This window comes from Trachypithecus francoisi, unplaced genomic scaffold (genome assembly GCF_009764315.1).
Source record: "Trachypithecus francoisi isolate TF-2019V2 unplaced genomic scaffold, Tfra_2.0 Lachesis_group1, whole genome shotgun sequence".
In the NCBI taxonomy this organism is placed as follows: domain Eukaryota; kingdom Metazoa; phylum Chordata; class Mammalia; order Primates; family Cercopithecidae; genus Trachypithecus; species Trachypithecus francoisi.
Genome location: NW_022681454.1, coordinates 85,156,016 through 85,300,194, shown reverse-complemented (window position 1 = coordinate 85,300,194; position 144,179 = coordinate 85,156,016). Strand labels below are relative to the sequence as shown.

Below are 144,179 nucleotides of genomic sequence, written 5' to 3'. Positions count from 1 at the left end.
GGGGAAGGTACCATGCTTCACAACAACTAGATCTTGTGAGAATTCACTCACTATTGCAAGGGCAGAATCAAGGGGATATTGCTAAACCATTGATGAGAAATCCACCCCTGTGATCCGGTCACCTCCCACCACGCCCCACTTCCAATACCTGAGATTACAATTCAGCATCAAAACTGGTCAGGGATAAACATCCAAACTATATCAGTGTTATAACTACAAATTACTCAAATATAACAGCAATTAATCATTTTTTTCAGATTTATTTTTACTGCTTGTTCAGTACAAAAATTGGTAAACAAAGTTTAATCTACGTTAAAATCTATCTATTAATACATAGTGTGTTCTAAGCTTTCCTTAAGAGGATAAAATACTGAAATTTACTCAAAGGCAATTTTGATTTGAATCTAAATACATAGAAAAACATTGTTTATACACTGTTATTACAAATAAAATGTGTCTACTAAGATTATTTAGCTTTTATATAGCAGCTTATATTGCACAATAATTTTAAGATTACTCAAATATTATTCTGTTATTTATTATTATTATTATTTTTTGGACAGAGTCTCACTCTGCATCCAGGCTAGAATGCAGTGACAAGATCCCAGCTCACTGAAACCTCTGCTTCCTGGGTTCAAGTGATTCTCCTGCCTCGGCCTCCTAAGTAGCTGAGATTATAGGCACATGCCACCACGCCTGGCTAATTTTTGTATTTTTAGTAGAGGCAGGGTTTTACCATGTTGGTCACACTGGTCTTGAACTCCTGACCTCAGGTGAACTACCCACCTTGGACTCCCATCAAATATTATTCTTAATTATATTTTTTAATATTGTCTTTAGGAGTCAAAGGACCAAAATATCTTAAACATGACAACTAAAGTTCACTGAAATTTATGTAAAGGAAATTAAACGGGAATTGTTTTCAAAATCTGGTTCTATTTTCTACTCTGCAACTTGATAGCTGGTTATTTTTATTAATGTCACTAAACCACTGAGTCCCAAATTCTTCATTTCTAAAGTTAACTTAATTGCCACATTATTATGGGAATCAATTAGCATATATAGTTTTAAATGACTTATGTAGTGTGCTGTGTAACTGAATCTTGCAATATTAGTTTTATTACAATGTTACATTTGTTAACCTATTGGTGGAATATATTGGGTTTACCATGTGACTAGAGAAGGACTATACTTAGGGAAGTTTGACACCTTCCCTCCCATCTTTCAGTGCTTTCAGTGTCTTTGTCCCTTTATTTCCTGGCTGTCTACCAGGCTTACTGGCCTCATATTTCTTTATTCAAAGGTCCTTTTTTTTTTTCTTGTGGACCCAGGCACTTCTCTTACCAGAAATCATCTCTCTCTCCTCACATCTACAGGACTAGGTGTCTGAACTGGCCAAAGGGAGAGTTCACTAATCAAAGAGGAATGGTGTTGTGGCAGAGTGAGCTCTGGAATTAGATTTATAAAGGTCAAATCTTTGGCACTACTTTACTACTTCTTTAAATTTCAAACAATAATTAGTTCTTATTGCCTTACCTGTGCAATGGAGCTAGTGATACTTTAGGCCTATCTCTTAACACTATTAAGATTATATCCTTTGCCCACTTTTTGATGGGGTTGTTTGTTTTTTTCTTGTAAATTTGTTTGAGTTCTTTGTAAGTTCTGGATATTAGCCCTTTGTCAGATAAGCAGATTGCAAAAATTTTCTCCCATTCTGTAGGTTGCCTGTTCACTCTGATGGTAGTTTCTTTTGCTGTGCAGAAGCTCTTTAGTTTAATTAGATCCCATTTGTCAAATTTGGCTTTTGTTGCCATTGCTTTTGGTGTTTTAGACATGAAGCTCGTCATCACTGGCCATCAGATAAATGCAAATCAAAACCACAATGAGATACAATCTCACACCAGTTAGAATGGCAATCATTAAAAAGTCAGGAAACAACAGGTGTTGGAGAGGATGTGGAGAAATAGGAACACTTTTACACTATTGGTGGGATTGTAAACTAGTTCAACCATTATGGAAAACAGTATGGCGATTCCTCAAGGATCTAGAACTAGAAATACCATATGACCCAGCCATCCCATTACTGGGTATATACCCAAAGGAGTATAAATCATGCTGCTCTAAAGACACATGCACACGTATGTTTATTGCAGCACTGTTCACAATAGTAAAGACTTGGAATCAACCCAAAGTCCATCAGTGACAGACTGGATTAAGAAAATGTGGCACATATACACCATGGAATACTATGCAGCCACAAAAAAGAATGAGTTTGTGTCCTTTGTAGGGACATGGATGCAGCTGGAAACCATCATTCTCAGCAAACTATCGCCAAGAACAGAAAACCAAACACTGCATGTTCTCACTCATAGGTGGGAACTGAACAATGAGATCACTTGGACTCGGGAAGGGAAACATCACACATCGGGGCCTCTTATGGGGAGAGGGGAGAGGGGAGGGATTGCATTGGGAGTTATACCTGATGTAAATGACGAGTTGATGGGTTCTGACGAGTTGAGGGTGCAGCACACCAACGTGGCACAAGTATACATATGTAACAAACCTGCACGTTATGCACATGTACCCTAGAACTTAAAGCATAATAATAAAAAAAAGATTATAATAAAACAAGATCCCTAATGTACCTTGTAAACAGTAAGACACACACAAAATAAGTAGTTACTATTGCTCAGATGAACTCATTTATTTTAGCAGAAGGAAAGCATGAAGATGCCCTAGAAAACTCCCATTGTTATAAAGAGGTATGTAAGTGCTTAGCAGAGGCCTTCGAAAGACAAGATCTCTCCCCTGTTACTAAATCTATGGAATAACATAGAAAACAGCCTGCTGAAAAAGACAAATTTAGTTGGGGAAATGATATATTAATAGCATTTATTGAAAAACTTGATATAGTCTGAGTTTTGTGGCTCATGCCTGTAATCCCAGTATATTTGGAGGTCCAGGTGGGGGAATATTTTTGCATATAAAAGATAATCTTGAAAATCTTAAACCCAGGAGTTTGAGACTAACCTGGGCAACACAGTGACACTTCACCTCTTAAAAAAGGGAGAGAGAGAGAGAGAGAGAGAGAGAGAGAGAGAGAGAGAGAGAGAAACTGATTATCTCCAACTTTGATTCTAAAAGCTATGCAAGGTATAGATGGAAATAGTGGTCACTAATTTATTTTACAACATATTTCCAGTTATTGAGAGTTCATTTTTCCACAGTTGATATAGTGACAAGCAACATTTGAATGGTTGCTACTCTGCCAGTGTATCTTCCTAGTAGTGACAATGAACAGGGTTCATAGGCAATGGAAGTGAGTAATAAACAGTTCTTGCTCAAATTTTGGAGTCGATTGTTGGCACTGCATAGTCTGTCTATCCTTAATAGCACAATGCAATTTTACAAATGAAAATAGTGAGTTCCAGATCAAATATATTACTCATTAAAGTGTATGCAGCTTTTATGTAATAGACATTGGCTACAAACCTAGATACATTTAATTCTAAAGGCTAATCTCTATTTGCTATGATGCTAGCTCTCACAGTGTGATTGAAACTTGGAGGCCAACCTCAGCTGATTTCTGATGACTGAGTTAATGCCCCTCCTCAGAAGAGATCTTAGAGAAAGTGCTTGACAAGGGTAAGGACATTGCCCAGAAAAGCCTTAAGAGGGACAAGCTAGGATAAGAAAAAGGAAAAATAGACTGGAAGACAAAGTAACTATTTATTCTGTGAGATGAAACTAGTAAACAGTAGCCAGTTGACTTCCATTTTTGTAAGACCCAAATTCATGAATTTATGCAGTAGTTCCAGAAACTCTTCTGTGGAAAACAATGATAAGTAACTTACATAATGACAGGTAACTCATATGAATGAACAAAAGTTCTTGCCCTTGGGAAACCTGTTTTGACAGGATTCAGAATTGATACAATGTATATGGGAATGCTTTATATATTCTAAAATAGAATTATTGCATAGTATAGGTAATACTTTAAAGATAAAGGGATTGTTTGCCATGAGAAGATTTCTAAGAAAATATATTCATAACACAAATATTTGGGGAACAAAGAAAACAATAAGAAACCACATTAGATAACATTAATTGAATGTGTACCATAAATTCTTAAAAACTTGCTAAGAGATAAGTACTAGTATTTGACAGATTTCTAGCTGGAAAACATATTTTTACAGCAAAAACACTCTGTATGGTAACATAGTTGTTTTAAGGCAGTAACATGGGTGCCTGTGTCCAAGGTGCTGAAATGTATTTGATTTTGACTAATTTGAACAATTCGTATCATTAATTTTTCTCACTATGCAATTTAAATATTTTCTGTGATGCACTATTTAGGAAAGTAAGACTTTATGAATGATTTTTCTAATGATAGCACTGTTTATCAAGAGCATTTAATGAATGATATGACACAATAGGTTGTTTCTTGCTGTGAATGTCTAGAAACACCAGGTATTATAAAATGAATAATGCTTTTGCCTTTTAGCCCCACATATTTTACACCTGAACACACTAAGTAATATTTAAAATGCAAAAGTTTTATTTTGAGATATTTATTAACAATTATTTTATTTGATGTATACTATGTACATCTTATGTACATAATCTTATGTAATATGATTGCTACATTGGCAGGTGCTTCTTCAGTTCCGATTCCTTTTCTGCATTTTCTACTGGGTTTGGGAAACCTCTATATAAATATATCAGTACTCCAAAAATTAAAATAAACTCAACAAGTCTCATCATGTTATCTCCAAAATTTGCCCTGGTTGGTCTCAAACTCCTGGGTTTAAGATTTTCAAGATCATCTCTTACATGCAAAAACATTCTCTCACCTCAACCCCCCAAAGTGCTGGAATTACAGGCTTGAACCATTGAACCCATCTTGTATCACAGGTTTTCAATAAATGGTAACTATATCTTTTTTCCAACTAAAGTTATCTTGCTCAGCAGCCTGTTTTCTATGCCATAAACATCTTCCAGGTAACTCAAAGAGCAGAGAAAATCATAAAAGAAGGAGGAATTGGTCTCAGCCATGAGCAATTGAGGCTTAGTCTTTCCAAAACCTTCAGATAAATATATAGGATACTGTCCATAATTTTCCACCTGAGAGATACCACAGAAAGAATCGTAGATTCATCATTTCCCCTTCCTCATTGCTTGAGAGTTTACTCAGACATTTTTAACTACCGGCACTTCCAGGTAGCAACTTTGTGCATGCTGATCAGGCTGCCATCTGACTGTTTCTCTCACCATTGTACCAGAGCAGAAAGCAAATGATGGAAGTTACAGCATTGTGTTGAGAAACTGTCATCTTGAAGGAATTCCAAATCTGCACACAATTATTTCTTGACTCTAGGACTAGAATGAGTGGCCTCAAGTAAATGAAGTTAGCCTCAAGAGATGTTGGTCCACCAGATAAACTGTTAAAGAAGCAGAATATTTAAAGTTCCAGAGTGGGAAAGAACTGGGAACATTTAAAGGAGTTAAAGAAAGCCGGTTGACCTGGAGACTAGCAGAGGGAGATGAAGGTGGAATATCAGGAGAAACATAAAGGATAATTACATGACATAGTTTTGTATTCTGTTATCAATCAAAGCAGATTTAAGTATTTGAAATGTGCTACACAAGGGATGGGTTTTTTCCTGAACCATGATCTTGTATTTTCAGTACCCATTGCTGAATGTATAATTTTCTGTCTGTTTCCCAATTTAGAGTCTTGAAAGTGAGGATTAGACTGCCAAGATTATTTTTTAACACCCAGAAAATATCATTTTAGATTACAGGATATTCAAAAGAATAGCTCCCCTTGGATCAGGAGGTCATTTATGATTTGCAATCAAGTGTATTTAAACAAGTCCAAGGGACAGCAGGTGCCATGATTGACATCTCTAATGTAGATGGTGTAGGGAATTTCTGAATTATATTAACCCACTAGATAATAGGGAAATATTTTCCAAGACATTCTTATTCAGCCTGCTTTGGAATGCAGAGAAGCACTGCTTTCACTAATAAACTATCAGTGGTATCTACATGATCTATAGACAAAAAGGCGACTTGAGTGTTCTATCATTGAATGTGAGGAAACGGAAAAAAATAGCACTGGAATTTAGAATCTAAGTAATAATCTATATTTTTGCTAAACCTTTAGTTTGGGAATCTTACTGAATTTTATATGTGAAAACCATACTAATGCACAACTCACATCTCCCGCCATGGAAAGCATAGTTGACCATTAACCCACACTGCTGCCCCTCTGAATCTACTACAGTATTTGTACTGAGGATACTTTTCTTTCAAGTTGTACCCAGCCAGTGAATGAGCATGATGAACATCACAATTCCAAGACATTTCTAGGAGACCAAGTACTCCTCTCACAGGTGAATTGGCTTGAGGACTCCTCCATGGCCTGACCAAATGTTTCTTGGAGCTGTGCTGTAGTCACAGAATCCTCCTACCCAATTCTTTCTTTATTTCCCTCACAGGTGTTAGACATGCATCACAGTCTGAGGCTCTTCCTGTCTTCTCTGGCGGTTTCTTTCATCCTTCTCTGGCATTCCTCCTAATGAATCTCTCACATATCTCTTTTCATGTTGGATTCATCTTCTTGAAGAAACCAACTATCATAAGATACATATTTCCCTGTACTTCACTGCTACATATGCACCAAGGAAGGAAGGAATTCCTTTACAAGATGAGCTTCTTGTATTTACTTCAAAGAAGACACGTAAAAAGGATTACTAAAACATACCTATTGTTTGGAATCCAGTAATATAAATAAAAAAATACTGATTATCTGGTGAGATGAGATCATCTAGTTATTCTCAATAATATCAACTGTATTTTAAATGCTTTGGTGGCTCTTAGTTTTGAAAGTTGGATCTTAAGAGTCCAAGTGTTTCTACTCTAATTGTTAGGTCTGGAAGATGTCATGCTGTGTCTGAAAAAAGTTACTGAAAATGTAATAAATAGCAGATGGTATTGGAAGGACTTTTGATTCAGATTTTTAAAATGAGATTCAAAATACTTGGACTGCATCCAAATGTGAGAGAACTGGGAATCGAGAACTGGAGTCTTATATTTAATGTGATTGAATAGAGTAAATGGATGATGCTCTGTTTGGCTCTAACCAAACATTTTTTCATGGTTTTTATGAGAATACTAAGTGTGATATACATACAATGAACACTATTAATAGAAGCACAGTTCAGAGTTTCACAAACCAAATAAGGAAAACAAAAAGCATTTTATAACTTGAAATTAGTTAAACTACCCTTGTGTAAATTTCCATTGAAATTCAATGTTGAACATTTAGTGAAGATGTTTCATAGTTATTTACAAGCATTGAAAGTTAAAAGTAATAATAGAATAATCCAGGGATGCAAAAGAAAAAAAGCTGAGTCCAAAGTTTTCACATGTTTCTTTGATTTTGGTGGCTTCTGACCACTAAAATCAATGCCAAAGAAATCATAATTAGATTTCAACATATTTGAATAGGAACAAAAACAGTAGCCAGATTCCTCAAGTACTTTGTGATTATCCTAAGCATGTTAATTATTTCCATTTTTCAATTTATTAGAAAATTTGAAGTTTGTTAAAATTGCTCTTGATTTTTATGACTGTTTAAAGCATTAGTTCATTAATAGCTGTTCTCATTAATGCTGAGGGCAATTTGGCTTCAATATATTACTTTGCTAATGTATTTTGAGATAATAGTATGTTTATGGCATTTCAGTAATTTGGAAATAAAATATTATTCTAAAACAATATCACTTAGAAAATGATTCCATTATGTTTATTACATCTCAAATACATAGTCACCGTTCGTACTATTTCTGTAAATTGCTTCTTGTTTTTTTGTTTTGTTTTGTTTTAATGGAAGTAACCACATTTCTCTTACTATTCTCCACACCAAACCATAAAAGAAGGACGTCTACACACATACAGTTTATCATTCATACATGTGCATGCACACACACACTATTTAATTTGAGGTGAATATAAAATGAAAAAATACGTGATTTGGAGCAAAGACCATGGGTATTGTTTTTGCCACCAGCCTCATCTAAATTCAAATCTCACTCTACCATTTACCAGCAATATGACCTGAAACACACAACTCTAGTGTTAAGACCTTCAGTACTACTGGAATTTAATGAAATCATGTATCAAGCATTGTCATTATTTAATCCCATGTTGACAATGAATTTTCTCTTTGACCTGGTTCTATTTCCTACCTTCACCTTCATCTCCAGCCTGGAATTTTTCAAATAATAGAATTCAATTAAAACAGTTCATATGCTTTTCCAGATGGCCGTGAAAAAACATATACTGCATGAGACTTCCTTGTGGGAAAGAAAATTAAAGAGAAAGATTGTATAAGCTTAGATATTCAAATTGGAATAAATTTTTATGAATTGTAAAAACTAATATTTATTGAAAACCTTTAGTACATGTTTCTTCAATATATTACTTGATTTGAAATGTCTTCAATATTGGCAAATTTGCCTGAAAGAAATAATTAATAAATTATTCTTTTTGAACTTTTTTCCTTGAAATATTAGAAATAGATTTGTATATGAACACATTTATTACCATGATATTTTTTCGAAGTCTTGAGATAACTTAAATTGTCACTGTATGAGATATCATACTAAATATTCAGCCTGCAGAAATGAAAATCTAGCATCAGGAAAATGCTCTCTGAAGCTATATCTTCGTGATCTCTGTGAGGTATTGCCAATCACACTCTTGAATTGCCATTTCAGAAGATTCTAGTAACATGTCTCTGTAGTATTCTCTGTCAGCCATGAAAGTATGTTTGCTGAATTTTGTTTGATTGAGTTGTCTGTAAGAATGTGTTGCTTCTACACACGAATGCAACAGAGTTACAGTTTTCTTAGTACTATTTATTTTCATAATTTAAAATAAATTTTCTGTGAAAGATGAATAGTTTTAAACTATATTTCAATTGTGTCCATGGAAATATTGAAATTATTCACTGTTTAATTTCTCCGGCTTCAGTGCCTTTTTCCCTTAATTCACATTGCTCTTGTTTTGTAGCTAATACTTTCATGTCAATCTCAGATATTCCATACTGCCTCGTTACCATCGTGTAATTGTACAAAGTATTCCCAGATGCTTCAAGTAGTTCTCTAGCTGATGTTTTATCTTCCCTACATTTCCAACTTTTGTTACATGAGTGTTGTTCTTTATTTTCACTTCATTTGCCAGTGTTTCTTGTTTGTGTTTTTGTTTTCTATTTTACTTTTAAAATTGCTTACCTGTGAACAGAGAGAAAAAAACAGTGTTTCTCCTATTCTCTTATATAGTCCTTCAGCACTACGTTTCTGACACCAGATGTGTGGCAGTATTTTTCCACATACCAGACAATTTTCCAGCAGACATCAGCTGGGTGTCTCTAATTTGATTCAATTCTAACGTTAACTGCCTATAGATAGAGTAAGATCCGACAAGTTAAGGGCTCAGTCCCACAAGACTGCCCCCCATGTTTGACACCAGTCACAAGAAATAGTAGGATATCACCTATGCTTCTGACCTACCAGCCATAATCTGAGATCTCATTGCCCTTTTCTTGGATTTGATTAATTTGCTAGAGTGGCTCACAGAACTCAGTAACATTTACTTACATTTACTGATTTATTAATAAACGATACAGATGAACAATAAAAGCTCTAAGTTTATAATCATGGCTTGGTCTTTCTAGGAATGAGCACTCATCCAGGAGCACACCAAGAGTCGCCCCATTAGATAAAAAGATGTTCCTATCACCGAGGAAATTCCAAGTGATTTAAGAGCTCTGCATCAGATTCTTCTATCACTCAGGAAATTATAAAGGTCTTAGGAGCTCTGTGTCAAGAACCAGTTCAGATATCAAATATTAGAACAAAAGATTCTCCTGGAACCCCTAACTTTCAAGAAATGTAAAGGTTGTAGAAGTTATGTGCTAAGGACTCTGGGGAGAGATCTAATATTTATATTTATTATTTATTGCCTGTATTTGCCAAATTGACTCATATTTTGTTTATAAATATAAAATGTTCTGTCTTTATCTGTATTATTTTTCTATTTTCCATTGTTTATGTTCATTTTATTATTTTATTGAATTATTATTCAATCCATGTTCTTTCTTTCTAGTTGATAATGATAGTATTAAATATTGTTCATTTGCATGATGAAATACACCTTTCGTTCCATCATTTTAAAAATAATTTTTCTAACATTCGTTACATATATATGTCTCTGTGTATATGTATGTGATATTTAACCAGTGTAATTATGACTTTCAGTTTTCTCTGGAATCTTTATTTCAATGACACTTTTATATAATAATTATTAATTACTTCTTATGTGTTAGCTATTTTGAACCTTGGTTTTATTTATGAAGTCAATATGGAGGACAGGCATGTATATATATGTGAAATATATAAATGTGTGTTTATTTATAAAAGTTACTGCCTATAATAAGTGCTCTAATGTGAATAAATGGGGCTCAATGTGGGGGGGGGGTTCCCACATTTATGAGGTACACAAAAGATGCTTCCATTGGAGTACAATTAGGCTTAGATTGAAAAGATAAGAAGGGGCCTAGAAATCATAAGGGAAAGAATAGTCTAGGCTAAAACACCTTAGGGGTGTGAACACCTTAGGGCCTAGAAATCATAGGGAAAGAACAGTCTAGGCTGAAATAACAGGTTCTTAGCTATGAACACCTTAGGGTCTTTAAAATGGCACTAGACAAACTTGTAGATGTTGGCAAGGTCAGATATTGCAGAGCCTTCTAGGAAATAAGTGCCTGATTTAATTTATATTGAAAACAAAAACAGAAAATGGCTCAAGCTGCTCTGTGGAAAATTGATTGCAATGAACAAGAGTGGAAATAGAAAAACCAGAATATTGAGCCAATTTAGTAATTCAGGAGAAGTAATGAAAATGGTGTTCCCTATTTTGGAGCAGTACAGCTAGAGGAAAATGAATTATGGAGGTGGAAACAACAGATATATAGTATATGTGTATGTTTTTTCCCAGAATTTTGAAAGAAATTTTCATGTCAATGCCATTAGTTAGGATAAATGACACTAGTTAGAAATGCATATTCCTTTCAGTTTGCTACCATATTCACCAGTCTACCAGCCTCAAATAGGCTGATTTAGAAATTATACATTTAGGTAACCTATTTTGCTTAGAAGCCATTTAAGGAGATGAATATATATATTCACGCATTCATGAAGCTTACATTCATTCAGCATAATTGGAGGGATAATATATATAAATATATAGGTTACAGCATTAATATTACTAAGGTATCCTGGCTCCATCACTTGGAGTTTCTTAACTTCTAATGAAAAGAAGTTGTAGCAGTTACTATTACTGTTTAACAAAGTACACCATAACTTACGGCATGAAGCAATAACATTAACAGACTCAGTTTTTGTAGATCAAGAATTTAGATATAGCACAGTGGGGGAGGTGGGATGGTTTATCCTGACTATACCTTGCCTGGGGCATCAGCAGGGAAGATTAGAAATCTAGAGGTGATTCAGTACCTGATGGCAGGAGTTTTCTGGGGTCATCTTTACTCACATGTGGAGTAGTTGATTCTGGTTGTCAACTGAGACCTTTGATGGCCTAATGGCTAGAAAACCTATGCACTACCTCTCTCATGTGATCTCTGAGTATGGGCTATTTTGGGCTCCCTCGCAGTATGCTGGCTTGGTTGCTGAACCAGGTACCTCAAGAGAATCAAACAAATGTGTTATCTTTTATGATCTAACACTGCAATACTCATAACATTACTTCTGCCAGAGTCCCAAGTCTACCAGGATTATAAAGAAATAACAGGTCTGACCTCTTAATGGAAGTTAGGTCAAAGTTGCATCATAAGAATGCATGCATTGGGGAATATTTTTGGAACCATTTCTGGAAAATACAACTTACCATGCATGTAGTTTTAGTAAATAATGGAACTCTGGACGTATGATAGACTATACCTACCTTTCAAAAAGCCAGAAACATCTTTACTTCATTGAATATATCATTTTAGTTTAAATATTACTTTAATTTTCATCTTGACAGTTTAAGGAATGCAGGTCATGGTTGAAAACTACATCATTTAAAGACCATTAAGAAACATACACTTTGCAGAAAAGTAGAGAAAGCATTTCAGTTTCTTATTAGCTTTTCCTGTGATGAATCACATAATGAATCAGCTTTACACTAGGAAGTCAGCATGGCTCAATAAACCAATCAATGAACTAAGGCTTGAGCATATGGTAAATATACCCTACTCTCCCCAAGATATTTTAAGCCTCATCAAAACAGTCCAAACCAGATGCACATCTATTTTTTTTATTGCAACTGTAAAATCCATACCAGAAATGATTTTTAACCCTATGAAAGTTCTTAAAATATATTCACATCCATTCTTGAATGTTTGCTTTCCTAACTTTTCAGCTTATCAATTAGAATATATTGGATTTAGCTCAAGAAAAAGTGAGAAAACCTGTAGTACAATTGGCTTTTCATGATATTTACTGGCAAAGGTTAAGAGAATGCTAAAAGTATTGAATTATGACCCACATGTATATTGATACCAGTACATTCTTCTTCTAACATACACACAGTGTAATAGAATATGGAAGAGAAAGGTTATAAGAAGCACATTAAACTAGCCATGGCTGTTAGTTAATAATACTTTGCTGCAGGCAAGTCACTTCACTAAGTGCTTATCTCCATTTACTTCCTTTAATGTTCACAGTAAGCCTATACAGTATCTTAAATAAAGAGAGTTTTTTTTTTTTTTGTGTGTGTGTGTGTGTGTGTGTGTGTGTGTGTGTGTGTTTTACTCTATCCATGAAGACAAGAAATTCTGGGATACACAGCCTGAAGCATATATGGAAATTTAGAGGTAGATAAATAACCTTTCCGTACATTCACTTTTGCATCTCCAAGATTTGTTTCTGAATAACAGAGAAGGGGAAGACCAAACCTGAAATTCCAAGGATTAATGATACACACCAGCCTAGTATGTTCCTTAAGAAGTAAGAAAAAAAAAAAAAAAAGTGGTCTGTCGTTAACAGAAAGACCACTCAGACACTTTCTAATATCTTGTTCATTAGACCTGGGTCATATGATCACTTTTAGACTATATACAAATGTTTGATACAATACTTTTTCTTCCTTTGCCTCTATAGTAGAAAAAAGCTAGGGACTTTGTATATGTTAGCACCTCGCAGTGTCTGCTGCACATCCTCTATGATCAGGGCTTTTCTTTTTATCAACATTTTACAGTTGAGAAGAGTGTGGCTTGGAGAGCTTAAGTAGTTTTCCCAGAGCTATATTGTCACTTACTAATGGAGCTGGACTAGAAACTGGGCTTGTGAATTTAGAGTCACATTTTCATTGGGTACACACTATTGCTTGTTATTACTGTTGTGGATCCAAAAGTCATCATTACAAGAAAAAGGGTTGAAAAGTGCATTTCATGCAAACGGATATCAAAAGAGAACAGGAGCAGGTATCCTTATTTCAGACAAAACAAACTTTAAGGCAACAGCAGTTAAAAGAGACAAAGAGTGACATTATACAATGGTAAAATGTCTTGGCCAACAGGAAAATATCACAATTCTAAACATATATGTACCTAACCCTGGCACTCCCAAATTTATAAACCAATTACTAATAGACCTAAGAAATGAGATAGCAACACAATAATAGAGGGTGTCTTCAGTACTCCATTGGCAGTAAAAGACAATTCATCAAGACAGGAACTCAACAAAGAAACAATGAATTTATAGTATACCTTGGAACAAATGGACTTAACAGATATATACAGGACATTTCATCCAACAACCGCAGAGTACACATTCTATTCAACAGTGCATGGAACTTTCTCCAAGGTAGGCTATATGATAGCTCACAAAAGAGCCTCAAAAATTTTACGAAAATCAAAATTACATCAAGCGCTCTCTCAGACCACAGTGGAAGAAAACTGGAAATCAACTCCAAAAGGAAACTTTAAAACCATGCAAAGACCTGGAAATTAAATAACTTGCTTCTGAATGGCATTGGGTGAAAAATGAACTCGAGAAGGAAATTTAAAAGTTCTTCAAACTGAATAACAATAATGACACAACCTACTAAAACTTCTGAGGCCAGGTACAGTGGCTCACACCTGTAATCCCAGCCCTTTGGAGGCCGAGGCAGGTGGACAGCCTGAAGTTGAGCTTTCGAGACCAGCCTGGCCAATATGGTGAAACCCAGTCTCTACTAGAAATACAAAAAAGTAGCCTGGTATGGTGGCAGACACCTGTAATCCCAGCTACTTGGGAGGCTGAGGCAGGAGAATCGCTTGAATCCGGGAGGTGGAGGTTGCAGTGAGTCAAGATCATACCATTGCACTCCAGCCTGGACACAACAGAGTGAGACTCCATCTCAAGAAAATAAATAAAAACAAACAAACAAACAACAACAACAAAAACTTCTGGGATACAGCAAAGCTAGTGCTAAGAGGAAAGTTCTTAGCCCTACACACCTATATAACAAAGACTGAAAGAGTACAAACTGACATTCTAAGGTCACACCTCAAGGAACTAGAGAAACAAGAACAAACCAAGCCCAAACAAAGCTGAAGAAAGGAAATAACCAAGATCCAAGCAGAACTAAATGAAATTGAAACAAAAAAAATTTACACAAGATAAATGAAACAAAAAGCCGGTTCTTTGAAAAGAGAAATAAAATTGATAGACCATTAACAAGATTACCCAAGAAAAGAGAGAAAATGCAAATAACCTCACTAAGAAACAAAACAGGAGATATTACAATGACACCACTGAAATACAAAACATCATTTAAGGCTAGTATGAACACCTTTATGCACATAAACTAGAAAACCTAGAAGAGATGGATAAATTTTTGGGAAAATACAACCCTCCTAGCTTAAATCAGGAAAGTTAGATACCCTAAATGGACCAATAACAAACAGCAAGATCGAAATGGTAATTTAAAAATTACCAACAGAAAAAGTCCAGGACTATATGGATTCACAGCAGAATTCTACCAGACTTTCAAAGAAGAGTTGGTACCAATCCTTTTGACACTATTCCACAAGACAGAGAAAGAAGGAACCCTCCCTAATTTATTCTATGAAGCCAGCATCACTTTATTACTAAAACCAGGGAAGTACATGACAGAAAAAAAAAAAAAGAAAGAAAGAAGAAAGAAAGAAAGAAAGAAAATTACAGACTAATCAATATCCTTGATGAACATAAATGCTAACATTCTTAACAAAATACTAGTTGACCAACAAAATCCAACAACATATCAAAAAGATAACCCACCATGATCAAGTAGGTTTCATACCAGGGATGCAGGGAGGGTTTAACACACACAAATCAGTAAATGTGATATGCCACATAAACAGAATTTAAAACAAAAATCACATGATCATCTCGATAGATAAAGAAAAAGCATTAGAGAAAATCAAGCATCTTTTATGATTAAAACTCTCAGCAAAATAAGCATACAAGGGACATACCCTAATGTAATAAAAACCATCTATAGCAAAGCAACAGCCAACATAACACTGAATGGGGAAAAGTTGAAAGCTTTCCCTCTGAAAACTGGAACAAGACAGATGCCCACGTGCACCACTGACCTTCAACATAGTATTGGAAGGCCTATTGAAATCTCTAAAGATTCCTCCACAAATCTCCTAGAACTGATTAAATAATTCAGCAAAGTTTCCAGAGATTAATGTACACAAATCAGTAGCTCTTCTATAAATCAACAGCGACCAAGTGGAGAATCAAATGAAGAACTTAACCCCTTTTATAAGAGCTGCAAAACAATAAAAATACTTAGGAATATACCTAACCAAGGAGTCAAAAGATCTCTGCAAGAAAAACTACAAACACTGTTGAAAGACACGGATGACACAAACAAATGGAAACACGTCCCATGCTCGTGGATGGGTAGAACCAATATTGTGAAAATGATCATACTACCAAAAGCAATCTACAAATTCAATGCAATCCCCATCAATGTACTACTAACAGTCTTCACAGAATTAGAACAAACAATTCTAAAATTCATATGGAACCAAAAATGAGCCCACATATCCAAAGCAAGACTAAGCAAAGGCGGCATTACACTACCTGATTTCAAACTATACTATAAGGCCATAGTCACCAAAACAGCACGGTACTGGTATAAAAATAGGCACATAGACCAATGGAACAGAATAGAGAACCTAGAAATAAGCCCAAATACTTACAGCCAATTGATCTTCAACAAAGCAAGCAAAAACATAAAGTTCAGAAAGAACACCCTTTTCAACAAATGGTACTGAGATTATTGGCTAGCCACATGTAGGAGAATGAAACTGGATCCTTAACTCTCACTGTAAACAAAAATTAACTCAAGATGAATGAAGGACTTAAATCTAAGACCTGAATCTATACAAATTCTAGAAGATAACATTGGAAAAAAACCCTTCTAGACATTGGCTTAGGCAAGGATTTCATTACCAAGAACCCAAAAGCAAATGCAATAAAAACAAAGATAAATAACTGGGAACTAATTAAACTAAAGAACTTTTGCATGATAAAAGGGGCAGTCAGCAAAGTAAACAGACAATCCACAGAGTAGGTGAAAGTCTTCACAATCTATACATCTCACAAAGGACTAATATGCAGAATTTACAACGAACTCAATCAAGTCAGTAAGAAAAAAATGAAACAATTCCAAAAACAAGTGGGCTAATGACATGAATATAGATAATTCTCAAAATAAGATAAACAAATGACCAAAAAACATATGAAAAAATACTCACCATCACTAATGGTCAGAAAAATGCAAATCAAAACCACAATGCAATACCATTTGACTCCAGCAAGAATGGCCATAATAAAAAAAATCACAAAACAGTAGATGTTGGCATGGATGTGGTGAACAGGGAACACTTCTACACTGCTAGTAGAATTGTAAACTAGTACAGCCACTACAGAAAACAGTGTGGAGATTTCTTAAATAACTAAAAGTAGAACTACCATTTGATCCAGCAATTCCACTACTGGTTATCTACCCAGAGGAAAAGAAGTAATTATTTGAAAAGGATACTTGCACATGCACGATTATAGTAACACGATTCACAATTGCAAAATTGTGAAACCAACCCAAATGCTCATCAATCAACAAGTGGTAAAAAGCCTGTGAGACACACACACACACACACACACACACACACACACCACACACACACACACACACATATATATATATATATATATATGATGGACTACTAAGCCATAAAGAGGAATTCATTAACAGCATTTGCAGCAACCTGAATGAGAAGACTGGAGTGGAGACTATTATTCTATGTGGAGTAACCCAGGAATAGAAAACCAAACATCGTATGTTCTCACTGATAGACGGAGGCTAAGCTATGAGGATGCAAAGGCATAAGAATGGTACAATGGACTCTGGGGACTTGAGGGTAAAAGCAGGAGGTGGGTGAGGGATAAAAGACTACAAATATGGTGCAGTGTATACTGCTCAGATGATGGGTGCATCAAAATCTCACAAATCACCACTAAAGAACATACCCATGTAACCAAATACCACCTGCACCCAATAACTTATGGATAAATAAATAAATAAATTAATTAATCGGTCGACCCAGTTTAGTGGTTGCCTCTTTGCCTCCAATTCATCCCTGCAATCTTGCGCTTGGGCATTTAACATGTGGCCTTTGATTTTCCAGTTATATGGATTAAAGTAAATAATGTTGTTCATCCAATTTTTCAGAAGCTTAATTAAATATTCTCTTTTCAGTCTTATGCTAGACATGTGTATGCTGCTGACTCTGCACTCCAATGTTAGTGACCACAACAAAATATGTTCATAATAATGTTTTAGGTCTTAGTCTGGGTATGTGGAACCTGGATTCATAGAGAGGCAATTTGGTAGAGTGCTTATGAGAATAGGCTCAGTCTGGCATGCCTGGGTTTAAACCCAGTTGTACCACTACAATCACTGTCTCTGTGTCCTTAGTAGGCATGTCAACCATTACATCACTATCTCTGTGTCCTTGGGTAGGCATGTCAACCACTCTGTGGCCCAGATTTCTCCTGTGAAAATAATAATGGTAGCTATTTCTTAGGAATGTTGTAAGGATAAAACTGGTTAATATAAATACAGCCCTTAGGGCACTGTCACATTTTTATTCAGCACTGGCTATGATTATGTTTTCTTATTGTCATATTAATTTTTTATGTTCCCATTCTTTATTCCCAAAAGCCATTCCCTCTCATGAGTCCTCATAGAAAAACATATCTAACATGACTTCTATTCCCATTTCAATTTCATGTATTACAGTTGTTTGTTAAAAGTGGTCAAATCAGATTTAAACTAGGATGTGCATATGTGGTAGGTAAATGTTCAATTGCAGGGCCAATCGATAATATCAGCATACTTTGGTACATGCCCAATTATGTTTTTCTAAATAATTTTGTGCATATAGCAAAAACTCAGTACATAATATTTTACTCTATAAAAATTAATGATTTTTCTCTCACTTGAGTGTCTGTGTGCACATGCCTCCATAGGAAAAATTGAATAACTATGCACCAAAGTGAGAAATGAGTTGTGTTACAATTATACTGAAGTACATGGTCATCTTAGTAATTCTAGAACTTTCCATAAACTGTTTTATGAAATGCATCAAAGTTTCTATTTTAGTGTCAAGACACAAGAAAAAATTTAAAAAGATTCTATTGTATTTAGTCCTATGATACATCATAAGACTATTCATCAAAGTAAAATTACTGGGGCTAACGAAAGCCAACCTTTCAAGAAATGATCTGCCTACAGAGTTCGATCCAGTATCTATGCACATAAAACCGGCTGCAAGATAAGCAATACAATTTAAAACAGTTGTTACAATTTCAAGTGAAATTGGTTGCTTCCAATAAGACTTCCTTTTATATAGAGGGGAAACGTAGAGTGTGGCAATAAATTCATATTCATTTAAATTAGTGCCTAAATATAATGTGGGTAGTCTGCCAAGCACTCCTAGGTGAAATATTGGCTAAGAGGTGTTTAGAAAGTCTGGGAGGGTGGATAGTAATCATGGGCGATAGATACTGTCAAGAACTGAAGACAATAAGGAACTCACATAGCGTTCTAGGGAGAATACAATTTTAAAGGAGTTTTTTTGTATGAAATAGTACAGAATGCCCAATTACACATTTAAAAATAAGGAATACTGCCTTTGAGACTCTGACAAAAGAGGATAAAGAAGCATTAAAATTAAAATTATCACTTTTTATACTCTAGAATATTCTCTTGCTTCCCGCCATACCATCACTTAAATGGCTTACTCCTAATAATCTTTTACATCTCAGGTTAGCTGCTGATTAGTTAAGCCTGGATTTTTTCCACCTATTTGGGCTTCAATTAAGTTCCTCTGCATAGCTCATATCAGCTTGTTCATAGTATTCTGGTTATTATTATTTTTTTAATTCTAAATTATTTAGCCAGAAACTATGCCATTGTTATTCTTATACTCCTAGCAAGAAAGGAACAGTCAGGAAGACCATGACCTTGTGGTGGTCCAGGTTTTGTTTTTTTTTTTCTTTCCTACAAATTGTCCAAGAAGGTATGTAATGTAGACCAAAATATATATTCTTGGCTAGCAGAACCTTTGGCAACACATGTAAACTTAAGAAATCTAGTAAATTAGTTTTTGGCTCTTACAACAAACATATGTCTCAAAATTTACTACATCAATGTGCCAAAAATTTTATTTGCCAGTATCTGAAAATACAGAGCCAGAGGGAAAAAGAACAGTCTTCTTTGATGCACCGGTCAAGCTTGCCAAGTCATCCTGGCTAAGCCATGGCTATTGAACCCTGTAACATGAAGCTGAGAATTGAGATTTGCTAGGGGTGCCTCTAGCTCTTGTTTTTCAGGTAGGAAGAAAGTATATATGTGACCATAAAGTCCACTAGCTTTAATCTGTTCTGAATCCTAATAATATCCTGACATACTCTAAGTATTTCCATTTTCCCCTCCAAATCTTCTCTCCACCCTTCTGCCCTCTGTACTGTGCTCCAGAAAAGAGATATATGGCTTAGATCAATGGTCCCCTTGCCATCTGGCCTCTGCTTAGGTTGTTCCAGTGGGAAGGACTAGCAGAAGAGCAGAGGGAGGAAAGGAAGTCATGCCACTGTAATATTTGTTCCACAGGTTCCCTCCAGCAGCCTTGTTGGAGCTGCCTATATACTTAACTGATGAAGGCCATACTTCCTGTCAGATGTTATTTTGCACACAGAGTTTTTTTGTTTTGTTTTGTTTTGTTTCCTGAGACTTAAATCTCCCTGACCCCGGCTAAATGGCTAGAGTGTAGTGGTGCAGTGGCGCGCGATCTTGGGTCACTGAAACCTCTGCCTCCTGGGCTCAAGCGATTCTCCTAAGTCAGCCCCCGAATAGCTGGGACCACAGATGTGCACCACTACGCCCTCGGCTAATTTGTGTGTGTGTGTGTGTGTGTGTGTGTGTGTGTGTGTGTATTTTGTAGAAACGGATTTCCACCATGTTGGCCACACAACGTTTTATAGCTTTTTACAACTACTCCCTTCCCTTGGTCCTTTACCTCTACCTCCTCCTTTTGTAATTTGTTTCAGGATTCTGGAAGAGCCTAGGGGGATATCCCAACTCTAACTCTTTCCTATACTTTTGTTAAGTGTCCTTTCATTAAACCCTCCTCTAATTACATGATTTGCCCGTCTGATTCTTCTGGGATCGTTACTAAAAAACACATAAAAAACATCTTGGGATGAAAACAAATTTTCATACCTTCCTTACTCATCCTTAAAGAGACGAAGTCAAGGAAGATGAGAGATATTGTGTATGTGGTATAAATCATTTGAATTCTTTTATACTATGCCGTAAAACCTGGGGTTTGCCTTGTAAACACAGAATATTATAAACAAAAGTCTTGGGCTTGCTATGTGTAATATGGTGTAGGTCACCCAAGCTCCGTGGCTCATTAGTTTCTTCTTTGTGAGATGGAGGGCTTAATATTGGTACCTCATATTCCACAGACTTTGATAGTGGCCAACTGATATCACTAATATGAAAATGTTTGTACAGTAAAACAATATGCTAATATTAGTTATCAATGTTAATGCAAACAGATCTTCAGTTTCAAATCTTTTTTATTATGATAGTAATTTGAAAAAATGATAGACTAGGTAATAATTGAGATTTTAGCTAAAGTATTTGAAGGCAAAAAGTAAAGAGAATTAAATACTGAAAATCAAATTCTCAGTATGAATGTAAGAAAATTTTAGTAGTGACTTGAATCAACATTCAGATATTTTATTTAAGGTAAACATTCAGTATAGCATGACTAAACTTCCCTACTCTATGGTGTTGACTTGAAAAGGCTCTCCTATTTTATTCAGAATATACAATTTTTTTTTTTTTTTTTTTTTTTTTTTGAGACGGAGTCTCGCTCTGCCGCCCAGGCTGGAGTGCAGTGGCCGGATCTCAGCTCACTGCAAGCTCCGTCTCCCGGGTTTACGCCATTCTCCTGCCTCAGCCTCCCGAGTATCTGGGACTACAGGCGCCCGCTACCTCGCCCGGCTAGTTTTTTGTATTCTTTTAGTAGAGACGAGGTTTCACCGTGTTAGCCAGGATGGTCTCAATCTCCTGACCTCGTGATCCGCCCTTCTCGGCCTCCCAAAGTGCTGGGATTACAGGCTTGAGCCACCGCGCCCGGCCGAGTATACAATTTTTTTAACAAACTACTCTTTATGACTATTTTAAATATAAATTTTAATAGTTGAAATGCACATGCTGGAATGCAAAAGGAAAGACTATGAGTAATGTACAAAGTGAATTAAATATTTATTCTGATGAAATTATTCATAAAGGGCTGCTTGGGTTTTAGTGCTGCATAAAAGTATTGTTAAAAGCAAGATTTCATATTGACACAAACAACTTTAATGGGAAAACATACCTTATGCTGCCTCAAGAGGAAAAACATTAAAATTACTTTAATATTTGCATTTCTCACTTTTCTTTTACTTAAAGTATCATGTGTCAATTTTAGTGGTGACAACAACCTTCTCTCTAGATTAACCTACTTTGTCTACTTCAAATAATATTGAAATAACTATGAAGAAGCATATATTTTCATTAATGAAACAGATTTATAATAATTTTTTACAGATCTTTAAAAAGAGGGCATAGCTTTAATTAATGTCTCTTTGAGAGAAGTTAAGAGTACAGTGGAGTGCAATTAATTGCATTATTTCACACCTTCAATGATGATCTTTTCCTTTTAAAATTAAAAATTAAAAAAATTAAAAATGCACTTTAAATACGTGGTACTTGTTAATTAGTATAGCAAAAGTTTTCTAAAACAACAGTTGGCAAACTTTTTTCTGCAAAGTGACCATGTGTAAATATTTAGGCTTTATGGGCCATTTAATTTCTGTTGAAACTACTCAGCTCTGTTGCGATAACAAAAAAGCAGCCATAGACAATAGTGAACGAACAAGGTGATTGTGTCCCATTAGTCACTGCTATAGCCATAGTTTGCCAATATCTTTCTTTAAAAGTGAGTTCTCTATATTTTGAGTGAATATCAGGAGTAGTTTTTAAGAACAGATCTAGTATATGTTGAAAATGTTTCAGCTGAAATGAAATCCACTTTAGAAATAAAGGATGAAAAGAGCATGCTACTATGCTGTTACTGAATAATATAGTGTTTTATGCTTTAGGCAAATGGAGTGGGCTGTTTTTCAGGTCTTTGCTTCTCTTCCATGAAGGAAAGATGTTCTAGTGTTGGAATAAGTGCAGTCACTCTACCATTAGAGTCCTTCCATGTAAATGAAAGAGAAGGTCTTTACAGCTACAGATACCTAAATCTAATTTTAGGTTACAGGTATATGAGCTTGGAGAATGTGTCTACTATACTGAGTCTTGGTCTTTTCACCTGTTAAATAGTGTTCTCTCCTTTGAAAACTAAGTTATTAATATGTAATGCATTTGTAGTTCCAGACGTACAGCAGGTACTAAAGAAACAGTAGTAGTCATCCCCTGCCTTCTTCAGTGTTATGAAAATAGCATATCTGTTCTTTTAGACCTGAGAAAGAATCACAAACTTTTTTAAAAATATTGTACTGTGGCAACAGGGAAGGGAGAACTAGGAGGATGAAGCAGAAAATATCTTATCTCTTAATTTTCTGACTTTTAATTTTCCTTCAGTAACTGTTCCTTCAAGTGGAATAAAGTTTTTCATAACATGGGATAGTTGGAATGATCTAGATATTCATCCTAACTAATATATATTGCTCTCACTGGCACACCTACTGAAGAATACCTGGTCGTTCAAATCAGGGTAAAATCACAAATAGCTAGAATAATCGAGACATTCATAGAGCAGTGAAACTCATGCATAAGCTTCAATTATCTTTACCTAGGTTTTTCAAGTTAAATTCCTTTTCAAAAGCCTCAGTCAAGAAGAAACTTTTTAAGGCTCTTAATTGAAAAACAAATGTGAAATTACATGGATCAGAAATGAACTTCAATACTAAAGCTATGATCACATACTCTGAAACAGTGAAGGGATATATCTGTATGAAAACTACCAAGAAAGACACAATTTAAGAGAATGTGACTCTTTATTTATAACAAGTTACTGTTATGTTTTTGTACTATGGATCATGAGAGTAAAGAACTCTGAAAAATTGAGACACCTTTGCCACAAAATTACAAATGTTCCTGAAAACAATTAGGCAGTAGCAGAATAACAGAAGCCATTATAATCACAAGCCATAAAACTTTATTATACGAAGTGACTACACGCACTTAATGGATGCAAATAAGTGTTATTACAGTGAAGGATTGAAAACCAAACTATTTCCATTTAGGTAAATCATGTCTTAAAAGTCCACTAATTAGCCCTTTTTGCTTAACTGCATTTCAGTTATCACAGCCTTTACTATTCACACACTCAAAGGGTCCAGGTATGTTTCATTGTCCAACAATAACAATTCTTTTATTTATTCTGACAGAAATATTTCAGAAATTGTTTGAGGATGAGAAATCAAATTTCTGGATTTGTCTACACACAGCAGACTATATCTACCCGCAATTCTCCTGTTCTCTTTGTCCATATATATATATATATACACACATATATAATGTTTATATATTATATATGTATAATAAATATATATATATATATATATATATATATATTTCTCAGTTAGAAAACTGGAAAAGGTTATTTGAATAGAAAACTCTTTTAGTGAGGAACATTTTTAAAAAATAATCTAGACAGATCACTTATGATTTACATTTCAGATTATTTTTCTTCATCTTTTTTGTGTGGAAAAGATAAATCAATAGGAAAAATAAGCCTTTGATCAAAATGGAACAGGAAACAAGATTGTATTGTATCCAGAATTTCCTTGTGGTGTCTTTGTGCCCATCTCCATGCAAACAAGTGTCTACTACTGGATCCCTTCCACCCAACACACCATGTCTCTCAGTTATGTTGTCTATTAGTCAAAGCTTAATATCTGTCACTTTTCTTTCTATTTGGGGCTATCATCCCCCGTCTCCTCTGAAGAATTCTGTCATAAGAGTACTGATTTCATCCTCATATTAGCCACTATAAGCCTATATTCTTAACTGGCTTGTTATATTCCAAACGATCACACACAAATAAGATGAAACTTCTGCAGAAATTTTAATACTGTCTCTTTTGTACTCAAGTATCTCTGTGAACTTTTTATGACTTCATAATTTCCCCTAGTCTTCTGAAGTCCACATTCGTACTTCTCAGTTTACTGTTCTAACCTAACCTTTCATTGTCTCATATGAATCTTAACTTCCAATTACAATAGGATTTTCATTTGTGCCCATGCTTCTGTTTCTTTTTTCAAGCTGTTTACCCAATTGGAAATTGTGATCTCTCTCCCTCTCGCCTATTAATTAAATCCCCAACTCCCATCTCTGAACACATATCTTCCACAAAACCTTCCCAGAGTTATCCTCCCTTCCTTAAATTGTACAACTAATCCTCTAATCTTTCCGATTACATTATATGTTCCTTGAAAATTCATCTTTATATTCTCTTTTGTATTTAGAACAGGACTTTGTACACAGAAAGTGCTGTATAAATATTTGAATGAGGTTACCTGACTTCCGAAATGCAAACACAAAAAGTCAGAGCTGACCTTACATTAGCTAGAGCAATGTGGTCAATAGTGTTAGAAAACTCCATTTGGAAAGTCCTTGATAAAGATTTGGTGATGGTTTTTGTAACTGTATAGAAGGCTGGCAAGATCTCCCTAGCAGTAAAAAGCAATAAAGAATGACCAACAGAAATGCCAATACCAAGTATGTCTGGCTATCATACGGTATAGCACGGAGAAGCTGAATAAATTTGATGATGTGAAGAAAACTAGGTAGGTCAGAAATAAATGTTTCTAATGAGACAAGCAGTAAAGCCTTAAGAGTCTACTGGGTAACTTAAATCCCAGTGTTAAAAACAGCGAAATAATTTCAAATGTAGTATTTTGTTATAGGAAATTTTGCAAGAGTAAAAATAGGCACTGGTATAGAACTTTGAAAATATTATGCATGTATTTATTCATTTTGTTATACATTTACTTAAATACTGGTTGTTTATTTCAATCTACTAAAATCATCTTATTTAAAGCTCCTGTCTTGTAAAATCAAAGTGTTTTGTGTATTTTTCACAAATTTTAACCTGGAACATAATTTCACATTTATAACTATGGGGCCCTTGGTGTGAGAGAACTGTAGCCCATTATTTTTGATGCTGAATTGGCATGAATGCAGATTTCAAATTTATTCTTGTTCTTGAGACAAAAACGTTGTCTATTTTATGATGATATAGTAATGCCAGAATATGGAAACCAAAATGAAAAAAAATCCTTATGGTTGCCTTCATATTTATACACATTTATTGTGCTTTAATTTAAAGTTGATCAATTTTAAAAACTTATTAATGAAATCTGTCTTTAACTTAAAATGCCTCCAATGAATTGTCTAATTCTCACTTACATCAAAACTTTAGACTTACAGGGACATTTTTCTCTGACCCTGCTAAATTCTCAAGTATTTTATGTACTTTTTACTTTTTTTTAGAACTTACTTGGGTTTACAAAAATTAATTTCAAATAAGCCTAATTTTGTCTGTGGAATTCAAAGATAAATAAAATGTTACCGTGTCATCATAAATCCAAAAGAATCAAACTATGCCAATCACATTTTCCCCTCTCAGAATTTCTAGATCCTGGTCACATATTTAGAGGATAGGTTTATATGAACAAACATTTTTATAAATGATCCGATTCCTTGTGCTCCAGGTATCATTCCCAATTCTTTATATTTACTTTTGGGGTCTAAAAGTAAAAACATTTAAAGCATCCAGGAAATTCAAGTTCCAATTAGTTCAAGAAATTATTATATAACTCCCCAGAGAAAAGAGAAAGATTTTTAAAAAATTATTTCTCAAGGTGGTGAAACTTATACTTGGAAGAGAGGAACAAGAAATGAACTGAATCAGCTTTGAAAAAAAAAAAAGCTGTATTTGATTTCTTGAAAAAGAAGTTTAAATGTAGTTTTACCTTTTTATTCTTATTTTTAGAAATAATAACATTTGTACACCATTCTTTCTGATCACACATTTAAATGAAACAGATCAAAGTACCACTTGCTTTGAAAATACAGTGCTTTCTTGATGGTATATACAAGGAAAGGCATCTTTCATATATTTACAAATTTTATTTCCACTTGTAAATATTGTCAACATTTAAAACCAAGTTAATGAAACACCAATGAGAAAATCAAAGCTATTTTTTTTCTTTTACATAGAATTGCGGTCTGAAGGCAAAACTATTTATATCAAGCACTTTTAAGTATTTTAAAATATAGTCATGCTCAGATACACTTGAAAGAGTCCCAAAATCAAAACTGTCTCATGATAATGAGTAAGCTATAGCTTCAAACATGAAAATAGCCACACAGTATTTTAGTAAAGTACTTTATTCGTTATGAGTACTTTATTTTTTATTTATCCTTAAATGAATGCTCACTTTAAAAACATCCATCAGTACTCAATGTTATTAAAATGAATGTATGGATAATCTGTAAATGAATATATAGATGGCCAAAGTTTAATTTGGCTGTTCATTCAAGAAAAAGCAGTATCGGTGGATATTGGGCATTACCATTTGATTCATGCTAATTTTTTTTCAGAAGTTTATGAGCAAGTGAAAAAAATTAGAGTTAGCTGGGAACACACAGTAAACTATAAAGAAATACATAAAAAAATTAAAAACTGTATATTTCCAATACATGTGAATAATCATGCCAGATATTCACTAACCATGTAGCAGAATTATAACATTAAAAACTAGAGTGACAATTGCAGAGGTGACAGGTTCCCTCTCAAACCTTAAGTAAGATAGGCCGTGATCATAAAACTCTTCATCATGATCATTGGTCTTGGCAACAGAAACAGTATTTAAAGGTCATTTCCAAGCAAAACCTGTTTGTTCTCCAGAAATTTATGTGATGAATCTTATAAACAATTGATATGTCAAGCTACTTACAGGATTATAATGATTGAAGCCTAAATTTAACTCTCTGTTTAACAAAAGAGGCATTTTAAAAACTATTAACTGATAGATTTTACATCCAGTGAGACGCTAAGAATTTAGAGAGCTCTCACACTCATGTTCATAAAGATGCCTCTAACAAAACTCCCTCTTTAAGATGATTTTGAGGCTGCCCCCAGTTTCTAGAAAAAAAGAATATTATAATAATGTATAACCTAGTTGCAAAACTGACAAGGTCCAAAACTTTGGAGCTGGAAGAAGCAATATGTAATGCAGGCCTAAAACTGTTTTCTGAATATTACTAGTCTAAAAACAATGCTAATAGCACATATTTAGGATTTTGTCCTCAATATGACCTGTTACTCAGTTTTCCAGGTAATAATTTTTTAACCACATGAGTAAATACAAGCACAGTTCCTCAATATTTTTATTTTAGGGACTGCAACACTTTCATAAAACATAAAGAAAAAAATTTCTCTCTGCATTTAATTTGCATTAATTTGCATTTGCAGATTTTAATATTTCATTGTTAACCTCGTTATACATTATAAATGCTATGAAGCGGAGAATAAAATGGTTAGATTTTACCTGATTTTTTTCATCTTGCATTCTTAAAAAATGACTGGTGGCTTCCTTCCAAGTTTGCAAATCACCAAAGTAAATGTAACTGGAGTTCTGTTTAATATTGTGCCAGAAAATGGACAGGACTAAAAGACAGGTAAAAGTTTACCTTTTCATAAGTCTTCTGTAATTGGTAGGTTAAAAATAAATCAATTTCTTCTTGGGAATGCAATATCTTGGAAGCAAATCCAAGAAAACTATGGCTTTATGTTATCAACTAACTGTATTTCAAGCAGGGCAAGCAAAGGAAAAGCAAGAAAAAACAAATTAACAATCTTTTTTCTGGCAAAAAGTTGCTACATAAATATTAGTCATTAGTCTCACATTACAAAACAATTAGAGATTATATTTAAACAAAATATGTATTAAAATAATTCCATCTTTAAAACATGAATCATAGAACTTAAACATTCAAAATTATAACAACATAGAAGTAAATTAAAGAAAATGTAAATAAAAATAGGTGAGTATTTTAATCTACTGCATTTTGCAACTAATCAGTTTCACATAAATTAGCCTGAAACCTGCTACTTTATTTACTTCTGAAGGCCTTAAAATAGTTACAATACTACTCACATTTTAACCATTGTTTTGTCTGCATTTTAAATTTAAACTTCAAGTTACTGAAGGATAAAAGATTCTATAGAATGTAATCAAACTTCTTTTGACTTTTGCTTATGAAGTAGATTTTATAAGTAAAGATAGCCAACCCAGTAAACCAAGTTGAACAAGGCAAAAGCTGTTGGGAAAAATATTCTAGAATAAGAGTCAATTTTGGCAATGCGTATATGTATCCTTCCTTCCCTCCAAGATCCTGTTCTGCAGTCTTCAAAGCAACAGAAGAAGCTGGCACAATCTTTGCCCTCCAAACACTGATAACCATAATCATCTTCTTGCGGCGCAGAAATACTGTTCATTGGAATCAGAGTGGATCCAGGATGGAGACCGGGAGTCATCTGATCAAAATAATAAATGAATGTTTGACACCAAAAAAGTAGCATAAGGAAAAATCAATTTGCTCCCTTAACGCAAACTCTGGGAGACTCATAGGTAATGAAAATAATCTTGATTTCAAAAAATCCAGTATTTTCAATTATAACAAGTTTTATATTATAATTTGCTTTGTAACAGAACATTTGCTACATTCTAGTATGCAGAAATGAAACACCTCTGAAAAATAAAATATATTTTTATACCTTTAGAAAGTTGACCCACCAAAATATCATTTACCTTGGATCTGATTCTAAAATAAAAATGAACCGTATATTCTAGTTTACATTAAAACATTAACACTGCTATACACGTCTTGTTTTTTGCTACTACATATTATTTGTCTTCTTGAATAAAAATGAGAATAAATAGCAAAGAAAACATTTTGATAATGCAAAAGGTTTGCGAAGATATGAATGGACAAGAAAAAAGTTATGGGGTTTGTGATGGGTAAGCACAAGGCACCATATTTGGGAAAGAGGATGTATAGTAATTAAAAGCTCAGACTTGGGAACAATTGGAGTTCAAATTCTGCTCATTCTACCAATGTAGCTGTCTTCACAGCTGGAATTATATTTGCACCTAATTTCTGTGACAGTTATGATAAGTAAATTTCATGGCTTATGTAAAATGATCAATGCTCCATCATGCTCAGTAATAACAGTTACTATTATTAACAGCTTTATTTGGAACATGTTAAATTTTTATAATACTTGATTTTGAATAATACTTAAACAATTAAAAAGTGAAAGTATCATTCTTTGACTTCTATATTTTCTTCTGTACAAAAGTGGCATTAAAAATATTGTAGGTTTGCTTGATTATTAAATTGGATGATGGACATAAAACACTAAGTTAAATACTTGAAACATAGCAAGTAATCACCTGCCAGTAGGTAACAACATTACTGTTGTAGTTGTTACTGTTTATTCCTGATGAGGCTATATCACAATTAATTATAAAATTCATGCTAAGATAAACATACAAACAATAATAACAGCAACAACAACAACAACAAAGTCCTAGACCACATAAAAATGTTATTGGGAAAAAATTAATGACTCCTTCAATAAGCTGGCAAGTAATATATGAATATTTCAGCTTTAGTAATTCTTCATTTTTCAGAACTCAACATATTTTTTTTTTTTTTTTTTTTTTTTGAGGCGGAGTCTCGCTCTGTCGCCCGGACTGGAGTGCAGTGGCCAGATCTCAGCTCACTGCAAGCTCCGCCTCCCGGGTTTATGCCATTCTCCTGCCTCAGCCTCCTGAGTAGCTGGGACTGCAGGCGCCTGCCACCTCGCCCGGCTCGTTTTTGTATTTTTTTTTTAGTAGAGATGGGGTTTCACCGTGTTAGGCAGGATGGTCTCGATCTCCTGACCTCGTGATCCGCCCATCTCGGCCTCCCAAAGTGCTGGGATTACAGGCTTGAGTCACTGCGCCCGGCCAGAACTCAACATATTTTGAGGGTTATCTTAAGATATGAATTTTATAACTTACTGTGTTCAGCAATTTCACTATCTAAACACTAAATACAGTGCCAATTTTATAAAAATTGTTTTAACTGGATCTTACATCTTTTCTCATGCAAATGTTAGTTACATGCTCTTATCCTAAATTTTAAAATAGTCACGTCAAAAAATTTAAATATTTTCTGAAAAGCATTTTTACAATTATATACAAAAGTTTAAAATTTCTTACAATGTGAACCTATATTCATGTCCGTTTTATTTCTAAAAAGAAACATAGAATCCAAGTCACCAAATATTAAAAATCCAGTAGATACAAAAGGAAGCAAATATTCACATCTAGTGATATTTTTAAAAGATTAAAACATCATGCAGGTCACAATGTTCATATTAGAGACAAATGTGCACCTTGAGGATAAGGAGAAATGCCCTAAACACAAATAAGTTCATGATTAAACTTGCTTAGCTATATCATAAAGAGCAGAAGCAGTATCTTATTAAATGTTAATGACAGATCTTTTGAGGATGGAACTTGGGGATAGTTGACTACATCCCTAAGTTTTAATGGAGCACTAAAATCATGTAAAAAAAAAGAGGCGGGGGAGAGATGAATTGGTACCTATTTCCTTGTCACTTGATACTTGAATAGCATATGCTCTTATGCTAATCAGAATGAAAATTAATTAAAAAAAATTATTAGGAGGCAATTTTAAGATTATGTGGTAGAAAACACATTCCATATATGAAACTGTATTATCATAAATGGAAATATGGTGTGTTTTTCAGAGGATATTAGTTTTTCATGAGAGAAATTATGACATTTTTAAATGCACTAAAATGAAGAAAAACTGCAAGTGGTTTGTTTAAAAAAGGAACTAATCTCTGGTGAGCAGTACCATGGAGAGTTCTATTGCAAATACATTTTAAATTGGCAGTTTTCTAGATTTTTGCCGCCTCCACCCCCATCCCCTCGAAATTAAAGTTCATGAATTGAAATAAACTACACATCAATGAACGATGAAAGTAAACAGAAATGGACATATAAATGCTGAAAAAAATAGCCAAAAATCTAACACAGTATCAATAAAACAAAATATTGATGAAACCCAGATTTCTGAACTTTAAACCACTGAGAAATTAAACAGAAAAATATATACATTCCAAGTCTTATTTATCTGAAATGCAACTATGCCACCCATCTTTTAATTTCTCAAGTATAGACCTGCTTTCCCCAAAAAACATTAAAAAATTATAAATATTAAAAGAAAATTAAATTTAAAATTAAAAAATAATTAAACACTAAAAAATAATAAATCAGTTAAAGCAATTTAAAAAGTAACAACATAATTGAATAGAACATTCTACTTCAAATAAAAGTTTTTAAAATATACTTTTAAAAAATTTCAAAAATTACTAAGAATATAGCTTAGCTTGCTATTTTGAGAAATTCATCCCATTTCCACTATTAAGGATGTATCTTTGTCTAGTTATATATTAATAAAATCTATTTTTAAGCACCAAAATATACTAATATCAAATAAATGCGAAGTGATAAATAAATCAGTATTTACATACAATTATTACTTATGCTATCTGCTAATTATTATACCATCTGCTAAAATTACTAAATATTAGTAATATGAATAGTAAATATTATTTGATTATATTATTATGAAAGACTAACTATATAATATTACTAACTTCCCATTTAAAATATTGCATGTGAAAATGCCAAACTAAGCACTGTTTATTCCTCCTTCACAAAATCCTGTTTAAGTTGGATGTTCAAAAATTATAGATTGTACCATCAACATTAAAAAATCAACAGGAGAAGGTTGGGCGTGTTGGCTCACACCTGTAATCCCAGCACTCTGGGAGGCTGAGGCAGACAGATTTCTTGAACCCAGGAGTTTGAGACCAGCCTGGGCAACATGGCAAAACCCTGTATCTATAAAAAGAGGAAACAAAAGAAATTTAGCTGGGTGTAGTTGCATGTATTTGCAATCCCAGCTATGCAGGAGGCTGAGGTGGGAGGATGGCTTGATCTCAAGAGGATGAGGCTGCAGTGAGCTGTGATTACACTGCTGCATTCCAGCCTGGGTGATGGAGTGAAACTTTGTCTTAAAAAAAAGAAAAAAATCCCAAGAGGTGAAACTTGGTGATGAGGAGCTGCCAATCAGCATTTAGAATTTCTGATAAATTTCCAAAGTACAAAAAGCAGACGGACATAGGCCAACGGATAAAGCAGACCAAAAGAAGACACATCTCACAAAGGCTCAGTAAATGAAAACATAACTGTGAAATCTACTCTTCCCGTCAAAATGTCAGAGACACTTAATATAATATAATATAATATACACTTAATATAATATAAGGAAGAATGGGAGTAATGAATAGGATGGAAAACGTGGTGTTAGCTAAATGTCCACCTCCAGATCAGCTGCACTCCTTTGAACTATAGCTCACCCACTGTGCATGTAGACAATAAAGATGACAATGGTTGGCGTTCACTCAGTCTAAACTCTGTAACTTCTAAAAATGAGAAGAACCTTCCACTATCCCAGGAGAAAGGTTAGGGCTCTTGATGTTGGAACTGGAATGTCCTAGTATTGTGCCATCATCTTATCATTTAGAATGTATATGTGTATATTTGGAAGGAATCGGATGTCATGTCCCACAAACACATGTATGAAAGTAAAATCCAATGACTGCAAACTTGACAGTTACATACCAAACTTACTGGGCCTATTTGAGGAGCAATCATGAAGACGTTTTGAGGTAAGTGAACAATACAAAGAAAAAAAGTGAAAATGAACAGCCAGAATTACTGATTCTAATATTTTAATAAATATGAGAATATATATCTAGTTAGTCCACTCAGAAATACTTGAGGAAGTAATACATCCACTTAAGGAAAAATGAACAAAAAGCAGTTAAAAATAAGACCTCTCTGAAATTCATAAGGTTATTGTAAATTTTTAATAAGCTAAATATTTTAAAATGAAATCTTGAAAAAAACTGCTCATAGTATGGAAAAATGGCTTAAGATATGATAAAAAGAAAATGTGGAATATATGCTGAACCTAGGGAGTCTAAAATCTAACTACCAGTAGTTTCCAAGGAGAAAATAGAATTAAATTGGAACAAAGAATCGATAACATTCTCAAAAATAAAACATAAGAATATTAAGTAATGAGGAAATGAAAGAGGTCAAAACACAGAAAATATATGAATCCTTAAGAATTTTTTTACACTATAAAAAACACGATGAAGAAAATTTTCAGGTAAGAAAAGAAAAAAAATTATCTGTAAAGAATAATAAAATGGGCACTACAATTTATCACAATAATGAATTCAGAAGTAGAGATTTAAATATATTATTTAAAGTTTTAAAATTAATCAAGTGCCCAACTAATTTTTTGCATTTCTGTAGAGATAGGTTTCACCATGTTGGCCAGGATGGACTCAATCTCCTGATCTCATGGTCTGCCCACCTTGGCCTCCCAAAGTGCTGGGATTACAGGAGTGAGCCACCGTGCCATGTCAGTAACTATTAATAGTAAGTTAAAATACTGAGAAGATAATCATCACAAGAATGTGAAAACAGAAATGGTTACAATGTAGTTGCTTCTGAGATTTGGTACAAAATGTTCTAGGTAGAGTATTTTCTTTATTTGTACATTGATGAATTGTTCTATTTGTTTATTAGATTCAATCATGCTCCACTATTACTGTTAAACTTATTTTTTTTTTAATGGGAATTTTACTCAATGATTAATCTGGTCCTTTTCGGCTGTAATAATCTATGATGTTTTAAATAGAAATATAAATATTAATGAGTGTTCTTTGGAAGCCAAGATAGAAAAAAGAGCTGTTGTTGGTGGTATCTATACACTTCAGGGAAGCATCATGTGGCCATTGTGACAACTGGTACTAAATGATTATTCTATCTATTGAAAACATCCCACTATGCACTGACTCTTTACAATTGTCTGAGTAACCTTCTTGCTGTATTTCACATTTCACCAATATGACATAATCCTTCCTGGGAGCTTTGCCAAATATTATTATAAGAAAGAGTCTTTATAAGTTGTGAAACTGTGGATTGATGCAGCTTTTCACTATTTTAGTACTCTGAGAGGTAGATAAATGTTTATTCAATAGGCATGCACTGACTGAAATGAAAATCTTCTCTGCTGAGAGAATACTATAAACACCCCTATACAAATGAACTAGAAAATCTAGAAGAAATGGATAATTTCCTGGACACTTACACTCTCCCAAGACTAAACCAGGAAGAAGTGAATCCCTGAATAGACCAATAGCAGGCTCTGAAATTGAGGCAATAATTAATAGCCTACCAACCAAAAAAAGTCCAGGACCAGATGGATTCTCAGCTGAATTCTACCAGTGTTATAAGGAGGAGCTGGTACCATTCCTTCTGAAACTATTCCAATCAATAGAAAAAGAAGGAATCATCCCTAACTCATTTTATGAGGCCAACATCATCTTGATACCAAAGCCTGGCAGAGACACAACAAAAAAAGATAATTTTAGACCAAAATCCCCGATGAACATTGATGCAAAAATCCTCAATAAAATACTGGCAAACCGGATCCAGCAGCACATCAAAAAGCTTATCCACCATAATCAAGTGTGCTTCATCCCTGGGATTCAAGGCTAGTTCAACACACGCAAATCAATAAACGTAATCCAGCATATAAACAGAACCAAAGACAAAAACCACATGATTATCTCAATAGATGCAGAAAAGGCCTTTGGCAAAATTCAACAGCCCTTCATGCTAAAAACGCTCAATAAATTCGGTATTGATGGCACATATCTCAAAATAATAAGAGCTATTTATGACAAACCCACAGCCAATATCATACTGAATGGGCAAAAACTGGAAAAACTCCCTTTGAAAACGGGCACAAGCCAGGGCTGCCCTCTCTCACCACTCCTATTCAACATAGTGTTGGAAGTTCTGGCTAGGGCAATCAGGCAAGAGAAAGAAATAAAGGGTATTCACTTAGAAAAAGAAGAAGTCAAATTGTCCCTGTTTGCAGATGACATGATTGTATATTTAGAAAACCCCATTGTCTCAGCCCAAAATCTCCTTAAGCTGATAAAAAAAAAACTTCAGCAAAGTATCAGGATATAAAATTAACGTGCAAAAATCACAAGCATTCTTATACACCAGTAACAGACAAAGAGAGAGCCAAATCAGGAATGAACTTCCATTCACAACTGCTTCAAAGAAAATAAAATACCTAGGAATCCAACTTACAAGGGATATAAAAGACCTCTTCAAGGAGAACTACAAACCACTGCTCAGTGAAATCAAAGAGGACACAAACAAATGGAAGAACATACCATGCTCATGGATAGGAAGAATGAATATGGTGAAAATGGCCATACTGCCCAAGGTAATTTATAGATTCAATGCCATCCCCATCAAGCTACCAATGAGTTTCTTCACAGAATTGGAATAAACTGCTTTAATGTTCATATGCAACCAAAAAAGAGCCTGCATTGCCAAGACAATCCTAAGTCAAAACAACAAAGCTGGAGGCATCACGACACCTGACTTCAAACTATACTACAAGGCTACAGTAACCAAAACAGCATGGTACTGGTACCAAAACAGACATATAGACCAATGGAACAGAACAGAGTCCTCAGAAATAATACCACACATCTACAGCCATCTGATCTTTGACAAACCTGAGAGAAACAAGAAATGGGGAAAGGATTCCCTATTTAATAAATGGTGCTGGGAAAATTGGCTAGCCATAAGTAGAAAGTTGAAACTAGATCCTTTTCTTATTCCTTATATGAAAATTAATTCAAGATGGATTAGAGACTTAAATGTTAGACCTAATACCATAAAAACCCTAGAAGAAAACCTAGGTAATACCTTTCAGGACATAAGCATGGGCAAAGACTTCATGTCTAAAACACCAAAAGCAACGGCAACAAAAGCCAAAATTGACAAATGGGATCTAATTAAACTAAAGAGCTTCTGCACAGTAAAAGGAACTACCATCAAAGTGAACAGGCAACCTACAGAATGGGAGAAAATTTTTGCAATCTACTCATCTGACAAAGGGCTAATATCCAGAACCTACAAAGAACTCAAACAAATTTACAAGAAAAAAAAAACAAACAACCCCATCAAAAAGTGGGCAAAGGATATGAACAGACATTTTTCAAAAGATGACATTCATACAGCCAACAGACACATGAAGAAATGCTCATCATCACTGGCCATCAGAGAAATGCAAATCAAAACCACAATGAGATAACATCTCACACCAGTTAGAATGGCAATCATTGAAAAGTCAGGAAACAACAGGTGCTGGAGAGGATGTGGAGAAATAGGAACACTTTTACACTGTTGGTGAGATTGTAAACTAGTTCAACCATTGTGGAAAACAGTATGGCGATTCCTCAACGATCTAGAACTAGATGTACCGTACGACCCAGCCATCCCATTACTGGGTATATACCCAAAGGATTACAAATCATGCTGCTATAAAGACACATGCACACATATGTTTATTGTGGCACTATTCACAATAGCAAAGATTTGGAATCAACCCAAATGTCCATCAGTGACAGACTGGATTAAGAAAATGTGGCACATATACACCATGGAATACTATGCAGCCATAAAAAAGGATGAGTTTGAGTCCTTTGCAGGGACATGGATACAGCTGGAAACCATCATTCTCAGCAAACTATCGCAAGAACAGAAAACCAAACACTGCATGTTCTCACTCATAGGTGGGAACTGAACAATGAAATCCCTTGGACTCGGGAAGGGGAACATCACACACCCGGGGCCTATCACGGGGAGTGGGGAGGGGGGAGGGATTGCATTGGGAGTTACACCTGATGTAAATGACGAGTTGATGGTTGCTGACGAGTTGATGGGTGCAGCACACCAACATGGCACAAGTATATATATGCAACAAACCTGCACGTTATCCACATGTACCCTAGAACTTAAAGTATAATTAAAGAAAAAAAAAAAGAAAATCTTCTCTGCTGAAAAGGTGCTGTGGGTGAGGACTGTGGTGTGGGGCAGGGCCAGGGGGGACCCAAACACTTGCTATGCATTTTTTTCATCCTAATATCTTGACTTCAGCTTTTAGTATTATATTACTTCTGGAACAATTGCAATAGTCTTCAAATTTATCTCCCTGCCTCTTTTGCCATCCAAGTATATACTGTATACTACTTCTAAGTATCCTCTGAAAACATACAAAGAAATATACCATCCTGCTTAAAAATGTGTATAATTTGCCAGTGCTAACAAGACAAAACCTAAATTCTTAGCATGGCTTTAAAGATTTTGTAGAACCTGGCCGTAAACCACTCTTATCCTCAACATAGGTTATTTTCTTTCCTAAGATTCCTATTTTCAAGACAAAAATTATCCAATAGCACTTTCTGTGATGACAATGTTCTACATCTACACTCTTCAATATGATAGCCATAAGTCACATGTGGCTACCGAGCACTTGAAATGTGACTAGTGTTACTAAGATACTGAATATTGTATTTTGTTTAATTTTAATTAATTTAACTCAACCTATCTATATGTGGTTACTGGCTATTATATTGGACAACATAGCTTGGGACGTATACTAGTGTACTTTTTTGTTCTCACATGTAAGGCTCAGCCCAGCTGACATAGTTCCCTCTATCCTAAATGTTCTTCCTAATTTGTCATCTTAAAAACTGCAACTATTCTTCAAAAGATTACTTCAGTGAAGCCATACTTTCTCTGGAATTTTCCTTGCCAAACTTCCACTAGCTTACATGCTTTATAAATGAATTATTTACACATGAAAGGAATCCTCTCCTCTCCACAAGATTCTTTTCAACACTGTGTGCCTGTTCAATGTTTCACAGGCCATATTACATGAAGTCTGAAGACTGCCTGGGATGCTAGGCATAGGCCACATAGATCTGGCTTTGTGATACTTGTCTGTTTCCACAAGAACAGTTGCTTTCAAAATACATGTTATGTTTTTATAAAAAATAAAAAAATATTGTTATTTAAAAATAAAAAAACATCATATATGCATATATATATATATATTTGTTGTAAAAATACCCTGCTTCTGTAAAAGTATGAGACATTATTCATGTAATTGCTAATTCCCTCACAGAGTCTTTGTTTAATTTTGATTTTTATCTTGGACTATTTTTATGGTATCTTATTATATTTGTATTTGCAATGTATTTTTTCACAACTGGATGTAATCATCCCTGAAAGCAAATAACACATTCCCTTTTTTGTCTCCATAGTGTCTTAGCTGGAGAAATACGTTTCTATAATTTCACAACATAATAAAATCAGGAAACTAAAAATAAGTAAGTTCAATCCTCAAATCGCTGTAGCAGAACCGTGAAGTAGGTGCAACATGGTTTTCTGAGATTTCTGATAGCCTATGGACTGAATACTGAAGCTTCAACATAAACTACTCTTCAATCGGCAGTGGCTGGTTTATTACTAGTGCCTTTCTGTGGCCTTTATCTGTTGCATAAAATGTCTTGATTCCATAGTTCAACATATTTAAGTTAACTTTTTAGATTTTCTTGAAAATAAATGTTGACACAAATACACCTGAATTACATACTTACCAATTAGTAGTAAAAATATATATTGGATGGGCATATGAAACAATCCAAAATGTCATTGACATGTACAATAAAATAGAAGGAAAAAAAATATAACAGAATAGAGAAGAAGGAAGGAAGGAAGGAAGGAAGGAAGAAGGAAGGAAGGAAGGAAGGAAGACAAGAAGGTAGGAAAGAAGGGAAGAAAAGGGAAGGAATAAAGGAAAGGCAAGGAAGGAAAAATAGAAAGCGAGCATAACAGACAAATGAAAGAAAGAATGAGAGAGAGAGCAAGAGAGAGCAAGCAAGCTGTCCAATCTTTCATGTGGAGAGTAAGTTTAAAAGGGTGTTTATCAATTATATTTTAGGGTGTTCATTGAAGCTAAAAATCTGTTTTGTTCAAGTATTATCTCTTCCAAAGAAAAATATCTGAACATTCTGAGATTCTCCGTTAAGCAGTCAACAAGATGTCAGGAAAAGGATTTTAATTTTGCTTCATAACAGACATGTTGACCTTTCAGCAACTCTCTGGCCAAAGTATTGTATCCTAGCCTGACTATAGCCCTAAACAATTTTTTTTTTTAAAAAAGAGAAAATGCTGGATTTTTAACTACTCTGAATTTTATTTTTTTGTGCCATAAACTGTAGCTTTTATTTTTTTATTTATTTTTTATTATATTTTAAGTTTTATTATATTTTAAGTCTGCACATGTGCACAACGTGCAGGTTTGTTACATATGTATACTTGTGCCATGTTGGTGTGCTGCACCCATCAACTCGTCAGCACTCATCAACTCGTCATTTACATCAGGTATAACTCCCAATGCCATCCCTCCCCCCATTCCCCTTCCCATAATAGGGTCCAGTGTGTGATGTTCTTTGTAGGGACATGGATGCAGTTGGAAACCATCATTCTCAGCAAACTATCGCAAGAACAGAAAACCAAACACCGCATGTTCTCACTCATAGGTGGGAACTGAACAATGAGATCACTTGGACTCTGGAAGGGGAACATCATACTCTGAATTTCAATAAAGAAAATGAGGACATTAAAGAAAAGACAAAGAGGAAGAGAGAGAGAAATTGGGGAAGGAGGGGTGAAGTCACAAACATTTAACACAGGCTTAATGGTAAGATGCTACAACATCTTGCAACCAAAGAAAAATGTGGATTCCAGAAGCTCTTAAATAGAGAATTTGAGACAACAGCAAACAGAATTGCCTATTCCTTCTAAAAGTACATTCTGATTTACCTGATTAGCAAGACCATATGGCTGTACACTGAACTATGCAAGGAGTCAGATTTGATTATTGATCCTGGTTTTTCACTCAAAATATCATTTAGGACTTAAAGAGCTCATAAAGCACATAATTGAACAAAGAAAAGAGACTATCAAACTTCATTATGAATGGCAGTAAATTAAATATTTTTGGTACTCAAGTAGTCAATTATGTCAATTTAACTGTTGCTATTTGCGATTTAGTACTTCAATATTATCATTTGATTTTTGTTCTTTAGCTTTCCATAATTAGTAGTTTGCAACCTGGGCTTGATGCTAACTTTGAAAGACTTAACATATGGATTAAAAAAATAACTATTCTAGAGCAATGACTAGATTATGGAAGTCCTTAATGAATAGTTGATGAATGACTGAATAGCATCATAAGTTTAAAGTCTACACTAGAATAATCCAGCTCTCTTGAGTACATGTGCCATTGGAACTGTGGCTGAGTGTACGTGATCTGTAGTCAAACTGATTAGCTACTGTCCTAGAGTAGCCATGTTTTGGTTGTGTCCTTCAGTAATATAATAGTAGTACCGAAATTATTTATTCTTAGAATGAAATTAGAGAATGGATGTGAGACTGTACATTGTACATTGCCTGGACTTTATTTTAGTTATTTTTATTCTAAACATTTCCATTCAAAATTTCCAGAAATAAAACTTTCAAGGCAATAATCCAACATAGACATAGATGAGTAAATGATAAAATGGAAAATCCAGAGAAGATGCATAGCTTTCATGAAAGGAAAATAGTAGAAAACATTCATTTTTCTTTATCTAAAAATTTAACAATAGATATTACAGTTGATTTCTGATTTGTCCATTCGGGAGACAAAATATATCCTATGAACAAAAATGATGTTAATTTGATGGAATCATGGGCTAATTCTACAATGCAAGTTATCAAATTTGTACTGCTAGCAATGTACTCTGCTTTCTTGGAATATTGTGGGTTTCTGAAAGAAAAATACACCAGGTTTATCTCTTGGAATATAACATGAAAAGTAAAACATAACTTAAAAGTATAGCAGAGTTTTATAAAGAAACCAATGAAAAAAGATTAGGGAAAAATGCATTGACTCCTAGAACTTAAAAAGCTGGATAATAGGGAAAACGCATTATATATATTAAGGGAGGCTTACAAGCTTGCCACTAATGTCTGGCTGATTGATCCATTTCTCCTGTATTTGAATATTTTTAAGCAAATTTTTGAAAGCATTTACTGAAATTAAATATTTTCTTGTTAATTTTAGAAAAATAAATGTCTACTTTTCTAAGCCCTATGAGAACAGGATATATAAAGGAAGGGTCATAAGCTTGAGCTCTGGCACTAAAAATGACCTAGGTCTGTGTCTTGGATCTTTCGCTTACTAAGGCTGTTCTTGTGCAAATCATTGAACCTCTACTTAGAGAGTTGTTCTAAGCATACATGAAATCATGCATGTAAAATGCTCTGCAGAGTGTCTGGAACATTCAACATGTGTTAGATATTACTTTCATGTTGCTATAATTAATAACATAAAGCATAATCATAGTCAATAATCCCATACATTAGTATATTAGAATCAGTAGAATCCATTTTAACATATTAAACTTGATATGATATAAGTTAAGATAATCATTTGATTGAGATGGGAGACTAAAATAGTACAAATATACAAAAACAAAAAAAGAACGTTGTGATAATGACTTTTAAACACAGCTGGATACTACCATTAAAGAGGAATCTTCATCACTAAAAGTAGGGTAATTTTGTTAGAAATGCAAATCCTAACACAAAAATCGAATCAAAGGTAAATCACAAATAATGTTTGCGGTACAAAGAATCTACCACTGTGGGAAAATTTAGGCCATAATGACTCACTCTTTACACAGGGGATCCAATGGGAGATATTTAAAAAATGGAAATGTATTTTCTTGGTGAGCAATGTTAGGTACTCCAGTTTCATCTTAATTTTATTTGTCTTTGGTTATGGGTCTCAAGTTTCCCTATTTCTGTAAACAAACACATAAATATTCAAAAGAGCATCTCTAAGTAAGTCAAGGTTTGTAAAATACAAATTTTTCTTTTTAACATACCGAGGCTTTATTTTTTAGCTTTCTGTCTTTAGTAGCAGTCTTTCCTTTTTTGTTGCTGGTAAAATAATGTAAGGTTCCATATTCCATCAAGGCTGCAAAAACAAAAATGAAACAAACAGAAACAAAGAGATCCATCGCAGTCACATACGAAACCTTAGGTAAAGACTTCCTGGCAATTGTACTCAGAGTTGTCATAGTCAGAACTGTAGTGATACCTATGGAGAGAGGAAACAAAATAGGAAATGAAAAATAATAGATCATATTTATTATTCCATCTAATTTGGCAATTTTGTGAGTGAAATTAAACAATGGAAAAAATATGATTACTAGTAATTTACAGAAATAATTATTGGTAGCCATAGCTACATTGTGTCCAATGTGCTCTTTGTGTTTCTGTGAGTTCTAATCATTTAAATTACTGCGGAGTACAAGTTGACTCCTAATATCCTTTCTTCCCTTCCTTCATTGTAATAGAATATCAAATATTTAGCTGGCATGTGGTTGCCCAAAACAACTTTATTTGCCATCTCTCTGCAGCTGAGTGTGGCCACAGGCTGAGATCTAGCCAAAGGGAACCAAGTCAAGAATGTAAGCAACACACAATATCCTAAAGACAGCATTAAAGAGACAAGGAATGTCCTTCTTTCCTTCTCATTGCCTTCTGCTGGAATACAATCGCCAGACCAACCACACTATCTTAAAACATTAGATAATATTGGGAATTAAAATGACTCACAATACAGGGGAAAGCTAGAAGGAGCCTGAATTTCTCATACCGTAATGCATTGTATCACCTTGAAATACCTAACCTTAGACTTCACATAAGCAACAGATATTCTTCTATCTAATTGAAGTGACAGTGACTTGGCATTTCCCACCATACATATACAGTCAAAATTAATCCAAACTAACATAGCTTTTTGTTATATAATAACTTGAGTTAAACCTACTTTTTAATCTCAATGTTTAAGTGAGGAATACTGGCACAGTTATATCAAGGGAATACTGCTTTGAAAGTACAGAGTAAATCCTTTTATTTTTGAGAAGTCAGCATGTATAATTGGGATTTCCCCAAGGACCCCAATTCTGCATGTGTATCCTTGAAGGGATCTGTTTCTCATCGGTCTTCGTGTGGTTCTCATCACTATTAATCTTAGGTCTCCTAAATTACAGATGTACATGCTATATTTCTTTTAGCCTAAACTTACATAATCCTCATTCTTTTTCACAGCAAATATGGCCCCATGAGCAGAATTGTTTACTCTCTTAAAAGTACTAAATATAATGCTAAATGCTTCTTAATTTGACCAATATTTATAGAGTGGCAATGTCTATGATGAAAAGTAAATCAAAAACAGCTGCAGCAACAGTCTCTTTGTGAAGGCAATAACCACCTCTTCCCCTCATGTCTCCACTGAAACATACCCTAACAATCTACTCACAAAACTGTCGTTTCACTTTTATAATTTCTTAGGACTGGAGAAAATATTAAAGTCGATACAGTTGTGATGAATTTGGAATTACGAGACAAATTTAGGTTTAATCTCTGACTCTTCTACCTATTAGCTCTCTGATCTTAACAGTTTTTCAACTCCTTTGTGCCTCTCATTAAAACACACACACACACACACACACACACACACACATACACACAGTAATATCTTGCTTTGTACTTGGAGTAAATATACACAAAAGGTACTTAATTTAATTATTTGTTTATTTTTTAAATTTCCAAATATACAAAGCCATTATCAGTTATGCTATTTTTATTAATTTTTAATTTACTTCCTTTTTAGCTAGAAAATATACTCTGAAAATCTTAGTGTTTTGAATTTTAGTAATATCTTGTTTAATGATCTATATGCACTTGAAAATACTGTGTGCTCTGAAGTTAGGTGTAGTATGCTATAAATATCAATCAGGTAATGTATTTATGATAATTTCAAAGTTTCTATATCCTAATTAACTTTTTCTTGTAATTCTAACAATGAATGAGAAAACACTAATGATTGCAGATTTGCTTATTTTTCCCACTATTCCTTACAGCTTTTACTTCAATTATTTTGAAACTAAATATATATTTTAAAGGCTTTGTTATGGAAAAGGCTTAAAAAATAACATATACAAGTCTTCCTTTCCCTCAGCTCCCACACAAGCTTATTAAATCACATTGTTACCGTCGTCAGCCCAAATAGGTTTCCAAAGTGTTTCTTGCCTCCACAATTATGTCTCCTATCTAAAAAGTCTTAAATCCAAAGTGTGGTTTCATGTTTTTATCCACGACTGCAATAAATTTTACTTTATTAAGTTTTTGTTTCATTCTTTTTTAATAAGGCAAACAAAACTAAGCAGAACTTTGCTTTCAGACATTTATTTAATTTAATAGTTATTATCACTGCCATTACCTTGAGAAGAACATGGTGGATTTTCTATGAAAATATTTCTAAGTCCATTAGAATAAAAAACATTTAGGATATTAACAGGATATTGAGAAAACATTTTGGATATCATTGTTATTTTCTCCATGGCTTCCCCTACTCAAGATACTACAATATTCTCCCATCACATTTGAAATAAAATTTAAAGTCCTTAAAACGGCCGACAAAAATTTACATGATCTAACTATTGACCACTTCTCCAAATTCATTTTCTGTGAGTATTCATTCAGCTCCAACCATATTTGTCATATTTCTGAACCCCAAAGCATGGCATAGCAGGAAGATCTGGCTTCAAAACCATACGGTTCCCACTGCCTGGAATATCTTTCTGCCCAATATCCACCAGGCGAGCACCACACTTCATTGGGTCACTGCTCAAATGCCACATCATCAGAGGTATCTTTCAAGACTCCACAATATAAAATAGTAAATATCACATCACACACACCCTGTCATTTTCTAAACATTGATTTTGCTATCTCTTCACAGCCTTCATGACTCACTAAAATTTTATTGTATGCCTTTTATATTTGAGCATTACCTGTTTTCTCTACTAAAATGTAAACATCACAAACATGAACTTTTTGAAGTGTTATTCACTGTTAACACTTCAGCACCAAAAACGCTGCTTGTTTTACAGAAAGCATTTGATATATTTTATTAAAATGCAAGGTTGAGTTCATTGAGTTCAGGAAATTGTCCTTCAATGATATGTGTGTGTATTTATATTTAAAGCAATTGTAATTCTCTATCTTAGGGTCCACAATTACAAAAGATATTTGTCAAATTACATCTGGCTGTGGTTATCTTTACAATTGATGTGCTAATACTGAATAAAAATAAATTTATGCAAAAATGACTTCACAGTTGGCTCTTTTCTTCATAACACTCTAGCATATAGTTTTATACAAACCCAGTGCTATAAATAATCCATTCAAATTCTCTTTGAGAAACTTCCAAACTGTTATGCATAGTGATTATACTAATTTACATTCCCAGAAAAATATGGAAATAGAAACAAAAATACTCTGTTTAAGTTATACTTATAGTAGCATACAAAGAACCTAAAATAATTTATACAACTTAGAATATAAAATAATTATAAACAATTAAAGGAAAGAAAATTAAGGTATGCATGTCCACTAGCTATGTCAATACCCCTGTTTAGATGCCCAAGAGAACTTCATTTTCAAGTATAGACCCATGTGCCTCAAGCATTGTTGTTACCACTTTTATGTGACCTGCATTTTACTGTACTTATTAGATGGAATCATTTATGAGTTATCAGAGAAACCACATAAAAACTTCTTTGTGGTTAAAAACAGAAATCGTCTCACCTTTCTTTACATATTTTTAAGACACAATTATGAGCAGTGTGATTCATGTGTCTTTCACTGATTTGGCGGGTGAGTCAATTGATTAATAAGTTTTCTTCATGTATCAATACCTGATTGCAGGTTATCATTTTCTTTTAAATAACTGTATCATAATTAGTCACTTATTTTGTTATATGATTTGATTATTGCAATAGATTTCTACAGAAAAAGAGTGAAAGTCTATTTTGTCCAGCATTAATCACAATTACCCTGTTAATCAATGTTATTGTACAGGCAACTCTCAAGCATTCACAGAATAAGTACACACTTTATACATGACAGAAGCCATAGAAGCCAGGGAGCTTCTTGTTCCTTTCAGCTACTTGCCCTTCGGAACAACTGACTTCATTAGCAATGTTATAAAACAGGTTATTTTAAAGCCATTCACACACCCTAGCAAATAAAACAATAGTTATTAGTGACTCAGTTATAACATAAAATAAAATCTTGATGAAAAGTGATAGAAAAACTCAACCAAAGTAAGATTTAGGAATTATGTATGATTTTAATGTATTAATTATTGTTATGTATCTATGCTTCCTTTGGTCTTCATTAGCAGAAAAAAGAAGGAATTTTCTGAAATTTCAAGTTCTTTACAATTCCATTTTCTACTTTTCTTTTTTTACATATTTCTTTCAACATTAAAGGTATTGTCCTTTAGTTTCTGTCAATTTTTTTCCTGACTGTATTCTAGAAGAATATATTTAATAAATGTGACTATAAACTCTTATCACATCAAAATAATTTTTTAAAGTTCTATGATATTATAGCATAATATTATGTGTCATACCCAGTGATGTTCTTGCAGGCACTGCATCTTTATTGATCCAAAAAGACACCCAAGAAAGAACAACTGTCAGAATGCATGGAATGTAGGTCTGAATAGTGAAATATCCCATTCTTCTGCTCAGGTCAAAAAAGATTGTCATAATAACATAATCCCCTGGAAGAAAAAAAAATGTTTTATTTTGACCATATAATATAAATCCCAATCCATATATTTAAAATAAAAAATGTCATTTAATAGTATCATTCACTATTTGAGTATTCTCTTTACCAGAGATTGTGTGAGAGATTTCAGTTGAGTTTCTCAACCCTACAAATGCAAATTGATATAATCTCCAGTATTTAGGATCAGCCACTTCTACGGAGGGCTTTTTCCATTTATACTCAATTTCATTTTTAGGGTATCCATCTATAAAAAAAATACATAGATTAGCAAGATCCAAATTTGATACCATTACAATACCAACATTATCCAAAGGTAAATTCTTGGAACATTTTCCTTCTTTTTTTATTATAAGATATGCCAAACATGGAACATTTTAACACAATAAATATTAATGAGCAGAGTTTAATGACTAATCATACATGGATCAAATAATGATAACCCATGTAATCTACTTAAATTAAGAAATATAAACTTGCTAACATATAGAAAACCCCATAAGTCCACCCCAAAATAGTACTCCCTCTACAATCTAATGGTAATAACTATCCTGATTTCTGTGATGATTGTTTCTTTTTAATGTAGATTTTTCATATACATCTCTGAAAAGTATAGGATAGTTTGGGTTACTTTGAATTTTATTTGATCATTGCCATACTTAAGGCATTCTTTTGAATATTATTTTTTCTTCTTTTTCCTCATACTACCTTGTCTAAGAATGTCTTTTTTAATATATTGTGATAATCATCAATGTTGTATGTAGCTAAATTTCTTCCATTGTAAAAACATACCAAAATTTATCCATTATATTGTTTTAGACATTTGTGATATTTTCTGTTGTCTATAACCAACATTGCTACTAGTAATATTATTATACATGTCTCCCCAAATGTGTATATGCAAGGGTTACTCTAGGATATATATCTAGGTATGGAGTAGTTAGGTCATGGGTTACACATAATATCAACTTTATGAGGTAGTGCCCATCTTTTGTCCATGTAGAGTATACTAACATATTCTCTCTCTCTTTTTTTGGGGGGGGGGGGGACGGTGTCTCACTCTATTGTCCAGGCAGGAGTGCAGTGTGTGATCTTGGTTCACTGCCAATGTTTGCCACCCAGGTTCAAACAATTCTCATGCCTCAGTCTCCTGAGTAGCTGAGACTACAGGTGCTCACCAACACACATGACTACCTTTTATTTTCTTTCTTTTTTTTTTTTTTGTATTTTTAGTAGAGACAGAGCTTTACCATGTTGGCCAAGCTATTCTCAAACCACTGACCTCAGGTGATCCGCTCCCTTCGGTCTCTCAAAGTGCTGAGATTAAAGGCGTGAGCCAACATGGCTGGCCACCAACATATTCTCTTATCAGGCAGAGTGTGAAAGTTCACACGAATGCATATTCTCATTAATTTTGATGTATGCAGTCTTCTTCAATTTTACTCGTCCATGAAGTGTATTTTATTTCACATTCTCCTGATTAATAATAAAACCTAGCATTTTAAAAGTGTGCTTATCGGGAGGCTGAGGCAGGAGAATGCGTGAACCCGAGAGGCAGAGCTTGCAGTGAGTGAAGCTCACTCCACTGCACTCCAGTCTGGGTGACAGAGCGAGACTACGTCTCAAAAAAAAAAAAAAAAGTATGCTTATTAGACTCTTGGATGGCTTCTTTGAGGAATTGCTTGTTCAATTGCCCATTATTTATTTTTTACTTTCTCTAGATACCAGTCCTTTGTTAGTTATTTGTGTTGAAAATGTTTTTGTCGGAGGGGCGGAGCAAGATGTCCAAATAGGAACAGCTCCAGTCTCCAGCTCCCAGTGCGAGGGACACAGAAGATAGGTGATTTCTGCATTTTTCAACTGAGGTACTGGGTTCATCTCACTAGGGAGTGCTGGTGCTGATCAGCTACTTCAGCCTGACCAGCGAGAGCTGAAGCAGGGGGAGGCATCACCTCACCTGGGAAGTGCAAGGGGGAAGGGAATCCCTTTTCCTAACCAGGGGAACTGAGACACACAACACCTGGAAAATCGGGTAACTCCCACCCCAACACTGTGCTGTACCAAGGGTCTTAGCAAACAGGCACACCAGGAGAATATATCCCACACCTCGGCGGGAGAGTCCCACACCTGCCCACGGAGCCTCCCTCATTGCTAGCACAGCAGTCTGCAATCTAACTGCAAGGCAGCAGCCAGGCTGGGGGAGGGGCGCCCACCATTGCTGAGGCTTAAGTAGGTAAACAAAGCTGCTGGGAAGCTCAAACTGGGTGGATCTCACAGCAGCTCAAGGAAACCTGCCTGTCTCTGTAGACTCCACCTCTGGGGACAGGACACAGATAAAAAACAACAACAAAAAAGCAGCAGAACCTCTGCAGACATAAACGACTATGTCTGACAGCTTTGAAGAGAGCAGTGGATCTCCCTACACGGAGGTTGAGATATGAGAAGGGACAGACTGCCTGCTCAAGCAGGTCCCTGACCCCTGAGTAGCCTAACTGGGAGACAACCCCACCAGGGGCAGTCAGACACCCCACACCTCACAGGGTGGAGTACACCCCTGAGAGGAAGCTTCCAAAGTAAGAATCAGACAGGTACACTCGCTGTTCAGCAATATTCTATCTTCCGCAACCTCTGCTGCTGATACCCAGGCAAACAGGGTCTGGAGTGGACCTCAAGCAATCTCCAACAGACCTACAGCTGAGGGTCCTGACTGTCAGAAGGAAAACTATCAAACAGGAAGGACACCTATACCAAAACCCCATCAGTACGTCACCATCATCAAAGACCAGAGGCAGATAAAACCACAAAGATGGGGAAGAAGCAGGGCAGAAAAGCTGGAAATTCAAAAAATAAGAGCGCATCTCCCCTTCCAAAGGAACGCAGCTCATCGACAGCAACGGATCAAACCTGGACAGAAAATGACTTTGACGAGAAGAGAGAAGAAGGCTTCAGTCCATCAAACTTCTCAGAGCTAAAGGAGGAATTACGTACCCAGCACAAAGAAACTAAAAATCTTGAAAAAAGAGCGGAAGAATTGATAACTAGACTAATCAGTGCAGAGAAGGCCATAAACGAACTGACAGAGATGAAAACCATGACACGAGAAATACGTGACAAATGCACAAGCTTCAGTAACTGACTTGATCAACTGGAAGAAAGAGTATCAGCGATTGAGGATCAAATGAATGAAATGAAGTGAGAAGAGAAATCTAAAGAAAAAAGAAGAAAAAGAAATGAAAAAAGCCTGCAAGAAGTATGAGATTCTGTAAAAAGACCAAATCTACGTCTGATTGGGGTGCCTGAAAGTAGGGGGAAAATTGAACCAAGTTGGAAAACACTCTTCAGGATATCATCCAGGAGAAGTTCCCCAACATAGTAGGGCAAGCCAACATTCAAATTCAGGAAATACAAAGAACACCACAAAGATACTCCTCGAGAAGAGCAACTCCAAGACACATAATTGCCAGATTCACCAAAGTTGAAATGAAGGAAAACATCTTAAGGGCAGCCAGAGACAAAGGTCGGGTTACACACAAAGGGAAGCCCATCAGACTAACAGCAGATCTCTCGGCAGAAACTCTCCAAGCCAGAAGAGAGTGGGGGCCAATATTCAACATTCTTAAAGAAAAGAATTTTCAACCCAGAATTTCATATCCAGCCAAACTAAGTTTCCTCAGTGAAGGAGAAATAAAATCCTTTACAGATAAGCAAATGCTTAGAGATTTTGTCACCACCAGGTCTGCCTTACAAGAGACCCTGAAGGTAGCATTAAACATGGAAAGGAACAACCGGTACCAGTCATTGCAAAAACATGCCAAAATGTAAACATCATCGAGGTTAGGAAGAAACCGCATCAACTAACGAGCAAAATAACCAGTTAATATCATAATGGTAGGATCAAGTTCACACATAACAATATTAACCCTAAATGTAAATGGACTAAATGGTCCAATTAAAAGACACAGAATGGCTAACTGGATAAAGAGTCAGGACCTATCAGTTTGCTATATTCAGGAGACCCATCTCACATGCAGAGACATACATAGGCTCAAAATAAAAGGATGGAGGAAGATCTGCCAAGCAAATGGAGAACAAAAAAAAGCAGGGGTTGCAATCATAGTCTTTGATAAAACAGACTTTAAACCATCAAAGATCAAAAGAGACAAAGAAGGACATTACATAATGGTAAAGGGATCAATTCATCAGGAAGAGCTAACTATCCTAAATATATATGCACCCAATACAGGAGCACCCAGATTCATAAAGCAAGTCCTTAGAGACTTACAAAGAGACTTAGACTCCCTTACAATAATAATGGGAGGCTTCAATATCCCACTGTCAACATTAGACAGATCAACGAGACAGAAAGTTAACAAGGATATCCAGGAATTGAACTCATCTCTGCAGCATGCAGACCTAATAGACATCTACAGACCTCTCCAACACAAATCAACAGAATATACATTCTTCTCAGCACCACATCACACTTATTCCAAAATTGACCACATAATTGGAAGTAAAGCACTCCTCAGCAAATGTACAAGAACAGAAATTATAACAAACTGTCTCTCAGACCACAGTGCAATCAAACTAGAACTCAGGACTAAGAAACTCAATCAAAACCACTCAACTACATGGAAACTGAATAACCTGCTCCCGAATGACTACTGGATACATAAAGAAATGAAGGCAGAAATAAAGATGTTCTTTGAAAACAATGAGAACAAAGATACAACATACCAGAATCTCTGGGACACATTTAAAGCAGTGTGTAGAGGGAAATTTATAGCACTAAATGCCCACAAGAGAAAGCTGGAAAGATCTAAAATTGACACTCTAACATCACAATTAAAATAACTAGAGAAGCAAGAGCAAACATATTCAAAAGCTAGCAGAAGGAAAGAAATAACTAAGATCAGAGCAGAACTGAAGGAGATAGAGATACAAAAAAGCCTTCAAAAAATCACTGAATCCAGGAGTTGGTTTTTTGAAAAGATCAACAAAATTGATAGACAACTAGCAAGACTAATAAAGAAGAAAAGAGAGAAGAATCAAATAGATGCAATAAAAAATGATAAAATGGATATCACCACCGACCCCACAGAAATACAAACTACCATCAGAGAATACTATAAACACCTCTACGCAAATCAACTAGAAAATCTAGAAGAAATGGATAATTTTCTGGACACTTATACTCTCCCAAGACTAAACCAGGAAGAAACTGAGTCCCTAAATAGACCAATAGCAGGCTCTGAAATTGAGGCAATAATTAATAGCCTACCAAACAAAAAAAATCCAGGACCAGATGGATTCACAGCTGAATTCTACCAGAGGTACAAGGAGGAGCTGGTACCATTCCTTCTGAAACTATTCCAATCAATAGAAAAAGAGGGAATCCTCTCTAACTCATTTTATGAGGCCAACATCAGCCTGATACCAAAGCTTGGCAGAGACCCAACAAAAAAAGAGAATTTTAGACCAATATCCCTTATGAACATCAATGCAAAAATCCTCAGTAAAATACTGGCAAACCAGATTCAGTAGCTCATCAAAAAGCTTATCCAGCATGATCAAGTGGGCTTCATCCCTGGGGTGCAAGGCTGGTTCAGCATATGCAAATCAATAAACGTAATCCAGCATATAAACAGAACCAAAGACAAAAACCACATGATTATCTCAATAGGTGCAGAAAAGGCGTTTGGCAAAATTCCACAGCCCTTCATGCTAAAAACGCTCAATAAATTCGGTATTGATGGCACATATCTCAAAATAATAAGAGCTATTTATGACAAACCCGCAGCCAATATCATACTGAATCAGCAAAAACTGGAAGCATTCCCTTTGAAAACTGGCACAAGCCAGGGATGCCCTCTCTCACCACTCCTATTCAACATAGTGTTGGAAGTTCTGGCTAGGGCAATCAGGCAAGAGAAAGAAATCAAGGGTATCCAGTTAGGAAAAGAAGAAGTCCAATTGTCCCTGTTTGCAGATGACATGATTGTATATTTAGAAAACCCCATCATCTCAGCCCAAAATCTTCTTAAGCTGATAAGAAACTTCAGCAAAGTCTCAGGATACAAAATTAATGTGCAAAAATCACAAGCATTCTTATACAACAGTAACAGAAAAACAGAAAGCCAAATCATGAATGAACTTCCATTCACAATTGCTTCAAAGAGAATAAAATACCTAGGAATCCAACTTACAAGGGATGCAAAGGACCTCTTCAAGGAGAACTACAAATCACTGCTCAGTGAAATAAAAGAGGACACAAACAAATGGAAGAACATACCATGCTCATGGATAGGAAGAATCAGTATCGTGAAAATGGCCTTACTGCCCAAGGTAATTTATAGATCCAATGCCATCCCCATCAAGGTACCAATCAGTTTCTTCACAGAATTGGAAAAAACTGCTTTAAAGTTCATATGGAACCAAAAAAGAGCCCACATTGCCAAGACAATCCTAAGTCAAAAGGACAAAGCTGGAGGCGTCATGATACCTGACTTCAAACTATACTACAAGGCTACAGTAACCAAAACAGCATGGTACTGGTACCAAAACAGAGATGTAGACCAATGGAACAGAGCAGAGTCCTCAGAAATAATACCACACATCTACAGCCATCTAATCTTTGACAAACCTGAGAGAAACAAGAAATGGGGAAAGGATTCCCTATTTAATAAATGGTGCTGGGAAAATTGGCTAGCCATAAGTAGAAAGCTGAAACTGGATCCTTTTCGTACTCTTTATATGAAAATTAATTCAAGATGGATTAGAGACTTAAATGTTAGACCTAATACCATAAAAACTCTATAATAAAACCTAGGTAATACCATTCAGGAAATAGGCATGTGCAAGGACTTCATGTCTAAAACACCAAACGCAACGGCAACAAAAGCCAAAATTGACAAATGGGATCTAATTAAACTAAAGACTTTCTGCACAGCAAAAGAAACTACCATCAGAATAAACAAGCAACCTACAGAATGGGAGAAAATTTTTGCAATCTACTCATCTGACAAAGGGCTAATATCCAGAACCTACAAAGAACTCAAACAAATTTACAAGAAAAAAACAAACAACCCCATCAAAAAGTGGGCAAAGGATATGAACAGACGTTTTTTCAAAAGATGACATTCATACAGCCAACAGACACATGTAAAAATGCTCATCATCACTCGCCATCAGAGAAATGCAAATCGAAACCACAATGAGATACCATCTCACACCAGTTAGAACGGCAATCATTAAAAAGTCGGGAAACAACAGATGCTGGAGAGGATGTGGAGAAATAGGAACACTTTTACACTGTTGGTGGGATTGTAAACTAGTTCAACCATTATAGAAAACAGTATGGCGATTCCTCAAGGATCTAGAACTAGAAGTACCATACGACCCAGCCATCCCATTACTGGGTATATACCCAAAGGATTACAAATCATGCTGCTATAAAGACACATGCACACGTATGTTTACTGTGGCACTATTCACAATAGCAAAGACTTGGAATCAACCCAAATGTCCATCAGTGACAGACTGGATTAAGAAAATGTGGCACATATATACCATGGAATACTATGCAGCCATAAAAAAGGATAAGTTTGAGTGCTTTGTAGGGACATGGATACAGCTAGAAACCATCATTCTCAGCAAGCTATTGCAAGAACAGAAAACCAAACACCACATGTTGTCCCTCATAGGTGGGAACTGAACAATGAGATCACTTGGACTCGGGAAGGGGAACATCACGCACCGGGGCCTATCATGGGGAGTGGGGAGCGGGGAGGGGTTGCATTGGGAGTTATAGCTGATGTAAATGACGAGTTGCTGGGTGCTGACGAGTGGATGGGTGCAGCACACCAACATGGCACAAGTATACGTATGTAACAAACCTGCACGTTATGCACATGTACCCTAGATCTTAAAGTATAATAATAATTTAAAAAAAACACACAAGTGCAAACAAAGTATACAATTCCACCTAAAATATCCATGAAAAATTTTAAAAATTGACCATATTTTAAGGTACTAAAAATTTTAATTCCTGCATTAATCAGAATTGGCTAGATTGTATTGCAATTACAAATAAACCCTGAAATCTCAAAAAAAAAAAAAAAAAGAAAAGAAAGAAAAAGAAAATGTTTTTGTCTACTTTGCAGTTGTCTAGAATGGAAGTATATCCTTTCATCTTTCTAAAAAATATTTTTGTTTCTGCCTTGTGTCAGGAATATATTTGAGGACTTTTTGAAGCAACTGAGTGAAAGAAATTTGGGCTAAAAATCTATTTGAGGATAGACATGTAATCAGATTCTCTCAAGAAGAATCATTTCACCCTGTATGCTGATTTCAGAGGCAACGTCCCTTTTAGCTATTGGTGGTTTTGTGTGTGCTTGTGTGTGTGTGTGTGTGTGTGTGTGTGTGTGTGTGTAGCAGGTAATTCTTCATGTGCTCTCAACTGGTCAGGTTTTTGTATCCCAAATTTATGTGGAAATTACGTTTTGCCATCTTACAATACCATCAAAGCAGAACTTGAAGGAAATTACCACGATTTGTCAATGTCCTCATGTTAAAATCGGCTGCAAATTTACCTTTCTGGTATATAGTTTTCATGTAGATGTTTGTAGCTAAAAAGTTCTTTATATGTGTGGTCACATACATGTTTTAGAATATTTTAATGGTATAAAAATTTTGCTTTCAACAGAAAGATTGGTAGCACATTACAGAAAGATAATTCACTAACTTGAAATTTCAAAAACAGTATATCCAATATTTCCCAAAGAACATGTATTTTGCACTAAGATCTCTATTAGTCATGCAATGAAACAGTTATCATCTCTGCTGATCTATTTAAATCTTTCCTTTTCTCCATCTTCTTTCACTTGCTCTCTACAGTTGTAGCCATTTTGATTTCCATAGTTTCTATCTTTACTTTTAAAAAGTTTTAGAGTTAATAGAGTATAGGCATAGTATATAGTAGTGTGGGCACAAATAAATATGTTGGCTAAATTGCCACTCTGAATCTCATGATATTAATTTTTAAAATTGGGACTATAATGAAATCTCCCACATATATTTGTTGTGAAATATTAGATGCAGATAGCTTAATTATCTACTGGACCCATGTAGAGTGCCTGAAAAAAATGAGCTATGGTAATTATATGTTTGTTATTGACACCCAATTAAACTCACAAAGATAAATGGTTAATTACCATTAACAACAATCAAAACCGGAGAGCTGTCACATCAAAATTTAAGAATGGCTTCTAGAATGAAGTACAACAACTGCTACATCAATTATTTGCATATGAATTTTCCTTGAGCTCCTTGAATTCTATCAATCAAGTATTTGTTGCTATTTGGCTGTTTAATTCATTACAAAGTTACTATTAAAAAATCAAAGCCATGAGAGAGATCACTAATATAAAAGAATGCTTTAATGAGAATATATCATTAAGAAAATTCAAGAACATAGTTAATAAAAGGCAAAAAATATGTGGAAATTGAGTAAGTGAAGAAGTAGGATTATATTTATGAATGAATTGTCATATTACACTCTACCACATTCTAGAATGCCATCTGTTAAAACAACTAATTTCAAAAGAAAGAAAATAGCATTAGACAATTTGTGGGTAAAGGCAACCACATTTTTATAAACCATTATATTTTTTAAGACAATTGTGTGTATCTAGAAAAATACTGTTATAAAAATACCTGTGATGATACATATGTTAATAAATGTAAAACAAAATTAATATAGCTATGGAAAGGTTATAATTATTTCCTTTAAAGAAAATGCCAGGTTTTTCCTAGAAGAAATGGATAATTTCCTGGACACTTACATTCTCCCAAGACTAAACCAGGAAGATGTTGAATCCCTGAATAGACCAATAGCAGGCTCTGAAATTGAGGCAATAATTAATAGCCTACTAACCAAAACAAATTCAGGACCAGACGGATTCACAGCTGAATTTTACCAGAGTTACAAGGAGGAGCTGGTATATTCCTTCTGAAACTATTTCAATCAATAGAAAAAGAGGGAATACTCCCTAACTCATTTTATGAGGGCAACATCATCCTGATACCAAAGCCTGGCAGAGACATAACAAAAAAAGAGAATTTTAGACCAATATCCCCGATGAACATTGATGCAAAAATCCTTAATAAAATACTAGCAAACCAAATCCAGCAGCACATCAAAAAGCTTATCCACCATGATCAAGTGGGCTTCATCCCTGGGGTGCAAGGATGGTTTAACATACGCAAATCAATAAACATGATCCAGCATATAAGTAGAACCAAAGACAAAAACCACATGATTATCTCAATAGATGCAGAAAAGGCCTTTGGCAAAATTCAACAGCATTTTATGCTAAAAATTCCCAATAAAATCGGTATTGATGGAACATATCTCAAAATAATAAGAGCTATTTATGACAAACCCACAGCCAATATCATACTGAATGGGCAAAAACTGGAAGCATTCCCTTTGAAAACTGGCACAAGCCAGGGATGCCCTCTCTCACCACTCCTATTCAACATAGTGTTGGAAGTTCTGGCTAGGGCAATCAGGCAAGAGAAAGAAATACAGGGTATTCAGTTAGGAAAAAAATAAGTCAAATTGTCCCTATTTGCAGATGACATGATTGTATATTTAGAAAACCCCATCATCTCAGCCCAAAATCTCCTTAAGCTGATAAGCAACTTCAGCAAAGTCTCAGGATACAAAATTAATGTGCAAAAATCACAAGCATTCTTATACAACAGTAACAGAAAAACAGAGAGCCAGATCATGAATGAACTTCCATTCACAATTGCTTCAAAGAGAATAAAATACCTAGGAATCCAACTTACAAGGGATGCAAAGGACCTCTTCAAGGAGAACTACAAATCACTGCTCAGTGAAATAAAAGAGGATACAAACAAATGGAAAAACATACCATGCTCATGGATAGGAAGAATCAATATCATGAAAATGGCCATACTGCCCAAGGTAATTTATAGATTCAATGCCATCCCCATCAAGGTACAAATTACTTTCTTCACAGAATTGGAAAAACTGCTTTAAAGTTCATACAGAACCAAAAAAGAGCTCACATTATCAAGACAATCCTAAGTCAAAAGAACAAAGCTGGAGGCATCACGATACCTGACATCAAACTATACTACAAGGCTACAGTAGCCAAAACAACATGGTACTGGTACCAAAACAGAGAAATAGACCAATGGAATAGAACAAAGTCCTCAGAAATAATACCACACATCTACAGCCATCTGATCTTTGACAAACGTGAGAAGAACAAGAAATGGGGAAAGAATTCCCTATTTAATAAATGGTGCTGAGAAAATTGGCTAGACATAAGTAGAAAGCTGAAAGTAGATCCTTTCTTTACTCCTTACACGAAAATTAATTCAAGATGGATTAGAGACTTAAATGTCAGACCTAATACCATAAAAACCCTAGAAGGAAACCTAGGTAATACCATTCAGGACATAGGACTTCATGTCTAAAACACCAAAAACAATGGCAACAAAAGCAAAAATTGACAAATGGGATCTAATTAAACTAAAGAGTTTCTGCACAATAAAAGAAACTACCATCAGAGTGAACAGGCAACCTACAGAATGGGAGAACATTTTTGCAATCTACTCATCTGACAAAGGGCTAATATCCAGAACCTACAAAGAACTCAAACAAATTTACAAGAAAAAAACAAACAACCCCATCAAAAAGTGGGCAAAGGATATGAACAGACATTTCTCAAAAGAAGACATTCACACAGCCAACAGACACATGAAGAAATGCTCATCATCACTGGCCATCAGAGAAATGCAAATCAAAACCACAATGAGATACCATCTCACACCAGTTAGAATGGCAATCATTAAAAAATCAGGAAACAACAGGTGCTGGAGAGGATGTGGAGAAATAGAAACACTTTTACACTGTTGGTGACATTGTAAACTAGTTCAACCATCGTGGAAAACAGTATGGCGATTCCTCAAGGATCTGGAACTAGACATACTATATGACCCAGGCATCCCATTACTGGGTATATACCCAAAGGATTATAAGTCATGCTGCTATAAAGACACATGCACACGTATGTTCACTGCGGCACTATTCACAATAGCAAAGACTTGGAGTCAACCCAAATGTCCACCAGTGACAGACTGGATTAAGAAAATGTGACACATATACAACATGGAATACTATGCAGCCATAAAAAGGGATGAGTTTGTGTCCTTTGTAGGGACATGGATGCAGCTGGAAAGCATCATTCTCAGCAAAGTATCGCAAGAACAGAAAACCAAACACCACATGTTCTCACTCATAGGTGGGAATTGAACAATGAGATCACTTGGACTCAGGAAGGGGAACATCATACATGGGGGCCTATTATGGGAAAGGGGGACGGGAGAGGGAAGGCATTGGGTGTTATACCTGATGTAAATGACGAGTTGATGGGTGCTGACGAGTTGATGGGTGCAGCACACCAACATGGTACAAGTATACATATGTAACAAACCTGTACGTTGTGCACATGTACCCTAGAACTTACAGTATAATAATAAAAAATATAAAAAAAGAAAGAAAATACCAGGTTTTTATACTCTAATTATTCACCTCCAACCACTTCTCTATGAATCAATCTTTTTTAATTAAGTCAACTTATTTCTACCTTGGTTTTTCTGAATTCTTAAAGTACTCTCAAATATTTGCTCCTCATATGGTAAATACTATTTGCCCAATGAATTTTTGAAACACATTTCAAAATCTAATGTAATAAAGTTAAATCTTGCCTCCAGGAAGATGAATATAATTTGAATCACCTTTTTTTTTTTTTTTTTGGTGGCTATATAAAAACATTTGAATACAAACCTATCTTCAATACTCCTTTATTTAATAAAAATAAGCAAATAGCATTGGAATAAAGCTAAAAGTTATAAAGAATGCTTTAATGAAACATATGCATTCACTACACATTTATTGTAATCTTTTAGTTTAAAAGCAAGAAGCAAATATATTATTTGTAATTATTTTATCTAAAAGAATTGAACATAACATACACTTTTGAAAATCATATTTTATTTTCTTTCATTTCATTTTTAAATAAACAGATTCTAAGGTTAAAATTCTATGAAATTATCTAGTGTTTTGTTACGTACAGCTTGAAAATTCCAGTGGACAGGAATGTTCATCCATAGGAAAGTTATGAAGCTGAAGATAACATTCTGCATTAATTGTCAATCTATTTAGATGGAAAAAACAAAGTATGAAATAAAGATAAATAATTTGAAGCATTAAAAATTCCCTGTCTAATTTTAAAATAGGAATGTGTCTTATGAGAATAGATTGTGATATATTAGAATATAATAATGATTCTAAAGTCTCAAAGTCTTAAATAGCGATAATATTATAATGTTTATATATGAGTATGAGAATTCTAACAATTTCCTCTTCATTCAACTAAGTTACTTCTGTATACATTTCAATATGATCTCTGTGTTTACACGTAACAATTCATACTTCAATATGTCAACAAACACACATGCAAACACAGCATATTAACAGATTATAAATGGTTAAATATGGTAATTTTTCTCTTAATTTATTATGAATATCTTTCCATGAAGGACAGTTCTTAATAAGCAAATATGTTCAAGGCAATGAGCTAAATAAACTTGAATCTTATACCTCAACCTTCATTTAATCCTTTCTTAAGGATATTTTACTACACCATTGAAAATTAGAGTATTATAAAATTTTATAGCAGGGTGGGTTTCTAGAGGAAATCTTACTCAATTATTTACATGGCAGGTTAAGAAAACAATAATATTTATGCTGCAACCTCTTCTGCTTCAAAGGAAGAAAATCAAAGAATTTTTTCTATTTGCTTTTAGTCCTTTTCACATAATAATAACTGAGCTTAAAAAAATATTGCGAAAATATTTCACATTACATTTTAGCGTGTGAAAGGAGCTCCATACTTTTGACTTTGCAACTTTGAGAAATAAAACATTTGGAATTGATTAAATATTAGTATGGAAAATAAATGAGAGAAACTACAGATTTTTAAACAAATATTACCTTAGAGTATATAGAACTCGACCATCATTCCAAATTCGAAGCAGACGATTAGGAGTTGTTATCCAGTGAGCATCAGATTTTCTTGAGTTTCTGAAGAAAGTGTCAGGAATCCAAATTTTTCCAACCATATTACTGTTAAGCATAAGCACTTTCATGGTACTATTGAATTTTAAACGACTGTCAAACCAAGTTTGGGCAAAAATTATATCTATTGTGTATTCCTAAAATGTAAGAAGAGTAACAACATTTTAGTAAAGCTACTTCTTAGTTGTTTTTCTCAGAAGTTTGAATTTTTATATTGTAAAGTTTCTCCAAGTAACAGTTAAACTCAGTCTTTTTGGAGGAAAAAAATGCCATTATTTTAAACTTTTTTTTTTTTTTTTTTTTTTCTTGAGACGGAGTCTCGCTCTGTCGCCCAGGCTGGAGTGCAGTAGCATGATCACGGCTCACTGCAGGCTCCGCCTCCCGGGTTCACGCCATTCTCCTGCCTCAGTCCCCGGAGTAGCTGGGACTACAGGCGCCCGCCACCACGCCCAGCTAATTTTTGTATTTTTAGTAAAGACGGGGTTTCACCGTGTTAGCCAGGATGGTCTTGATCTCCTTACTTCGTGATCCTCCTGCCTCCCAAAGTGCTGGGATTACAGGCGTGAGCCACCGCACATAGCCTAAACTTTCCTTTTGTTTGCATGAATCGTGTAAAATAAAATTCAAGATTTCCAGGAGTTATTGTTGCCCAGTGTTACTTTATTCTTTTTAATTTTTTTGTGTGTGAATTTTACTCAAGATTTTGTAGTATGTATGATGTACTTATTAAACTTAAAAACAAATTATCTTAATGTTAACAGTTATATTAATTTATACAGAGCTTAAGTCACAAAAATCATTAACAAAAGAAAATCTAGATGCAAAAACCAACCAAATTATTTAAGAGGCTTTACATTGATTTTGTCTAAAAAGTTAATTCCAATTATTTATATTTACTAGTTTCAAATGTTTTAAAGCGACCACAAACTAACTTACTGAGCTATTATAAGATACCAAACATATTTAAGAGCTTTGCATGTGTCATGTCGCTAAATCCTTATTGCAACTCTGTGAAATATAATCATTATCTTTCAGTAACATGTATTAATAGAAATATAAAATAATTCTTCTCACATCACAGAACTAATAAGCAGTTGATACGGAAACTGAGCCATTGCAGGCTACATCCCAAGTCCACACCCATAACAAATGCATATAATGGTGGTTATAGTGAAGTCTGATGGGTTCCAAGTTTGGAGCAAAACCTTTGTCCATAGTAACTGTAATTAGGAAATTTCATTTTTAACAGAGAACCTTCAAGAGTGGATAATCAGATGTTATCTACCTTTGTATCCTGACAAAATGTCTGCCATATTATAGGCATTTAAAACAAACAAAATGAAAAAGAATGCAGCAGTAATCAATGCCATGGAGGAAAGGAAGTAAATATACATATATATGATATATATATACATATATAAAATATATATACATATATAATATATACACAATATATATGAACTATATGTGTGTGTGTATATGTGTGTGTGTATATGTGTGTGTGTATATATGTTCGTGTATGTGTGTTTGCATGTGTATGGATATACTTTTGATATTTAAAAGAATAAGTAAATTGAAAAATATGAAGTATTATATAAGTTACTTCTGGTGAGAGAGATTGATTATCTGCACTTGATGTCATATTAGCAACTGGCCAATTTTCCTGAGGGAAAATATTTAATATAAGAAATAGAAGTATAATTGGGGATGTGGTGAATAAATGAAAAATGGAAAAAAATTATGAGAGATTAATAAGTAAACAAACTAGATTCAACTTATTTATAGAGAAGTTGGATCAATTCCTAGGTTCCAGGCAGACTACTTACAATTACAATTTGCTTAACTGGAATATAAAAACAAATTGAGAGGGTACCTCATTTTATCTATGTTGGATGAACAATGTTACAATTCTGGAAAAGCCTATATATAATAATTATTTAAAATACAGTAGGGACCAGAAACTATGTAATTGAGTGTGAAATGTATGTTTTATAAAGTGCTTAAAGTATATACACTTATAATTCTGAATAATTTATTTATATAATGAAGTAACGTGTGATCATTCAATAATCTACCTATTTAACATCTATATTATGTCAGTTGTTGTTTTTAATGGATTTAAAATATGAAGATTTTGTGCACAAAAATGCTTGCATCATCACCTTCTCTTTACATAATTTTGATTGCCGTGCTAGAGTAAGTTAGGGAGATAAATAAAATTTTATTTTTTTCAACTTAATATGGGATGGCACGGATCAAACTGCTGTGGAATATAGACTGAAAGTACTTTTGCAACCAGGTAAGCCTTATAAATCTGATAGCCACAACCTTGCTTATATACTGTGTTTCTAGGTCAGGCTGAGTCATAAGGCAAACCACATCCTATAATACATAATAATTCATATTTATGCTGTAGATGTTTAATCATCTTATTGAGTAATATTAATGGGGTAATACGTAAATTGTGCAAGCATTTAGGAAGTCCTAGAGAACCTTATACACGTTATCACTGGTGTATTCTTTATTCTTTAAACCTTGTGAAAAATTATTGAACACCTTCACTGAAGTTATCATTGATCCCCACTCTGCCCACCTGTATCTCAGGTCAGATGTCTTGTCTTTGGAATCAATTATAATTTATCCAAGCAGCCTTTTCACCTGACACAAATGACTATTCAGTCTAACCATGTAACCTACGCTAATGACATGAAGTCTAATTTTAATGGCAAATACAAATAGACAGAAGTCTCATCATCCTTCTATGGTGAACTAAATGCCCTGGAAAGAGCGTTTAGTCAACTTTATTCACCAGAATTATGTTGTACTTTTGCGTGGGATCAAACAGCAGAAACTACTTAAGATACCAGTAAGGATTGCGGCTAGGCAAATATTCAACACTAGTTGGTAGAGGGAATGTAATGCTACTTGGCAGTTATACTTAGCTGCAGTATTCCTAATTCACAGGACCTTAAAGGTGGCACTTGAGAACCAACTTGTCTAAGGCTTAGATTTCCAAAGCAGCTGTCAATACTGCGTAGCAGCTGCAGGACCTTTTTAAAATCCTTGATTCTGGAAGTGTTAATCACTGTTGGAAGGCTTGTGATTTCCAAAGGATCAGAAATGGAAAAAGTTTTCTACTTACAGTTGTTCCTTCAATCCAATATCAGGAAGAGAAAGACTCAGAGAATATGTCTTGATAATCCATCCATCCAAAGCCCTTTGCAGAAGCTAATACTTACAAGTCCTTTTAAATTGCTAATTGTTAAAAATGTCTCATTGAAATAAGAAGACCATTAAAATCTATGCCATGTTACACATAATAAAAAAATCCAGTTTTGTTTGCCCATTTGTATTACTATAATTTCCAGAAAATGACCAAACTACTCTCGTACTTCATGTTCCTGTTCACAGGTTATAATATCTACACAAGAAATAAGCAAAAGAAAAACATAAAATGGAACTTCTATTTACTCAGAACAACAAATACAATAGCTTCTAAGATAAACATTTTGAGATAAGAAACAGTGCATTTAAAATTTGACATCTAATGCATTTTACAAAATGTACTGTATTTCCTTGCAAGTTAGCTGACAAAACAGCATTAATGAATAAATGTGAAGTGAGCCATTTTGATTGTTAACCTAATAAAATCAAATCATAATTGATAAGGGTGTAGTGCAGTCTCATTACTACATTGTCAGTTTGGAATTAAGCACTGTATCTCACATTTCAAATTACTAGTAAATTCAATATCACTGTATTTCTAGTAATGGGAGAAACTTCACACAAAATTCAAGACCTGCCAAAGCAATTAACCTAGTTGCATAATTTCATCATAAAATTTGATGGATCCTGATTTGCTCTTCCTATATTGGCATTAATCTCTTCCAAAACTGTCTAGTCACATGGCCAAGACAGAATGGTAGACCTAATAATTTTTAACAGTAATGGAGCTATAGACACGTGGAGAAAAAGTACAAGTACAGCTAATCCACAGGACAAAGAAATACCTTTAGTGGTAAAATTTTACAAGTATCAGCTCCAGTTTGCTTAATTATTGTAAAAGCACCAGCTTCTGAATTCTAGCAGGATAAAGTAAATAAAAAATGTGGTGTTACTCTATGTTTGAAATATAAAAAGAAATAGGAAGCAAAGAGGTTATGCCAATTGCTTAAATCATTGAAATCATCAGCAATACATGAGGGTGATTCAAAAATCAGACACATGTTCTAGATTTACCTATTAACCCTTTGTGCTCTCTTTTTATGTCTATGAATGTAGACTTCCAAAGGCACAAAATATCGTGTGCATTCATCAATTAATTTTTAGCAAATATTTTTTCAGTGTTCTTGTTACTTTTATAATGTACTTGATTCACAAAGATGAAAATGGAGCCTTCTTGGTATGAACATATACATAATAAAATTGGAAAGTAATAAAATGTAGAAGGAGTATAAAGAGAAATGGAAATAGTAGAGATTATTTTTAGTTAGGGGAAATTAAGAAAGACTTCATGACAGAAATTGCATTTAACCTGAAACCTGTAAGATTTGGAAATATTTTGATTTATGCATCAATTAGTAAATGGTGGAGGGAAGGGAGGGGACAAAGAGGCAGTAAAGTGCAGGGCAGAATGGAAAATAAAGAATGAAAGCCATATATAATGAAAAAGTAGCACATTTTCTTTATGTCAGGGAATGTGCATTCCTCAAATATACAGGCTATCCTACATCTGGAAGAGCTTTTTAGCAACTATTATCTAAAATTACCAATTTCCAATGATTGACCCTGCAGCCTAGAAACAGCTCTGAACACTGCACTGAGAATAATGAACTGAAAATCCTAGTACTTCATGTGTTAATTTTCTGCATCATGCTCAATCAACATTTCCTACTGGAAATATATAACTATATTTCCAGAATATATATTATATAATATTCTGTTTACAAGTTCAAAGAGTAAAATATCAAGCATTATATTCACAGAACAGTTAAACTCTATAGAATAGAAGATGAAATAATACAATCTGTAGAGTTTTATAAACCCTATGAATGAACTCCCGTTTCTTAAGAAGTTACAATAAAATAGAGAGGACAAGGTCAGCTTCCAGAACTTGGAATAGATATAGTACCTGCATACTTGAATTCTGGGGTGGGAAAAAGCTATTCTTGTGAGCTTGTATTAGTTAAGGTACTCCACAAAAACACAGCCAACAGGATAAATGAGTAGACATATAGATGCTGACTGATACAAGGATAGATGAGAGAGAGAGAGAAAGGGAAAAGAAAGTCGAATCATATAATATGTAGGTGCTGGAAAGTGCAAAATGTGCAGAGAAGACTAGTAGGTAGGGAGCCAGGGAAGAGTTCACGTTTCAGTCTTGAAGCCAAAGGCAGTCTGGAGCCTGAGTCTCTTCTTCCTAGAGGGACCTCAGTCAATCTTTTAAGTGTTCATTTGATTGGTTGAGGCCCAACTACATTATAGAGGGTAATCTGCTTTATTCAAAATCTACTGATTTAAATATGAATCACATCTAAATAATGCCTTCACAGCAACATCTGGACTGGAATTTAGCCAAATACAGTCATGCACTGCATGACGTTTTCAGTCAATGATGAACCACATGTACAACGTTGGTCCCATAAAATTACAATGTAGTTGAAAAAATCCTATCACCTAGTGATGTTGTGGCCATCCTAACATCCTAGAACAACAGATTACATACATCTTTCTGGTGATGCTGATGTAAACAAACCTATTGTGCTTCCAGTTGTTTGAAAGTATAATACATACAATTATGCACAGTACATATTTGGTAATATTATAATATTATAATATTTTGGTAATAACTAACTTACTACTGGTTTATATGTTTACCATACAATAATTTCTATCATTATTTCAGATTATACTCTTTCTACTTTATACACACACACACAAAACAAATATATATGTTAACTGTATTATATATACATAACACATATATATGTTAACTGTAAAATGACAGAGTATAGCATAATAAATACATAAACCAAAATACACACATATATTATATATTATATATAAATATATTATGATGTAATGTATATTATATATTTATGTATTTTATGTATTTGTATACAATATGTATATGTACCATTATATATGCTAACTGTAAAACAGTCTCAGGCAAGTCCTTCAGTAGGTCTTCCAGATGATGCATTGTTATCAGATCAGATGACAGCTTTATGCATGTTATTGTCCCTGAAGATCTTCTTGTGGGACAAGATGTGGAGGTGGAAGGCAGTAATGATAATGATTCTAACCATGTAGGCTAATGTGTAGGTTTTTTAGTTTTCAACAAAATGTTGAAAAAGCTTAAAAAAAAAGAAAAAAGGAAAAAGAAAAGCTTACAAAATAATGACACAAAGAAAATACTTTGTACAGCTGTAAAATATTTTTAAGTTGTTATTATGAAAATGTCAAATTTATAACAAATTTATAAAATAAAAAAAATCAGTAACCAAATAATAATTTGTCATGAAGAAAGAAATTTTAAAAATTAATTTAGTGTATTCTAAGTGCATAGTTTTTATAAGGTCTATAGTAGTGCACAGTAATGTCCAGGCCTTCACATTCACTCACCACTCACTCACTGACTCACCCAGAGCAACTTCCCTGACTGCAAGCCTTCAGTAATAAGGCCCTTATACAGGTATACCATTTTTATCTTTGTACCATATTTTTACTGTATTTTTCTGTGTTTAGGTATGTTTAGATATGCAAATGCTTATTGTGTTACAATTATCTACAACATTCAGTTCAATAATATTCTTAACAGGCTTGTGTCCTAGAAGCATTAGGCTATATTATACAGCCTCGGTATGTAGTGGGCTATACCATGTAGGTTTGTGTAAGTACATTCCATGATGTTTCCACAATGATGAAATTGACTAAAGATGCATTTCTTATAATGTATCTCTGTCATTAAGTGATACATAACTGTATTTGGGGACCATAGCCTGGCCAAGTTGACACGTAAAATTCACCATCACAGAGTTATTAACAGTAGGAATGGACACCCATGGATTCAGAGCACTTTTCAAAAATTATCCATGTGTTTCTTTTCCAGACAAGGGACAATTTATACTGCGGCAAGAAGGAATATATTCCTCCATCTCAAGTTCTCTATGAAAATCTGCGTTCTTGTCATTTTGTCCCATCTCTTGCTCTGTCAGTGAAGTTTGCTTCATATTTCTCAATTGAGTGGATGTAATATATTAAAAATCCATTACGTATAGGTTGTTGTCTCTATTTATTTCTCTGCACATTGAACTTGATCTGAATGACCATGAAATCTGGAAAGAAGTGATCTACACTGAAAACATGAGTATTGAGTGACATTTCAAGAAAATAAGGACAAAAAAACCATTGTGAAGCCAGCTTCGCATGTGCAATGAACTTTTTAATTAAATGAGATATAAGTGTGTTTACCTGGTTTTTATTTTTTTATTTTCTGACATTTAAGTGCATCTTTAATGTTTTTTTTATTATTATACTTTAAGTTCTAGGCTACATGTGCACAACGTGCAGTTTTGTTATGCATGTGCCATGTTGGTGTGCTGCACCCGTTAACTCGTCATTTACATTAGGTATTAAACCTATTTTAAACTCCCTTTGCCTCCGCTGAGATTCAATACTGATTTGAAATGGAGCAATTCTTAGTAAAAATACTAATATTTGACAGATTTTAGATATATTTATGATAATATAATGTTTATTTAAAATCTAGCAATCTGGCAAAAGAGTAAAGTATTTCATGAAGTTAGTTTATGCTGAGTTGTCATATGCCATAAAATAATTTTAAAAATAATTATCCCAAAACATGTAAATAACCAAGCCTAATATTTTTGATAAATTAGAAATGTTTTCATAAACCTTTATTAAATTCAATTAAAATATATATTTGATAGCCTTTCATTTAAGCAGAGAAAGCTAATGTTTTCCAGATTCCATCAAATTGTTTTTGCCCAGTGACTACTCTATACTGCCAAGCTCTACCTTCTCATTTTTTTTCCTGCTTTTCCCTGATTGTAATTGAGATAGAAGGAAGTCTTTTCAAGATCATACAAAGTGTAAGAGATTCTGATCATGTACTCCACAATTTTAACCTCTTTACCATAACTCAGGTCATCCATATGAGGCAAAAATTTTTAAACCGCAGAGATGAAATTTATATCTTGACAATTAGTAGTTTTGGTCACTTTATTTCATACTTACCTTTCTTTCATCTTGCTTTTTACTTTCATGGCATTTGTGTCTATGTTATCACTGTGGGGTATTTGGATGAATAAATGACTGAATAAGTCTGACCTGCATGGACCATGCTTCCTAGGTATGAAGCACAGTACGATAACAAATATACAAGAGATCCCCTTTATTCATGGGTATACATTCTAAGATTTCCATTGAATACCTGAAACCCTGAATAGTTGGGAACCTTATATACTCTATGTTTTTCCTATACATACGTACCTATGATAATGTTCAACTGTTAAATTAGGCACAGTAAGAGATTGACAACAATGAATGATACAATATAATTTTAATAACAAAATACTGTAATGAAGGTTCTATGAATGTGATCTCTACCTTCTTCTCAAAATAACTTATTGTACTGTACTCACCTATTTTTGGATCATTGTTGACCATGGGTAACTGAAACCACCGAAAGCAAAACCACAGGTAAGGAGGGACTAGTGTATAAACACACTCAAACTATACTTCCCCATTACAGTTTATTACCAACTAACAGCATGGTAAGAAGTTCTCTGTGATAAATGATTGATATTCAGATGAAGGTTCTGCTTCCTAGAAAACTTCATCGCCAGTAGTCAAACAAGCTTTCTATCCACATATGCAACATTTGTTATAGATTGGTTCAATGCTAAATAGCTAGATTAATTGCTGGATGAGCTGAGTGGGAAAAGTGTTTCTACATCTGTGACTGCCCTGTACTACAAATGTTTTATTGATGTCTGAATTAGTTTGTCTATCTGAGCAAGAGAGAACACTATATTTGGAAATGATATATTCTGAAATAGTCCACATGACTCATGTTTTAAATTATTTATATTATTACCAGTTTATAGTCCAGCTGCGGAAAATGAAGAACTTTCCAACATTGTATCCTGCTAGTGGGGCATTATTTGCACTTGCTTCTTCTGTTTACCTCAGGAGTTTGAATCCTGTTGCGCATATCACAAAGCTAGGTACCTCTACCAGGAAATCCAAGGCTTATCATACAATTTTAACAATTTCAATTGTGGTAATTTGTTACAATTTTTATTATACAAATCATCAAAAGTCAAGACATTTACATAAGTTTTCTCTACTGCACTTTTTAATTAAACTGAAGAGCAACTGGTGTTAGTTCAAATTCATTGTCAATCTAAGACTAAAACCTTTACTACATTATTTTAAGCCTTTGCTGTTCTAGATATAAAAATAGCACATTGAATAAGGGTTAAGGTATTGTCTTTTAATTACATGCATAATTTTAAATAATTTCCAGATAATCAATATAACAAATACTAAATATATCCAAAGTATGCATAATAGTAAGAGTAATGTGTAGTACAAAGAACACTGACTGGATGGAATGGGAAAATTTTGTCATAAATCTGAGGCTTACTAGAGTAGGGTGCTGACCAAGTCACTTATACACTCTTACTGGCAAAATGTGGGCACAAGACAAGATCATAATTACTATCTTTCCCAGCTCTAAGACTCTATGATCATGAAAACATTATAAAATATTAGAAATTAATGTATTTTTTAAAAAGTCCTACCTATAAGAGGGATAAAGTCTGAGGTGAACATGGTTTATTTCAATGACTTTTCCTCATAAAAATACTTTCAGTCTGTAAGCACCATTGTTACCTTCTTTAATCCTGCCTAATCCCTACTAAATTTATAGGTGAAAATGGCTTGGACTAGTAACCTCCAAACCTGGTTGACTAGAATTCTCTGATAAGCACTTTCACAATTCTTTTTATTAATTTTTAATTTCTAATTTTATTTTTAACATTTTATTTTAAAATTTTACTTAAAATTTTATTTTAAAAAATTAGAGGCAAGAGTTCACTCTGTTGCCCAGGCTGGTTTTGAACTCCTGAGCGCAAGTGATCCTCCTGCTTCGGCCTCCTGAAGTGCTAGGAATACAGGCATGAGCCACTGTGCCCAGCCAGCATTTTCAAAATTCAACGTGCAACTAATATATGTAGCTCTGCACAATTTTACAATGTAATTTCCTAACATGAAAAAATATGAACTGCCTAAATTTGTCTTAGGTCATATTAATATATGTGTGTGTGTGTGTGTGTGTGTGTGTGTGTGTATGCTAAATTACTTTTTCTTAGATATGTATGTACTTTTTCTTAGATATGTATTCACTTTTTCTTAGATATATATGTTTTTATATTATTATGTGTGTTTTTATATTATTAGCAAAGTCACTCTTCTCTGATTAATAAATGTGTAAGTAAAGGTGTTAAAAATTAGGAATCATAAGAGTATGTTTGAATCATCTGTAACATCTGAGATTTGAAATAGTGACTTGGAGCAGCTGGTTAAAGGCCAAAAACCAGGTTTTAAGTACATTTATGATAGTCATGAGCTGAAGCAAACTAGACATTCATTCTATCAGAACATTGGCCACAAACCTACCTTGAGGACAGAATTACCAAGCAGTACATTCTACAACATCCTATGATTGCTAACCCATAAAAAACTAAAAAAAAATAGTAACCAATTCAAGACTGTCTACCTTGAGGTATCTATCTTGAAGTGTCAAAAAATTCAAAAAATTTTTGATTTTTTTTTCTAAAAATTCAAAATTTTCACTTTCAATATTTGACCAAAATCTATGAGACTTCTAGGGTGTGTATACACATAGCCTGAAGAAACAATAATGGTGGCTAAAATATTTAATAATAATATTACTCTTAATTACAGCAAATTGGAAATATTCCACATGTAAAATAATTCATTACTAAATAATATGCAACATTTAATTAATTTTTTAAAAGTAATGACACAGTATAACACATAGAAAAACATAATATTGTAAAATAGTGAGGTTAAAAAAGCATTAGGTAAAACTATGTACATAAAGTTACGATCATAACAATGGTGACCACTAGATATTTCAGTATATTTTAAATTTTTTCTTTTATCTAAGTTAAATTTCTACTTTTCCCAGATTATGTATTACTTTTATAATAAAAAACTATTTTTATGGAAAACATTTTTAGAAGAAAATAGCATTAGGATCACCATTTACAATTTAAAATATGTATAGATTCGTACACAGCATTTTTCCTGCCTTTTCCCTTCTGTCTTGGTCTAATTTGCATTTTTAGTCATCTTCCCTGCTAGATTTTATGCTCTTCTGAAGAAAGGATGACATATCTTTTCCGATATCTTTTTTTAACAATGAACCAATTGCCACAATAATAAATGGTAAATAAATATATGACAGACAAATAAAACAATGAAATATATATATAATGTGTATTTGAATTAAGAAATAAAATTATTTTGATAACTTTTAGAGATTCTAAGGTCAATTTAACATTAAGGTTGGATACTTGGCCATTTCACTTAAATGAATGAAAAACGATTATTACTGAGAAAAATCCCTTATTTACATTCTATAATAAATAATAATTGTGACTTCTGTAGCTCTACACACATTTTTATTTAAAAAGGTTTTTTTTTCCTTGTGTAGAGAGCAATTAGATTTTCGTTTTCTGTTAAAAAAATTCTGAAAATGGACATTCCTGTTACATATTTCTGCACAGGCCAGAAAGAAAGCATTCTGTCATTTGCCAAGTTTGCCTGATCCTCTTTGCCTACTGCTCACCCCCTTGTAGTCCTCTCCAGCAGGCAGTTATTTTGAAGCACAGCCCAGGTGACTTCCCAGCTCCTTTGTAAATTGTCATCTTCATAGCTGGTGCCCTGGTTCCTCAGCCCTGTCTCCATTACTAAGACAAATCAGAATTTCCAGCAGGAAGATCCTGTCCTGTTTCAATTCCCAGCAGGAAGATTCTATCCAGTTTGAGAAGTATATTCTAGGACTGTGTGACATATCACTCTTGCAATTAGAAAATATTTAAATTAACTTCTGCAGATGAGAACTAGGATCTAAGTAGTTTTTATTAGTTCTTCCTTGTCCCTTAATTTCAAAGTGTCCATATTAGTCATCTCTTAATATTGGATTATATAAGGGTATACCAGTTCCTACAATTAAATTCATGTCCAAATTATACCTGGAATTTTTAGTTGTAGCTACTTTTGTACTTACTAATCTTATGCTGTAGCCTCCTGCTAGATACCCATAATATCATCTTGAATTTCCTGGAGCTTTTACTGATTTTGATTTGGCTTTAAAGAATTGCTATGGCCCTTGAGTGTTATACTTGCTAGTCAGAGGGCAGCCAACACCGTGAGATATTTACTCAGAAGAGTCAAGACACATAATCTCCCCCAAATCTGAAAAGTTATGAGGTTATAACTATTTTGTCTAATAATCTCTAGTAACATGTTCTTCACTTCAATTCTGATTGCATATTTTTGTTCTGCTTATATTGAAGATAGTTTTAATCAAACCATATATAAAATTGAACAGCTTCTTTCCAAGTTACTCTATTCTTTCCGTCTTCATTAGTGCATCTGTTACTCATTTTGACTGTAAAAAGAAAAGCATATTCCATTGTAGAATAATGTCGTTTTAAGCATTATTCAGAAATCTATGGAAATGCCATTTTATGTATCTAAGTTTAAAAAGAAACACCCATTTTTCAGCAAAATAAATTTTGGCTAACTTAAAAAATTAAACTAATATATTAATTTTATTTCTTACTAGTAAGTTAAATTACACGAGTACTTAAGGCAGTGACACCCTCTTGCTTTCTTAATTATGCTTAAATCTGCTTCCTCGATTACACTCACATTCAAAACAATTTTGTTCATTTTATGAAAAGTGAATTCTAATTTCCCTGCATTGTTTAGTTAAAATAGTCTTCTACATAACCTATTTCTTATTCATCCCTAGTATTACAATGATTTTCTTTTTAATAAACATTATCAAGTGTTCCGTGGGGTTCTTTTATTTATTTATTTTCACCTGTTTTAGCATCACTAGTTTCAATAGTAATTTTATTTAATTAGGATATTTTTAAATGATCACTGTTGAAGGGTACAAGTGTGTAATTTGCTCCACTGGGGAAACTAAATCATTAATACATTAATCTTTTGTATAGGAAGGTCATCGTAGAAGCCTTTTGATAGTTGTTCTTGTCAAAGTGTTTCTAGAATGCTATTACATCCTTGAATCTTGTTTCTCTTTACTTTAATGACCATGTTTTTATTTAATGTATTCATGCAAATTGAAAACATAATCCCCAAACAAAAAATATACAATTCAGGAAAATGCAGATTTTCCCATATGCTCAAACAGTCTTATTTTCTCTAGGCGTTGGTTACTTAGAAACTAAACATTACAATATTCCACCAAAAAAAAAAAAATAATAACATTTTAGCAATGTATTACTTTATGAAATCTGATATTTGCATATTGTTAAAAAATGCAACATATTACACGTATATATTAAAAGTTTTCTGTTTGTAAAAATCAACTGATTGTATAGTAATTTGTTTTGGGTAGAACTAATACTAAAAAGATTTGTTGAAACTGCCTCTTCCAGGCCGGGCACGGTGGCTCACGCCTGTAATCCCAGCATTTTGGGAGGCCGAGGCGGGCGAATCACAAGGTCAGGAAATCGAGACCACGGTGAAACCCAGTCTCTACCAAAACTACAAAAAATTAGCCGGGCGCGGTGACGGGCGCCTGTAGTCCCAGCTACTCAGGAGGCTGAGGCAGGAGAATGGTGTGAACCCGGGAGGCGGAGCTTGCAGTGAGCCGAGATGGCGCCGCTGCCCTCCAGCCAGGGGGACAGAGAGAGACTCCGTCTCAAAAAAAAAAAAAAAAAAACTGCCTCTTCCCTTAGTTTCCACAGCATTGTTTTGTCACTTTCTTGTCAACCTTGATGTTTCATTTACTATCTCAGCTTCATCTTTCAGGTCCTTAAACACATGCGTTCCCTAAGGTCTGCTATTTATTTCTTTGTTCTTCTCTTTTCACTCTAAGGCTAGTTTCTCCGCTCACAGAGGTTTAGCAAATTCCTGACAAAGATTTGGCCCCAGCCTCGACTTTTCCCTGAATGTTAGCCCCTAATTTAAGACTAACTTCTAGGTCAATCTTTTGGAACATTCCTTTATCCTCTCAAATTCAATTTTATCCACAGTCAGTTCATACTTGCTTGTACTAAGGTGACAAAGATGTCACTTATGGCATGGCTAAAGTGCTGTCACTACATAATCAGTGCAGACAGCTGTAAAAGTTAATGAGAGTCATGTGAAGATTGCATCGAATAAGAGAAAAACTGAGTGTGACTGTCACACCAGAGGAGTGAGCAGACATAGGCAGCCGTTAGGCATACCAGAAAGGTTCCCCAGCTTTATAGCAGTAAAACCTGTAATAAAGAGAAGACTTGACTGTTGTAATATTGAATAACTAAAGAAAATCAGCAAAATATTTGAGAACTATCTTTAGATGTCTTACGGGCTGAACGGCCTTACCCCCTAAATTCATATGCTGAAGACTTAATCCCAAGAACTTCAGAATGTGACTACATTTAAAGGCAGGGCCTTTAAAGTCAACATGCAGCTTTTAGGGTGGGCCCTAATACAATATGACTTGTGATAAGAAGAGAAAAGTTAGATACACAAAGAGATACCAGGGATGCACAGGCACAGAGAAAAGACCACGTGAGGACATGGTGAGAAAGCAGCTGTCTGCAAGCCAATGAGATAGACCTAAAAAGAAACCAAACCAGCCAAGGCTTTGATCTTGGACCTCTGGCCTCAATATCTGCAAGAAATAGATTGCTGTTGTTTAAGCCACCAGTCTGTGCTACTTTTTTGTGGCAACCCTAGCGAACTAATACCAAAGGCAAAAGCGAAGGAGAGGAGTAGAAGACTTTATTGAATACATTCAACGGAACTCAGTAGTCTGACTCACAGAAATGGGATCATTAGCGTTTGGAACTGAATATTGTAAAGTCTTTTTAAAAATAATGCCTGTTGCTTATATTGGCATTGTTAATTTTGCTCTTCATTAGTAATAAAACACTATTTATTCTATGTATATAAAGTAAAGAATGAATATCACACATTCTCAATTTTTAGTCTAAATTTTTCTGTCTTGATATTTTCTCATATTCTCTCTCCCTTCTTTATTTCTCTTCTTCTCTCCTCTACCTTCTCTACCCCCATACTCTTATCTCATCTTCTAAGCCATGTTTCTCAAAATAGTAGTTTATAAAATTAAATCTACATTCCCACTCACTTCCTAGCTCCCAGAAACCAGCACATGACTAAATGACTATCCCGGCAAGAACCATATATATTCTCAGGGCTCCATGGCAAAAAGTTTGGACATGAGGCCACTTTTGAATATGAAGGAGGGATGTACAATCCAGCTGTTATCCCTTTCCTGCCTTCACCATTCCAACTGAATTTCTCCTAACAAAGATAATTAACACCACCTACTTGCCAATGCCAGTTATCACAATCTAATCCATTTTATTGTATTCTCATGTGCATTTGTAATTCATTATGATTCCCTCCTTCTTTAACGTCTTTACTCTCTCAGATTTTGTAATACCACCTTCTCTCATTTTTGCTCCTACCCTTCTGACTTTTCTGAATATGTCCCCTTTCTGTGCTTCTCTTTCTGGCAACTATATTTCATATACATTCATCTCATTACACCATCTGGTCCTCAGATCTGTGATCTTCTTAATCTGAATCTTGTCTTAGATCATCTCACACATTCTTGATGTCTTAAGCTTTATTATATTCTTCTTATCTTCCTTCTCTTTCTCATCTACATCTATATTTTGTGCTAACATCTTCCCTGATAGCAGATCTATAAGGCAAAATGCTGCTGGACAGTTCCTCCTGAATGCACCATGAGGATTTGGGGCACATAGGCCTACACTGTATTCCTACGTCTGATAATAACTCTACCATCTTCAAAGTATCTTCATTTCTACACCTTGGAGTCAGGTTACACATAATAAGTCACCAAATTTTCAAAAAATTACCTATTTTTTTAAATGTATTATTGTCATCTCCAGTTTGATTGCAACTGCAGTAGGTAAGCCCTTGAAGATCTCTTGTCCAGACTAATACAATAACCTGTAATGGGTCTCTGTAACCCTAACTTAGACTCTTACCTCCATCTTCTATATTGCTATAAGAGAAATGTATTAAACAATGTAAATCTGCCTTTGACACTCCTCTGGTAAAATGTTTCCTGTCATTTCTCTTATCACAAGGGATATAATTTGTACATAATACAATTTACAAGCTTCCTATTACGATGGCTTACAAGACTGTCCTTAATAAGATCCTTCAATATCCCTGTTGCCTCAATTCCTTACTTTGCACTTTGTATTCCAGTAACATTAAATTGCTGGAAGTTCCCCTGATCTTATCAGGCTGTTTCATTCCTCTGTGACTTTGTGCATACTGCTTTCTCTGCCAGTAAGTCATTTGTTTTCTCTCTCTGATTGACTACTTTCCCCTCAGGCTTTCTGATTTTTTTTCTTTCCAGATTTCTTCAGGGACCTCTTCTTGGTGGATCAGATGATAATCTGTTATGCCCTTGCATAGTTCTACCAAACACAGCACATTGGAATCACAAGATACAGATTCTTAGATACAGGTGTAGTTTAGCTCCAGTTGCCAATACCTGGCACAAAGTAATTGTACATGTTGATCTGAATTCATTCAGAATTAAGTATAAAAAATTACTCACATGCAAATTCTATTTTGGAGGTATACACTTGAGAGATCTCAATGGCAGATAATTATTTTTAATATTTCTTACTCACCATATTAATTGGATCAACTGGTCCAATGCTGTTTACATAAACATCAGTTTCAATTACTGTGGGCCTCACTGCAAAATATCAACAAAAATAATGGTCAAAGATATGATTAGACATTGTTTTGAATAAATCTTAGTTTTAAAGAAATCTTAATAACTACTTACATCTTGCCATTTCAATCATAAAACATATTTTATTATGAAATGTGAAAATGTACCCATTATAAAAACAATCTTTACATTTTGCAAATCAGTCACAGATAATTATATAGAGATAAAGCACATTAGATAATGCAGAAAAATGACCTTGTAGACTGAAAGTTTCTGTTATTGTGGCATGTTTTTAGTCATACATGCTCAGTTATCTTTTTCAAACTTCATCCATGTTTCCTATATGACGGAGTACTTCTCACTCATAATCGCAATACTGTGATTGGCCAGGCAAGATGTACTTATTCTTTTAATACACACACAAGTCTGCCAGACTGAATATCTACTCAGTCTCAGTCTCTAGACCTTGGCATTTTTCAATCTGACAGAGCCCTCAAGCTACCAAACTTCAGTGAAAAACGTGAAGCATTTTGCAAAACAATGTCTATCAAATTTTAGAATAATATTTTTACCCCTTGCAATTAAAAATACACTTAATAAAACACACGACACTTGCATAGTTTGTTTTTCCTCAAGCAAAAATTTTATTCTATGGCATACATATTTAATAACACAGATTTAATTGTAGTATACAAAACTATGTTTCTAGATCTACACAATACTTGAAAATGCAATTCCTTTGCTAGCCATCATTTAGATATCTTAAATAAAAGTAGGTCATATGGTTTATAGAAGGTTTTACAATGTAACGTAGACTGATGACTTCTGAGATGAGTTGCTTTAACTGTTTCTAATTTGTTTCTAACTAGCTATGAATTATAGCCAATAAACGTAAAATTAAGCTAATTATAGTTAGATTAACAGAATGATTTTTATGAAAGTCAATTAAAAACAAGACAATAGATTTATTAGTTCCATTTGTAAGTCTGTTGATTACCACTTATAAGTGATTATAACTGATAAACAATACACCATTCTTATATAAGATTTTTTTTTCAGTTAAACTGATAAATCAGCAAATGTCGAGTGCCTACTTTTATTTTACATACTCAAAGCTGAACATTGTCTACATTGAAAGAAAAATTGTTCCTGGGACAATTTTCTTTAGAGTATAAATGTTTTCTACATTTATGATGTCAAAGGTTATAGATATAAGTTAACCATCTTGGTTTCCTGATATCAACATTTCTTAGCCAATTATAAGATAAACATATACGTTAGAAAAACATTAACTTTGGCATTTTGGCATGAGTTACATAGAACGAGAGACACTGAAGTATATTATGATGTGCATAGAGCAAATGCACCCAGAATGAGACAAAAGAAGGATCACATCAGTAAGTTCAATACTGCTACTAATATAGATGATACTTAGTTAATAATTGTTAAATATGTATTTGAAAGCTGTGACAAATCTTTTTGAGTTATTCTGTTTACCATTTTGTAAACCTGACATGCTATTTGATCTGATCCTTGAATCTGCAGCACCAACCCACAAAGACGAATAAACCAGAAAGTAGACTAAAATATTTCGTATTAATTTTGAAATCATGACTGGCGACATGCTTTAAAATATAATTAAGAAAAAAAACCCAGAAATCTGTAATTGCTTCTTAATAATGACTCACTGTTGCTTTGATTCATACTATGAACAATACTTATGAGTAATATTACTTAAAATATTCACTTCTTGGAAATTGACTAAGTAATCTTTCTTAGTACTATCATTTTCTCAATCCAAAGTTTATTCAATTGCAAGATATGATTGATGTTCAAAAACTAAAATATTATATTTTAATTTAAAACTAGAAAAATAAAACTAACAGAGAATTGTCATTCCAGACTCTAAATAACATCTTGAAAGTAAGCACAGACTATGTTTAATTCATCAATACACATGGAGATTAAAGATCTCTTTTTTGCAATAGCATAACAATGCATGGGAAAACCATGTATTGCCATGGTAAATCACACACACACACACACACAAACACACACACACACCACACACACACACACATATGTATGTGAAGGCAGGTAGAGATGGCACTGGATTATTTTTGCAAGATTTCTTTCTGTGCTGTTATTCTAAGTATTTTGCTTTAAGTTGCTCCAGAGGATATAAGTAGATATTCTCCCAGTGGGAGTCAGTATATAGAAAGAATAGAGGTTCAGGGCAATTTAAAAATCATCCAGAAAATAGAAACAGGTAGAAAAATTTAAAATTTTAAAAAGAAAAAAGCAGTGTGATCAATGAAGTTTCTGCATTCAAATTCCAAGTAGCAAAGGCAATAATTAGGAGAGCCAAATGTAGAGGTGGGTAATTGGTATATCAGTGAGAAAAGATAAACCACAATAGATTTTAAAAATATTTTCTTTATAATTGATTTTAACCATGCTTTCTTGGACACACTATTCTAATTTAACTAAGATACCTTTAGCAGATTATGTAGATTTTTGGTCACTTTTGAATATTAAAACTAATTTAGGTCAATTAAAAACTCTAATCCTGTAGAGTTTTATAGGCTTTATTTATTTATTTATTTATTATTATTATACTTTAAGTTCTAGGGTACATGTGCATAACATGCAGGTTTGTTACATATATATACTTGTGCCATGTTGGTGTGCTGCACCCATTAACTTGTCATTTACATTAGGTGTATCTCCTAATGCAATCCCTCCGCCTTCCCCCCTCCCCATGATAGGCCCGGTGTGTGATGTTCCCCTTCCCGAGTCCAAGTGATCTCATTGTTCAGTTCCCACCTATGAGTGAGAACATGCGGTGTTTGGTTTTCTGTTCTTGTGATAGTTTGCTAAGAATTATGGTTTCCAGCTGCATCCATGTCCTAGGCTTTCTTATTGTCACAGAATAGGCCTTAAAAAAGAGAAATAGTCCCACTTATTCAGATATTGTAGCTATCACACATAATTTTTTTCTTTATTTTATGTTATATAAATTTTACTTCAAATTTAAGTATTTCATTCAACCGAGTATATTATTGTTCGTAAATGACATAGGTACAATTCCAAGAAAGAAAGCAACCACCACTCTTACACAACTGATTGTTTTTGGACTGTCTTCTGGTCCTTGCACATATACAGTTTTCTTTTTATCCAACTACTCAAATTTCTATGAATATTTTCTTTTATTGTGAAAGCTAGTGTTTTTTTTGTTTTGTTTTTTGTTTTTTTTTTTTAAGAAAACAAAGGAAAAAAGAATGACTACTCCATACGCAGAGCAGCCTCTATGAAGATTTTCTGAAAGTTTATTCAGAGAGTCAACTGTTTTTATCTGCAAATAATCGCTTCTCATAAATGTACCAACTGTTTCCTTCAACTGATACATTCATGAGAGATATGAGTGTATAATTTTTCTTCTAGTAATATCCCTGTCTGGTTTAGTTATCAGGATTTTGCTGGTTTAATAAAATGAGTTGAGTATCCTTTCTCTATTTCTTTGAAAGAATTTGTGTAAGACTTATAGTAGTTCTTTCTTCTATATTTTTTGAAATTCACTAGTGAAGCAACAAAAATGTAATATTATTTCTGAATCACCCTTCTGTGAATATGTTATTAAGATAATTGGGAAGTGGGGCCAAGTATTTACTGGTAGTAACATATCAATATTATCTTCCTGGTTTTGATTATTGTATCATGCTTATATAAGGTTGAAATAATATAAGTATATTCTCTGACCACAACGAAGTTAAAATAGAAGTTATTAACAAAAAATATATCTTTAAAAATCCCCAAATATTTAGATATTAAGTAACATTACAAAATAATCCATGAATCAGGAAAAAGTCAGTAGGAAATCAATTCTTCAAAAGTAAATAAAAATGAAAATAATGTTACAGGTTATAAAATAGAGAAAAATGAAATCTTGATCTAGTTAACAGAAAGGCTATAGTTATTAAATGGTAGAGCTTATAAACATGTCCCAAGAAGGAAAACTCCAGGCCCATATCATGATTAACACATTCCAGTTTCCCTAGACTATACAGCAGAGGTCCTTGACCCAAAGATAGATGCCAAGCTTGATTTTAGATACTTCTGAGGCCTTAATTAACAAGGAAATGTCAAACACCACTTGACAACCTTCCCAGGTTACATGTAGATATATATGGATGAAAAGGTGCATAGGGATAAGTAGATTCTTAAGGCTGAGCTGTCTAATACTATAGCTAGTAGAAACATATGGCTGTTTAAATTTAAATAGAAATTAATTGCATTTAAATGAAATAAAAATATTTCATAAGCACACTAATCACATTTCAAGTACAGAACAGCCACTTGTGGTCAGAGATTACAAAAAGGGGCAATGCAGAACAACATTTCTATCATTTCAGTAAGTTTTACTGAACAATGTTCACCAGTGGTTCTCGATGAGAACACCATGTCTCCTGTAAATTATTTTGAAAATTTCTGGGCAGCTGTTTGTGTTCGTCACAAAAATTCGGATTGTTAGTAATAGTGTTTAGTGGATGAAGTCCTAGAACTTCATAAAACAGTCATATGCGATGAAAAATTGTCCCACATTTAACAAGATTTTGAATATCCTGTCTAGCATTCTTGTAGGTAAAACAGTATAAAACAGTATGCCTTATAGTCCGAACCTAGAAGATAAGTTTTTTTACATGTAAACACAAAGTATTTTTGTGTTTGCCAGGAATTCCTGAAAAATAAAACACAGAAAGATGGTGTTTATTTTGTTCTGAATTTTACAAAATGTTGTACACCATTTTACCTAGCCATATCACCAACTACAATGTTGCTCATAGTACTGGAGTCACTGATAAGACACACTTATATCTCTTGATTTATGTGGGCTTTCCAATATACAGTCATTCTTTGTATAAATTCAAGCATCTGGCAGCTTCATAATTTCCTTCAGTGTAGTTAAACCTGAGCATTTTCATATAGAATGTCAAATATTTCATTATAAATTACTTTTTGCCCCTACAATACAGGTGTCATACAGTGTATATCCCACTACAAAATACACACAAACAAATCCCATATATCTATATTTAAATGGCATATATATGTGTGTGTGTGTGTGTGTGTGTGTGTGTGTGTGTGTACTTCCTAGAATGTCTTCTAAGGAAAATTGAAGACTGGTTTCTCATTCTCTACTTAAATATATGTTTAGGCAGCAGACTTGGCAACCTGCTCTTGCTCCCATACCTGATCGGGGAAAAGGAAAACTAGAAGTGATAGGATTTAAAGTAGAATAAGCAGAGGAAGAGCTGCACACCTACTCTTCAGCACTTTTAGGATATTTTGTTTTCTTGTGGGTATAAAGCACGCCAAAAGAAAATAACTTGGTTAGCAGCATCTCACAGGTTTTTTGACCTCAAGAGAGTTGTGCATCAGCAGCACACATCTTCCGACTAGATTGCTGCTGAAAGGAGTTAAGGCAGATGGAAGATACAGATAAGCATCCAGATTTCCTAAGCCAGGGAATTGAGCCATACAAAATACCTATGAAAAACAACAAAAATTATTTATACTTCCTAACCATAAAAGTCATTATTTATACATCTAGCCCTTAACTTACACCTAAGGCTAGTTGGTGTTATCCCAAAAAGAAGTAACAAGTAACAAGACTAAGGTTGCAACTATGCCCAGTTAAAACACATAGACTAGTCTTTATATCTCCCCCATGTCCCCATCACTAGAAATACAGAAGGGATAAAGAGATGGAGTAAAACAACAGGCCACACTACTCCCTTTCTTACCATCCTCTGACTCCCACAGTGTCACCCTAGCGGGGCTTATATTCCCTGTGTCTCAGGAGAGGATGTCTTTTAATCTGGATATTAAATTTTTATATTAGGTTGAACTATTTAAATAACTGAAACTGTTTGGAAAGTCATAGAATCTACCTGAAAAGTTGTTAAGAAGTAGGAAAATAGGCTGGGCATGGTGGCTTATGCCAGTAATCACAGCACTTTGGGAGGCTGGGGCAGACAGATCGCTTGAGCTCAGGAGTTTGATATCGGTCTGGGCAACATGGTGAAACCCCGTCTCTACAAAAAATACAAAAATTATCTGTGCGGGCTGTGGCATGTTTCTAGTCCCAGTTACTCCGCAGGCTGAGGTAGGGGGATCAGCTAAGCTAAGCCCCAGGTGGTTGAAGCTGCAGTCAGCTGTGATCACGCCACTGCATGATATTCATCATATGATATTCATCATCATTTATGATATTCATCATAAAGCAATAGAAGCTTAATTGGATGAATAAAACCTTTTAATGTTAATTCTCCATTAAGTTCAGAAAACCTCAATAAGTGGGTTATATAAGTTTTCATAGCAACACCAAAGACAAAGGGTACTAAAACATATTTTGGACAGAAAGCTATACATACAAAAATTATTTCAACATTAAGTCACCTATGATGTATATACAGTCAGATGCACAGAAAAAAAATGCCACTATGCATGATACAGTTATCAAGGTATCCAGGACATATTTAACCTAATGTATTAAACACAGTGATGCTATCCCAAGTGGATATAAAATTTGAACATTTATAGCTTGATCTGAAATAAATGTACTTAAACTGCAAAACTCATGGAGCAGGGCAACTATCAAAATACCTCACATGGACTAAAAAAGACTATATACAATAGATTCTATTCTACAAATACTTGGTAAATATTAAGAGAACCTGGTTTATATTTTAAGCATTGATTTAGCAATTAAGAATACAGTGATTTACAGTTTTAGGGAACTTACATTAGAGAAAACAGACACAAAATAATAATAGTAGAGTATAAGGAGTAAAACAGAAATACAGACTTCTGATGCTTCCTTTGTTGTTTAATTGATATCAAAATATCCACCACCATAAAGACAACTATAAAATGTATTTTTTAATAAAAACACACAGATAGTGAAGAAAGCAGAGCAAACCAGATAGCTAGAATTTGATGTAACAGTTTCCCGAAAATAATGAAAATGAGGTGAGTTCTACATTATTATTTGGCCACTTTTTCCCCTTGATATATTTGCTGTTTGACAGCACAGCAATAGTGACTGAACAGAACAGAGCAGCTTAGAACTTTTAGCTCTTTTATTTGGCTGGAGAGACAAAACTTGAAGGTAAGGACTGTCAAGACAGCTAGGACTTCCCTGGAATACACACACACACACACACACACACACACACACACCACATACACACACACACAGAATTTAATCGGACATTCTACATGTGATTTCCCCTCAAGGCATTTTTTGTTTCCTAAATTGTACATATGTGATGTTGACAAACCAAATATAAGCAGCTCCTAAGCATCTAAAACAACATGAAGAGAGTTGAGCTATTTTAGGGATGTCTAACCAACCAAGAAGAGAGGATCCTGGAACAAACCTCAGGCTGTCAGTCCATATATCTCAAATGGTTGGGTCTTAGGCAAAATAAAAGTTTTACCAAGGAAATTATGCTAGTTCTGATCAAATGACAGTGATTTTCTTTACTCAATCTCACTATCGAAACAACATTAAGTCCTCTCTGGAAGAAAATAATATCATGTAGAATCTCCATTATTTTTCACATACCCTACTTGCATTCAACATGAAATTAAGACACATTCCATGAAATACAACCACATAACCTTAAACAGAGAGATACAATGGAAAATAAAATTTTATAAAGTTACTCAAGTTATCAAGACATTGTAATGATCAAAGATTTTAAAATAACTTCCGTTAATATAGATATAAGAAAATAAATGAAAAGATTGCAAATATTATAGAATACCTGAAAATGATTTAAAAATTGGGTGTAAATACTACAAATGAGAAACACTGAATGGGAAATGAGGTCTGTAATAAAGAGCAGATTGAAACACAAATAGAGTAGAGAGAAAACTATACAAGAGCGTATGAGATGTAATGACATGGCAGAGGTCAAACATACCCGCAGTGGAGTTGCAGAGAAATTGAGACAGAAGAAAAATGTCACTGAGCAGTGGTTTGTAGTTCTCCTTGAAGAGGTCCTTTACATCCCTTGTAAGCTGGATTCCTAGGTATTTGATTCTCTTTGAAGCAATTGTGAATGGAAGTTCATTCCTGATTTGGCTCTCTGCTTGTCTGTTACTGGTGTATAAGAATGCTTGGGATTTTTGCACATTAATTTTGTATCCTGAGACTTTGCTGAAGTTGACACAAACAAATGGAAGAACATACCATACTCATGGATAGGAAGAACCAATATCATGAAAATGGCCATACTGCCCAAGGTGATTTATAGATTCAATGCCATCCCCATCAAGCTACCAATGACTTTCTTCACAGAATGGAAAAAACTGCTTTAAAGTTCATATGGAACCAAAAAAGAGCCCACATTGCCAAGACAATCCTAAGTCAAAAGGACAAAGCTGGAGGTGTCACGCTACCTGACTTCAAACTATACTACAAGGCTACAGTAACCAAAACAGCATGGTACTGGTACCAAAACAGACATATAGACCAATGGAACAGAACAGAGTCCTCAGAAATAATACCACACATCTACAGCCATCTAATCTTTGACAAACCTGAGAGAAACAAGAAATGGGGAAAGGATTCCCTATTTAATAAATGGTGCTGGGAAAATTGGCTAGCCATAAGTAGAAAGCTGAAACTGGATCCTTTCCTTACCCCTTATACGAAAATTAATTCAAGATGGATTAGAGACTTAAATGTTAGACCTAATACCATAAAAACCCTAGAAGAAAATCTAGGTAGTACCATTCAGGACATAGGCATGGGCAAGGACTTCATGTCTAAAACACCAAAAGCAATGGCAGCAAAAGCAAAAATTGACACATGGGATCTAATTAAACTAAAGAGCTTTTGCACAGCTAAAGAAACTACCATCAGAGTGAACAGGCAACCTACAGAATGGGAGAAAAATTTTGCAACCTACTCATCTGACAAAGGGCTAATATCCAGAATCTACAAAGAACTCAAACAAATATACAAGAAAAAAACAAACAACCCCATCAAAAAGTGGGCAAAGGATATGAACAGACATTTCTCAAAAGAAGACATCCATACCGCCAACAGACACATGAAAAAATGCTCATCATCACTCGCCATCAGAGAAATGCAAATCAAAACCACAATGAGATACCATCTCACACCAGTTAGAATGGCAATCATTAAGAAGTCAGGAAACAACAGGTGTTGGAGAGGATGTGGAGAAATAGGAACACTTTTACACTGTTGGTGGGATTGTAAACTAGTTCAACCATTATGGAAATCAGTATGGCGATTCCTCAACGATCTAGAACTAGATGTACCATATGACCCAGCCATCCCACTACTGGGTATATACCCAAAGGATTATAAATTACTCTACTACAAAGACACATGCACACGTATGTTTATTGCGGCACTATTCACAATAGCAAAGACTTGGAATCAACCCAAATGTCCATCTGTGACAGACTGGATTAAGAAAATGTGGCACATATACACCATGGAATACTATGCAGCCATCAAAAAGGATGAGTTTGCATCCTTTGTAGGGACATGGATGCAGCTGGAAACCATCATTCTTAGCAAACTATCACAAGAAGAGAAAACCAAACACCGCATGTTCTCACTCATAGGTGGGAACTGAACAATGAGATCACTTGGACTCGAGAAGGGGAACATCACACACTGGGGCCTATCATGGGGAGGGGGGAGGAGGGAGGGATTGCTTTGGGGAGTTATACATGATATAAACGTCATGCACATGTACCCTAGAACTTAAAGTATAATAAAAAAAATTAAAAAAAAAAAAAAAGAAAAATGTCTGATGAAATACAGGCTGAGAATTTCAAAAGCAGCTATGTTTCAACCCACAGAATAAAGAGGCCCTGTAAACTCCTCAATATAAATATGAAACAAAACAAATCTAGGGACACTAAAATAAAACGGTAGAAAATCAAAGACTAAGAAAATGTTGAAGTTATCCAGAGATAAAATATATTTTATCTTCAAAATATCAAGATTAATGTTGAAATGTGACTCCCCAACAGAAATAGTAAAAGTCAGGAGAAAATTGAGTGATATTTATGAAGTTTGGAAAGGAAATAACAGGGTTTCCATATCCATTGGAAATATTCAAAATGAAGGCAATACAAAATAATTTTCATATAAAACTGAAATATTCCATTTCGAGAGACTCGCACCAAAAGAAATACTGCAGAGAATATATTTATAAGTGGAAATATGGTATTTAAGAAAGGAATTAACACCAGAAAGGATAATTTACTGGTATAAGTTAATTGCTTTTAAACACCTAAAAACAATGATAATCATTTCTTTTGGTATTTCAGATAAATATAGAATAAAATATATGGACATAATAGCAAAATTACTCTGTAGTTTATGGAAAAAGATTTGAAATTTCTTTGAATTATGATAATTACTGATTTCTGATTAAATGTAATAAAGTGCATATTTTACTGACTAAAATTTATAAATGAATATGTATACAATGCAACAATAGAAGGATAAAATAAAACTACAAATATTTAATCAATTCAAAAAAGGGAAGAATAGAGAAAAATATAAGCAGTAGAGAACGAATTAAGTAGATAAACAAAACAGAAAACAATAGAAAGGTCATAGATTTAACACAAAATATTCAATTTTTAGCTTAAACATATCTACATTAACCACCCTATTTAAAAGAAAGTAATTGTCAGACTTGATAACTAGGAAACAGAAGCAATTTACATATTTCCTAAAAGAAATTACTTAATGAAGGACACAAAAATACTGAAAACTAAACTATGCAAAAAGATTAAAAAGTCAAATTGGTCAGGAGTGGTGGCTCATGCCTGTAATCCCAGCTCTTTGGGAGGCCAAGGCGGGTGGGTCACCTGAGGTCAGGAGGTCGAGACCAGCCTGACCAACATGGAGAAACCACGTCTCTACTAAAAGTACAAAATCAGCTGGGCGTGGTGGTGCATGTCTATAATTCCAGCTACTCAGGAGGCTGGGACAGGAGAATTGCTTGAACCCGGAAGGAGGAGGTTGCAGTGAGCCAAGATTGCACCATTACACTCCAGCCTGGGCAACAAGAGTGAAACCCCATCTTAAAAACAACAAAAAAAAGTTAAATCATAACTCAAAGAAAACAAATGTAGATATATAATATCAATCAAATTAAATGTTACAGCAAAATGTATTCTACAGACCAGAATGATTGTTTCCTAATGATAAAACTGTTATTTAATAGAAGGTGTAACCATCCCAAAGAAAATGTGGTATAAGTATGCAATTGAGTACTCTTCAGCCACAAAAAAAGTATAAGAGTCTGTCATTTGCAACAACATGAATAGAACTGGATGACATTACGTTAAGTGAAATAAGCCAGGCACAGAAAAACAAACATCACATGTTCTCACTCATTCGTAGGGGTTAAAAATCAAGACAATTGAACTCATAGAGTTAGAATAGAATGATGGTTACCAGAGAGTAGTGAGGTGGGGTAGTGGGGATGGTTAATGGGTATAAAAATATAGTCAAATAGAATAAATAAGATCTATTATTTGATAGCATAGCAGGATAACTACAGTCAATAACAATATATCATACATTTAAAAATAACCAAAAGATTATAACTGGAATGTTCGTAACAAAAAGAAATTATAAACACTTGACACGAATACCTCATTTATCCTGTTGTCATTATTACACATTGTATGTGTATATAAAAATACCTCATGTATCCCATAAATATAAACATCCACTATGTATCCATAAAAATACAAGTTAAACTTCTTTTTTAAAAGGAGACATAACAGTCCTAAATTTGTGTATACCTAAAACAATTTCAATGTGTATAAAGCAAAATCTTACTGGACTAAAAAAATTTTAAAAGGCTAACTCAACCATTGTAGTCAGAGATTTTTAACACAATTCTTTCAGTAGATGTATAGATTATTTGAGCAACAAGAATTACAAATCTGACTTAAGTATGTTTTCAGACCCAGATTAAATTAATGTAGAAACCAATAACAAAAATATACATAGAACACAGGCTAATTTTTTGAAATTAAACAATATTCACTAACTACTGCATGTAACAAAGTAGAATTTACAAAGAAATAAATTGTAAAAGTCTAAAGCAGTACATGAGAAAATTTACATAAATTCCCTGTGTCTTCATCTCCCAATATTTCCTTCAAAAATGTATTAAAAAAAAAAAAAAAAACAACGGGAAAATAGAAGTAAACAAAAATTAAATCTTCAGCGTACTTGAAGACAAAAAATGCCCACCCTTCAAAATGAGTATAAAAATCAAACAAGCAAACAAAGAAAACCCCAAATACCAAATCATGGAAATAAATCTTTCAAACATTGTCTCACCTCTACTCTAAGGCAACAGTTTATGGTGGGCACAGCAGCCTGAAATAGGCTCTGTATAAGACAGAAGGGAGTCAATGATGGGCCTAAGGTAGATCCCAAAGTCCACTGAAGAAAGTAAGTGTACCATTAATATGAAAGTATTTAAATGTATTGGAGACCAGTACAAGAACTAAGAGGAAAAGGATCTACAAGTATGTGTGATATAAAAGAGTGATATTCAAAATAGGTTGTTTCTGGGCCAAGAAAAATCTCAAAAACAAAAACAGAAGTGAGCTTAGGAAATTGTATAGTGACAAGGAAAAGTCAAGGGGAGTAGCTCATGCTTCTACAAGGAAAAGAAGGATCAATGAATTGGAGATAATAGAATTTCTGCCCCACCACAATCAAATCCACAGTCTGAACTTTGCTATCATTACATTAAAATACATCAATAAGATAAGATCTTGTAGAACACCCACAAACCACAAAATTAAAAGAACAAAATAGTTATTGCAGAAATAAGATATCAAGATCCAATATGAATCAACTGTGGAAAATTCCCACACAAAATAATAAGCAGAAGAAACTGTAAGAAAATACTCCTCACAGTTAAGTATATTCAAACCAAAATTTAGGATTAAGAAAAAATCACCTTGAATAAAATAATTCAGAAACTAAGCAAGATAAATACATTTCTCACCCACACATAAATACACAAAAAGGAAAAAATAAATGAAGAATTGGTTGAACTTCAAAAAATAGAAGAAAAAGACAAAATTATGATGGTCACCAATGAATCAACTAAAACAGCTTAATAATAGGCAGGAAAAAAACGAAGAGAATACAAATGACATAAAGAGAAGTCAGAAAGTCACAGAGAATATTGTGCAGATACAAGGCAGGCAAAGTGTGACTAACACACCTACAGTGGGAATTCATGAAGAATAAAACCAAAACAATGTAACAGAACAAGTATTCAACTTTATAGTCCTAAATAAATACATAGATACATAAGTAAATGCCTTTTCCCAAGGTTAAAAAAAAACCTGAAATTACATTTTGAAAAAATTTAACAGTGTCTAGAAAAACGGTTACCCAAATTGAACAACTCTGAAATATATACTGAGAAAATACTTCATTTGAAAGCTTTCTTAAAAAATCCTAAAGGCTTGCGGGAGCAAAAAAAAAGATTAAGTAAATTACAAGGACTGAATAACAGACTGGCATTAGACTTTTCAAAAATAACACACAAAGCAAGTTACCAGTGTGATTAGGCTATGAAAGTGAAAAGTCAGTGGAAGAAAACATCAACTGAGGATTTTCTATGTAGCCACTAAGTCCTTCAAGTTTCAAATCAATAGAAAAATAATTTTTACATATAACAACTTTCTGAAAAATCTACTAAATAAAGAGATGACTAAAATAACTTTAGCAAAATAGACCAACGATAAGAATTTTTTTTGTTATTATTTAACTTTGATTTTAGGTTTGGGGTTACACATGAAGGTGTGTTACGCAGATGAATTCATGTCACAGTGGTTTGTTGTAAAGATTATTTTATCACGCAGGTATGAAATCCATTACCCAATAGTTATCTTTTCTGCTCCTCCCCTCCTTCCCACCCTCCACCCAGTGTCTGCTATTCCCTTTTTAGTGTTCATGAATTCCCGTCATTTAGCTCCCACTTATAAGTGAGAATGGGTGGTATTTGGTTTTGTGTTGTGTGTTAGCTTCCTAAAGATTATAGCCTCTAGCATACATTGATAGAGCCTAAAGACTAAAACAAAGATTGGGAAAATGCTGTTAAACAAATTTACAAATAGTACATACTGTGACAAAGCAGAAAATATGTAATTAAAAATAATAAAGCAAAGGAGAAGGAAAAAAAGGAAAACAGAAAAAGATCATTAATTGTTGTATGGACAGTATATGCGAGTTAAATAATATCAATAACAACTGAGAATCCTGAGTAAAGAGCTAATAAATGAAAGACTAAGGCTATTAAAAGTACTAAGGTAAAACTAGAACAAAACATGAAACTTCCAAAATACTAAAATAAAACAAACATTAATTAAATGCAAGAAATTCACTGCTCATATAGGTACATAGCAAATACTACTAATATATGATGCCAGGGTTGAGCACAAAATTCTCCCTTTTGTTTCTTTTCCCTGTCATCGTTCAGTTTCTTAAACACATTTCTCTTTAGCTTTCTGACATTTTTATATACCCAGAAAAAAACCTGTTTTGAAGACTGTGTTTTCACATCACACATACTTGTACATGTGTAGGGAAAGAAAGAACCCTAGCAAAATAAGAAGAGAATGTAATCAAAAAAAAAAAAAAAAAACTGCCCTTAAAAAAGACGTTTAAGCAAACATCACACCTGCTAGTGAAATAGGGATTGCTTTACCAGGTATCAGGAACAATTTGAGATTATTCAACATTATACTCTAGTCTTACCCAGTGCAATATGGCATGAAAAATTATAATTTTGGAAATGAGAATGTAAAATATTCATTATTTGTAAAAATGGTCATTATTCTGTATCTTATCTGTAAAATATTAGCTCTTTTATGAAGTATTTCTCAGTCTTAGGCAGTTTTATCAAAACTCTGTCAGATATTGTTGTAGCAGTTGGAAAATAATTACTTTTTTTCTTTTTTCTTATTTCAGACTGTGAACTCCTCAAAACATTAGTGACCATTCCAACCAATAATCCTCAAATTCAGCAGATTTTCTGACATACATCACACACTCAATGAATAAGAAATAAATGATTAAAATAGTACCAGTAATGATATGTTTAATAGTAACCAAATTCCCAGAATGGTAACTCAAACTTACCTCCTATATCTGGACGAAGTTTATTGTCGTAGCCTTGAAGCAATGAATTCAGAATTTGTGTGATATCTCCTTCATGAATTTTTGGAGCCAAGACCCAGGTTTTGTTCACTGTTAAATCCTCATCATCTTCATCATCTGCCTTATCAACACTAAATAATTCAAAGAAAAAATGGATGGTAGAAAGTTCAATCAAATCATGTATGAAAGTATAGTTTAGGGATATTAGAATTGAGTAAGAAAGTCATAATGGCAGATAAAAAGGTATTACACAGTAACATTATATTTAGTAAGACCAACACATTTGTCATACAAAGTGCCCTGACATAATACTGAAAAAATGAGAATTCTGTGCAAGAAATACACAATATTAAAATAATAAAATACATTTTGAGCACTCCCACAACTGTCATTAACATCCATAAAAATTATTCCCCCAAAATATGACTGGTGTCCCCTAAATTTGCATAGCATATGATCTGTACACCCATATGTGGTGACCTTAAACCATCACAACCAAAATAAAAATTAAAAGGTAAAGAGTTACAGGAAAAGATGGAATAATTAGTCTGGTAAAATGTACAGAAAATGGATGGGTAGAAAAGAAGAATTAAGAAAAATTGAGTAAAGAAAGGTTTGAATAAAAAGGAAAACATCGTTGTACATACTGTTGCTCATTTCTTTTAAGTCAGAAGAACCCAGCCATCTTTTTCCAAGAACTTTGTCAAAGATTTTATGATCATCAAATTATCAATAGGTGACTCATCTTGCACATATATTTTGGAAGAAGCATAACTATCACATTTTACTAGAAGTGATATTGGAGAGATCAAATAACTCTCTTCCTTATTTTTATAAATGAGAAACCAAAGACCACAGAAAAATAGCAAAAACACAAATCTGTTTATCAGCAAAACTGAGACTCAAGCATTACCTCTCCAACGATTGCTTTCTTATACACCTGTGTGCTTAAAAGTGAAAAGATTCAGCTGACTTCTGAACTGTGATAGAAACATCCAGTAATAAAGAAATTCATCAAAAGTAATAAATTACTCTTCTCTTCATTGCCCATAGGTAACCCCATCTTCATTTGAGTAAGGTCATTCTAGCCTTAACAACACACCTGTTATAGGAAATCTCTCATTCTCCAGTGAAAAGGGGTCGAAAAAACTAAACACTAACATTGGTAAAATCAAGTAAATCTGTAATTTTCCAGGTTATTCAGATATATTTCAAAGATGTGTTTCCCTCTAACAGTAAATACCTAATGCTTTCTACAGTACCTATTCAGAACTCTTTTGCTTTGAATCTAAACATCTTAGCAAATGTAGCCCCCACTCATTTTATCCTTAACCTATCAAGCCGATTTGAATTGCTAAGAAATACATCAAGCATGAGAATACAAGAGAACAGACCAGTCCAAGATGTTTATGTTGGACTACCCTGGCCTTGAGAGAAGTGTTATTATTTTTGATTGCCACCTCTTTGGTATTTTTGTAGTGCTTGCCTTCTCATTTTGTGAAAGAAAGTGGAGTGGCCAAACAAATTCTGAATTCTCAGTTCCATTTCCCAGATATCAGCTGTAGCAACCTGGGTATCACATCTGCTTTGTTGGCTATCTGTGCGATGGTTGGGGCGTTGGGGGACTTCATTGTATCATCAGATTCACATTGCCCTCTATTTGTTTTTTGTGAAGATGTTTTTGTTAAGATGCTTATGCAGATGCTTGTGAAGTTAAAATCTTTATATCGACATAAAAAATTTTTATGAGATTTTAACAGCATAAATTAAAATTTTACTTTCAAAGAATTTACTATATTATTTCATCTTTATAATAATTATATTAATAGTTATCTTCCATAGATTAATAACTGTACTATTAACAATGTTTCTCCTCTTCTTGTGAAATAATTATGCTTGTCACCCCACTAACTTTTAACTTTCCTGTAATCTGTAATAATCCTTCCTGTAGGAGGATTATACATTCCTGTCCTGTTGAACTCAGGTCTGACCCTGTGATTGATTTGGGCTAATGGTATATAACTGACATGCATCACTACTAAGCAGTGGGTTTAATAGCAGTGAAGTTTATTACATATCTCTTGTCCTTCTGCCAGGTGATACTCAGTCATACTCAGAGGCTACTCCATTACTTCACACTCAGAGTGAAGGTGACATGGACAGAGCCACAGCTGAACTAAAATGGACATGTAATCTGAGTGAGACATAAACATTTAGGGTTGGAAGCCACTGGGATTTGGAAGTAGTTTGTTACCACAGCACAACCTAATGTGTCTTGGCAGATAGCCTCCTGATGGTCAATTTTATTTGTAATGCTTTGAGAATACAAACTGAGAGATGTTAAGTAACATATGCCTCAGTTCCGCTATTCCAAATCTCACCAGTTTCTCCCACCACCAACACTTTAGTTAAACAATCTTAGCAAAATCTCTGCCAAAACAATTCTGGCGCCCTCAAGTAAATATATCACTAAAGCACATAGAATTTGCTATTTACGCAACCTCAAGAGAGCTTTCTAGTAGTCAGAGACCAGCTCTCAGACCCCCAAACCTATGGTCCTTCTGCTATTATCATATTGCATTACTTTGCAAATGAAGAAAAACTCTGTGAGAAGTGGATTAACTTGGTAAAATCAAGTAAACTCTGTAATTTTCCAGTTATTCACATATAATTCAAAGATATGTTTCCCTCTAGCAGTACATACCTAATGCTTTCTACAGTATCTATTCAGAACTGGGGCTCTGATACCTGGTAGAACTGGGGCTACTCTGGTGGAACTGGGGCTCTGATACCTACACTACACAATAGGCACACTATAATATTGTTTTCAATTTGAGATACACTTATATATGAGTAAAAATATTTTGAGCTTGTACTTCTAAGGATGCATGATTATAAAGTAATTATAAAGTTTCACTTATAACCCTATATAGATTCCTGGAGAACAGATGAGTTAACATATTTTTACTTAGGTACATCATTACAGTAATTATTTTGCTCTACTAAACTTGTGTACACTATAGAAATGTTGTTATATTATTTCCTTCAAATAATTTCCTATTATTTTCTCTAAGTAAATAAGTACATACAAGCTGAGGAATTAGAAATACTGAGTTGTCACATATTCTCACTTATAAGTTGGAGCTAAATGATGAGAACACATGGACAAATGGAGAGGAACAACACACATTGTGGCATATCAGAATGGGGAGGGTGGAAGGAGGGAGAAGATCAGGAAAAATAACTAATGGGGCCTGGGCTTAATACCTGGGTGATGAAATAATCTGTAAAACAAGCCACCATGACACAAGTTTATCTAACAAACCTTTACATGTACCCCTGAACTTAAAATAAAAGTAAAAATTACTGAAGTATTAAGAATCCCTGTTGGTGTGTGCTTCTGGAATGTCTGATTTCCTAATTAGTCTTGTTGAGATATTGGTGACAACTTAAATTTTAGGTTTTCATTCACCTCCAAATTTCAGTTTTATTGAATGAAATATCTGGTAGGTATGACAGACCACTGCACATATAAGCAGTTGATCTTTCCTTGAATAATGATTGAATCAAGTGGAAGATTTTAGAAAAAAAACAAAAGCTTTTTCTGTTATTTTTTTAATACTAGCAATATTTTGGTAATCTAAAATCCACATGCTGATAGTAATTTATATTGCCCTTTTCTCAGGTAGTAGAGAGGTAATAAGAAAATTGGCCTCAATAATACTACAAAGTTATCTTTCCTCAGTTTTGACAATAACATAAAAAAATTTCATTATAGATAATTTATCTACATATTTTCTCTAAGCTACCTAAGTTATGTTCAGAATATTCATGAATTACTTTCAATATTACATTGGTGTTATTTTGGTGATTGAAAAGTACATCATAATTTTAAAAACATAGTACTTACAGTGTGTTTGATGTCCTGATTTTTTTTGGAAGCTGGGAGATTTTTGCAGCAGTTACACGTTTTGGATAACTATTTATTTGGAAGAAACAGGTATGATTTTTTAAAACATAAAATTCTGAGAATTTCTTAAAAATTAATATACCTACCTTAAAATGAGAAAATATAAGATTATAGAATTTCCAGGACACACAACTATTAAACAATAGACTCATAATTTAAAATAATGTTGATTTAATTTGAAGACATATTTTCTGCTTCCTTAAAGTTTTCCTGGCACAATGTATACTTTTATTGAATAATCTAGGGTGGTTCAGTTTTGAATTTCCTAATTCACAAGACCACAACAAAACCTATAGTACATAATCAGCAGACACATTTGGATTGTATGTGGCTAGGTTAGTCTCAGCTCTTGACTCCTGAGAAGGTAGAATAATAAACTCAAGGAGCTGCACACTGTATGATAAAAAAAGCACTGTGATATCAATCTCTGACCCAGTGTTTTTATCCATCTGTAGAGATAATACCAGGTACTAAAAATGTGCCAAGTGCTAGGACTACAAAGACAAATGAAATTATAATCTTGATCTAGGTGGTCTCATTTTCTAATAAAGGAGAAAACATTTTCAATCAAATGACACAGAAAAGCATCAGACATTAAGATGCTTATCGTGGTATTATCTATGATTGTACAATTTTTAAACAACAAGAGCATGTTTAAATCATGATTTTTTAACAAAAAATACACATCTGTTATTTGTTGAGAGTCTGTAAAAACATCAAATTATTTTCATAATTTAATATTACATGAAAAATAACAGAAAACAATTTGTTTTAATTGTCATCTATGTATAAAGTGGCTTAAAAGACTTGATGGAAAAATAGAATAATATATACACTCAATATTCTATACTAGTGAGACCATAGAATTTTTTTGTATGTTGATAGTATCTGGAAATCTTCATGTACACATTGGATAATATAAATATGTGAAAAAGAGTTAATTTCACGTGAATGCCTAAGAATGAACTTCTTCTTATATACCAGATAGTGCTCTGAAATAAAGTTCTAATTATAAAATGAATGACTAAATCGAGTATTTTAGAGAGAGAGGTAGAATATCATACTCTCTTAAGAAAATTATTGTGGCAGTCCTGAAAATTTGCCACTTGGTTCTCCTGCTGTGAGAACATTAGCTGCCTGCCAATACTAAGGATGAGCCCCGAGTCTACGCCAGACCCAAGCTGGCTCAGGCTGCTTTCTGTCAATAACTGAACACAGTAGGAATAGTAATTCAGATCCATTCCTGCCAGACTAGGAGCCCCTCTGAAGGACAATTTGTGTTGGAGGATTCCTACTTGCCTGGACAAAACTTTCTTAGAGGGTACTGCACTCAGATACTTTTGATCCAAACTACTTCTCCCCCCGTCCTACTTTCATATGTTTCAAACATCATTTTTTACCTGAAGCCTCTCTTGCTACTCCCTCCTCCTCTCATTTATCTTTCCCAAGCATTTCTCTTTTATATGTCTAAGGCCATCTTGACATCTGTTTCTCAAAGACTTCTTCTCACATTCAGTTGCAACCTATACTTATTTACTAAAGAAAATCTTTGAGTCACTTAGTATATGATTATTATTTCCTTTTGTCTTAATAAACTCAGTTATTTTAATGTATCATACAGATTTCTTTGATGACATAGGAAATTACTGTATGTGAAACAAAACCTTAATAACTATATTACTCTTCTATATAACAAACAAGAGTTTCAAATTAATAACAAAGAGTTAATTTAAGTAACGACAAGGCATGCTTTGCCATAAAATTATGAAGAAAATCCACCTTTATTGCTAGAGAAAAAAAAATATGCCTACAGAAAGTCAGTCAAATAGTGTAAACTATTTTTCATGCATAAAGTAAACAATCATTGAGGTTTGCCCAGGAAAATCTTGGTTTACACTTGTTGTACTGAAATTATTTTTAATAGCAGCTTCTCATCACAAAATGGCCTACTTTGGATGGTTATACAGTCAGCCTATATTTCGTTCATATAAAGGTTGCTACAAATGTCCTGGTTCTGATACATGAGGGAGCTTCTTCTATTAATCTGTTAAGAAACCACACATGAAACTCAAAGTAGCTTACTAATGTGCCTGAGGAATGTGAGTAAACCCTGAAGGAATAGTGATAAGACTATTTTCCTCCACAGTGTGAAAAAAAGTTATAATTGCAAGTGAAATTGATTGATGAGGTCATTTACATACTTCATTGGAAAAAAAATGACAGTTGCTACTTGTACTGAGTATATGTATGGAAAATTCACTGGATAGTAAATATAATAAATATTTTGTCACTGGTACTTCCTCATAAACACTTCTGGGTTAGTTAATTGGTCATTATTTCCTCACAGGGAAAAATTCCATCATGTTTATTAAAATACTTATAAAATTTAGTTATTCATATTGTTACCATCTGAGGTTATCATATCCCTCTTTTTTAAAAGTAAATGGGGCTAACAATATTTTAATAGCAAATTAATCAGTGAATCAATATAAAACCAAGATAATAGGTAGATATGTTCAATGAAGAAATCCAAATTTTTGCCTTTTATAATTAGAAAATAAATAAATATGTTCAGAAATCATGACTACCACTATTATTCTTATCATTTGAACGTGATTGACTAGACTTAATTTTGAGGGTCATTTTGCTACTCCTATTATTTTAATATTAATAAACACAACTGACTGCGTGGTCTTGCTATCCCTTTTCGTGACCATTTAGATAGCTGAGAAAAAGCATAAGTGGTTAGAATGAAACAAAAAGTATAAGTACATTCTCAAAACTGATATTTTATGTTTTTTTTATATAGCAATCAGGAACCAAATTGAAGTTATGATTAGTTACATGTAATCTCTACCAAAGTTCTATATATGTTAAATTGTCAGCACCCACACCAAGCATTTCTAGCAGCATATAATGTTTGAAGTAAGAGCATGTTTAGGTACCCTCATGTCCTACTCCTTACATTAAAAAATAAAGAAACTGGAGTTCTAAACATATAAATGAATGACTTCACTAAGGCCTCCCAGCTACTTAGTGCCAAAAATTTCATATAACTATTATATTCACATGTAAAATGATTATAATGATTCAAATGTATCAATGATCATACTTACAACATTATATATCGGTTACTTAGAGAAATGACTCCTACTCAAAATATACATAGAGGTTGTAGTAAAAGGAATTTATGAAGTATTTTAGAAACTCTTAAAAAGTAGATAATGATGTAATCATCAACTGTCTGTGAAACCAACACACAGTTTAAGAAGCAAAACGCTCTACATTCTTCTCCATCCTCAGAGATTATGAACGTTATGATGAATTTATTGCCCGGTTGTAGTAAATGTAATAACTAATATGTTACATTAATGAATGTTAGTTAGTTATTACATTTTATCATATAACTATGTAACCCTGATGACACAAAGTTACATATAGCCATAATATATTATTATGTGTAGTCACATAATCCTTTTTTCCAATCTGTTGGATATGAAATAGTATCTAATTTTCATTGCATTACATTCCTGTAGTTATTATAAAATAGAACACCTGTTTATATGTATTGGGCATTTTGCCTTATGTAAACTACATTCTAGTTGGGATTTTAATACTTTTTAAACAAAATAACAAGTATTTTATTAAGCTTCATTTGGCAGATATCTATTAGGTGCTTATTGTGAGCTGAGCATCCAGCATTTCTGGATGCTGGGGATGCAAAGATGACTAAAAGCAGCCCCCAGAGGAAAGCTCATGGAAAATAGAAGGCTTAAGTATTAGTATTAATCTTTTAATGGTAGTGCGGGATTTGAACAAATCATTACAAATCTTTGAGGCACAGTTTCCTCATCAAACTTTTAAGGTTTATATTTCTATAAACCCTTAGGTAATGAATATATATATATATATATATATATATATATTATATATATAAAAAACATTACTGTATTTATAAAAGATAATTCAGAACTTCCTCCTGAAAATGGTAGAGTGGGCACGCTATCCATCCTTTTTTAGAAATCAACCAAAAGTAGTATGGAGATAGAAAACCAAATTCCCAAACTCCATTTTTTATAAACAAGGAGACTTCAGAAATCCAAAGCACAAACAAAAAGAAGGACCATAGATATCTGAGGAAGCTGGCAGAATGATCATTTCTAATTAGGGCCAGGGTAAATTATTGATACAAGATCAACAAACAGATGTGCCATTGGCAGATGTAGGTAATCTCTAAAACTGGCTTGCAAAAGAAAATGAAAGTGAAAAAGAAAAAAAGAAAATGAAACCAAACTGCCTTACAAAAGAAAATGAAGCAAAAGTCAATTTGCTGAGGCTGAAGGAAGAATGATACAGTCAAATATACACACTGCTGTTTTTTCATAATGTGGTAGAAGACAGTTCAAGCACTTTGAATAGCGCTATAACTGCCTATCTTGGCTGCCTGTACATTTAGGTGATTTGGAGAAAATGTGGAAATTATTTTAAGTTACTATATATGCAAAACAAAAGAGATGTTTTAAAAAGACAATTATTGACTTGAGGGAACATTTTTAAGTTCAGAAAAATTATTATACTATATGACATGATTAAACTGTAACTATATTTATATAGCCATAATTAATTTGAATGCCCAATATGGGTTTGATCAACATCACACTATCCAGACACATAATCTTCCAATTTTCTAAAATTCCTTACCTGTTTAGATAAATAGGTAAGAGTTATGTAGACAGATGATAGCCAGATAGATAGATAGATAGATAGAGACAATAGATGATAGATATTCTCTACAAGTTAATCTCTGTATGCTCTTTCCTTTGTATTGATTTTTTTTTATCATCAAAAAGCAAAACCAGTGAGGAAGTCCTTTTCCAACTAATTAGATGGCTAGAATTGTTTTCTTCTCCAGGTTACAGTAGGTCTTTAATCTTCTTTCTGAAATGACTAGTTTTATAGGCACATTTGAGTATGACCACCTATTGAACTATACTTTGACATAGTATTAAAACAATCAGCCTGGCTCCTTAAGCAGGCCTGTTTATACCCCCAGTTCCTTTCTCAGAACAGGGTAGATACCTGAGCCCCCAGAATTTAGACAGCTTTTCATTCCTGACAGTGGAGAATTTTAACCAACAAATGCAGCAATAGCTAATTTGTAGTGCAGCTCGTTTAAAGGCATAACTAGAGAAAGAAGGATTTTCTGCCACCAAGAATGCCCCATCCCCAGCTTTCCTAATGTTTGGTTGATCAGTCCTTCATTGGGTCCCAGGTGATACTCCATAATTAGTCATTTATGTATTTACATTGGTTTGTTTGGTTTGTCTAAGTGCAGTTTTGTAATTTAAAATGAAAAGAATCTTATACTACAAAAGACTTTGACAAAGAGTTAGAAAAGCAAAACTTCTTCCCATTGTTTTATTTTGCATTGGAAGAAAGTGAGATTTACTTCCTGATAATATAATATAGCAAGAGCACTATTAATAACTCAAATGTACATAAACGCTCATAGCTTAAACACAACAAACGCTTGGTTCTACTGTGTTCAACTGAATTAAGCTCAGGATGGATAGTATGTTAAGTTCAATAATTAGGTATACGAACTTCTCTTCTCTCACCTAACACCTTTCACCTAACACCTTTCCTTGTGACCTATCCTGACCTTAGAAACAGTTCATTTTCAGTCTTTTTTTTTTTTTGGTAAATGAAATAAAACATGTGGAGCTTACTATAAAAATTTTTTCAGCTGGGTCATTAAGCTGCATATAAAAAAGAATCATGAGTGAGGAAGAATCTGGCATGCATGCTCACCTAATTCATCCTTCCAGCTCCAAACGCAACTACATTTACATCATTTTTTTAATTAAAAAAAATTGTGGGTACAAAGTAGGTGTATATATTTAAGGGGAATGTGAGATGTTTAGATACAGGCATACAATGTGAAATAAGCACAGCATGGAGAATGATGTATTCATCCCCTCAAGCATTTATCCTTTGAATTACACGTAATCCAATTACAGTCTCAAGTTATTTTAAAATATACAATTAAGTTATATTGACTACAGTCACCCTATTGTGCTATCAAGTAGTAGGTTTTATTCATTCATTTTATTTTTGTACCCATTGTGTGGTTTACAATTGTCTATTGATCTTTACTGTTGAATGTTATTTTCTTTTCACTTGTCATTAACTAGAAACTTATAGTTTGCCATTTATCAGCAAAAGCTTTATGAAATCAGATAAATTGATTAATATAAATGTTCCCAAGATAACACCTTATAATAATGTACACAATATTTTAATTTGAACATGATTATAAATCTTACTATTTAATATTTTAATGCTATCATTCTAAATTCTACACACACAAATGTACATGTACACCATCCTCATTGTCATTCAGTTCCTTCCTTTCTTGTTTCCTTTCCTTCTCTTGTTCTTCCTCCCTCTCACCATTCCTCCCACCTCCTTTCCCAACCTCCTTCTTTTTCTTATTGCTTCCTATCTCCCTCTCTTTTTTCTCATATGTGAATTATGATGGTGATACCAAATTATATAATTTTGAATCATTAAATAGAAATGATGATTCTCTTGACATTGTCTTTGGAGATATCAGAAATCCTACCTTATTTTAATTTATTTTTCTTCAAATATTCTGTTAACTTGTTGTTACTCTACAAAAGTCTCATGTTCTATAAACTTTCCAACCGAACAATACTTTTACTGAAAGCTTTGACATTTAAAATACTTTATACCTATAATTATTTTTAAAATTAGATGATTATCAGTATACTGTACTACAAGTGATGATGCAACTTGATTATAATAAGAGGAATCAATAATAGAATAAGTATTTACTTATGTATTTGGTAAAATGTTTTTGTATATGTGATAGAAATCTATTCTAGAGGAGATATGACAAAAAAGTGGGAAGGAAAATCAATAGGTTTCCTAGCACATTCTGCACATTTTAAATATTTATCAGAAGGAACATTACGGGATTAAGAAAATGTGGCACATATACACCATGGAATACTATGCAGCCATAAAAAAAAGATGAATTTGTGTCCTTTGTAGGGACATGGATGCAGCTGGAAACCATCATTCTCAGCAAACTATCGCAAGAGCAGAAAACCAAATACCGCATGTTCTCACTCATAGGTGGGAATTGAACAATGAGATCACTTGGACGCAGGAAGGGGAACATCACACACCAGGTCCTACTGTGGTGCGGCAGGAGGGGGGAGGGATAGCACTGGGAGATATACCTAATGTAAATGATGAGTTAACGGGTGCAGCACAGCAACATGGCACATGTATACATATGTAACAAACCTGCACATTGTGCACATGTACCTTAGAACTTAAAGTATAATTTAAAAAAAAAGAAGTATAGAAAAATTCTTATGTTAGTAAATTGGAAATACTTGGGAAATATTCTGTATAAATGATGGTAATAAGTACGGAATGAAAAAATTCTAAGAAACATATAGTATTGGGGAATTTTTGGCTAGAAGGGAACATGAATGAATACTTTTTTCATGCACATTTCTTAAGCTAGGAAACAAGACAGTTTATATGTCACTAAATCTCCCTGCGAGAAGTGGTGTTTTGCACAGTCACTTGAACCAGAAATTGATTTTGTTCAATTCACATTTGTTTTGCTTAATACAGTCCACTCATTCATCAGTCAAGTAGGAGCAAAAAGTTGAGTTTCTGTTGTCAAGAATCTTAAAATTTGTTCAAAACTAAAGAAATTCACTCATTCACAATGATCTGATAACAGAAGTTTTGTGCTAAGATTCTGAACATATTAATCCTTACCACTATCCATGAGTGTGGGGTCCTTTACCACTATCCTTAACACTCTCCATGAGTGTGAGATTTTTGTTTTATTTATGGATGCATCTCTAGTGACTAGAGAAGTGATGGGCACTAAGTTGGCACTCAATTATTATTTGTTGTATGAATGAAAACATGAACGTGGATTTTATAAGGTAAGCATTTTACCCTAATTTTATAAGTGAAGATCACTCAGTTTCTAAGAATTTTAAATAACTTGTCAAAGTTCTTACTATTAGTAAGTGGCAAAGGAAAAATTTATCACAGGTAAAATTCTTCAGGAAGACTCAAATTATTTTAAAAATCTCCTTTGGGTCTCTCTAATTCTGTCCTTGCATTGATAACATAGTCTATTATCAAAACAAGACCCATAGTGATGTTTTTAATATACAGATCATGTCATATCGTATCTATGCTCAAAACCCTGGGTCTTAGTTGGAGGGTTTTCCATATCTCTTAAGATAAACAGTGTCTCCTCTAGTTTTTAGAATATTTTCAGTAGAATTTGTACCAGGTTTTCTTTGTATGACTAGTAGAATTTGGCTGTGAATCATCTGGCCCAGGGCTTTTTTAAATTATTATTAGTAGTTTGTTTGTTTAGCTTTTTTTTTCTTTTTTTTTTTCAATACTGATTCAATTTTGAAACTCAATGTTGGTCTGTTCGGGGTTTTAATTTCTTCTTAATTCAATCTTGGAAGATTGTGTGTTTCCAGAAATTTATGCATTTCATCCAGATTTTCTAGTTTGTGTGCCTAAAGGTGTCCATAATAGTCTCTGAGGATCTTTTATATCTCTGTGGGATTCGTTGTAATGTCACCATAGCCATTTCTGACTGTGTTTATTTGGATTGTCTCTCTTTTTCTTCGTTAATCTAGCTTTCAGTCTATCAATCTTGTTATCATTTTAGAGAAGGTTTCATTGATTCTTTGTATAAATTTTTGGGTCTCAATTACATTCAGTTCTGTTCTGATATTAGTTACTTCTTTTCTTCTGCTAGTTTTGTGGTTGGTTTGTTCTTATTTTTCTAGTTTCTCCAGGCACAATGTTAGATAATTAAATTGAAATTATTCTAATCTTTTCAGGTACACGGTTAGCATATAAACTTTCCTCTAAATACTCCTTTTTCAGCATAACAGAAACTTTAATATATCTCTGTCTTCATTTATTTCAAAGAAAGAATTTTTTATTTATCCTTTAATTTCATTGTTTACCCAAAAGGCATTCAGAGCAAGTTGTTTAATTTCCACATAACTGTGTTATTTTGAGAGATCTTCTTGGTATTGATATCTAATTTTATTCCACTGTGGTTCAAGACTGTAGTTGGTATGATTTTGTTCTTTTTGAATTTGTTGAGATGGTCTTTATGGCTGAGCATGTGGTTGATCTTGGAGTAGGTTCCATGTGCAGATGAGAAAAATGTATATTCTGTGGTTGGTGGGTAGAGTGTTCTACAGATATCTACTAGTTCCAGTTGGTCAAATATCAAATTTAATTACAGAATTTCTTCATTAGTATTCTACTTTAATCTAGCTAATGCTTTCAGTGGGGTGTTGAAATCCTCAACTATGATTGGGTGACTGTCTAAATTTTTTTGTAGTTCTAGATGTACTTCTGTAAATGTAGGTGCTCCAATGTTGGGTGCATATAAATGTAAGATAGTTGAGTCTTCTTGTTGAATTGCACCCTTTATAATTATGCAATGACCTCCTTTGTCCATTTTTACTGTTGATGGTTTAACGTTGTTTTATCTGATGTAACATAGTGAACCCTGCTCTTTTTGCTCTCTGTTTGTCCAGTAAAACTTTCTCTAAACTTTATTTTGAGCCCATAGACATTATTACCTTGTTACCTCTGAGACAGGTGTCTTGAAGAGAGCAGATGGATGGGTCTTGTTAATTTATCCAACCTGCCACTCTGTGCCTTTTAACTCCTCTCTAACTAATTTTAAAAACCCAGCACGACCCTGATACCAAAACCTACCAAAGACAATGAAAAAAGAAAACTACAGGAAAATATATTTGGTGAACATAGATGTAAAAACCCTCAAAATAAATACTGGCAAACTGAACTCAACAGTACATAAAAAAGTTAATTCATCACAATCAAATAAGTTCTTTCCTGGGATATAAGGTTGGTCACCATACACAAATCAATAAATGTGATTCATCATATGAGCATAATTTACAAAACACATAATCATCTCAATAGACATGGAAAAACCTTTAGATATAATCCCACATCCCTTCATGATAAAAAACCTCAAGAAACTAGGACTTGAAGGAATATACCTCAAAATAATAAGAGCCATCTATGACAAATCACAGCCAACATCAAACTAAATGGTCAAAAGGTGGAAGCATCACCCTTGATAACCGAAACAGGACAAGCATGGCCACTCCTACCACTCCTATTCAACATAAGACTAGAAGTGCTAGCCAGAGCAATCAGGCAAGATAAAGAAATAAAAGGCATCAAATAGAAAAAGAAGAAATTGAACTATCTCTTTTTAGAGAGTTTATGACTCTATACCAAGAAAATACTGAAGTACTCCACTGAAAGTCTCCTGGAACTGATAAAACACTTCAGTGTAATTCAGGATAAAAAAAATGTATAAAATTCAGTAGAATTTCTATACAAAAACAATGTTCAAGTTACAAGTCAAATCAAGAATGCAATCCCATTTACAATAGCCACAAAAATAATACCTAGGAAAACATGCAACCAAGGAGGTGAAAGATCTCTACAAGCAGAACTACAAAACACTGCTAAAATAATTCACAAGTGACTCAAAGAAATGCAAAAACATTTCGCATTCATGGATTGGAATAAACAATATTATTAAAATGGCCATATTGGGCAAAGCAATTTACACATTCAATGCTATTCCTATTAAGGTAACAAAATAGTTTTACACAGAACTAGGAAAAACTATTCTAAAACTCATATGGAACAAAAAAGAGCCCAAATAGCCAAAGCAACTCTAAGAAAAAAAAGCAAAGCCAGAATCATCACATTATCTTATTTTAAACTATATGATAAGGCTACAGTAACCAAAACAGCATGGTACTGGTATGAAAATAGACACACAAGCAAATGAAACAGAAGAGAACACAGAAATAAAGCTGCACACCTAAGACATATGATCTTCAACAAAGTTGACAAAAATAAGCAATGAGAAAAGGACTCTCTATTCAAGAAATGGTGCTGGAATCGTTGGTTAGTCATACGAAGAAGACTGAAACTGTACCCTTACCTTGCACCACATACAAAAATTGACTCAAGATAGATTAAAAGTTTAAATATAAAACCTCACACTGTAATAATCCTAGAAGAAAACCTAGGAAACACTGTTCTGGATATCAGCCTTAGGAAAGCAATTATAGCTAAGTCCTTAAAAGAAATTTCAACAAAAACAAAAATGGACATGTGAGATCTTATTCAACTAAAGAGCTTCTGCACAGCCAAAACAGACAACTTACATAATGAGAGAAAATACTTGCAAACTATGCATCTGACAAAGATCTAATATCTGGAATCCATAAGGAACTTAAACAATTGAAAATCCAACAAATAAATAGCCCCATTAAAAATAGGCAAAAGACACGAGTAGACATTTTTCAGAAGATATAGAGGTGGTCAACAAACATAGCAAAAAATTTTCCACACCTCTAATTGTCAGAGAAATGCAAATCAAAACCACAACAAGATATCTCACGCCAATCAGAATGGCTATTACTAAAAAGAAAAATAAATAAATAAATAAACAGATATAGATCAGGCTGTGGAGAAAAGGAAATGCTTATATACTGTTGATGCCAATGCAAATTAGTTCTGCCAAGGTGGAAAGAAGTTTTGAGATTTCTCAAAAACCTTAAAATAGAACTATCATTCAACCCAGCAATCCCATTACTGGGTATATATCCCAAAGAAAACAAATTATTCTACGAAAAAGACACACGCACTCACATGTTCCATGCAGCACTGTTCACAATAGCAAAGTGATAGAATCAACTGATAGGTGTACATTAGTGGTGGATTGGATAAAGAAAATGTGGTACATATACACTACGCAACCATAAAAAAGTCATTAAAAAAACAACAAAATTGTGTTTTTTGCAGAACAGAAAAGTAAATGCCCCATGTTCTCATTTGTAAGTGTGAGCCTAACATTGGGTACTCATGAATATAAAGATGACAGCAAAAGACAATGGGGACTATTAGAGAAGGCAAGGAGGTATGGGATAAGGGTGGAAATACTAACTATTGGGTACTATGATTCGTATGTGACTGATGAGATTATTCCTACTTCAAAGCTCAGCATCATGCAATATATGCAGGTAACAAACCTGCACATGCATCCCTTGAATTTAAAATAAAAGTTGAGAATATAGAATAATAACTACAAGGACTACAAGCAATTACAAGGCCCCCACATTTGGTCTCCCACTTCAAATGCTTATCTCCCCAACCCCCACTTGGCATGACTGAAAGCTTCACTCACTTCTAGTATTTGTTCAAATATTATTTAATCATTGAAGCCTGTCTGATCACTATTTACTCTTCTATCCAAATTCCACACTTCCTTGCCCAGCTTATTTGTTTCCGTATGTGTTAGTCCGTTTTTATGCTGCTATAAGGAACTGCCCAAGACTGGGTAATTTATAAAGAAAATAGATTTAATTAACTCACAGTTCAGTATAGCTGGGAAGGCTTCAGTAAACTTACAATCATGGTGAAGCCAAAGGGGAAGCAAGGTACCTTCTTCACAAGGCAAGAAGAAGGAAAACTGCTGAAAGGAGGGGGAAGAGCCACTCATAAAATCATCAGATCTCATGAAAACTCACTATCATGGGAACAGCATAGGAGTACTTGCCCCCATGATTCAATTACATTCACCTGGTCTCTCTCTTGACAAGTGGGGATTATGGGGATTACAATTCAAGACGAGATTTGGGTGGGGATATGAAGCCTAACCATATCACCATAGCTCTAATTTAATTATAAAATCCTATACATAAATGATAAAGGATGAAATAGTTTTAACCATTAAATTATATTTGCCCATTTGGACAAAAAGATAATTTTGTAAGTTCCAATTTATATATTTATACTTATTGCTTACTGTGTATTTCTCCCTCCTGAATGCCAAATCCAAAGTGGTAGAAGGTGTTTTATCTCTAGTTCACAGACATATCAAAAGTTTCTAGAACAGCATCTGTCACACACAGGGTTTCAATAAATATTTGTTAGTAAATAAATATACGTTGTCTCCACAGGCCCTATCTGTGATCTGTTGTTCATGATAAGTTACGTAGTATTTATTTACAACCATCAAACACATTTTCATAAACAGAGTATTTCAGGGAAAAGTCCAGAAAAGAAACGTATGGTTCTAATCTTTCTGAGTAGAAGATACAAGATACTCTCATGTCAAGAACTATAAGAACTAGCTTTTTAAAGGGTGGGAAAAATAACTGATTTTAGACTTAAAATAAAAAAGTAAATAAATTTTCTTTTTTGCCTTCATGTTTGAGCTACTAAATTCTTTTGTAGAAAAGTTCCTTTCTAGGGTTGTAGCTCTGAATAATTTTTACTGTACACAAAGCTGTAGGAAAGCAAAAAAGGTAAAAGAGTGATAAATAACAGCATTACAGATTTAAACTTGCAGAATTTTATTATATGTGCCGCTGAAGCAAGCACTAAACTTCCAGTGTTTTAAAGAGGTGAAATGATAATCCACTCAATTCTATGATTATTTTATGAGCACAAAGAAAAATACAATGGAACCTATCACTTAACATACATAGAGAGATGCTTTGAAAACTTGAAATGGCAGAAGAAAATCAAGCCTAGAATACTAGGTAAGTGTGTCCCTGTATGCTTCCAATCTGTCCTGTGATTAACTCTACCATGCAGTTAATCACATTGTATCTTAATTAATTACTTATTTATTTATGAACCTCTCTAAGCTTTAAGCAATTTGAATGTATTTAGGTATTTAAATACATTAGAGCCTAAAGTATTTAATGTGATACCCCAGAACCTACTCCCAAATCTGATACATAGTTTGCGCTCAATTTAACAAAAATCAATGAATAAGCAAATGAACAGAAAAAAAATTTAGAGCTTTTCATGTTATTTTCAGATAAAAGTATCATGAATCAAGAACATAACTAAAACTATAACTATGGTCCTTAATTTAAAAATTAGGTAGATAACCTAACATAAAACTAATCTAAAAAACATAGTAACTTTCAGATTCCAATACCAAATCATCAAAAATAAAAACAGAATAAAAAAACTTACTCATTTGACAGTGACAACACAACATATGAAATGATTAAGCAGAACTATAACAGAGAAGGTATATGTCTTATGTGAAGAAAACTAAAGACTTTATTAAGGAACATAAGGACAGAAAAAATAAAGACAAAGTAAATATTTTGCCTATAAAAATATTGTTAACATATGATTCCTAAATTTGTGATGCATTTAATATAGATTTAATCAGAATCTCATCTTTTGTGTGTAACAGGTTAAAGCCACTAAAATTAAGTAGAATAATCAACATGAGAGTTTATAAGATATTATTTAAAAAGGGAATTATTAGATGGAAATTTTCTGGCAAGAAGAAAAAGAAAACAAAATAAAGTTTCTATAATCAAAGCCTTATTGTAGCAATAAACAGTGAAAACAAAATTAAACTTTCAAAATAAGATCCCAAATATATAGAAATATAATATATGATAAAAGTGAATTATCAGTTTAGAAATAAAAGAATTATTCAGTAAATTGTGTTGAAATACTAATTAGCTCTTTTTGAAGAAAATAAAATTAGATTCCCAACTTATACAGTAAATTGCTATGTATTAAACATAAAAAGAAACTGAATAAAGAATAATATTATTAAATTATATTATTTAAATTATATTATTTAAATATATTAAATTTAAAATATATTTAAAATGTTTTTGACACTTGGGATAAGAATGCCTTCCTAGACAATATGTAACCAAACCAGCAAAAGAATAACTAACTGACAAACAAAACTTTAAAGAGAACTTATGGTTGGAATAGGACACTTTGCATAAGTCTAGAGACAAAACATTAATTGAGAGAAAAATATGTATAAAATATTGATATACAAGAATTTAAGAAAGAAAAAGGCCAATAAATGTAAGAATGTATGTTAACATTTTTTGGTAGTAAGGGAAAATAAGTTTAAAATGTGACAACAATCTTTAATCATCACATTGACAAAATATTAAATGATCCGTTATATCCAGTACTGAGGATAATATGAATAAATGGCATTTTTATAACAATTAGTAGAAAATGGAATTTGCTTTACAGTAAATAATTTGGCAATATTGATCAAAATATTGAAATTAAAGGCACATATATATGGATATATGTACATGAAAATAATGTTAATGACAAAATATAACAAAATATATTAAGGAATAATTTCATGTTAAAATTTATCTATCATATAAAATATGACATAGTCATTCAAAAAAGAGGTAGAATAAGTATACTGATCTAGAAAGGTATCTTTGATATTAGTTACATAACAAACTAGTTAGATTTTATTTGTGTTTTTAAGCATATACATGTATGCATGCACACCACACACACACACACACACATACATGCATACATATATATCTGCCTAAATTATGGAAAAATCTGGAATTAAAGGCTATAAGTTCCTAAGTAGTTATTTTAAATCAATAAATCAGGTTCTATTTTTTCTCCCAAATCAATGAGTAGTGCCACCAAATACACTCTCCCCTTGCCTCACGACCACATCAACTCACCAACCCCAGGAAGAAAACATGTTATTCTAGGTCCTTCTGAGGAAAGAAACAAAAAAGAGAATTATCAAAGCAAAAGATGGGTTATTTCCTTCTGTCTTTTCACCATTGTTCTTTTGTTCTTCCTAGCTGCAGAAAGCCTACCAATATCTTTCTGGTAGTCAGTACCAAACTGTATTACTAAACTTTCTCTAATTTTAGCTTTGTCCTTGTTAAAATTATAAAATTTAATCATATTTTCTTGTAAAAGCAAGGTAAAAAACATGTGAAGTTAAATACCTAATGTCCCCATTGCCTTCTTACCTTTGATCCATTGATCCATGAAATCAAAAACTTTCTTGGGAGGCTGAGGCAGGATAATGGCGTGAACCCAGGAGGCGGAGCTTGCAGTGAGCTGAGATCAAGCCACTGCACTCCAACCTGGGCAACAGGGCGAGACTCCGTCTCAGGAAAAAAAAAAAAAAAAAAAAAAAAAAAAAAACACTTTCTTGTACTCCATCTAGAGGTAAACATTACTATTAATTTTATGTATAGCCTAAATAACTTTTTTTTTTTTGGCTAAGTTTTTTTTTGAGGACTGAAATGGAATAAGATAATTTAACATTTACAGTATGCAAGCAAAAATATTATGACATTAGGGAAAACCATTTTTTTTCACGTTTCAACAACAGCAACAACTTGAAAATGATTTTTGAAAAGCAAGTAAAGAAAAATAAGGTTGAATAAAAAACTCAAACTGTAAAATAAAATTAATTTTCTGTCTGCAGACCAGAGCATGAATAAAAGTACACATCAATGATTTTATAATTTGAGATGTGGAAAATTGATTTAGGAGAAAGAAGTAAAATGAGGCTTCATTTATGGTCGATTTTATATGGTTTCCTTGGTAAGATTAAAGATATAGAACTCTTCAAAACTACATCTAAAATAGGAAACAAATAGCAATTTAAATTGCTTTTAGCACAGAGGGTTTCCCTGTTACTTTCAAAAAAGAGTCTGGAAAATTCCCAACCATATCAGAGCATAGTTTATTTATTTAGATTCAACATAAGATTAGACATAAGATAGCTAATTTAAAAAAAAAATAATGTCAGAATCCATTTAAAAAATTAATTGGTATAATGGCATGGTTTTAGAAAGAGGATAAAAACAGATAATTATAAAACTTGTAATGTCTTTGGTTATAAATTTGAAATTTTTGTAGTTTTTTGATTGATTTTTAATAAAAGAATAAATACTACAAATAAAACAGTATAGCTTGCCAACTTTTAGATTTTTGTATTTGTTGATTATTTGCTATGTTTAGCAGGCCAACTTTGTTCCTTAAAACAGAGTTCAGAAAACTACAAACCACCCAGCCAGTTAAGTCTTCACAAGGCTGGTGAATGCCCAGAAATTGTAGATGTTATTTTGTGGCCATTTCTATGTGAGTGCTTTTTGGAGTAAGAGAAAGAATATGTCATTTTTATTATAGTCTATTTAAAAAGTGAACACCGAAGAGACAATATATTGAAATTATAAGTGATTTCTCTATTGTTAAGTTCATTTTCATAGTGCCTGATAGAACATAAGTTAGACTTGGAAAAAAATGCAAATCTTGGTGACATTCACACTTTCTAAGACTCTGGGGTATCTATGCTTCAGATACATTCTTCAAGGCTGCTAAACATTTTGCAACATGAAGGCATTATATTGAGCTTATTAAATTATAAAACATACTAAAAGACCTTAAAAGTGGAAGAAACAAATGGGAATTCGTACCTCTGAAGACAGAAACATATATATATATATTCTAAGCCTTGTGATCTTAAATGAGTGTCAAATATTTTAATTGACAAAAGATTGTCTTAGACTATTCACTTCAAAAACTAAGAGAATACAAGTAAGTGAATAGAAAAAGCAAAACAGTCCAGTCTATTCTAGTTATGACAATCTGATGATTTTCAAAATGAATTGTTACTAGGAAATTCCAGAGACAAATATACATTCATAAGCCACCTGCACAGGGTAACAAGTTAATTTATAAAATACAGGCATCTGAATTAATACTTAAGTTCAATCCAGCCAAGAGGGCTACTCAGTGCTGGTAAATATGGCTCTTTTCTGGAACAGGTATTCTTTACTCAACACACTCTATTACATGTGCTGGAAAATTATTTTTATAGTTATACCCATCTAGGATGACCAAGAGGTGAATGACATCCCTGTACTTAAGCATACTGTACCTATTGTCTTGTTTACCATTATTACCATTACCATTACCATTATCTACTGTACAATCATTAGTAATTGTTCTAGAAATCTACCCAAAGGTTAGCCTAGTGGCTAGAACTCTTGATTCTAGCAGTCTTAAAGTTATCTAGGGAAACAAATCACACCTTGACATGAATATTAAAATATATATTAAATTCACTATTTTATAATCAAAAACTTTCTGATCTGCCTATTGTAGCTATAGGTTGGAGAGCAGGGTCTATATTACGTTTACTTCTATATGCCTACTGCAGAGCACAATCTCTATTACTTCTTAGTCATGTAATGTTTGTCTAACAAATAAGGAGAAATGTCAAATCTCAGAATACATTGTTTCTGGGAGGAAACAATTTCTACATTTCAGGATTTCAAAATTAAACTAAATTATATAGCTTTCAATAGGATGTTTCTATTTCAATGCCACATCTTACACAACTAGAGTAAAGGCTCACCTAAAAGATATAGGAAATCTATATACAAAAAATTCTACCAAACTGTGAGAATGTACCTTTGGCACAAGATGATAATGTCATTTCTCTCTCTCTCTCTCTCTCTCTCTCTCTCTCTCTCTCTCTCTTATTCTCTCTCTCTGTGTCTCTGTCTATCTATCTATCTATCTATCTATCTATCCATCTAGCTAGCTAGCTACTGTATAATATGGCTTACCCTTATCCTCACCCCCCTAACAGAACATATAGCCTACCCCTTCCTCAGATGTAAGGATATCTATCTATCTATCTATCTATCTATCTAATCTATATATCTATATATCTATATATCTATATCTATCTATCTATCTATCTATCTATCTATCTATCTATATGTATCTTTCACTCATACGGACCTGAACTTATGCCTATGACAGCTGAGAACATACAGTATTTTCCCAGAGTTGCAACTAATGGCAACTTCTTTATTGCCCCCACTATACCTCCTCTAGAATTCTGAGCAGCAATTACAGCATTTTATTGTGTTTACTTGTTTATGTTAATATGCTATCTCGACATAAACTACCAGAGTTTGTGTTCATTGAGCAGGAATTCTGATTTCTGTATCCTGTTCATCTAGCGTATAATATATGTCCTATTTATGCTACTTAAACACTATAGGGCAGTGGCTTTGTCTTGTTTACCATTATTACCATTATATCTAGTTTCCAGAACCCTGTTTAACACACAATGGGCACTGAGTAAATATTCGTGGAATGAACGGTGATCCTCAATGAATATTTACTGAATAAATTAATAGCTAGGGCTATTTCTTGAAACATGGGACTTCAGTTGGCTAAACTATTTTAGTACTGATAGATTTAGATAATGAAATGTTTGAAAATGCAAAAAAAAAAACTATAAATTTCATCTGCCTCCTACAGAGTATGAGAACTCACTAACAAGCTTCTGCTTGAACATATCTAGTGATAAGGTATCCATTACCATGTTAGAGAACTTTTGTATTGGGAGAAAATCTGCCTTCATGCAATTTTCACTACTTGGTTATGATTTATCTAGTACATCTATACATAATAAATTCAAACATGATTATATATAGCATCCTTTAAAATAAGATAACCATTCAGTTCCTCAGTAAAGCTTCTGTAAATTAAAATTTTTTGCTTTTAACTTTTTAACTTATAGTTTTTCTTGTCTACATCAAGTACTTCATGTATCAAAATTTTCTTTAAAATAATCTCGCACTACCCATAATACTCCAGTATGTATGTGATAGGTACAAAGTAGATTTTTCTACTGAATGTGATTTTATCAATGAACTCACAATTTACTGTAGTATCTCTCTTCTCTTCTCTTTTTTCTCCATTTCCTTTTTTTTAAAAAATTATCAACAGTAATGTTCATTGTTTTGACTTATATTGCATTCATCATCTGAGAGACGTGGTAGTTAAAAATGCAGGAGGGGTATAGAACACAAGGATTTAAGTCTTAGATTCAGCACCTATCAACAAGATGACCTTTAATAAGTTCACAAAAATGTCTGTTCCCCTGTTTTTCCATCCGTAAAATTGAGAGAATAACAATATCTAGGCTATATTCTTCTTCTTCTTGTCGTTAGGTAATTTGGCTAAGTATAATCTTCTAGGCAGAGTACTTGACTTCAGATTTGAAGACATTTTCCCCATAGTCTTCTGGTATTGCTGATGAGAAATCTCTTGGCTCTTCAATTCTTTTCCCTTGATTATGATCCATTCTTTCAGCAACTTCTATCTTCAAAAATTTAGACTTCTCCGTTTATCTTTAGAGTTCTAGAGGTGTATTTTTTATTTTGATTAAAATATATGTTTTTCTTTAATTAGTGTCATAAATCTAGGTTTTAACAATGAATAAGTATAAGCCCCATTTAAAAGACATTTAAGATTTAGAAGATATTTAAGAACACACAAAGATCCACATATTTCACTCTACTGCACTTAAAACCACTTTAACTAGACTATATCTTGCTAGAATAACTATAATTCCACAGAATATCTCTTATGACTTTCTTTTCATATAAAATTTTAAGTGCTGGTTTCTTTGCACAGATTTTCTTTCTTGGAAATTTCATTTCTGGAAATGCATATGACAACTCCACACTAATGGAGATTTTCTGCCTCAAAGAGTTGTCTGAAATCACTCCAGTGAGAAATGATGGAGCTGAAACTGGAATTTAGATCTGTTGGGAAAGGCCAGGATTCTCACTTGAAACCCTGCCCATATGTGAATTACTCTCTTGAAGCTCATTCTTCCTTTTCTTTCATGGCAATCATTTATCTTATTTTAGTAATCACTTTCTCAGTATCTCCAGAGGCATTTTTCAGTTTTTTTTACTCTTTCTTTTCACTCCTCCTTTGGGCCTCCACCTTCATCATTATATTCTTACATTCAATTAATCTATTTAATATTTGAAGAAATATCAAACATTTTGTCATGTTCCTTAGTCATAAGGGTCATTCATAGTATAGAATAGAAGAAAGATACTTATCATTTGGATAAAGTAAAAGACTCTGTACACAGGGGTTTATCGATTATGACGTTTGCATTTTAGCTTCAAAAATCTTTTTCCTCTCAGTCCTTTGCATATTTAACTACCATGGAATATCTTTACTTAGTCATTTGGTTCTCAAGTTTGGATGGTTATCATCAGCATTTTATTACAAAATTAAGCCAAAAATCTAGACACTTAAAAAATTATTCCTTCATTGCTACCCACACAAAAGATACTACTGAAATTACTTGAAAATAATACATTTTAAAAAGCAAGTTTATTTGAATATTTTCAACTGGGCAACTGAATGCCACATAGTATGATTATTGACTCATGGAAATCGTTTTGAAAAAAGAAAATTGTGATTTTTTTCCTTGAGCTCTTTCAATATATAACTCTTAGTCAAGGCTTATTGTAGGTTACTTTTGGTAACAGCTAAAATCTCTTTTTAAACTCTTTTTTAAAAAACCGATTATAACTAGATTTTTTTTTTCAACATTACAAAGAAGTTAAATCAAGCTGAAGAGATTCTACAGAACTTGTCAAGATGCCAAAGTATCTCCTAGAGAATGATATGCAGGAACCATGACTACAGTTTTAGTTACGATGATTGGATAGGTTTTCATAGTTCATCGATAAAGGATAAAATAGTGTCTCTCCTCCATACTGTTGATGGAAATTAATTAGGAAACTAAGCACTGCAACTGATTAAATAAAAAAAAAAAATGTTTCCAATTTGGGGAGTCCCCAAAATAGATGACTTTCAAGATACATTTTGAAAATCATATAGAACACTAAAATGCTTACAAACTGAACTATTTATAGATAGTTTTGGAAAGGAAAACTAACCAAAAGAAAGGGAAAAGGAGAGAAAAATATGACAGTATATGATTTATACATGTTAGCATCTGTTATCACCAACTAAATATTAAAAGGATGAAAAATTCACCAAACAGTAGCTACTTTATTTTACTTATTTTAAAAGAATGTTCATTGCAGCATTATTTTTTAAATTTGTTTTTTAGCAAAAGCATGCTTGTATTTCCTTTTAATTGTCCTATTTCCCAACTTGGTCTCATAGAATCCAATGGAGAAAGAAACTTGCTCTAATAACATTCTCCTGGTTTGCCTACAAAAGTGTTTCTGTGTCAAACTTTTTCCATTCACTGAAGAAAACAGTTTACGATGCATCTTAAGGAAAGCACGCTCACATTTGCCTTTTATTGCTAGCTTTCTATCTCATTTTTTAAAATTATGAATTTAGGGGGTATTTTTAAAAGTATATCATGAACTCTCATAACTGAGGCCTTATGGGCTAATTAGAACAACGGCTTACAAATTTATCTTTTAATGTATATTTATTCACTGGACAAAATAATCCCAGTTATCTATATTACTACGATAATAGAAATTATGTGTTAACAGTACAATACCTTTCTCACTTATACATATGGTTACAATGTCCATAGCATTCACACTTAGAATTTCCCTCTTGAAAACTACTTAGATAAAACAGTGAAGCAACCATTGACTTTTCAGTTGAAATCTTAGATGTGTTGAATGTGAAAATCTAAATAAATCATATGTGGTCTACTACTATCCTTCATTTCATAGATGAAACTGTGTTCAGAGAGGTTAAAGACCCCTTGCCACATGAGTTCATGTCTCCAGGCTTCTAAGCCTGCCCTCTGCCCCTACAGCACACATCTCTTCAACTCTGAGAGCTTCATGAGAGTTCTGGAGCCAATTACAATGATCGCAAATATTCTCCAAAACAAAACATGTTTATTTAAAATAAAACATCTCTTGGGATAGATAACATGCTCTTTACTAAGCAGCTTGCCTATTTAGTTGAAAGGAAAACTTGTATACAATGATAAAAGGTTATTTCAGAAAACTACTGGTAAATCTGTTTTTACTTCTGTAATATTATGATGTACTTGTCTACCTAAATATCTTCTATAAAAGGCTATAATATATTCAAAGAATAAGCCATTATGACACAACATATATAAGAAATAATTCATTCAGTAGTATGTTTATGTTTGTGTCAAACATTTAAGAATCTAAGGAAACAGGGTAAAAACAAAAAAAAAAAAGAGAGAGAGAGAGAAAACTTTAATCCTAAAAAAGTACTAAGTGTCAAAAATTCTAATAAGATTAATATTACTTAGCATACTTTAATCCAATCTCTATTTTCTGGGAGAAAATACACATGTTCTATATGCTGGTGTGGCAAAAAATAATTCACTCTAGCTTTACACATATGTTTATAATAATAATTCATTTTAGCAGTGATACAAGTAGTTATAAAGGCATGTTTCTATCTTCATAGTGATTGTATTTTACTTTTGAATTCTATACAGAATTACATTTATAATAATGTAATGTTAAAAGTACATTTATTTGAAACAAGCTGCATGGTATGAGTACCATGTCCCAGACCTTTATAAGTGTCTATGTCTTAATCAACATATTTTAGCTCAAATCATCCACTACTCCTACATTTAATCCATGAATGATACCTAAGCATTTGATTTTTCTACCAGAATGATTTAAAAATTTTACTGAAAGGTGTTACAACCCAGTTTTGTTCCTGTTAAATTTGAGATTTGTGATTGGCGATACTCTCCTCTTTTTTTCTCTCTCTCTCTCTCTCTCTCTCTGTCTCTCTCTGTCTCTCTCTCTCTCTCTCTCTCTCTCTCTCTCTCTCTCTCTCTCTCTCTCTCTCTCTCACACACACACACACACAGCCAAGACATTCATGTGGCCATACAGTTTTAATTACTGATGGACAATCAATTAAAAGAAAACACTCAAACCTGGTTCAAATTAAATATACACGGTTATTTTTTACTTGGATACTATACATTTTTAATGCTGATAGATTTGTTTTTAGCCAGATTTACAATCTTTCTTGATGTAAAACACTGGTTTGTTCCAGAAAGTTACCAAAAACCAGGAAAGGGGTAAAGCAACAGCAGTAGGTAGAAAAGCATCACACATATCATGCTGTTTAACAACAAGTTTCTCAAATAACTTTGTTTTTAAAATGCAGAATCATCCAGAAAGTTCATCGGTGGCATTCATTCAGCGAATGTACTGGCAAAGTCATTTCTACTCCCCCTCACTCCCTCCCAGTAAGTCAACCTTCACTAGTTCACTAGTTTATACTCTGCTTGAAGTCAAAAACAACTGAACCAACCTCATGCTTCAAAAATCTGTTACTTTCCTTCTGTCTGAGAATGAATAGATCTAATCAGAAAATAAAACGATGGTAAATACCAAATATGTGTTAGGAAATGCAAATTACTTAACGTAGAATAATTTTTAAAAGAAAGAGGAATAAGGGGAAAGGAGTAGATAGCAAAAAATAGTTTTAAGCCCCTGAATTTACTCACCAGTTTCCCAAATGCAGGGTCAGTAACAAGAAGACCAACCTCACCCCTCTACTTTGACTCCGCAGAAGAAAAGGAGGGAAGAGAAAAGCTTTCAAAGGACCCATTGGAATCGCCTTTTCTATGCGTGTGCTGCACTAGCTCAATTCTCCCAGCCAGGACTTTTCCTCCCACCTCAACAGCAGCTGGCTGAGTACAAGAAGGGAGAGTGTGGAAAGGCAGTGCACCTCCCGACCAGGTAGGATGTAAATCCCATCAGATTTGAGCCAGCGAGCCAATCAGGCCGAGAAGATGCTGGCATAAATTATCTTAAAAAGAGTTGAGCCAATCGGTAGCTCAAGGAGGCGGGGTTCTCCTACTAGAAATTGAGCCCAGTAGGGAAAAGGGCTCCGTTTTTCTAAAAGAAAAACAAATCTTTTCTCCCTTGCAGCCTCGGAGAAACGTTTGCGTGGCCTTGACAGAATCCCTCCCTAGGAAGAGGCTGCTTTCTCCTTCCCTTCTGCTCTTCCTCTTGTCTGACTATTACGGGGCCACTGCCTCTTTCCTCTCCCGCGTTCGGATTCTAAATCTGTCTTCCAAGAGAGACCCGTGGGAAGCAGGCAGTGCCTAATTGGTTTTCCCCAGGTTCGTGAGGATTCTGTTAATTTGTGTTAATCATCTTGTTAATTTTGTGGGTGGGGCGGTGTCTCCTTTCTCTTTGCAGATCCAGCACCTGGCAGGATGCCCGGCACAAATGAGCACTCAGGAGATGTTGAATATATAATTGAATGAATGAACGAATGAATGAGCAGGCTCCGTGCATTCCTGGTTACCACGTTTGCTCGCTCCATCCCCCTTCCACCGCCTTAATAGTGAGAGAGGATTTGCAGTCTTCTCCCTCCGGGCACCGAAAGATGACACTAATGAGTGATGCCAGGCAAGAACTATCTCATCTCACAAACACAAAAACAAAAGTCTGATTTTATAAAGGTTGTCTTGGCCATAGGAGCTGTAGACCTATTAGATGGGCAATCCTCTTTTTGCATCTGTTAAGCCCCAGTGTTTGGTACCTAACTTCAGAGGCTCTGCTTTGAGTTTCTAGCAGAGCCCGACAGTTGCCGTGGTAACCAGAAAGCCTCTGGCAGCTGGAACAACTGTACAGGCGAAGACGCCGGAGGTGGTGGAAGCAGGCGCTTTCTCTGCCCAGCCATCTTCTGTCTTAAAATGCCTTCCCAAGAACCTGCTTCCCACGGAAGCCTCCTGGGGTTGGAGTCTTTAGCTGTTAATCCACCCCACAACTACCTGGAATTAGCCAGATTCTGGTTTGAACTGCAAATTACCACCCAGTTATCTGAGCATATTTGTCTGCCTCAAACGGTTCAAGCCAGAAGCAACAGGGTTTGTGCACAGCCGTAAGGTAACTGTTGCTGCACTATCTACTGAAATCACTTAAAGAAACTGGATAGGGGTAATGAGGTTACTGATTCTTATTCTCGCCCGAAATAACAAACGGTGCACTGCTAGGCATTTCTCCCCATCTTTGATTGATTCTCCACCCTTTTAGTCTCCTCTGGAAATGCACATTGACCATCCTTGTTTTTCTTCTCACACTACACATTAATTAGGCAGTATTTTTCTCTTCCACAAAGCATGTTAGTCAAGGTAGCCCATATCAAATAGTTTATAAAACAACAAAGTTTAATTATAATAGATTTGAGGGTGAATAAATTTACGTAACATGTGATGGCAATATACATTTGAGGGTTTTTTTTCTTTTACTGGTTCAATTAAGAATGTGCTTTGGATAGCTATTTAACTGTTTCATTGAATGTACACACTAATTCACGGATCTGATTGGATAGAGAACTAGGAATTAATTCATTAGAAGTATGCCGTGAATAACAAATACTTGTCTGATTACTCTTTGCATTTTGCTAACATTGCGTAAGGTTTGTAAACATTGATAGGAATATGATACTTTATAATATTGCATGCAGCAGTAGCTGTAATCCTTCCATCAATAATTTTTAACAAGATTTTGCTCTTTAATTTTACATATACAACTGAAAGACACTGAGAACAGTTAAAAGAAATTAATGAGGAATGGTGAAGGATATCTCCTTGGGTAGTAAGAATTTCCCTGTTTATTTTTGTAAAAGATTTTTAAAAACTGGAGAGAATTTCCTGTATTCTCCAAAATCCAGGTTTCTGCAAGTTTTATGCTGAAACTTGCAACTTGATTCATTCATTTATTTCAAGTACTTTTATTTAATTATTTCTATGTTTCCTCCTTTGATATATATTTTCTATTTTTATAATATGTGTTATGGGAAATGGATCCTATTCTGCTGTAGTTAATTATAATTTCATATGGACTATTATATGTAAAGGGAGTTTGAATCCTGCAGAACCTGGCAAAAAGGAACGATAGTGTTAGATACCACCCATGTGTTGACCCTGACAGTCTGTCTCATTTGATTTGATAAACCAGCTGTACATATGGTGGGGAGGAACGTGGGGAAAGATACATACTGTCAATTCTGAATAAAGCAAATAAGGTCCATCATACTCATCAAACAAACTAGTGTCTTAGAGGGGCACACTCATTGACTCATGGAGAAATAAGATCAGGTGTCTTACAGAATTCTAGGTTAGAATACTAGAAGTTGCTATAAGTAAGGAAGTGAAGAAAGCTCTCTCTCTTCCATTATGATAGCGGTTTTCAAGTGGTAACAACTTGACCCCATGGGACTTTTGTAAATGTCTAGAGATATTTTCAGTTAACACAATCTGGGGGTAAAGGTAGCTACTAGTATTGAGTGGGTAGAGGCTAGTGTTGCTGCTATATGTACTAAAATGCAAAAGAAGACCCTCCCACAGCAAAGAATTGCAGAGCTCAAGCAGACAATAGCACCAAGGCTGAGAAGCCCTGACTTATGAGTGAAGAGAATAGTAAACAGAGTCTACTGAAACTGACGATTTCCTTATGTTGTCATCGAAGTCACCATTTCCCTCCTCCTTCTTTGAATCACAGTCATTATCCACTAGGCTTATATCTAGTTATAATGACTATCAACACAGTGCACAACAATTTTTCCCCAAAATTTGTTCAGAGATCACCTTAAAATAAAATGTTTGGGGTACCTCTTTAAAATGCAGATTCATGGGCTTCTTCATTAAATATAGTTTTTAGCAAGAAATTCTGGAGATTTTTTATGCATCCACGTTTGAGGACAAAGGTTCTACCATCATCTCACAAAATAACCAGCGAGACAGAGACCTGGTCATATATGTTCAACCATGACCTTAGTAAAGCAGGGGTTCAGCATGATTCCTCTGTCCATTGTTAATTAATTAATTCAAAACTATTTATTAAGAAACTGTTATGTCAAGAACTAGGCCCGGAATTATAAATACAATGGTGAACAAGTCTTACTGCCTTGGTTTCTTTGTCTATAAAAAAATGAGGATAATAATTCTGCTTAGTTTATAAAGTTTTTAAAGGATTAAATGAATTAATACACAGATATCACTTGAAACAGTGCCCGGATAATTAAAATTACTCAAAATTTTAGTACTGTTATCTCACTGATGGTCGGTTTCAAACCTAATTGTTCACTCCAGTCTCTAGTACAGCACCTGGTACAGAAGAGTTAATTTGTAAAATGTACAGTCTATTAGAAAGAAATGAGATAATTAGGAGACACTGTTGTGCTCACCCTACCTTCAACATTATCTTGATATTTGCTTTCTCCAGAACAAGGAGAAATTTCGGGTTGTATTCTACCTCTCCTGATACACTTTTCTTCAGATGACCAAAACTCTATACTTCAACCAATGCATCAGTTTCAGGTTCCTAAACTTATCCCTCAAAATCATCCATTTTTGTCTTGTCACAAGCTATTCCTTAGGAGACCTTTCCCTCTTCATCATCTGTTTAATCTCTTTTCATTCTTTCTGATTAATTTTATGAGCCTTTTTTTTCAAAGAACCCTTTACTGAGTGTTCATTGCTCACTAGTCTGTGTTACAGAGATGTCCTATATATAATAATGTTTAATAATTTTGAGCATTAGCTATGTGTTCTCAGGCATTGTTCACCAGTTCTAGGTTATGGGTGCACACTGTTATCTGTCCTCCTCAAGTAAATGCTTTATTTCTGCATCATGGAATATATTACATTTTTGGGAACTGTCTGTATTTCTACCTAAACTTCCAGTTCTGTTTTAAAATTTTATATAGTAAGGATTGATACTGCTTATCAGATGTGCTATTATGTCATGTGCTTAACAGCATATGTGCATATTTGATTAGTAGCTCTCTCTCCACAGAATGTAGCTCTATGAAGGTAGGGCCTTAATTTGTTTTCATCACCTGTGTATTCCTTTCATACGAAGCAGTGGCTAGAGGGTAATAGGCAGTCAATAAATATTTGTAGAATGAGTATAGATTCAATGCATAATGTACTAAACAAGCAAATGAATAACTTTAACATATATGTCATATATATGTTATATATATATATGTGTGTGTCATATATATATATATATATGTCATATATATATATATATATATATGTCATATATATATATGAGCTATGAAGTGATCTCTGTTCCTGTGTAGTGGTGTCTAGTGTTCAGATCCAAGTAGACAAATTCCAGATTTTGATACTTGACTTATTCCTTCCCATGAGACCATGAGGAGCAATTATTTTTCTGATCCACTGCTTGTCAAGACCAATATCAACAAACCCCGCCACTTGAGTTTATATAATCAGATTACTTTTTATAATGAAACAGAGGTGATGACCAGCACAAACATATTTTAAAAGACTGAAAGCTTGCAGTCTTTCTTTGCCAACCTGTTCAATCTCCTTAATCCTGTACCTGGCCTCCAGAGTGCTGCCAAGATATAGTCCAGAAGTTAGTCCTTGATGTCAGATAGGAATGGATCTCTAGCTTCTAATTTAAAGACCAATGTTGTTTGAGCTTTTTTGTTTCTGTATTATAATTTCTGAATCTGAACTTTCATTACTGATTATCTCAACTCTTTCTTATATCTTCTGTGTTTTCCTTTTACTTGATTTTCCCACAAACATGTAACTGTGCTCTCATGTCTAATATTAAAGTACACATACACACCATGTTTTCCTTTTCCCTTCTCAGCCATCCATGCCTCTTTAAAGCCATCCTTCTCTTTTCACCAGCCACTCACTCACTAAACTCTCTGATCTAGCTTTTGCCCCTGTGACACTAATGCCTGCGTGTTGCTAATCCAGTAGAAGTTTCCAATGCTCACCTGTGTGATCTCTCATCTGCATTTGATCATTCCCTCTTTCTCAAAATATTCCTGGATGTTATTATATTATTTTTTCCCATTCATCTTTTGCTAATTCTTTCTAGGCTTCTTAACATGCTTTTTCTGTCTTGCCTCAACACTTTGGAGTTCCTCAAATATTAGTTTGACCTCTTTTCTTTTTGCATCACACTATCATCATTGGCAATCTCATCTATTATCGAATATTTATATATTATTGAAAGAATTTAAAAATATCTCCTTAAATCATATTGCAAGTCAAAGAAGTTTTATTGGGCTTCAGACACATAAATCTAAATAACACCAGCTAGCTAGTCCAACTAGAGACCTTACAGTTTTTTCTTTTCCCTTGACATATATGTCATCTAATTATCACAAGCTTTTTTAAAAATATTTCCAAATCTTATCTTCAAACTATCCAGTGTAAATAAATTGTGTAACCATAGGTTCATACATAAAGTGGCCTTGGTTCAAAACCAAGATCTTCTATTTGCTTATTTTTTCAATGCCTTAGTTCTCATGTGGTTACTGTAAAAATTACATTAGTTAGCTTATATAAAACATGTAAAAGAGGGCTTAGCACATACTAAGTGTTCAGTTAATCTTAGCAAGTATTACTACTGCTATTATCAATATTCAACTTCCTTCTAGCTCTACTGCCAATTAATCTAAGTGGCCATCAAACCACTGCAGTCACCTTCCATTTCTGATCTTGTCTACCTTTTACTTATTATTTATATAACTACTAGATTGTCCTTAAAAAAGATGAAAACCTACAATTCTGTCCATTTTAAACCATTCAACTACTTGCTATTCTAGTTAGAACAAAATGCAGTACTATTATCATGGCCTGTGAGATGCTGAAGCTTCTGGCCCCTATGTCTCTCTCCTACTCCATCTTTACAGTTCTCTCCTCTTCCCAATGTGTTCCAGCCAGAATGACTTCCCTTTAGACTCTCAGTTGCCATGCCTCATTTTCACTCAATGGTTTTGTAGATGATTTTTCTATATCATAATTACTTCACCTCACCTTTCACCCTTCCTCAGCTATTTCTTTGTCCTATTTCCATTCTCAGCTTAACTAGCCCATCCTTAAAGAAATCTCAGTTCTCCAATTTAAATTAACTCCACCATTATAACATCTAATAGCACTCAGCACTTTTCCTTCCTGATATTTGGTGTATTTTAAAATTAACTGATTCATTTAATTCAAGAGATAGTCATTGAGCACCTGGGTTTCAAGCACTCTTCTATGTACTAAGGATGCCATAAATGCAAAAAGCAGACAGATTTTTATGCTCTCATAAAGAGAATTCTATTGCATTCTGTTGAAATTTCTGTGATATAAATTTTAGTTTTATTCTTAAAAATATTTTTACAACCAGTCTAATTTTTGTCTCTTTTCTAAACTATAACTTATTGACGGCCAGTGATTATTGTTTCTTTCTTTATTTACACTATCCCTAGTCTAGAATAGTCTCCATCACAGCCATTTATTGAATGAATAAATGAAGAAAAGGATGGACTGAAACATTTCTACATTACTATCTCTATAATTTGGGTATTATATTCCATTTCTGTATACTCAAGCTTCTTTCCTATAAAAAGCTAGGATATTAATATGAAATGTGCCAAATTGAGGTAATATTATTATATAATTAAAAAAATTGTCTACCAAATTACTGTCCCCAATAAATGGTAGGGAGGTGGAGTCAGGAGGGTAAATCCCTGGGAGCATCATGAATCATGCAGTTATGCTATCTTTGCAAAAAGAATAAATGCAGAATCAAGTAACATAAATTTATATCCTGCTTACACTAATTATTTTTGTGATCTTTGGCAAATCCTCTCTCTCTGAACTTTAAATTTCTCAATTACAAAATGAAGTTAATGATTATTTTTATCATTACAGATGAGTATGAAGATAAAATAAAATAATTTTAATGCAACTCCTTGTAAACTATTGTGATGCGGAAATATAGTTGTTAATATTATTGCTATTACTTTTTGATGATCAGTACAAAATGACAGGAATCAGAGAAGGCATAATAAAGAAACACAAAATATCAAGAGTTAACAATGACCTAGTCCTTGTAGTTTGCTACATATCATATATCTTAATTGATTTGGATAACTTTGCTTATTTAAATCCTACAACAATCCTATCAGGCAGTCACCAGTAGTTTTCCTTTATTTTGTAAATAAGGAAACTGAAGAGAAGAGGTTTAGTAAGCTTCCCAGGTCACAAAGCAACTATATAATTAAGCTGAAATTTGAACCTAGAGAGTCAAGTTTCAGAGCCCAGGTTTCGAACTACTATGTAAAAGTGTACTGAACAGCAGATGAGCCATGATATCTGCTTTAAAATAAATTGTTCATATTTCTGCCAAGGCCACCTTTTCCCCCTCAGATAAACCAACTTGGTTATTTCAGTGACTACATACCAGGGTATCATTGTTGTGAAAATCTTTCATATTTCACTTTAAAGGGCCATGCCATAAAAATGTCAAAAGTGTGAAGAGTTTTTAAAGAATGGTCCTCATGCAGCCATGTTTCAAGAGAATATAATCCTGTTTAAGATATGAGACACTTACAGGAAAGAAGTCCAGCACTGGGAGATTTATTGTAGCCTGACATTTAATGAAAACTCTAAAGGTTTTGATGGAGCTTTATTATATCAATTACTCACTTACCTCATATGTAGCCTAATATATTTTATTTTAAAAATACCTTGCTTGCAGAACTGGCATTGAAATAATAGCCCCCAGGGCATCTTTGAATGAGTCCCATTCACTACCTAACTCCCTAATCATCCAATTTATAGCCTGTGATGTGTCTATTTATGTGGCTTTGGCTAGCAGCTAAAGCATAATATAATTTCCTATGGTCGTAAGTGTACAGAGAGAAAGAGAATCTTCTTATACTTGCATATTTTCCCCCTCATTTGTCTCACTGTAGCTTCCGGTCCACCAAAATACTCAGCAACTACATATAAAAACCGCCAAATTATTTAGAGCCCCATGAGGAGGTACCATGCACACCAAGAGAATTGCCAGTGTTTATTGATAGAAATCTGTGGAGTCCATATGGGAATGAGTTCTAAGTCAGTTGGATCAGATTGAAAAGACTATAAATGTGTTAAGGTTATTGGTACACTAAGCAAAGATTCTGAATTCAATATATTAAATCAAGAAGCTAAAGAGTGTTTCTGACACTTTGCTTCACTAGCTGACTAAATCTTTACTCAAAGGTCATCTATAATAATGAAGTTGAAATGTCCTTAGATCTGCAAAGCAGTTATCCAAAGTTTTAGGAAAAAATGGTGGTTAGAGTGGGTTGGTCATGTAAGACCTGTTAGTCGGCCCCACTAATGCATTTGTGAGGCAAACTCCAGCAGATTTAAAGAACTCTATGGTGGCTATTACATAAAGGCCAGGGATGATAGTAGGAAATAGTATGATCAAACTGGATTCCTGAAATTCAATGGGAGCAGTGGGATCTCGGGAATTCCCTGTATTCAATGGGCATAAGATTCCAGAATGTCAGGGGCCAATTGGCAACAATAATAAGAAATAAAATGAGCATCATCTTAAGAGTTAATGTGAGCACTAAATTTAATATTACAGTATTGGACAGAAGAACCCTAGCAGTCGACAGTGAAGTTTGACGTGAAAATATCCTTGGCGTTAGTGTTATAGATCAAATGTTTGTATCCCTCCAAAATTCATATGTGCAAATCCTAACTCCCAATGTGATGTTAAAAGAAGGTGGGGGATTTGGTAGGTAATATATCATAAAAATAGATCCCCTGTGAATAGAATTAGTGTTCTTACAAGAAGAAACATGAAAGTGATTTTTCTCTTGGTGAAGTGAGAATACAACTAGAAGATCACCATCTGCAAACCAGGAAGAGTGCCCTCACCAGACACCAGATATGTTGGCCCCTTTATTCTTGGACTTCCCAGGCTCCAGAACTGTGAGAAATAAACTTTTGTTTAAGATGCTCAGTGTATGTTATTCTATCATAGCAGTATGTAACTAAGAGAGTTAGCTAATTTATTATGTTGTCCTCAGAACTGAAGTAGGTGATTGTTCTACAAAGTCTTATCGATGTGTATAGGCAGAAAGGCAATAGATCTGATAATGAGAGACGTGATTTCAAGTACCACCGTGATGTCCAAACCTCCTATCCAATTTTAGTCATGGACCAATTTATGGACCCAGAGTATCTTAATAAAGGAGAGTGTGGGTTCCTTTAAGTAATGATATGTCTATATAATCAAAGAATTGTACTGAAAATCTACTTCCTAGTCTTCCTCCAAGAAACTCTGCCACTATTTATTAGAGTGACTGAATATTTTAGAAAGGGAATAGCCAGTCTTTTAGGGACTGTAATGCTCTGGAACAAGCTAACAGAAATATCTGGGTACTCAAAATGCCACTGTGGTCTAGTTGTCATAGTAAGGGCCTATGAATATCAGGTGATAACTGTGATTATGATTAGGTCCACAGGAGGCCTATGTCTCTCTGCACCTATCCTGTGGCTTTATCCTAATTAAAAATGTGCAGTGGTAAGAAACATAGAAACTGGCAGAACACAAAAGTTTTTTGACCTGTGGAGACAAAACCAAGTGAAAGTCATAATAACTACTGTCACCTACCAACATAATAAGAAAAACATAAGACCACATGTTTGCCTCATCTAGGACTTGAAAGGTGAAGGAGTGGTATTTCTCATCAAATGTACATTCAGTTTTCTTATTTGTTTTGTATGGAAGGCAGATGGATACAAGAAAATGATGGTGGATTAATAAAAAATGTAATTAGGTAATGATTTCACTTGTAGCTGCTAACCCAGATGTGGTTTTATTGCTGCAGTTAATTAACAATTCCCTGACACCTGGTATGTAGCAACCATTTAGTGACAACACCCATTAGAAGAAGTCTACTTTCAGCTGAGAGAGCTAACAATACACTGCCAATTGACATGCCTCAGTGCTAAATCAAACATCCAGCCCCATGACATAATCTAGACTAAGGTACGTTCATTGGCTTTCTGTTTTATAAAACATCATGCTGTTCCATTACAGGGATGACACCATGCTGATTGGATCTGGTGAACATAAAGAATGATATACTCTAGAACTTTCATAAGACACATACATACAGGGTAGAAAAAGAATTTCATAAAAACATCAGGGGCCTGGTACCTCACGATATTTCTAGGGTTTCAATAGTCTGCACATGTCTAGATATACCTGTGAAGTTGAAGGGCGATTTGCTGCATCAAGCTCTTCCTATCATTAAGGAAGAAGCTTATCTCTTTCAATTTTGGAGGCAGCATATAATTTATCTAGGTTTATTACTCCAACCCATTTCCAAGTATGCTTAAACTCTGTTTTTCATTAGACTTTTATTCTTTTTATTAGGACTCAGAAAAAAAGAAAGCTTGCAATAAGTTCAGACTACTGCACAAGCTTCTCTCTCACTTGGGCCACAGGATATGGAAGATTCAATTATGTTTGGCATGATTGTAGCAGATAGGGTTACTGTATGCCCCCTTGGGGAAGATTCCTATTGATAAATCACAAAATATACTTTTAAACTTTTAGGACAAAACTATAAGCTAAATCTAAGATTATTATCCCCTTTTATTTATTTATTTATTTTTATTTTTTATTATACTTTAAGTTCTAGGGTACATGTGCATGATGTTTATATCATGTATAACTCCCCAATGCAATCCCTCCCTCCTTCCCCCTCCCCATGATAGGCCCCAGTGTGTGATGTTCCCCTTCCCGAGTCCAAGTGATCTCACTGTTCAGTTCCCACCTATGAGTGAGAACATGCGGTGTTTGGTTTCTCTTCTTGTGATAGTTTGCTAAGAATGATGGTTTCCAGCTGCATCCATGTCCCTACAAAGGACGCAAACTCATCCTTTTTGATGGCTGCATAGTATTCCATGGTGTATATGTGCCACATTTTCTTAATCCAGTCTGTCACAGATGGACATTTGGATTGATTCCAAGTCTTTGCTATTGTGAATAGTGCCGCAATAAACATACGTGTGCATGTGTCTTTGTAGTAGAGTAATTTATAATCCTTTGGGTATATACCCAGTAGTGGGATGGCTGGGTCATATGGTACATCTAGTTCTAGATCGTTGAGGAATCGCCATACTGATTTCCATAATGGTTGAACTAGTTTACAATCCCACCAACAGTGTAAAACTGTTCCTATTTCTCCACATCCTCTCCAACACCTGTTGTTTCCTGACTTCTTAATGATTGCCATTCTAACTGGTGTGAGATGGTATCTCATTGTGGTTTTGATTTGCATTTCTCTGATGGCGAGTGATGATGAGCATTTTTTCATGTGTCTGTTGGCTGTATGGATGTCTTCTTTTGAGAAATGTCTGTTCATATCCTTTGCCCACTTTTTGATGGGGTTGTTTGTTTTTTTCTTGTATATTTGTTTGAGTTCTTTGTAGATTCTGGATATTAGCCCTTTGTCAGATGAGTAGGTTGCAAAAATTTTTTCCCATTCTGTAGTTGCCTGTTCACTCTGATGGTAGTTTCTTTAGCTGTGCAAAAGCTCTTTAGTTTAATTAGATCCCATGTGTCATTTTTGCTTTTGCTGCCATTGCTTTTGGTGTTTTAGACATGAAGTCCTTGCCCATGCCTATGTCCTGAATGGTACTACCTAGATTTTCTTCTAGGGTTTTTATGGAATTAGGTCTAACATTTAAGTCTCTAATCCATCTTGAGTTAATTTTCGTATAAGGGGTAAGGAAAGGATCCAGTTTCAGCTTTCTACTTATGGCTAGCCAATTTTCCCAGCACCATTAATTAAATAGGAATCCTTTCCCCATTTCTTGTTTCTCTCAGGTTTGTCAAAGATCAGATGGCTGTAGATGTGTGGTATTATTTCTGAGGACTCTGTTCTGTTCCATTGGTCTATATCTCTGTTGTGGTACCAGTACCGTGCTGTTTTGGTTACTGTAGCCTTGTAGTATAGTTTGAAGTCAGGTAGCGGGATGCCTCCAGCTTTGTCCTTTTGACTTAGGATTGTCTTGGCAATGCGGGCTCTTTTTTGGTTCCATATGAACTTTAAAGCAGTTTTTTCCAATTCTGTGAAGAAAGTCATTGGTAGCTTGATGGGGATGGCATTGAATCTATAAATCACCTTGGGCAGTATGGCCATTTTCACGATATTGATTCTTCCTATCCATGAGCATGGTATGTTCTTCCATTTGTTTGTGTCCTCTTTGATTTCACTGAGCAGCGGTCTGTAGTTCTCCTTGAAGAGGTCCTTTACATCCCTTGTAAGCTGGATTCCTAGGTATTTGATTCCTTTGAAGCAATTGTGAATGGAAGTTCATTCACGATTTGGCTCTCTGCTTGTCTGTTACTGGTGTATAAGAATGCTTGTGATTTTTGCACATTAATTTTGTATCCTGAGACTTTGCTGAAGTTGCTTATCAGCTTAAGGACATTTTGGGCTGAGACAATGGGGTTTTCTAAATATACAATCATGTCATCTGCAAACAGGGACAATTGGACTTCTTCTTTTCCTAACTGGATACCCTTGATTTCTTTCTCTTGCCTGATTGCCCTAGCCAGAACTTCCAACACTATGTTGAATAGGAGTGGTGAGAGAGGGCATCCCTGTCTTGTGCCAGTTTTCAAAGGGAATTTTTCCAGTTTTTGCCCATTCAGTATGATATTAGCTGTGGGTTTGTCATAAATAGCTCTTATTATTTTGAGGTACGTTCCATCAATACCAAATTTATTGAGCGTTTTTAGCATAAAGGGCTGTTGAATTTTGTCAAAAGCCTTCTCTGCATCTATTGAGACAATTATGTGGTTCTTGTCTTTGGTTCTGTTTATATGCTGGATTACGTTTATTGATTTGTGAATGTTGAACCAGCCTTGCATCCCAGGGATGAAGCCCACTTGATTATGGTGGATAAGCTTTTTGATGTGCTGCTGAATCCGGTTTGCCAGTATTTTATTGAGGATTTTTGCATCGAAGTTCATCAGGGATATTGGTCTAAAATTCTCTCTTTTTCTTGTGTCGCTGCCAGGCTTTGGTATCAGGATGACGTTGGCCTCATAAAAAGAGTTAGGGAGGATTCCCTCTTTTTCTATTGATTGGAATAGTTTCAGAAGGAATGGTACCAGCTCCTCCTTGTACCTCTGGTAGAATTCAGCTGTGAATCCATCTGGTCCTGGACTTTTTTTGGTGGGTAGGCTATTAATTGTTGCCTCAATTTCAGAGCCTGCTATTCGTCTATTCAGGGATTCAACTTCTTCCTGGTTTAGTCTTGGGAGAGTGTAAGTGTCCAGGAAATTATCCATTTCTTCTAGATTTTCTAGTTGATTTGCGTAGAGGCATTTATAGTATTCTCTGATGGTTGTTTGTATTTCTGTGGGGTCGGTGGTGATATCCCCTTTATCATATTTTATTGCGTCTATTTGATTCCTCTCTCTTTTCTTCTTTATTAGTCTTGCTAGCGGTCTGTCAATTTTGTTGATCTTTTCAAAAAACCAACTCCTGGATTCATTGATTTTTTGGAGGGTTTTTTGTGTCTCTATCTCCTTCAGTTCTGCTCTGATCTTAGTTATTTCTTGCCTTCTGCTAGCTTTTGAATGTGTTTGCTCTTGCTTCTCCAGTTCTTTTAATTGTGATGTTAGAGTGTCAATTTTAGATCTTTCCAGCTTTCTCTTGTGGGCATTTAGTGCTATCAATTTCCCTCTACACACTGCTTTAAATGTGTCCCAGAGATTCTGGTATGTTGTATCTTTGTTCTCATTGGTTTCAAAGAACATCTTTATTTCTGCTTTCATTTCGTTATGTACCCAGTAGTCATTCAGGAGCAGGTTGTTCAGTTTCCATGTAGTTGAGCGGTTTTGATTGAGTTTCTTAGTCCTGAGTTCTAGTTTGATTGCACTGTGGTCTGAGAGACAGTTTGTTATAATTTCTGTTCTTGTACATTTGCTGAGGAGTGCTTTACTTCCAATTATGTGGTCAATTTTGGAATAAGTGCGATGTGGTGCTGAGAAGAATGTATATTCTGTTGATTTGGGGTGGAGAGTTCTATAGATGTCTATTAGGTCCGCTTGGTGCAGAGATGAGTTCAATTCCTGGATATCCTTGTTAACTTTCTGTCTCGTTGATCTGTCTAATGTTGACAGTGGAGTGTTGAAGTCTCCCATTATTATTGTATGGGAGTCTAAGTCTCTTTGTAGGTCTCTAAAGACTTGCTTTAAGAATCTGAGTGCTTCTGTATTGGGTGCATATATATTTAGGAGAGTTAGCTCTTCCTGTTGAATTGATCCCTTTACCATTATGTAATGGCCTTCTTTGTCTCTTTTGATCTTTGATGGTTTAAAGTCTGTTTTATCAGAGACTAGGATTGCAACCCCTGCTTTTTTTTGTTCTCCATTTGCTTGGTAGATCTTCCTCCATCCCTTTATTTTGAGCCTATGTATGTCTCTGCATGTGAGATGGGTCTCCTGAATACAGCAGACTGATGGGTCTTGACTCTTTATCCAGTTTGCCAGTCTGTGTCTTTTCATTGGAGCATTTAGTCCATTGACATTTAAGGTTATATTGTTATGTGTGAACTTGATCCTGTCATTATGATATTAACTGGTTATTTTGCTCATTAGTTGATGCAGTTTCTTCCTAGCCTCGATGGTCTTTACATTTTGGCATGTTTTTGCAATGGCTGGTACCGGTTGTTCCTTTCCATGTTTAGGGCTTCCTTCAGGGTCTCTTGTAAGGCAGGCCTGGTGGTGACAAAATCTCTAAGCATTTGCTTATCTGTAAAGGATTTTATTTCTCCTTCACTGATGAAGCTTAGTTTGGCTGGATATGAAATTCTCGGTTGAAAATTCTTTTCTTTAAGAACGTTGAATATTGGCCCCCACTCTCTTCTGGCTTGTAGAGTTTCTGCCGAGAGGTCTGCTGTTATTCTGATGGGCTTCCCTTTGTGGATAACCCGACCTTTCTCTCTGGCTGCCCTTAAGATTTTTTCCTTCATTTCAACTTTGGTGAATCTGGCAATTATGTGTCTTGGAGTTGCTCTTCTGGAGGAGTATCTTTGTGGCGTTCTCTGTATTTCCTGAATTTGAATGTTGGCCTGCCCTACTAGGTTGGGGAAGTTCTCCTGGATGATATCCTGAAGAGTGTTTTCCAACTTGGTTCCATTTTCCCCCTCACTTTCAGGCACCCCAATCAGACGTAGATTTGGTCTTTTTACATAATCCCATACTTCTTGCAGGCTTTGTTCATTTCTTTTTCTTCTTTTTTTTCTTTTGGTTTCTCTTCTCGCTTCATTTCATTCATTTGATCCTCAATCGCTGATACTCTTTCTTCCAGTTGATCGAGTCGGTTACTGAAGCTTGTGCATTTGTCACGTATTTCTCGTGTCATGGTTTTCATCTCTGTCATTTCGTTTATGATCTTCTCTGCATTAATTAGTCTAGCTGTCAATTCTTCCACTTTTTTTCAAGATTTTTAGTTTCTTTGCGCTGGGTACGTAATTCCTTCTTTAGCTCTGAGAAGTTTGATGGACTGAAGCCTTCTTCTCTCATCTCGTCAAAGTTATTCTCTGACCAGCTTTGATCCGTTGCTGGCGATGGGCTGCGCTCCTTTGCAGGGGGAGATGCGCTCTTATTTTTTGAATTTCCAGCTTTTCTGCCCTGCTTCTTCCCCATCTTTGTGGTTTTATCTGTCTCTGGACTTTGATGATGGTGACGTACTGATGGGGTTTTGGTATAGGTGTCCTTCCTGTTTGATAGTTTTCCTTCTGACAGTCAGAAGGACTGTCTGTTGGTCTGTTGGAGATTGCTTGAGGTCCACTCCACACCCTGTTTGCCTGGGTATCAGCAGCAGAGGTTGCCGAAGATAGAATATTGCTGAACAGCGAGTGTACCTGTCTGATTCTTTCTTTGGAAGTTTCCTCTCAGGGGTGATGCCACCCTGTGAGGTGTGGGGTGTCAGACTGCCCCTAGTGGGGGATGTCTCCCAGCTAGGCTACTCAGGGGTCAGGGACCCACCTGAGCCGGCAGTCTGTCCGTTCTCAGATCTCAACCTCTGCGTTAGGAGATCCACATCTCTCCCCAAAGCTGTCAGACAGAGTCCTTCACGTCTGCACCGCCCCCCGCTCTTTCCCCTAATGGACTGCAGCTGTGCGCTGTCCGCAGAGGTAGAGTCTACAGAGACAGGCAGGCTTCCTTGAGCTGCTGTGAGCTCCACCCAGTTCGAGCTTCCCAGCGGCTTTGTTTACCTACTTAAGCCTCAGCAATGGCGGGCGCCCCTCCCCCAGCCTCGCTGCTGCCTTGCGGATAGATCGCCGCAGACGGCTGTGTTAGCAGTGGGGGAGGCTCCGTGGGCGTGGGACCCTCCCGGCCAGGTGTGGGATATATTCTCCTGGTGTGCCTGTTTCCTTAAAGCGCAGTATTGGGTTGGGAGTTACCCGATTTTCCAGGTGTTGTGTGTCTCAGTTCCCCTGGCTAGGAAAAGGGATTCCCTTCCCCCTTGCGCTTCTAGGTGAGGCGATGCCTCGCCCTGCTTCAGCTCACGCTGGTCAGGCTGCAGCAGCTGACCTGCACCGATTGTCCGGCACTCCCTAGAGAGATGACCCCAGTACCTCAGTTGAAAATGCAGAAATCACCGGTCTTCTGTGTCGCTCGCGCTGGAAGTTGGAGACTGGAGCTGTTCCTATTCGGCCATCTTGCTCCGCCCTATTATCCCCTTTTAAAGAAATAATTTCTGGCTTGCTACTGGTATCTAGTAGAGATTGAACACTTACTATAAGTCACCGAGTTGCCATATAACATGAGTTTCTCATAATGAACTAATATTGTCTGATCAACAAATAATGAAATAAAAATTGACAGAAGTCAATCATAAAGTGCATGTGATACATATATCAGGCTTGAGTGTTGCCTGAAGATGTAGAAAAGCCCCATGAGCAAGTTAGCCAGATGTCCATGGACCTTACTCTAGGTTCATTTCACCATATATTAACCTTAATCCTTAAACCTAACTAGGAGTTTTCTAATACTGCTTAATTGAGGAAAGAAAAAAATCAGTCTTTGTCTACAAATGATTCTGTAGGATTGACTTGAACCACCCTAAAAGAAAACCATAGTTGTACAATTCTACTTCAGGGTACCTCTGAATAAAATGGTAAGGAAAAAAAACTTCAGTAAGTTCAAAGAGTATACCTGTTTGCAGTTTTTTCTTCCTGAAATGAGAGCTAGTCAGAGATAGGATCTACATCAATCCTAGCCTATAGCCAAGGGTCAGATACTTGGAAGCAACACAGTTTAAAGTTGATAAAAAGTAGGACTAAGGGAGAAGAATTTGGACAGATCTCTATAAATGGGCAGGAAGTCAAGATTTTTTTTTTGTTCCATCTGTGAATTCTCACTAGATTAGCTCAGCAGAGGAAGATACTCACAACCAGGTGGACAAGCTCATCTGTTGTGTGGATATCAGTCATTCCCATTCAGCAGCCACCCCTGTCCATATGGAATGTGCTTTTAAAGTAAACAAGGCAGCAGGAATGAAGGTTATACATAGATTCAACAACATGGTATTTTACTCACCAGGTATTGTCTGACTTGATGACTGTCCAGTCTATCTATAGCAGAACTTCATATTTAGCCCAGTAATGGTTACATCCTCTAAGACTATCAGTCAGTCACTTGGTAGCAATGGAGAAAAGACTCCCTATTCAATAAGTTCAAAAAATTCAATAAATCCAGCTAGCCATATGTAGAAGACTGAAACTGGACTCCATCTTTTCACCATATGCAAAATCAATTGAAGCTGGATTAAATACTTAAGTATAAAACCTAAAACTATGAAACCCCTAAAAGAATACCTGGAAATACAGTTCAGGACGGAGGCCCTTGCAAAGATTTTATGATGAAGACACCAAAAGCAATTGCAACAAAAACAAAAATTGACAAGTGGGATGTAATTAAACTAAAGAGCTTCTACACAACAAAAGAAACTATCAACAGAGTAAACAGACAACCTGCAGAATGAGAGAAAATATTTGCAAACTATGCATATGACAAAGATCTATAAGGAACTGAAACAAATTAACAAGCAGAAAATGAACAACCCAATTTAAAACTTGGTAAAATACATGAACAGATGCGTCTCAAAAAAAGACATACATGTGGCCAACAAGCATATGAAAAAAAAGTTCCACATCACTCATCATCAGAGAATTGCAAATCAAAACCTATATGAGATACCATCTCATACCAGTCAGAATGGCTGTCATTAAAACGTTTAAAAATAACAGATGTTGGTGAGGTTGTAGGGAAAAGGGAACACTTATACACTGTTGGTGAGAATGTAAATTAGTTTTAGCCACTGAAGAAAGAAGTTTGGAGAATTTTCAAAGAACTTAGAACTACTATGTGACCCAGAAATCTCATTACTGGGTATATACCCAAAGGACTGTAAATTGTTCTACCATAAAGACACAAGTATATGTATGTTCACTGTACCACTGTTCAAATAGCAAATACATTCAAACAACCTAGATGTTCCTCAAAGGTGGACTAGATAATGAAAATCTGGTACATATACACCATAAAATTCTGTGTAGCCGTAAAAAAGAACAAAATCATGTCCTCTGAAGCAACATGGATAGAGCTGGAGGTCATTAACTTCAACAGATTAACACAGGAACAGAAGACCAAATACCACATGTTCTCACTTATAAGTGGGAGCTAAACATTTAGTACACATGAACACAAAGAAGGAAACAATACACACCAAGGCCTACTTAAGGTGGGAGGGTGGGAGGAGGGTTAGAACTGAAAAATCAACATCTGTTTTTCTGTACTTCTACTACACTGTATATGTGATCTATTTATAGCAATTTGTATTTTTATTATGGTGATATTTTTATTTTTATTTTATTTTGTTTTATTTTACTAAATAGAAGACTGTGTCAGGAACTCACTTCTCTCTCTCTTTTTAAATTATTTATTTATTTATTTATTTATTTATTTATTTAAGATGGAGTCTCACTCTGTCACCAGGCTGGAGTCCAGTGGCCCAATCTCGGATTACTGCAACCCCTGCCTCCTGTGTTCAAGCGATTCTCCTGCCTCAGCCTCCCGAGTAGCTGGGACTACAGGTTAGCGCCACCATACTCAGCTAATTTTTATATTTTTAGGAGAGATGGGGTTTCATCATGTTGGCCAGGATGGTCTCGATTTCCTGACCTCATGATCCACCCGCCTCGGCCTCCCAAAGTGCTGGAATTACAGGCGTGAGCCACCGCGCCCAGCCAGGAACTCTCTCTTTTAATTTTGTGTCCCTAGTACCTAGCAACAACAGGCACATTCTTGTGTATGAAAAAGAGTTGAGGCCAGGTGTGGTGGCTCAAGCCTGTAATCCCAGCACTTTGGGAGGCTGAGACGGGCGTGTCACAAGGTCAGGAGATTGAGACCATCCTGGCTAACACGGTGAAACCCCGTCTCTACTAAAAAATACAAAAAACTAGCCAGGCGAGGTGGCGGCGCCTATAGTCCCAGCTACTCGGGAGGCTGAGGCAGGAGAATGGAATAAACCTGGGAGGCAGAGCTTGCAGTGAGCTGAGATCCGGCCACTGCAGTCCAGCCTGGGAGACAGAGCGAGACTCTGTATCAAAAAAAAAAAAAGAAAAAGAAAAAGAAAAAGAAAAAAAGGAGTTGAATGAAAAAGAGAATGAAAATTTGTTGTCAATTATCTATTTATCTCTATTTACCCGTCTGATACAGCTTTGATGTTTCCTATAAATCTCACATTGAACTATAATCCCCAATGCTAGAAGTGGGGCCTGGTGGGAGGTGTTTGGGTACAGGGGGCAAATCCCTCATGGGTTGGTGCTGTCCTCATGATAGTGAGTGAGTTGTCATGAGATCTGGTTGTTTAAAAGTGTGTAGCACCTCTCCCAACCCTCTCTTGCTCCTGCTGTCATGTGATACACTGTTTCCCCCTTTGCCTTCATCGTGATTGTAAGAAGCCCAAGGCCTCATCAGAAGCTGAGCAGATGCTGACACCATGCTTCCTGTATAGCCTGCAGGACCATGAGCCAATTAAAACTATTCTCTTTATTAATTACCCAGAGTCAATTATTTATTTACAGCAACACAAGAATGGTCTAATATACTATCTACTTGACTATCATCTGCAAAATAACAAAATTTAAGTCATGAAAACATAGTAAAAATTAAAGACGTGTCAATTGATTTGGGTGCAAATGGTGAAATATGTAAGGGTTAATATGAGAAGAAATCACTCATTAGCAATTGAGATATTTCAAGGGTTTACTACAAATGAGTTGTTCATAATTATGATATCTTGCAGTATTGTTGGACAAAACCAGACTTGAAAGTTAATCAGGGAAATTGTGTCATATCTCATGGGTAAAAGAGAGGAATACATTTGTCTGGGTATCGAGGGTAGTGACAAAGAACAAGAGTATGCCAATTAATCTCTGAAATATTATGAGGCACATAAACAAGGAATACAGAAACAAATGGGGGAAAATTCACACTAAAATGTTTTGCAAGTAGAGTAGCTGGAGAGGAGTAAGCCTCTACAGATTTATATAACATATATGCATAATATTTTAAATATTTCTCCAAAATCAAGTACTTGATTAATACTACAGATTTTTAGAGTCCGTTTCAGTGATCATACACAGTGATCATACACATACACATCATACACATAATGATCAGCTCTGCTATTCTCTGAAAATTGAATTTTATTTTAGCAATATGCTATTAGTTATTTGAAGTCAGTAGTTCATTTAGTAATAGCCCTTTACCGCTAAAAGTGCCTATGAATTATTCTGCCCAAAATAAATGGATGAAATGATTATAAAGACATGAAAATATCTGTCATAGTCTTCAAGAATAAATTTATAGTCACTAATTTTATTAAAAATAAGGTTAAATTAAAGAACATGTTAGATAATGTATTACCTTTATAAACAATGAAAAGTAGACACAATAATTGTTTACTCTTTAACCAAAACTTGGCTGCTCCAAACTTGGCTGTTTAACAGAAGGACCTAGTGGAGCCTGTAAAAATAAAATTCCTCCACTTGGTACAATCTGATGTAGAGTTTCAATAGGTGAAATCCTGAAATATGTATGGTAAAGAAGCTTCTCAAGAGATTATTATGTAAATATAGACCTGCATTTGAAACTGCTGATACCAAACACAGTGGCAAGATGTAGTCACTATATATTTTTTCAGTGAATATATAAATGAATTATATTTTTTTTATTATACTTCAAGTTCTAGGGTACATGTGCATAACGTGCAGGTTTGTTACATATGTGTACTTGTGCCATGTTGGTGTGCTGCACCCATCAACTCGTCAGCACCCATCAACTCGTCATTTATATCAGGTATAACTCCCAATGCAATCCCTCCCCCCTCCCCCCCCCATGATAGGCCCCAGTGTGTGATGTTCCCCTTCTCGAGTCCAAGTGATCTCATTGTTCAGTTCCCACCTATGAGTGAGAACATGCGGTGCTTGGTTTTCTCCTCTT

General features: G+C 34.4%; 1 protein-coding gene across 1 annotated transcript; it reads right to left on the bottom strand.

The window, feature by feature from the left end:
- Positions 1–26,222: 26,222 nt before the first annotated feature.
- GABRG1 (gamma-aminobutyric acid type A receptor subunit gamma1) lies at positions 26,223–122,572 on the bottom strand. The gene is made up of 9 exons (XM_033214774.1): positions 122,297–122,572; positions 94,020–94,168; positions 78,723–78,790; positions 61,636–61,856; positions 60,714–60,796; positions 47,653–47,790; positions 47,386–47,538; positions 42,782–42,996; positions 26,223–29,284 (listed from the first exon to the last, which is right to left on the bottom strand). The coding sequence occupies exons 1-9, from the start codon at positions 122,398–122,400 to the stop codon at positions 29,018–29,020; spliced, it is 1,398 nt and encodes a 465-aa protein (XP_033070665.1). The 5' UTR covers positions 122,401–122,572; the 3' UTR covers positions 26,223–29,017.
- Between the last annotated feature and the right edge of the window lie 21,607 nt (positions 122,573–144,179).

Bases quoted from the DNA above. Each gene is read 5' to 3' on its own strand.
- GABRG1 (XM_033214774.1), bottom strand. From the start codon at position 122,400: ATGGGTCCTTTGAAAGCTTTTCTCTTCCCTCCTTTTCTTCTGCGGAGT. The intron at 42,997-47,385 runs GTATGACACATA...CTCTCTCCATAG, and splicing joins GCCTGCAAGAACATCACTGG to GTATCACTACAGTTCTGACT. The intron at 29,285-42,781 runs GTATGTTAAAAA...TATTTTGATCAG, and splicing joins AGCTAAAAAATAAAGCCTCG to ATGACTCCCGGTCTCCATCC.